Source organism: Anser brachyrhynchus (genome assembly GCF_964034855.1).
Source record: "Anser brachyrhynchus genome assembly, chromosome: 16".
In the NCBI taxonomy this organism is placed as follows: domain Eukaryota; kingdom Metazoa; phylum Chordata; class Aves; order Anseriformes; family Anatidae; genus Anser; species Anser brachyrhynchus.
This window is the reverse complement of record NC_137734.1, coordinates 815,149-931,607: the sequence shown is the minus strand read 5'-3', so window position 1 is coordinate 931,607 and position 116,459 is coordinate 815,149. Positions and strand designations below refer to the sequence as shown.

Genomic DNA, 116,459 nt, shown 5'->3' with positions numbered 1-116,459 from the left:
GGGTGTTTCTGTTAAGTGTAACCCTGCCAGGAGACCTGACACATCTCTCCAAGATCTCTGTACTTGGAAGAGACAAACTCAGACTCTTTTCTTGTAAGGCGGTGCAGTAAATTGTTGTTGTCGCTGTGTATCTCAAAGGGGCAGTGAATCTTAGGTATAAAATTGTTCTTGAGTATTTTTATTGCTCATAAGCCACCAGCGTAACATAAATATTAATAACCATGGGTCAGTGGCACTCCAACTTCTCTCCTTGCTTCCTCCTTCCCATAACAAAACGGGAGAGGCATTTTGCTGCTGCCTCCACACCTTGCGGTCACCGGAACCAGGTGAGTGCCCCGAGCAGCTCTGCTGGCTGCAGCCCCCTGGGGCCGTCTGCTCCACGAGCAGTGACTTTGGCATGATCCCACTCCTGCACTCACCGTGCACAGCGCCCGAGCTGCCCCAGGTGGCTAATGCATCTTCACAGCACCCTCTGCGTACCGGATTGCAGAGGGAGGAATCCCTCGGGGGGAATGTTACTGCTCTTGTTGCAGTTAAGCTGCTCTTGTGAATTTTATGTGGTGTAAATGATGAACATCATTTCTTCATCTTCTCTTCATCCTGGACTACTATTGTGCTTGGAAATGCTGTATCTCCACTGTTCTCTTCTGGCTTTCTTTTGTGGCTCTCTCTCCAGCATTTCTATTTTCTCCGCCTTCTGTGGCCAGTGCCCTCTACTCCCTTCTGATTTCTGCTTGCCCTTGGACTTGCAATTTGCTTTCTGCATTCCACTGACCTCCTTTTATGAAGAAGCAGAAACAGGGACTAGACTAAACCGATGCCCCTATCCCTTCTCTCCTAAAAGCAGACATTTGCTGAGAAACACATTGAGGCTCAAACCACAACGTCATTAAGTGAAATCTTTCTCTATTCCAGGCGCTTCTTGGGAACTGGTGCCACCAGATAAAGTTCATTCCTGAGCTCAAGCTTGTTGCCTCCTGCTCAGCAGCTGATAAGAGAGACACGATGCTTACTTAGCTTCCATGAAATAACACGGGCAAGCTCCAGTAAGACAGGTCTCTGTCTCTGTTCTGTAATTCATCCATTGCACAACGGTATCAGGCAACGCTTCTGGCATTCCAGCATTGCCTTCCCTCCAGGTAAAACCTACTAGTACCAAAATGTCAGGTTGTGGGAAATGTGAATTGCTGAGAAAATGTGGAAGAGGCTCACTTTTATGATTTTTTTTTTTTGGTCCTGTCAATAAATGAAGCTTTTGAAAGTGGTTTTAAGTTGTGTGAGGTTTAGCTCCTGCAGTGGGAGAGTGACTCAGTGACTAGGTACAGGATCAGTGCCCCTAGGAAGCATCGCCCACTGGGGGTGTCCCCTTGGCTCGGACGGGGATCACTTGAAGGTAGAGCGGATGGGGCTGAGCTGCTGGAGGCGCTCACGGTGTGTTCCAAGCTGCCAGTGGGGAAGCTGCCAGCGGGGAAGCCAGGCTTTTTTAGGGGGGGGAGGTAAGTTAGCAGCGAGCTGGATCTCTGGCCAGAGAGGAGCCATCCGGAATGGGTATGGCTGGGCTCTGTCTGCCCAGGTGAGTGGAGTGGGAAGGAGCCCAGGCAAGGAGCAGCCAGTCTAACAGCGGTGCTGGAGGTCTCCTTGCTCGCCTGCCTGAGTTGGGTGTCTTCTTCCTGGTCATTCATTTCCCACAATTTTTCAGTTTGTTTTGTTTCTTTTCTTGCAAATATTACTCAAGCCCCTTCCCCACCACTTGACTACCTTTTTTTTTTTTCCCCATCTCCCTTGTTTTGTTTACACTCATTGACTGTCTGTCTTTATATGCCGCTTGCTCATATGCCTATTTCTCACTCCCCCCACCCCGGGCTCTGCGTTCTCCCATCCCCCTTCTCTGCTTTCATACCGCATTAAGCCTGGCAGCAATCCACCATCTCCTGAAAGCTAATGGGGTACAACAGAAAGCCCCACAGTTGCTATTTAGCATGCTGGCAATTGTCCAAACACGTTTCTGTATCTGATCTGCTATAAAGTCGGGAGACATGATAATGTTTTTTATCTACAGCTGTATGACTTACGTGATTTTCCTTGGCCTCGGTAATCGCTCTTTCCTCTCTGTTTTACCTATACAGGTTATGCTCTGCTCTTCTACAAAGCAAGCTCAATAAACGTCTGCTTGGAAACCGAGGGTCTCTGTAACCGTGGTTTCGCCTGTCCAAGCAACTCTGCAATAACAAAAGATGTGAATGTTAAATTACCACTTTCAGGGGTCTAAAATCCCAATTGCTGGCACCTGGACTTTTAAACTTCTCTGGTTTTTGTGCTGGTGGATACGATAACAATGAGTCTTCTGTGACTGTCCCGACGTATCAAAATGTAAGTTTTGGTGTGTTTACTGAAAAAATAAAAATCTTTCTCCTGCATATTCTCTTGCGGTTGGATAGATGAACTTGCAGGATGTGATGCAGTGATTTGCTCCTCATGTTGGCTTGTTGTCTTTCTAGAAAATGTAATTTCTCTGTGCTTTTAACAAACTCACACTCTTTAAACCCAGAGTTTTTGGCGGTCCCTCCAGGTGTACAGGAGTCAGTTCTGATGGTGGTGTAACGGTCTGTCACCGTTTAAAAACAGCTGGTTTTAATACATTAAATGGTTTTAATATTTTTCTCTGCTTTTGGCTGTAGCAGAAGAGGATTACCACCAGGTGGTAGTGTTGGGCTTTCGTTTGTGTTGTAAACAGCCTAGGCTTTTGTGTACGGTTTTCACTGAAGATTTATACGGCAGGATTAACCTGGGTCATCTCTGCGGATTTTTTTTTTGTGTGTGTTTGTTTCGTTATTCACACGTAAGCTTTGTATATGAAGGAATTTTGCCCTGTGAGTGGCTTGCAAATTCTTGACTACTTACCAAATATTCAGAATTTGGCATACTGTTAATTTAATTTGTTTCTTTTGAGGCTTGCTGCTCCTGTTAATCCATATACCTGCTTCTCTTCAAACTACTTTATTTATTTATTTATTTATTAAAGCAACTGACCAAGCCTGGGTCATGCTGCAGGGCCAGAACTGCTCCTCAGATCCCTCCCTCACATGCGTTTCATGGCAAAGGGATGGAGAAGGCCAGTCCAAGAGAGGCTCCTTCTAGAAATGCCGTTCTGCTTGCAGAGCAGCTTTCTGTAGTGCAAGGAGATAACTCCTTTCTAAGAATTCCACCCTGGAATCTTCCTCCTTTGCATAGACTCTTTCGGACAGACATACAGACCTGTCCTACGCAGCCTTTGCTGAGAATCTGCAATGTGTTTCAAATGACCTGCTGTAATTTTCATGCATAGCTGTGTATTTGCTCTGCTCATACACTATCAGTGATTGCTTTAGAGAAAGGCATCCTCTGTTTTAATGGTTCCCCAGAGATGAATGTTATAGGCAAGATAGTAAAATTTTTTTCACCATTCTGTAGCTGAAATTATACATGCTTACAATGTCTATTATTTCTCATACTTGCTGTTTTATTAGTAATATGGAGGTTTGTGTCTTAATCAGCCAGTTGATGCTGGTCTGCATTAACAGCACTACAGATCTAGTAGTAGGCTAGAATTGTGATGTTTGATAGAAATTTCTAGAAAGACTGATATATAAAGCCTATATTATGTCAGCCCTATTGTAACCTTCGAAATAATTAAGTAGCATTCATGCAATTAGAAATGTTCTGCCTTTTGCTCCCCCCCCCCCCCAAGTTTATTGCATGTTAATACAATTTTGCTACGTTGTGCTTGATAGATCACTTTGCAAACCGTTCTTGGTAGGACTCTTCTGTTTGTGATGCCTGTTACAGTGCAGTAAGCGGCTTCTTCGTGTGCATCACCTTCCCAGTAAAAGGAGGGGCATTGGTGGGAGGAGAGGGACACTTCTCAATGTACCTGCAAGGAGATGATAATTTAGAAAGATTGCATGATAAAGTATTTCAGTATATGCTAGGCTTTAATGGCAGCCTCATTACTAATACAGCACTGCAGATTTCCTTAAGGCATTGTTTCCTTTCTCCTTTAAAATTGTCACAGAGCCTCCAATTCCAACAAACCGCATTTAGGGATCTCCTAATCCAGTTATCTTGCCACTACATTTGTCCGACAGCTATCAGATCCTGTTTTCATCAAGAGCTAGTAGCGAGTTTGTTCTTGTTTATACATTTGTGTAATGAATAGTTCTGAAGTTACAGATTATGAAGAATTGGTGCATAACTGATGAGATCTCACAGTGATGGAGTGCTCACTGTCTTCTTGAGGACAGCTTGTGCGAGCCCTAGCCTCACAATCCATCAGGGATGCAAACGCACCCCTTTGTAACAGTGCCTGAAACTGTGCAAGGTGCATGTCTTTTGGTGTTGGAAAGATGAGCTCATCTTGGGAGAAATCATTGCATTTCTAATGGCATAGGCATATCTGAGACCTGGCCATGCAGATAGCTGCTCCCTCTCTCTGTGCATGGTGATATTATGAACTTGCTCTAATGAGTGCTTCGTCTGGTTATTACAGGCATGGAAATTATCCATTGTCTGGGTCATAAATTATGCTTATGCTTACATTAAAAAAAGGAAAAAAGGGGGGGTCAAAAAAGAAATGTTGTTTGTTTCTCATCAGTGCTAGTAATTGTCACATGGATCTGGACTTTGTTATGTTGTACTTCATTACTGCTCTGCAGGCTTGTCTCTCTTGAGGTTTTCCTGAACTGGGACCCTGATGAATATTTGCAGGGTGGGGTATAATGGCTTTGGAGAAGTGCCCACTAGAAACTAGTTGAAGAGTGATGGAGAAGTTATCCAAACAAAAACAATATGCATGTTAACAGTACTCCAGCAGCAGAGGGGGGGAAAAAAAAGTAGAATTAGCTGGACCATGTTTCTAAAAATTGCTGTCTAGCAGACTGGAACATGAACTAAATCTACTGACTTGCACGTCATAGCATAAACAGTTTGATGCGGAACAAATCTTTTGCCACATTAATGGAAGAAATTTAACAGATTAAAATTCTGACTCTGACTCGCTCGCTGCTCTGATTTGCCTGCTGGTATGCAGAATCTCTTCCAGCTTCCAGATGGCACTGCCAGCGCCTGACCAGGGTGGCTGTATGCTTTACAAATGCATCACGTGCTTTACCACAGGTTTCTCAAAGTATTATTATTATTATCATCATCATCATCATCATTATCATTATTATTTTTAGGTGGATGGGGGGAGATTTCATGTACTTGGTATTCCAATGAATATTGTTTGGATGTGGAGCTGATCCTGTGCTAAGCTGATGGCTTTGTCCTGTTCTCAGTGGAGCTGTTACAAGTTGTCTCTAGTGGAAACTGCATTAGCCATCCCGCCAGGCGTGTCTCTAAACGAGCCATTTGACTTTTCCAAGTGCTTCTAGCAGTGGATACTGCTGTGCTCTTGGTGCTTATTATTGGAGCCAACAGATTGTATTCAATGCAGCATGATGTAAGAAAGATAGTAGGAAGCATCAATAGAGGCTTTCATGGTGAAACATGACTTGCTTCCAGTGGTCAGACATTTATGGAGGATCAAGAGGAATTTGTGAGAAGTATGCAAAGGGAACAAAAAGTTTTTGTGCAAGCTATGAGTGAGGTTGATGAGAGGAAAACGTGCTGGGTGGGCTCATACAGCTAATCTGTAATGGGGCCTCAGAGTGCTAAAGAGACTTCTGCTCCCTGCTTTTACTTTTGCAAGGGCTTGGCATCTGCGTCACTTGTCATGAAACAGCCCAAAGGAGAGGAGACTGCTCAAGCAAAAGGACATCAGCAATCATCTGTGCATCGTCTCCTAGCTTTCTTGCTTCTCTCTCTGCCTCCTTTTGGTCAGCAGCATAGCTTTCTCATTCGGGCCATTTTATACCTCAGTAAAGTTGCTGTAGAGTCTGTCTTCACAAGATATTTTCTTATGCTTAATCTTGAAAGAAATAATGCCCCTCAAAAAGTGCTGTCAGAGAGTTCAAACATACAGAATGTACTTCAGACACAAGTGGACTGTAATGGTCTGTGGGATATGATTTGAAGTACAGGAGCTTTGGGCATGTGATGATGCTTCTGACATTTGCAGACAGCCCAACCAGCACAAGAAGGTGAACACTTCAAGATGTCCCATTATCCCAAGAACCAGGGAGCTGCTGCTAAATCTGAAGTTTTAGTAAAAACTAAACGAGCAAAACTGGCAGGAAGATCTCGGGGATGAAGCAGCAGCTGTACAAAAGGTTGGAAGTGTTGGACCTGCTCTGCAGCCTCCCAACCGTTCAGAGGAGGGAGAGCAGACAGCATGCAGGTTGCTCTCTGCCTGTCCTCTCTACTAGATGATTTTGCTAAAGAAACACGAGCAAAACCTTGCCACAATTTTCCTAATCACCAGTTCTGAGGATGGCTGCATTTGTGTTTCATCAGTGGGTAAGGAAGGAGGGATGCTCTGCGAACTCTGAGCAGCGTGCTGTAGAGGTGAGCGTAGCGGCCCAGGCCACGTCTGTAGGTGCCGGTGTTGGGATCCTGTTGGCTGGGTGACGCTCTCGTCTCACCCACTCATTAGTGTGACTGAGCATCTCTCCAGAAAGATCTAAGCTAAAATAAACCAAAATTGCCACCTGTGCTGAGGGCAGAAATGTGGCCCAGCAGGGTCCTGACCTTGCACCAGGCGATCCAAACAAGGCTGTGCTCAGCTGACGCACGCCGTGTCCGAGAGCTGTAGATGTTGGTCTAACAGTTGTTGTGAACTATTGAACCTTACAAGTTGTTTACTGTTATTGCTGTCCATATCCCCTAAGGTATGAAAGTCCTTTTTTTTTTTTTAGATCACTTTCTTGCAGTTCCTTAAAGTCACAGTGACAGTACCTACAGAAATAATTTAGATAGTGGAGAAGATGTAAAGGTTAAACTGACAAGAACCTCCATAAATTGTTGAGCTCATCCTCAGTGAGAATCTCGGTGAATTAATTTTATTTTATCTGTTCAGCAGATTGTGAATGGTTGGATTTCATCCCTGGTCCCTTCAGAGCTTCTGAGCAATCGGAGGGTCATTTGAAGAGCATTTCTCACATTCTGTATATAACAAGTCTCAGGCCTATGATTACTTCAGCAGGAACTGCAGAGTAGGACGGCAGGGTCTGTCAGGGAGATGCACAGGTACAGCCACGTGGGACGGTCACCACTAACATCAGCTGGATGCTTGTGCAGTGGGACCTCGGTTCTGTGGCAGAACGATCTCATCGGGACAGGTACGCACCTGGTGTTTTGTTAGCTGCTGCAACTGGTTTTATAGTTAACTGGTGATTTTGTTATACTCCGTATGCTCCTGTTTGAAAGCGTGAGAGGATGCCTGGCCTGTACCAAAGAGATTCATTCTTGGAAGCGCTTTTAACCTGCAGTCAGCTGTGGACAGCCTCCAGGTGCAGCCCCAGCAATCCCCAGGGAGCTTGCACAGTGCCAGCAGCAGCAGCAGGGCTGAAATGGGGCAAATGCAGGATCAACCCCTAGCTTGGGCAGCTCCCCGACAGCCCTAACAATAGGTTCCTACTCATGTGTAGATCTTCAAAATAAATAAACACACATACAAACTTTCTTTTTTTTTAAATCCCATTGTCCCTCAAAGTGCTTCTTATTTTGACCTCTGGCTTTTGCTCTCCTAAGATGTAGGCCTGTTGCTCTCTGATCTGGTACAAATGGATCTGGGTCCAGCCACATTTTAGGGTCAGACACTTACAAACTTTAGAGTTATCACAGGCGCAAATTAATTTCAGCCTGGCCAAAATACAATTAAAAGTGTATAAAGGTAATTAAAAGGGCTCACGTGCAGGTGGAGCAGGGGCCGTGGGGATGCCGTTACCAGTGCCCGAGCGGGTGTGCACGCTGCAGCATCAGTAGAGCCACTGCAGCCTTCCCCTGCCTTGCCTGGGTTTTCGGATGCCCGGTGTGGGTGTGATGGCCTCCCAGAATCCTGTGAAAGCAGAGGGGCTCCTTGAAATAGACTATTTAAAAATGGAAACAATGGAAACAAAGCTCATAGCAACCTGCTGAGGCAGTTCTCAAAGCTGACAAACAGTGTAGGCGTGTTGCAGCCTCCTTTTTCCATGAATGAAATCTGTTGGCAGGTACAGGACTGCTGGAAAGAGCAGGGATGTGACAGCAAGAAAAAGACTCAAATGCTTTATTTTAATCAATGGCTGAAATATCTCCTTTGCAGTCCTCTCTCTGGCCCTGGTCCTCCTTTTTAGTCCTGATGGCACTGCAGGCACTGCGGGCAGTGGTCTGCCGCAGCTCCATCTTCTGCCCCTGGCTGGGGAGCAGAATGGGGCCACAAGCTCCGAGAGGTGAGAGCCACAGGGGAGGCTCGGTGCAATGGGAGGGCCCTGGCCACACCAGCTTATGCAGGGGAGCAGCTGGTGAAGCACAAATACATCACTTCTACAGGCTCAGAGTCCTTCCTCTGAACACTTGGGCTTTGGCTGGAGGGAAGTGGAGCATGTTGTTCTGCTAAAATGTGGACGATGAGATGTTGCAATAAGGGTGGTTGGACAGACCCCCGGCAGGAGGGACAGCTGAGAGGCTGATATCCCTTCCATGGCGGCACCCTGGTTGCCAGGGATGCATTCACGTTCACGCACATTATTTGGTAATTATGCTTAGTAGACCATAGGGGACAGTTAGAAAAGCTTAAACATGTGGCAGCTTCCACGACATCATCACCGTAAGCACCAGGAAGGCTGGGATTGCAGCCCTGGGAAGAGTTAGCGCAGAGCAGTCGCAAGCAGCCTCCCCAGGGCAGAGCGCCGAGAGCTAGCAAAGAAGAGGGTCCCATCCTGCGGCAGGGGAAGCTTTGTGCTGAGAGTGATCCTGCAGGCCTGCCTTTTCTCCCAGGTTTTCAGAGGACTGGAGCGCTGGCAGCCGGTGCCGGCAGGTGGGTGGCACTGGCAGGGTCCCCGCAGAGCGGGCAGCTCCTGCTGTGCCTCAGCGCACCTCGCGGGGAGGCCTGTGGGCGTGCTGCGAGGCCCACGGCCGGGCAGGGAGCAGCAGCCGGCCTGCGCTCGGGCATCCCGAGCTCCTGCTGCAGGAAGGCTTTGTCCCCTGCTCCAGCTGCCGTGGGCAGCGACCGTGTCCCCGTTCCTTCAAAATGGCGCCTGCGTTGTGCTGACACAGTGACTGGCACAGCCTGGGAGGTTTTGTGACCTCTGCCTAGGGCCCGTCGTCAGCCCGGTCGCTAATCGGGCACCCGGGGCAGAACGGTCACTAACTGAGGGGGGATCCTGTGACTGGTGCGGGCTGGAGCTAGCAGGGAGCAGGAGGAAGGGCCGTGGGACGTGGTGCTACGCCAGCTGTATGGGATGAGTGTGAAGAGTTCATGCTGCTGACTCGAGGGTGCTTATTTCCATGTTTAGTTTGGGAAGGGAAGGGGGAAGGTAGGCAGCGTGGGGCTGCTGGCTTGGGCTTTGGTTTGCTGGTGCAGCCAGAGGGGTCTGAGGGGAGCTCGGCGAGGGCGCGTGTGGCTAGAGGGGCTCTGAGACGTCAGTGATGAGGCTGCCTCTGAGCATCCCAGTGTGGAGAACCGAGCACATTTTGCTGATCGTTACAGGTGAGTGTAAAGCAATGGGGCAAGGTCCTTATTTTTTAATGTTAGCTGTGTTTATTATGAATATTGCGTACCAAATGATCTTTACTTCATTGTTTGGGGAATTGAGAGTCGTAACAGCACATGACGAAACATTGCACAGACGAGCTTTGCGGATTGCGTTTTCCAAGGCACACCAGAGCGCTTTGTTGGATGGCTGCCCCGTGAATTGCTGTCGCCAGGGCTGTGTCTCGTGGTGGATGGCTGGGGGAAGGACCTCTGGCTGCTACCCTGCGTAAGGGAGTGTTCCCTGCGCAGAGCTGTGTGTGCAAAATAGAGATTCACATCACTTACAAGTATGCTTCAAATAGCAACTCAGAATTGCCTTGGAAACCATTTCAGAGCCTGAAATTGCTGATGTGGGGTGGATTATTCTAGAGAAAAAGTGAAAAGAGAAGTTACGATATCTTAGATATTTGTGGAGTTTTCTCCTCACTTCTCTGGGTAGCTGGGTATGCTTGTCCTTCTGTCTGAACTATTAGTGATTTGTGACCTGCAAGCTTTGCATTTATAAAAAGTGGCAAAGGGAAAATTCTCTCTGTACTGATGTGAGTGTTGCTGGCAGGGTAAGACTGAAGATGCTGAAGGTTTTAGGCTTTCTTCTATGTGGTCTGCTGATGTCACCACAAAATTCAAATGCAGAAAGCAATGTCATCTCTCAAGGAACATATGAGAGGGTGAGTAAAACCTCTCCAGTTTCATCCCAGCCATTCTGCACACTCTATAAGCATTTCTGTGTCTGTTTCCTCACTGCTGTCTGTATGTCCTATTAAAGTCCTCAGTCATTCAAAATGCCTTCTGTTTCGGAAAACTAAGCCAGTCTTGTCTGTAGACCCCCTCCTCCTGAGCCCTGCTGACTGTTGAAGGCCTCAGTTTTTCCATCTATCCCCCAGTATCAGCTATTTTTGAGCTGCAGTCCACTTGAATTAAACCCAGAAATGTCTCCCTCCACCCCTAATAAACCAAGAAAGCTCTTTGCTCCCTTGAGTGCATCTGCACGCTTCTGGGCATCTAACTTCTACTGCAAGCAGCTTCTGCTGAACGTGCAGCGCCTGCACGGAGCTTCCTTTGAATGCTGCCTCCTGTGAGGGGCGAGGTGAGAAAATGACAGCTCAGATGCTCTTCCTACAGTTACAGGTCAGCATCCAGGGTGCTAGACCTAATAATGGCAGCGCTTTTCTTTACAGCTTGGGAAGGTTCAAGGAATAGCCTTTGAGTCTGAAATGAGCAAATTCTCATTTGCGGACTTAAAGGTGGACTCAATAGCTATCAAAGGATGTGATAAACAGAATGAAGGCTTCTGCACGATTCTTTGTCCTGAGACAAGGTCCAGAGGCCCAACTGTAGACTAAGGTGTCCCTGCACTAAGCAGTGTACGGATTACAGCAACAACGGTGGCTGCAGGAGGAACATGAGTGGTAACTAAAGGTGTGTTAAGTACACCCATTACAGCCTGCCTACAGGACCAACAGGGTAACTGAGGGGGAGAGAGGCTTTTGCAAATTACTATAAGCTGAGGCTCAATCTACAAGGGATTATCTGAAGAGAAATGACAAAGCAGAATGACACCAAAAGCATTCATCGAATAAGTGTGTCTATTGTTTGACAAGAAAAGATGCAGGCTTGGACCTTGCAAAAGCCAGCCTCACTTCTCTCTATCCTCTCTCTGCATTTCACTTCCTGCCAGGGCTACTTAGGGACAGTTCCTCCTCCTATGCTGCACGTTTAACTGTTTTTTTTTTTTTGTATTATTGTTCATGTTTGTAAAAGCGTATAAAGAGACCTGCAGGAGATGCTTTGCTAGATGCGCTGAGACTAAATTCATCTTTTCATTTTTTCTTGTCTCATTTCACGGGTTGTATATCATGAATCTTACAATTCTTCCAGTAAAGTGCATCCCTGGAGCTGGGGTCAAGGTGTTTTTTTTCTGCTCTTCTCAGTATCTTTGGTACTTGGTGAGCGTTGGCTGTGAAGGCTCTTGTGGAGTGTGAATTTCTTTGAGCATCATATGAAAAGTATAATGGAGACTTCTGCATGGGCAAAAGGAGGGAGGGAGAAGAAATTAAAATTTTTATAAAGAAACTTTGAAGAAATAAAACATTATTCCTGGGTTCCTTGTTGAAACCTGTGCAGAGTCCCCAAAAATGGTAGATGGTGAAGGGCCAAGAAGGCTTCCCAAGGATGCTGTTATCACCGTGCGGCTTTGTGCCGGACTCTGAGAGGCTCCCGGCCTCCTGGTGTGTGCAAAGCGGCAGTGCATGGTAGGTGCTCAGTGTGGCTTTGTCTGTGCAGTGGCATTGTCCCTGTCCCCGATGTGGCCACCGCCACCGTGAGGGGCAGCTGCAGCGCGCGGTGCTGCCGGCAGACTGCTCGCCAGAGAGCAGAGCTGTTGGCAGCGGGGGCTGCACGTGTTACACCAGCCTGGTAGGTGTCAGAACAAGCCTGAGGCGAGCACTGATGATCTTTCACATGCAGAAAAGCCTCTGTGGGCCAGAGCCTGGTGCTAAGGCCTGTCGGCACTGTTCAGTCCATACAGCTCTTATTTGCTGTCTACCACCTTTGTTTTGGATTTATTTCCAGCAGAGAATCTATTTGTTCAGGTGCTTGGTTCAGGTTTCCCCCATGTCTCTGCATATCATGGTGTCACCCACTGAGACTATTTTGATTTTAAATTCTTGGCAGGTTCACCTCTGCCTCTGTGCTAAGGCAGTGGCTTGCACAGATGCCAGCTCACCAAGATGCTGCCCTACAGCCTTTCATTAGGTGTGAGCTGTTTTATATTCTGGAATAATTTACAACCATATATTTTGCTAAGAGGCTTCAGCTATGCCCTTGTAGAAGGGGAAAGTGCCCTTATTTAGGTTAATGCAGAGCTCCCACCACATTGCACGGACAGTGTGATGCTGCAGATGTGAGAGCTGGGATCTAGCAGCCGCAGTCTGTGCTGCTGCGTGGAGACCTGGGGTTAATGCTCGTGCTGTCGGTGCGAAGCGCAGGCTGCCTGATGTGGCTTCTCAGCTGTAGGCTGCCTGGTCCAGACCCTGCCATGGCGGGTGCTCAGGAATGAGCCTTTTGAACCAGTCTTCTGGTTGCGGGCTTGGCTGGCCCGGAGACAGCTGTGAAATGAAGCCTGCTGAGGTTTGCGTTGCTTCCTCTTCACCCGAGAGGAACGCAGTGCATTTGCTTGCTAAGACTGCCCTCTCCCGAGGCAGCAGCCTGGAGGCAGCGCTTAAAAACATTAAACTGGGTTCAAATCATCTCCTGATGATCAGCGCTCTCATTTTTGTCACTGCTTTTGTCTGATAATGGTTTGTTTTGTTTCATAATAGTTTCATTTTGTCCGCAGCAATATTGACGTAAGCATGGAAGCCACAATAAGAAACAACATCCTGTCTGAGTTAAAAAACAACAACAACAACAAGAAAAAACTCAAGGCACAGCTCATTTCTGATTATGTTCCCTAGAACCACATGAGAGAGAGAAAATGAGAGCTTTTCTCACTCGGCTCCTCCAGGTGTAGGCAGGGAGCGTGCATTTTGTGAGGCTCTTTTACAAAGCCGCTCTGCTGAAGCAGAGCAGAACCACGTTTTTCTCTTCCTGGCCACGAGTGGAGATGTCGGCTCTCCAGGGCTGCAGCAAATGGCTCCCTGCAGGAGCAGGGAGTGAACAGTAGCTTCATTACCCCTTCAAGCCTTCTGAGCAGCGTGCACTATCCTTCCGCGACCCATCTCCGCAGGAGGAGATCAGCTGCTCGGGTCTGCAGTGCTAACGAATAATGGCATCTCTGAAACGATGTGTGACAGCACGGGGGGATTCTGCCACCTCTGAAGGGAAAAGCAATCCAGACCTGTTTTTTCCCTGACTTATGCTTAGATCGCTGCGCCTGGAATGGAATAACTTTCTCTTGTGTTTCAGACAGCTAAAATACTTTCAAGTTGCTTTTCCATTGGATATCGGAGATTGCTGCACCATATAAGTTGTAAGTAATGCTCCTGAGATACAGAGATGGTCTGTATCTCAAGACGTGTGCAGTTTGTAAAGTATTTTATTTTTGGAGAAGCTATGTTGATTGGGAGTTGAGCCTGCTCTTTTAAATTGGACTGAGCCGTTCTTAAAAAAATATCTCATATATACCAAGCAGACTTGTTCTGACACCTCATTAAGTTAATTTAGGTGGTTTAATACAGTTCGGCAGCAGCTTAAAATCATGGTCTTCCATCTGATCTGATACATTGATTATCCTGGTGTTTTGTTTGTAAACCTCTTTCTGTTTCTGTGCAGCTGTAATTGCATTTGAGAAAGGGAAAATTATATATGTGCCCAAACCACCCAAAGTGCATAATTGCTCCATTGAAATACCTCTAGAGGTAAGTGCAAGCTGCATATCATTTCTGAGACTGAAGTTTCTCAACTCTTTTCCTGGTGGTTTCTGGGCTGTTTTAGAGCTTCTTCCTCCTGCAACACAAATCAGAAACAACTGTCAGAAACATTGCTGTGTGGTTCAGCTGCCAGGATCCATGCAGATTCATGGAGAATGGCTCTGCTGCTCTTACTGGCCTCATTTCCTCATTGAGATCTATGTAATTATGGGCTTTCTCCAATAGTAAATGTGTGGTACCATCTTTGTTTTCAGACAATATGAGGCCAGCAATGGGAAGAGGATTCCCCTTCCATCTCTGCCAGCCAGCCCTGAGGTGATGCTGGCAACGAATGGCACAACCGAAACCACTGGGGAGAAAACATTTACCAGTATTCTCTTTCGAGTGGTCTCTGGGAGACCCAAGACCATCCCTTTCACTCATGATACAGTGAGTGCTGCGACTGCATGGACTGCTTGGCTTTTCGTTGTGTGGCTCTTGCCACAGGATTTTGGACCAGTGCAGAAAGCTGCTCCTGAGTACCTGCTTCTGCTGCTTTTATTGGACCAGCAGCATTCCAATGCTCATTGCTTCTTCATTAAATTTGTGTTTTCAGGCACTAAATTATTTGCATAAAATCTCTGATTTTCTGGCGTTGCGGCTTTGAACACCTGTGCAGCTGCTGCAGAGTTCAGGGAGTGTATTGCAAAGCTATCTGTTCTAATTTAGGTTTCTATATATTCCTCAATTGCCTTGAAAGGGCCTGGAAGCAGCTGCTGAAAAGCCATAGAAAACCTGATTGAGGAAGAAAAACAGACTTGGTTGTGTAATAAACACACAGACTCCTTCCAGGCCACTGATAAGAACAAAAAGCACTGCAAGGGGAGGTTGGTTGGGTACTGGTGGGATGTTGTGGCGGTCCTGTTACCAGCATCGGTGAGGAAAGCTCCACGTGGCTGTAGGAAGCGGTGTCTCCCCACCCAGCCCCTCAGAGAGGAGGCGGACTGTGTGCAAATCTTTAATCTTGGTCTCTGAGACAACTTGGCGTTGACAGCTGACGTTTGGTTTTATGTCAAACAGCTCACAGAGGCTCACACTGCAGAGATGGCCCTCAACGATGCCGCTGTGTCTGAGGTGAGCCCGGCTTAAATCCATGGGGGCCATTTCCCTGCTGCATCCCAAACCTCATTGTTTAACCTACTGCCAAGCAGACCTCGCTTCCCCCAGCACCAGTTTCTCTGGGGCTGGCACAGGGGACAAACCAGTGGCAATGCCACGTGATGCCCAGACAGCTTCCACACCAGTTCCTGCTAGCATGGCAGTGGTGTGCAAAACCTTCCAGCAGAGATCCGCTTCCTATTCGATGACAAGGCGGAGGATTTCAGCAATATATTCTTTTGATTTTCTTGTAAAGTCATTTCTGTTTTTTCAGATCAAACTTCAAGAACCCTTGAGAGCTTTTGTTCTGGAAGTTATAATAAATGAAATCAATTCTAAGTCCACAGGGATGTTTTCTTCCGTGATGTCTTGTTAGTCAAATCCAAAGTATATGAGCCAAGAGTAGTGTGTGTGTGTTTTTTCCCCCCCTCCTTTCTGTTTGATTTGTTTATTTTTTTGTTTGTTTGTTTGTTTTTCCCTCTGGAGCAATTTAAGAGTCTGTTCTTTCCTGAATCAATTGCATATTCTACATGTGTTAATTCATAAAAGGCAAGCTGGGTCTTAGGAATCTTGTATATAAACAACCATGAGCTTGGGTCTTAGACTACGCTGTTTATATGCTAAAGCAATGTATATATATATTGTACAAAGCTGCAGGTGTCTGGGGGACTGAACAGTAAAATCCAAAAGTCCTAATGCGTGTTTCTGCATACACCTGACTTAGGTTTGTTTATCTCCAGATGCACGCACCAAATCCATCTGTTCCTTCACATCGTAATAAAATAATTATACTAAAAATCAAGCAAAGGCTGCATGTTGTCACTGGAGAAGTTTTCCCATATTGTAAATGAACTTAATCTTTCGCAAATACAAAATAAATTTGTTAAATATCTGTGCTGAACCTTTCAGGTGCTTCTTTTTGCTCCTCATCCTGGTTCTGGGCAAAACTCCATGAGGAGACTGGGAAGGCCAAGGGCGCTGCGATCTCTGTGTGTGTTTATTCAGCTTGCCCAAAGCTGGAAAAATCACAGTACTGAGGATGCCAGGGCTGGCACCCCGCGCAGGTGAGCCCCCTGGGATACAGGGCAAGTCTCTCCCACTGGCCCCTTCCCCTTCCCTACCGCCTGTGAGCGTGCAGAGGCTTTTCTGAACACCTTGCCTTTTAGGATACCTTTCCAGGGGAAATTGCACAGAACCAAGTACCTCTGAGGAGGGTCTCCTGTCCCTCAGCTGCTGCTGGCCCATTGCATTTGCTGCCAGCAGGATTTGTGGGCAGGTGCCGCTGTCCTTGTTGCAGCCAGGCTGTGCCTCGGGGGAGCCTCTCCTGGCTGATTTTGCCTCTGCACAGTGCGTGTGCTCTGGCGTGAGCTCTGCCACTTGTGCTAGGACCTAGAATTAAATGGGACCTCACCCCTGCAAGGCTGGAAACAGTGTTTTAGAAATGCTCATTCCTCAGGGCTTTAAATCAAATTCTGGGTAGACATAGCTGCGGCGATTTAAGGCTTTCTGCCTTCTCTGGCAGCATTTGGGGTGCATCAGGACACGACGGATCCGGCTGGTCGTGCTCCGGCGCAGCCACCTGCCCAGGCTAGACCAGCACCAGCCAGACTCAGAAGTGTTTACTTGCATTTACGTGGGTCTTGAAAGGTTTCTTAAATTCCGTGAAGTTAATACAATGGAAAATGGATTTTTTCTGCCCACCTAAGCAAGCCTGTAGTGATTAATGCTGTAAAGTAAAAACAACAGCAACAAATTCAGTTTTACAACGTGCTGTGGATTCCAGGTCTATGAGGAATGCTTGCTTTGTAAAAGAATTTTTTCCTCCTCCCAGTGCTCTTTCAAAAATATTTTATTTCCATAAAATCCCCTTGTCTCCGTAAGCTGCGTGTTGATACTAATAGGATGCATAGCTTCATAATTCTTTGTCTCTTCTTGCATTGGTATAAGGCTAAGCCCTATCACAGAGCAGATGTTTTACTAGCAAAGACACTTAGCAGAAGAGAGGGTTCACCCTTTGTTTGCAAAATTAGTTGAGAATTTTTCATCTCTTCGTCTCCTAGTCCTGCATTGTGCGCCATAACTACCGCACAAAAAAGAAAATGTGATGTACAGAATGAGTTGCTTGCTGTTGTGTCTCTGATGCTGAACAGAAGAGAGGCCATCATGAATATATTTTAATTCGTGTGATTATTTATTCTAAATCTTTGATTACTTTATGTAATCCTGCATCTGCATATGAGTTACAGATAACAAAATATGGAGGATCTAAACAGTCTCTGTGTTAAAAAAAAACAAAAAAACAAAAAAAAAAAAACATAATACTTAGTGCTGCTTTTCCAAATTGGTATCTTCTTTGGTTATGTGCTTTGGGAAAGTCTGGAACGTTAATTATTGCTCTTGCTTTCTGTTGGTTGGTGGGAACAGATGCCTACGCTTTGCCAGCACTTTCCTTGTGGTCTTTTTTCCCAGTAGCAGGTTCATAGCTGCAACACCTCCCCGTCCATCTTGCTGGGTGGGAAGGAAGAATCTCAGCCTGGCCCACTCTGCGCCGACCCCGTGGCTCTCTGGCTCGTGGTCTGTGCTCGGCATGGATCCTGGCTGGGATGCTTGACCCAGCGCGATGGGAGTCAGCTTTCAGGATCTCATCCCGTGTCCCTGGGGCTAAATGCACGACTAAAGGTTTTCTTTGAATGAGAGATTTCAGAGGCTCTGCTCCCAGCCACAGCAAAGCACACTGCTACTTGGAAATAAAGGTACATTGTGAGTCAGGATATTCTTCCTGCTCGTGAAGCTATCCAGAAACTGCAGATACGGATTATATGACTTGAATGCTATGCTATTTATGATGCGTGTTCAGTCACCTAAATCACATTGGCACTGTTTGAGCTTTGCCTGGATAATTGATTCAAATGTAAATTGAATGAATAAATCCTTTACTGCTAAAATGTGTTCCCTTTTTATCTTGATTCTTTTTCTTCTTTCTGTTGAATGGCATAGAAAATAGGTAGTTATAATCTCATAAATAGATTTTTGACTACTTTTCTAGGAGGGCAGGTAAAATGAGGTCTGTATGATCTATTTTGAAATGCTTTACTCTTTTGTTTATTGAATTGCTAACCTGCTTATAACTTGGCATCTGTACTTGTGGTCAATAATCTGCTTGTGCAATGTTTGCGCCGCTCTTCAATGGCAAGGCCAGGTGGTTATTTATTTCTCTCAGTGCATATTAGTCAAGGGCAAAGTATCAGAGAAATCTCTTTATTTTAGCCATGGAGTGGAATATTGTTGTGAAATGTGTGCCCTGTTGGCATCAAAGGTTTATTTGGTTTGGGAATCTACACAGAGGGACTTGAACTGGCATCACGACAAGCCTTTGTGAGTGTTTTATGAAAGTTTTAAGCTATTTTTTCTGTAAGGCTTCACTGATGTTGCGTTAAAGACAGGGCTAACGTTAACTACAAGCCAACAAAAGAATGTCGTTTAAGCTTCTCTCCCAGCCTGGTTATATTTAATCAGCAGTTCCACAGATGGTAATTTTTGGAGCCAGTGTCTTTTCAATGAAGTCCAGTGCGCCCCTCACTCTCTTATCCCCAGCATTTCAATGATGGCATTTCTACTCCCAGATCAAACATTTAGCTAGAGAGCAGAACCAGGCGCTTGGCATTCCTTGGGCTATAAATATTTGGGCATTTTTTTCATGTCTCAGGGCAGGAATCCCAGTGCTGCGCAGCATCCCCATGCCCAGCTGGGCACTTGCTGCCTTGTCGGGGTTTCGCTCTGCACTTGTCAGCTCTTCGCTTTGCTCTGGTCCCCATGGCAGGTATTAAAAGGATTAAAATGCCCAGGACGGATCATCTCTGCCCGTACAAGACTCGCTTCCTACTGACAGCTATCACTTGCAGGCCCTTCAGAGGAAGGTACCAGCGCTCTGCAGCTCAGGTGGAAAAGCCCCCCGCCTGCCCTCGCCTTTCTGGGCTTGGGAAGCCTCTGGGAGCAGGAGCCTGGTGCGGAGGTGGAGCCCATCGCACTACCCTTGAAACGTGTTGCCAGTCACTGTGTGCTTCTGTCCTCTGTGTCTGTGTAACTGTCCAGGCCGCTTTTGAATCTAATTAGCTTCTTGGCTTTGGAGATGTCCTTTGGCAGAGTATCCCATATTTGAATCACCCATGTGGAAACGCATTTCCTCCTGCCAATTCTCCAAAAGCCAAAAATCCCTGCTTTAGCTGTTTATGCCGCAATCCTGTTTGCTGGAGGTGTTCTGTTTGTGATTTCTTTTTCTGAATTTTACTTCCGTCTCTGCCTCTCTTTCTCCTTTCCCACTCCCCGTGGTGCCAGACGCTGTTTGCTCTGGGGGAACTGGTACAGCAGCCCAGCGTACTGGGGGTGGGATGGCCCCATCCCGTGTGACCGTGCTGGTGGGAGAGCTGCAGCTACCGCTTCCAAAAGCAGAGCAAGGTTCATTGGCGCCCTCCACCCCGTCCTTGCCTTCCATGCACCGGTGTACTGGAGGCCTTGGAACCCCCACTATTCCCTTGGCTTCTTGCTGGACTGAAAAGGACTGATTTGCTTCCGCGTTTGTATAACAGAGGCTTGTTTGTGTGTCTTGTATCATCACAGCCAGATGTTGAGTATCAATATTTATAGGCTTTGCTATACAGCTTCTTGTGTGTATGTTTATGGGGGAAAAAAAATGCAGATAAAATGGTTCATGCCCAAACTTGCCACTGTCCAGAAACTGAATTTCTCTCTTCCTATCTCTGCACTGAGCCATTTATGAATAGGAGATTTTGTGACTGGCTTCAGAGCCTGGCTCTGGCTATTTAGAAAACATCCATTCAATAAATCATATGGGGAGCAGCTGCCGCTCTCTGCTGAGCCAAGACATATCAGATAAAATATTGCTCATTTATTTGGTTTGGTAGAAATAAAGTTGCTGTAGTGGAACATCATTACAGGCTGTTCTTAATTCACCTCAGGGCTATTTCTAATAGCAGCACACAATTCTCCTGTGATAGTGTGAGTGAATGAGATGGGTGTTTTGATGTCAAGCTGAATGTAAGGAAGGTTTTAGGAATCAAAGCTTTGAAAAAGAAATAACTACTGTTTGTGCTCTGATACTGGAAGAGGTCCCTGTTTTATTATTAACACTATAGCTATTGAAAGTCCTGACACTTGCTCCTCGGAGATTTGAAGCAATTCAATCCATGACATACCGTTTCGGCTCAGCCTTTTACAAGTCACTCTGTGTTGGTAAAGCCGAAGGTGGCCCTGATAGCTAATGGAGACACCCAGGGCTGGCATTAAGTTAATAATGCCTGATTTTCAGCTGTGTGGCAACCAGAAAGCCTGCTTCTGCCCAGCCCTTGGGTTACAGCTGCCAGCTGCTTTCACCCAAGCAAAATGGTTTATGAAAGGCTGTCCAAAACATTTGAATTTAGGCTCACTGCTTTGCATAAATGTCATCAGCATAATATTCAGCAACGGGGCCATGGTGTCTGCAGACGTGTTGCCCACTGATCTGACAAGATGCTAGAGGCTGTTACTTAAAAAACCTAAAAGTGAAGGGGTAGGAAGATAACGGAGAGTGTTGCAGTGTAGGATTGGGTGCACATTTTCTTTGACAAGGAACAGGCATCTAATCAGGATCCTGCTTTTCTCCTTGGAAAATTGGTCTTCAAAATGTCTTGTCTTGTCTCCCCTTTGCGTCATTGCTTGGCTAAAACAAGTGAGGATTGTGTGGATCTGAAGACATTACCATATCGCAGGCAAGACAGACAACTGCTGTGATTTTGTTTGTGTTAGATCTTTAAATGTCCAATCACCTGTGTGAGACAGTGGCATTTTATGCTCATTTTGGGTGTGCTGTGCTGCGGCAGAGAGCCATGTATTCTGCTTTTCCACAGAGGCGTTTCTTTGCCCTTGCTTGTCTTAATTATTCTCTATAAAATAGAGGTAACTGGCAGAAAACGTATGGTTGCTCCAGCTTACGGAAAAGCAGCTCGCGTTGCTGAGAGCGATAAAGCTCACAATGCAACAGAAGCGCCTGGATTCCTCAGTGCTGAATTGCATTTTCGTTGACAAAACAGATGCTCTTTGTTGGAGCTGAGGTACAGGCACTGCCCTCGCTGCTGGCATGATTTAGTGGAGGCAGTGCTGTGACCCTGAAGTCCTGCGTATTTAATCACGAGCCTCTTAAGCGTTGGCTCTGAAGGGCGCAGTGGTGCAGGCACGCAGAGAACTCAGGGCGAGTGACAAGATGCTTGTGGTTCCTGGGCAGAAATGAGCAGCAGGCGAAAATGATTTATAATTTGCTGGTCTTATCAGAGTCTGAGCATGAACAGCATTGCTATGTTTTCCATGCAGCAATACTGCTGATGGCTGTGGTCATATTAAACATGCTCCCTCTCCTGACAGCCCAGATAGCCTCTACTTAACAATAACTTCTGCTGAAAAAGAAAAAAGTGTATCCTGAAATAGCAAAGATCAGGGAGCAGAGCTCTCCTGCTAACTGCTACAGATGACCTTGATTCTATGTGTGAGGGCTGCGAAGTATCATAATTCAATGAGAGTATTTATTCTGAGCGATGCTGCACAAGCTGAAAGAATCTCAGGACCTCATTTTTGTTTGAATAATTTTATATGGCAAATAGGGGAGTCAGATTTTTTTTTTATTCAGACACTCCACTCCAAGTGAACCTCCAGAGTGCTCATCTCCTGTACATAAAAGTTTCCCAAAATACTGGTGATGAGGCTGTTTAGTTCAGCTCTATTTCCATGCTATCGGTGACTTTGTTAAGCAGAAGTTCCCTGCAGACGGCTGTTGCTTTGATGCTAGTTGGTGCACGGCACATTAAAAAATCCTTAACTTGGTTTCTAAAGTCTCACTAAAAACCCTACTGGGACTTTGATGTTGAGAAGATTCCACTCAAAGTACCCAAACTCTCTGAAGCTCACCCGGCCTTATCTCGGAGGCAGACCAGCAAGTGGTTGCCTCAGGCAATAAAATACCAGTGGCAGCAAAAACGTACAGTGATTATTTATGGTCTGAGCATCTGCAGTCAGGAGAGGCTGCTGGAAATTACCAGAGCCTGGCGATGCCTTGAAGAATCCAGTTCTTTGTTTTGGAGACAATATTAACTGCTGTGTGTTGTGGTTCAGCCATTTCATTATCTAGTCCAGCTGAAATGTCTCAGCGGAGCACTGTGCAATTTCACGCACAAATTCCAGTCGTAAGCTTTGGTGCCCCCGAAGTTTAAAAAGGGTCTCTTTTGCTAAATGACAGCATGCTAAAAGCAACTGAGGAACCCTATTTAGGTTTTAATTAGACAGCAGCAAGCTTTTAACCACGGCACCTTTTTTGCTGCCGTGCGGCTGAGTAACACGGAGCCGCCACTCGGTGCCGCGGGGCCGCTCGCGTGCAGCTGGCAGGATGCGGCCGCACGTCCCTGCAGGTAGGTGTGCAGCGCCCCGGCTGCGGGGCTCGTTAGTGGCTGGTGTTACTGCACCAGTCTGTGCTGCTCCAGCATTACCCACGTCTTGCTGTTACTATGAGAGTGAGTGAAATTGGCCTGGAACCATTTTTTATTTTTTTTTAAACTTCACTCAACAGTGTGAAATATGAAGGCCTGGTGTGTGCCTCGCTCCCATGTGCTGTATTTATTTTCTAGGGCGATACTTAGTTCTTTGCAATGTCAGATACTGCATCAAATTATTTTTCAGAGTTAAGGGCAAATTAAATGTTCTCTTTTTATTTTTTTTGCCTATATTGCATTTTTGTGCACAGGAATCAATTTGACCCTACTGTGAGTTGTTTTAAGAGCTCTATCTTGTGCGTGCCTTTGAAATAATTTTCTGCATACCACTGCCAACCGCCTCCCACCCAGTTCCAGCTCTCACAGGGTGAACGCAAGGGCCTTGGGCTCCCCGCCGCGGCTCCACGCTGAGCCCCCACACTTTCTGCTCCCGAAGGGCTGGTGGGGAGGTTGCTCACAAGTGGCCCATGGGGGTCCCTGCCCCGGGTCCCCCCCCTGGCAGCCGCTCCCTGCCGCCAGCCCCGCTGAGGGTTCGAGCCTGGCCTCGAGCTGCTCCCCCCTGCCCTGTGCCGGTGTTTTAAGCAGCCCCCAGGGGAGACTGCGGGGCCAGGACCGCTTGCCACCGTGCCTCTGCGACATGTGGCAGCATTGGCCCCCGTCCTGGGTCACCGCCAGGCTCTGACCAGTGCAAGCATCGTGGGGCGAGGAAATTTTCTCATTTCCCTTCGCTTGGTTCCTGTCCTAGGAACTGGGGTCCTCACCCCTTGTTTGCATCAGCATTGCTGCGTGGTTTGCAGCGGACACCATGGTAAGACGTGGCTGAGATCTGTAACATCTCCCCAGAGCATGGGAGCTGGGCAGGGTGCTCTGAGCTACACTTGTAGGTGTGAGCTGGGTGCTCTGGGCTACCCGTACCGCTCGTGGCTTTGGGCTGGGATGCTGAGCCGCAGCGGGCAGAGGCGGGAAGGCGCCTGGCCCCGTCCTGCACCTCCCCAGCGTGTTCCGGACTCTCACAGAATGGTTTGGGTTGGAAGGGACCTTAAAGACCATCTAATTCCAACCCCCTGCCATGGGCAGGCACCCCTCCCAGCAGACCAGGTTGCTCAAAGCCCCATCCGGCCTGGCCTTGGGCACTGCCAGGGCTGGGGCACCCCCAGCTCCTCTGGGCAGCCTGCACCATGGCCTCAGCACCCCCTGAGTGAAGAATTCCCTCCTCTGCGCCTCCGTGTTGCCTCCTTTCAGCCCTCAGCAGGTGTTGTGAGGCTTCTGCCCTGGGACAGGACCCACGAACCAAGTGACACTGCCCTGACTGTGGAAGGAAATAGCATGCAAGTTCGACCTGAGCCTTCCTCAGGTAATTAACTCATTAGCAAGGCTCAGCACCAGGATTGTTTAACATGAACTGTCTTTCCTGTTTCAGCAGCTTCTTTACAGCAGTTGCTATCTCCCTAGAAATAGGCATTTATTTACATAACACCGACTCCAAACACTTGATTAATGGTAGGGGCTGTAATTTATCCCCAGAGGAATGTCTGGACAAAGTGTGGTGCTAATTCTGCCAACTGTGCTGAAGATGTGTCCAAAACCACCATGTCAAGTCTCTATTAAAAGCTGAGAATAAGACAGAAAGCCTGAAATCTTTACTTACAGAAGATATGTGTGTGTAATATAAGGCTGCTGCTAATTCTTCCCTGGGATTAATAGAGACCATCAAGGACAAATTCACTCAATATTGCTTTTCTTTTTGTAAACTGAAGCTTCCCCAAACCTGAGGCGAGATAGAAACATGACTTTGTGTCTGTGGTGCTCTCTTTCAGTCAAATGGAAATAGCTGTCTTTATTTAAAAAGTCTCTTGGCACCACAGTGCTGACACTTTCTGAGAGAATGGAATGGACAGAAATCCATTTTCCAGGCTGGAAGGAAAGCAAAAAATAAATTAGAAGAATGAAGAGTGAGGAGGAATTGAGGTGTCCTCAGTGCTCGCAGCGTGAGTGATTGGAAGTGATGGTGGGAAGGCAGGTAAGCGTTCGTTTGTTTAAAATATAGGACTAGATTTGACTTTAAGGCGCGCTGCGTCACTGAGAAAGCCATGCTGCAGTGCTGCTGCTGCGGCCCGTGGGCGCAGGCAGCTCCCGTGTGTGCCCTCTGCTGGGCAGCCCTGCCCGTGGCCATGCTCGTCCTGCGTGGGGCTGGCTGGAAAAGGGTGCGCGGGAGAAGCCTACGGATGCCAGCCCTGAGGACATCGAGATGCGAGATGTCCACCCGGAAAGGTGCTGAGAGCAGCGCGTAGGCTTTAACGTGGTCTCCTCTGGTGACGGACACTGCCAAAATCTTGCAAGACTTGGTGAAACGAGGCCAGCCGTGGCTGGTGTCAGTAGCTGGGGAGGGCTCAGCTGGGGAGGGCACTGCCCAGCACAGCAGCCAGGATCTGCAGTGTGGCTGCGCTCAGGGCCTCTTCACGGACTTTTCTCCCTGCTGAGGCTCGATTTGCCCCACCGGTCCTTCGGGAGGTGCTGCTGTCAGCAAGGCACCGTGGGGCTCTGATGCCTCGTTAGGACCTGAATGTGTGGCTGCAAAGCTGCCCAAAACGCTCTGCCCCCGTCAGTGTGCTGCAGCTCGTCGCGTAGCACCTGGCTAGTGAAGGTTGTCCCTTTTTGGTGGCTGATAATGTTCAGCCTATTTTCCTTTGGTTCATATTTTGGAAGAAGAAAGTTTTCTGTCTATAAAATTCCCGGAGACATTGTTTTGATGTTATCTCATCTCGGTGTTTTTGCCGTGTGCCCTGCTGCTCGTGCTCAGCCTCGTGGGTGCACCCAGACATCGGTGCTGCTGCTCTCGCTCCTGGCACACAGCTCCCAGAGCTGCTTCCTATCAGGCTCCCTCTTGTTTCTCCTGCCGTGCTCTCTGCATGGTCCTTCCCCGGGATTGTTTCTGTTTCTCGAGTTCCATATGTAGGAAACTGCATGGGTGAGTGATCAGACACGAGTGGGTCTGGAAAGGATGCTTCTGACGTCTGCCCACGCACGATGTGCCGCAAGCCCCCCGTGCGGGCACTGAGCAGGGGATCGCTGCCTGTCCTGGGTCAGCGCGAGCCCGGGATTGATCTGGCAAGGCTCAGTGCCGTTGTGAAGAGTGATTGGTATTAATTAGGCTGCTCCGCTCCTGTGGAGTGCCGACAATGGGAGCTGCTAAACCAAGTGTGAATCTGGCTGCGGGGCTCTGGCCGTCCTGGGCTGGAGTCCCGTCCCCTGACTGGAGGCGCCCGATTCCCTCTGCTCTTACCAGGTCTCTCCAGCTCCTTTCCAGGAGTTTTCAGTTCCTGTTCTGCCAGATCTCATTGCTAGAAATTAGCTTTTGAGCCTGGCTTTAGGAGGATCAGTTCATCTCAAACCGAGCAAGAAAACAGATGAGTTTAAAAAGACAGAAGAAGTCCTGTCATCCAGAATGTTTCGCTAACACAGCTGTCCATCCCATGCATTACACTGCATTGGGGAGCTCACAGAAAGGTCGTCTCCTGCTGTTCCTCTGAGCAATTTCATAAATAGGATTGGGGAAAAAAAAAATCCACTGTGCAAGGCTGCTTGCAGTGAGGCAGAGTGAATAAAGCATCAAATAACATTTCTGCATGAGTTCATTTCCTGGTTTCTGGACTGAACTGCCACTGACTGTTGCACTGGCCAAGGTGGCAGGCCTGCTGCAGTGCAAATCCTGCAGGATTGCCATCACTGTCGTATTCCCCTGTAAAAGTGAAAGGTGGGGAGAACGATTCATATAGGTGAACTTCAGTGATTCTGAAACCAGGCTGGAAATTCACAGCCTGGGTGCAGTCAGTGTTTAAAACTTTTTTTTTTTTTTTTTCCCATTCCTTTCCCAGACTTTGTTCTAGCAGCCTAATTCAGTTTGTTTGCTGTGTCATTTTCCTACCTTAGTGCTTTCTTCCTTTCTGCAGCGCTGTTCTCTTTATCTGGCTGCTTTATTTTGTTGACATCAGAGAAGTTATTTTCCATTGACATTTGAACTGAGCGGTTTCATTAATGCTCAGAGCATCCATTTGGAAGCAACCACTCACCGGGAAGTGTCCCTGCAAGAGAACAGGTTGAACATTTGTTCAAGGCAGCTCTATCATGGGGTGTAACTCTTGTAACCAGATTTAGTTTTTTCACCTCAAGAGACAGGACTCATTTTATGTGTATTCTTAATAAGGGCTTTCTATTTGCCTGTTAAAGGAGTTTTATGGGCTGAGGTCACTCTTTCTTTTTATTCACCACATAACAATAAAGAAAGTTTGTGTTCCTGTAGCCTGTAAACCTCTAGAATGTATCAAAAACACCACTTTGTCATAAAAATGTGGTGATGTTTTTCAAACAGTGGTGGAAAAAATCTTTTTTTTTTTTTTTATGTTGCTCAACATTTTTATTTTAAGATGTGTTTGCAGTTCTCTCCATTTCTCCTTAAGCATTTGTGGTTCTTAATGCTAGAGAAAACAATATCAGCAAATTTAATCACATTTAATAAAAAATATTGGTTTAATATTACTCTGATGAAATACCTGCTGCTGTTTAAGCTGCTGCCTCTGAGCTGCACACTTGGGGCAGTCCTGAATGCCGGAGGCTGCCCATCTTTCCATTTTGGATGTTAGATTTTCCATAAGTTACCCAATATTTGTGTTGTGATAATCTCTTTTAGCATTTCTTGCAATGCTTCATTTTAATATATATTCCCTTGTCACTGCAGAACTGAACTCAGCCTTCCTGTAAGTGATGTCTAAATCACTGCTGCAAGGAAAGAATGAAATATAGGTGAGTGAGAGAGAAGCACAGGATGTGACTGAACAAGAAAAACTTGCACAGCAAGAAGGAATATCAGCGGCTGCTATAAAACGTACTGCTTCACTTACTGCTTATGCTCGCTGCTGGTGCTACAGTGTGTGTGTGTCAGACAGGAGGGCAGATGTCTGCCTCTTGCCGTAGCAATAACTGCAGATTACCTGGTTTGTGCACGCGGTCACGTTACACATGTGCAGCGGTTCGGGTGCCACGGCACACGCAGCCTTGTGTCGGAGCCGTTTGGACACCCGCAGCGGGCCCTGCTCAGCACCTGCCTGCCAGCACCGCCGTGGCCTCGTGCACGATTCACTCCGGGTGTTTGCGGTGACCACCCCGCCTTGGAAGCCTGAATGAGGCTCTTCGAAAAGGAACAAAACCCACAAAAGCACCGATAGTTGTCCCAGGCAGTAGAAGCACGTTAGAGCAAGCAGCGAAGTTGGCCGTAACGTCAGCACGCGTCTGTTCCTGCGCCAGCCTTGTGTGCGAGCCCAAGCCGCTCGCCTCCCGTGTGTGCCAGGTGATGCTATCTGCCGCCTTTGTTCCGCCGTCCCCGGGCCGTCCCGCAGCCCCTCGCTGCCTGGGCCGTGTCTGGTTGTGCCCGCCGTGCACAGCCGAGCAGAGCCGAGCCGAACAAAGCGCCCCGATAAGATCTTCCCGGGCCTGCACAATGGAAACTCCCGCGGTGCCCAGCCCAGGCCCATCTCCTGCAGGCCGAAGCTTTGCTTTGAAATGCACGTTTCTGCTGCTCTCAGCTCCTTCAGCAAGCATAAGCGTTACTTATTCAAAATGATATTTATTGTTGGCTTTATACATTTCAATACAACTTTATTTTTTACAGCCAATTCATGTCACTCTTTACAGAAGCAATTGAAATCAATTTGAAGCTTGGTCTTAACAAAGCCGATATTTATCAGGTTTCTCCGAGTTACTTTTTGTGAAGAAAATCTTTGTTTAACGTTGCATTTGAAATGGGAAGCGTTATAAATCCCGCAGCTCCTCGGGGACTGGGAGGAGCAGATCCTGTCCCACCGTCAGCCTCCCCAAAGCCACGCAGCAGCAGCTCCCAGCCCTGCCTGCCTGGGCCAACAGCCCCGAGCAGCCTTCTGCCAAACCCAGTGCTTCAGTGATTCTCACAACTGCCTAAAAAGTTCCCTCAAAACATGGAGTTCCCACTGGGGCCACCATTACCGGGCACCCTTTTTAAGACAGACTGGGGGGGGAAAAAAGCGGCTCCCAAACAAGCGACCTGGGCCAGGAATGGAAGCAGCCGCTGGCGAAGTCAGGAGTGACGTGGTTGGGTATAAATCAACGGAGGTGGCAGCTGGGTGTTGCTTGCAAAGAGCAAGAGCTAGAGGGGTGCCTGCTCACGAGATGCGAAGGCCATGAGGGGAAGGTGTGTCTGGGAGGCTGCAAATTTTATATAAGGGTGGCTGCATCCACTGCAGTTGCAGGAAAAAAGAGGAAGACCGAAGGAGCCTCGGCTGCAAGGAGAGCCGGGGCTGACCAAGCGCCACTCCCGGTGGTGGGTGCAGGTAGCGGGGGCCGTGGGGCGTGGGGGGGGGGGGCGCAAGCTTGTGGGGCCGTCCCTGTCACCCAGCTCTGCTGAGGACTTCGCTGAGCACCAGGCTGCTAATCGTCTGCATCTCTCTGTCCTGTCATAATTAAATCTATGTTAATAATTATTAAATTGTAATTTTATAGTTTTATAGTTAGCTTATTTTTATCACTTTAGCTTTGGTTTGTTGCTTTTGAAAGTTAGAAGGAATGAGACTAATCCTCGGGTGCTTCCCTTGGCAAAGATCCTACCAAAGAGCGTGCAACTTCATCTAACGGGTGCAGAAATAATTACTGCTTGCGCAGCGGAGCAGGGAGCTACCAGGTAGAACAGTTTGGCTCCTTGTGTGAGTGCGCGGAATATTTTGGGCAAGTCACAGAGGCAGGTGAAGGGCTTTTGTTGTTCCTGCTGGAGGCCTGCCCGCGTGTGAGCTCGGGCAGGTTCCTGTCGAGGAGGGAGCTCCCGCTCGGTCCCTACCCTCGTAAGGACCCTGGATCGCTTCTTGGGGGCTTCTTCCTCACCGTTCGCTCTGCTGCCTCCCTTGCCAGTAGGACACTCTCCGGAGATGAAGTTGTTGAAGCTTTTTGGAATTGTCTTTTTCTGTGGCCTGCTCTCGCCGTCCCGGGGAGTCTTGTCCGGTTTGTCCTGCGCCGTCAGCCCAGGGGCAATGCAGAAAGGTAATCAGAACAACGTGGGTCGTGCTTGTTTTGAGAGCTGTGTGGGGCCGTAACGTGTCTTAAAACCTCTCGACTGTCTTCATCATTATTTTATGGTGGCAGGCTTTGCTAGAGCCCCTGACAGCCATCACTGGGTTCGTGGGGCAGGGAAATCTTCCCTCTCCAGAACTGGGACATGTTTCTGCACCGAACGGCCATGCTGAATTTTAGGATTCTCTCTTTGTTTTAGTTTCTCATTTCTCATCAGAGCATATTTGCCAAATAACTGCTGTGAAGCTTATCAACCTTCTTAATAATTGCAGTGCTCCAGCAAAAAAAGGCAGATTGTTTCATGTTGCTTCTGTTACAAAGACAAACCAAACCAGCACCCTTTAGAAGTGGGCAACAAGTTGTGGTTGGAGCATGGCTCCTGCTGTGTGTGGCAGCAAGCACTTCTGGCGCACAGCCGTCCTGTGGTCTTCAAGTCAGGGGTGCTCTGCATTGCTACCTCTCCTCGTTAATCCACTAAAGGCAGTTCTGCGTTATTCTTTCTTATAAAATGTCATCCCCCATGTGATTTGACTGCACTGACACTGGGAATGACTTAATGAGGGGTTTTGGGGAGAGGTGGGGTGTTATGTGATGTCTTTGCCAAGAAGGAGCTGGCTGAGCGGTGAGAGGTTGCTGCCCTAAGTGCCAGCCCTCATGCAGAGATGTTTTCCAGTGCTCTCGGATGCCGTAATTCAGAATGGGCTTCTCCAGAAGCACCTGCAGGGCCTCGTGCTCCCAAACATCATGGGTGAAGGGGGTCTGCTGAACTCTCCCACCAGCATCACGGGGTAAGTGGAGAGACAGGGCTTCTCCTCGAGCACTCCTTGACCAGCCGCAATGAAGCAGCAAAAGCTGAGAGCCGTGACTGGCCCAAGCTGTTATCCTCAGTTTATTTTGATGCTGAAATTCTGGCCCAACAAGAGTTTTCCGTGTCACGTGAAAGTGGGTGGTGAAGTGCGGTGCAGGCTGCGCAACCAGATGCAGGATGATGGTTCAGAGGTGTCTGAGGTGCTTGATAGTACTGAGGGAGGGAGGAGGGCACCCCGGAGAGGAAATCTTGATCTCTCTCTAAAGCTGTCTTCCATCCCAGTCTGAGTCTAGGTTGCCCTCTTAAGCCTCAGCTGCACGCTGTGTCTCACGTGGGAGAAGCAAGAGAAGCCAGCTGAGACTGGTGCCTCCGGCTGGAGGTGCCCGTGGTGATGTGGGCACTGGGGTTGCTCACTGTGCAGCTGCTGAGCTGTTAGAGGATGCTTTTTAACTTTGTGACCGCTTTTGCTGTTGTTTGCAGTCTGCACCTTGTCCGGGTTCAGCTCCCCAAGCTGTCAGTGGCGCTGCTGCCTGGGATCGGGGTCCAGCTGGCCATCGCTGCAAGGCTTGATCTCAGCGGCAACTGGTGAGAGCGGTGCTTCGGGGTGGTGAGGGGAAAACCCTACCCACAGGCTGCCCGGTGCTCGGCATTTCGCATCCTTTATGGATTCCTAGGAGTTTCTTACCTATAATAAAGGCACAGAGCGAAACAGGCACCAAGGGATAGCTTGTGGCCTTTGTAATGAATCACAGTAGATGGAGGTGCAGCTTGTTGCTGCTGGCTTTGCTGAGTTTCTCTTGTTAGCTGAACAGATTTCATCTCTCAGCCTCTCATTTGCTTTTTTCAGCTTGGTTGGCCTTCTCTCAGAACTAATTGATATCTCAGTGGATGTGACCATTACTGCAAACATTAAATGCACAAATTTCGAATTGGGCACGGTCCAGGTCATCATTGATGACTGCTTCTGCATTCTTGGTGCTGTAAAGATCAAGCTCCTTTCTGGGTAAGTGCCTGTGGATTTATGTTTTCCACTGCCTGTACGGCCCTGCTCTTTATCCAGTGATCTGGACGGTCTGCCAGGACACAGCCAGCGCTGAGCTGACAGAGCCAGTCCTCAGGGAAGGAATTTCTTTCCCATTGCCAAAGCCAGTCGCTTCAATGGAACGTGCAAAGAAAATTGGTTGTTGGAAGATGAGGGTTGATATGCCCTGTTTGCCCTTGGAAATGTTAAGATCTGAAGTATGAGGTGTAGCATCTCTTCCAATGCACTTTCTTTAGACCTAACTAGTGAACTGACATTGAAGAGAGAGGAAAAACTGGGCAGGGAGAGTGCTCCAGGAGAGCAGCACCATTTGCTTGCCCTGCTTTTATACTCTGCCTTTGGCTGCCATCACAGAAAGATGTTGGCCGTATGGGCCTTCGGGCTGACCTCTGCGGGTATGTGTAAGTGCAGGCAAATGCCCCGTCTCCTGCTCAGTCTCATTAAATTCTTGGCAGAAGGAATTTGCTTACTTGCTGTACTGATGAATGCAACATTTAAATTGATCGTTGGAAAATATTTTCTTTAGTTGGTTTTGTGATGACTCACTTTTGAGGTTCAGTGAATTTCTACTAATTAATTTTTGCATCATTATTTTTGCATTATGCATTATATTTCAATCAGTGCAGCAGCTGGTTGTGCAGCAGTTGTGTAAGGGGAGCACAGACCACCCACTCTGGGGTTCATTTTTTAGGTTTTAGCAGGATTAAAGCGATGGTGTGCTGGAAGTGAACTCCTGTGGAGTAAGGGTGAGCATGTACATGTGCAGTTGACTTCATGGCAGTTCCTCAGGTGCGTCTGTGGGCAGAACTCAGGCACAGCAGTGCGATGCATTATGAATCCTGCTGTCTGCAGCTTGCAGAGTGTGTGGCTGTGTTCTAACTCAGTAGTCCAGAAATATATTGATTATCAAACTAAATGTCTGCACTGCCTGCAGGCAGCATGTAACCCAGAGTGATCTATTTAGCAGCAGTGTTGAAATGTTTCACAGCAGTTTTCTCCTCTTGTTATTCCACGTGTAAATTGTTTGTTTCCCATAACTAACACAGAAATATTTCACAATAACTCCACCTTCCCTTAACTACAACATTGATTTAAATACCAGAGGGAGACAGCCAAGCTCAGGATACAGTGTGAGAAACTTGCTTTCATACAATGTTGTCTGCACACCCCAAATGCTGAAGCCTTCGCTTCTCACAAGTTAGCTCAATTCTCCCCTCTCATTCATTCTCTCTCTCTCTCTTTTTTTTTTTTCCCCTTTCTAGATTACTGTCCCTATCAGTAAACGACATAGTGCTTAACCAGCTGACAGCAACTCTGCCGGGTTTGGTAAGCATGAAGATTGCCATCCTTTCACAGCTGAAATGCAGAAGTATCAAGAACAACATGTTAAAAAGCCATAGCGAGCAGCAGCATCTCTGCGCTGCGTCCCCACGTCACCGCCGTGCGCTGCGGGCAGCCTGCTGCTGCTGGCATGCTTCTGCCCGCAGGGCGATGCCTGCCACGCTCCCCAGGTTGAAGCAATCCACTTGGTGGGGTAACGCAGCTCCAGGGCTTCTCCACCCCAAGTCCTTCTTGACGTCCCAGCTGCCACCCCATGGCCACACAGCACGGCTTCCCTGGGGTCAGCCTAAAGCCCGGGGGTCCGTGCAGGAGGGCTGCCTGCAGGCGGGTGGCTGAGCCCTGAGCTGTCCCATTTCTGCTTTCTGTTGCAGCTGTGTCCGGTAATCGATATTATCGTCAACCTGGTGAACATCCAGTTCTTGGGCACTCTCAACGGTACGTTCCCTTGGGAGGCTCGGCTGTGGCTTCCCTGTGTCCTGTGCGCTCTGGCCGGGGGACACGTGTGTTCCCCCGCTGTCCCCGAGTGCATCGGGGAAGATCAGCGCTGCCCACTGCGGGCGTTCGGATCCAAACGGACCAAGCTGAGGGCCCAAGGTGCTCGTTGTTCCTAGTAAATCTCTGTCCTCCGAGTGTCTGGGACTGTTGTTGAATGTTGAATTTACACGTGAACAGTTGGAGTGAATACTTCACGCTTTAGCCTTCCTTACACCACTTCTAAAGGTCACCCTTGGATTTACCTTACTATCCTTTGTGCTCTTTTTTGGGTATTTTCTAAACTCAGGCCCCACAAAGCTTAATCTGGGGGTGTTTTCCCATTGTAGTAGTAGTGTTTTTACTGCTTGTGGGGTTGAGGTCTGCTTGGGACCTGGGGGTTGGGAGGGGTTCGTGGTGCTGCTTCTCTCCTGGTTTTTAATGATCGTTTTTTCCTTGAAGCGGTGATCCCGGTCGGCACAGTGGGAACGATTCACTACCAGTTGGCCAGCCTCCCGTTCACATCTGGCTTGTTCCTTGGGCTGGATTTAGATGTAAGTTGACGTTAGGTAATGAGACCCTGCAGGCGTGGTTGCAGCGTGAGGTCTTCCAGCACCGCACGCCCAGATCCTGTGGGAGCTGCTGTCTTACTTCTGCGCAGCCAGACGGAAGAGCTGGGCTAGTGACTTGTTCTGGGAGTGCTAGCTAAATATTTCAGTCATAGGCAAACCCATCACTAAGTGACTGCGTGCGCTTTTCTTCAAGCCCTCTTTTCTCTCTTGGCAAACTTCCCCCGTCCTGCCCGTGTGTCTGTGGTTTGCAGCCATTACATGGGGTGAGCAGCTGTCATCCCCTCCTCGCACAGCCTGCAAACTGGGTGCTACTGCTTTTTGCCTTTGCTATTTAGTTGTTACGGTGGATGAATGCTAAGCCAGGCTAATGGATGTATTTTTTACCGCTGTCTCACTGGAAAAAGACGCCCAAACCAAAGAGTACTTTCAAACAGGAGAGCTTAAATAAATGCTAGTGAGGAACACCTGGCACATACGCAGTAAAGAACAGCAAGGGCTGAATAACAAATGCTCCTGTTGGTATGACAGCAGTGCTTCTTTCTTGCTTTAGTGCAGACACATCACTGGGGTTAGTCTTGCTCCCGCAGGGACGGTCAGAGTTGGTCTCCTTAGCAAATAGTGGTGCTGGTGCGAGCTCCTTGCAGTAGGAGCGATGGCTCTCACTTGGCTGAGCGCTGGGGTAACGCAGTGCTGCGACCGTACCGCTGGCAGCGCCTGTGCTGCATGGCTCGTGGTCGGAGAGCTGAAGGATGAAATGGAGCAGTGAGTTGCGACATGGACACTTTGTGCTCATTAGCAGGGGCCTCAGTTATGCACTCTGGGCTTCAACAGCTCCTTTCGTGTATTAAACATTGAGAGAATGGTTCTGTGTGCAATGCTCTCCCGCAGCTGCTGATGGGGTGTCTGCTTCAGCCTGCCCAAAGCTGCAGTCTCCTTCCTGAGGGTCTGGGCAGGCCGTGGGGCTCTGGAGGACCGGGTTAGCATTTAACGTTGGTGCCACCTCTGCAGGGTGCGGTGCAGCAGGTGGGAGGCAGCATCATCCCCCACGACTCGTCCGCCTCCGCCTTGCCCCCGCTGCTGGACAGGCTGCTGGTCATGGGACTGCGCCAGAGCTTTCTCAACGCCATCCTGTCCCTCCTGATCCAGGTCCAGCCGCAGACGTTCACCTGCTCGCCAGAAGCCGTGAGTGCCGCAGCGCTGTGTTTGCGCCAGGGGAAGGGGCCAGTGATGCGCGCCAATCTGCCCTTGGCTCTGCTTGGGGAGAAGCTGCGTGTGCCCGAGCAGGGTACGAGGCTCTGCTGGTGCTGGGCACAGCCTCACTGGGGCCCTGCGCCTGCCCTTGCCCCCTTTGCACGCAGAGCCCCAGAGCTATGACTTCGTACAGGCAATGCGCTTCTCTGGGCGCAGGTGTTTTCTGTACCTCCCATCTGTGCTTCCATGGGGAAATGTTAGGGGCCTGCACGCAGAAAGATGCTGAAAGCCTCCAGGCTGCATCTCCTCTTGCTGCTGGCAGTGTCACCTGCACGAGGGACTGGCATTGACTGGGAGCTGGGGAGGGCCGGAGGGGGCTGTGGGCAGCGGGTGCTGCTGTAGCATAGGTGTGTGTGCAGCTGGGGGCCAGCGAGGGCCTGGGGGCTCAGGACTGGCCCCAGGAACATGAACAAACCACCTGGGAGCAGGGGCATGGGGCAGAGGGGCGGGCGGTGCTGGAACCCACTGGCTGTGTGCACTTCTCTTCCCACAGTTCTCAGGTGCCAAGCAGCTGCAAGAAGCCATCCTGACCCTCTTTCCCTCTGGGGTGAGTGACTTTGGCTGGCGTGAGTGCTTGTGTAAGCCTTGCTGCGTCTGAGGCCATCTACGCGATGCACCTGGGTGTGCCGGGGCGCTGCCTCAGGTCCTCTGCTCCTCTCCTCCTGGTGACAAAGAGCGTGCATGGAGCCGGGGAAAGGAGCCGGTGCTTTGCAGCCCAGCTTGGTGCTGGGCAGCCACCTCCATGTCCCCGTCCCCACAGTGCTCCAGGTGCTCCATGACCTCTCCTCTGAGCATCAGGATAGAGTTGTTTGGGAAGCCGCTCATCCTCTTGGAAAACAACAAAGCCACTGTCGAGCTTTCGGTGATGATCCAGGTGTTCGTTAAGCGCTTGGATGGATCCATCCTCAACGTGCTCCTCCTGAAGGCAGTAAGTGGCATGTGAAGAGCTCGGGCTGGTGAGGTGCGCGGCCGTCTCCGTGGGCTGATCCTCTCGCTGTCTGCTTGCAGGACCTCAGCCTGAACGTCCACGTGTCGATCTCTGGGAGCAGCCTGGTGCTGGCCTTGTCCCTGGGCAGGTAGCCCGTCCCCACCGCAGCCGTGCGGGAGGCTGGTGGCAGCGCTGGCTGCGGCGCCCAGCCTGGGGCTTTCGGCCCTGCTGCCAAGCTCCGGCTCTCCTTGGGGGTGGGAAGGAGGGTGCCAGATGGTGGGAGGGTTTTGGGGCCCGGGGATGCAGCCAGTGGAGCCGGTGTGTCCCGCTGGGGCGCACCGAATGAAGGCAGACGTGATGGGAGTATGGTACAACTGCGTCTGATAAAGCTGGGCAGTGCAGCCCTGTGAAAGTCTCTCCATGGCAAAGTTAGCTTAGGAGACGCTGACTCGAGGAGTTTTCCAATGTCTGTGGGCCCTGGATTTCCCAAATCTGAGAATTTGATAGCTGGCTGATGGCAAGAGATGCACAGTTACTGCTGGCTCTCAGGAAACTTTGCAGCAGTGGGAGAGTTTGAGGAGACTGGAAGAAAAGTCCGTGTCTGTTTTATCACAAGAAGTGAGGCAGCCTGAAAAACTGTGAGACCGTCAGTTTGACTTTGGTCCTGGGCAGCACTTCCAAGTGCCTGGTGTTGGACATGAGTGATAAAGGAGTGAAGGAAAGTGCTATCATTAATGCCAGTCAAGGTATGATTAAAGATTGGAAAGCATTTCTTATAGCATGAGGTTTGAGGAATTCAAGCCATTTACCTTGTCAAAGAGTTAGATTTAGAAGCAACATTGGCATAGCTTGTATGCAGTGATACAGAGAATAGAAATGCATCACAGGGCTTTTAATTCAATAGACAAAGATATAACAAGATTCAATGGAAGCAGAATAGAGAAATTCAAAGTGGAAATAAAGCACAGGTTTTAGCTATGGAGATAGCTGTGTGATTGAAATGATAGATTAGGAACTCTAGCAAATTCTCCAGAGCTCATGATCTTTAAATTTGGACTGGATGCTTTTTCTAGAAGCTCTGCTCTCAGCTAAACAGGAGCTGACTCCTCCTCTAAGGTGAATAACTGCCCGAGCACAGGAGAGAGAAGGGGAAGCCAGGAGCTAGTGTGTGCCCTCTTGCAGTGCTGTTTCATTCAAGGAAAAGAAAATTAGGTTAAGATTTTAATGTTGATTTATTGCTTTTATTTTGTTATTTTCTTTTGCTCTCTTACAAGTGTGTCAGTGCCTGTTTTTGTTTTTTTTTTTTTTTTTTTTAAGTTAGAACACTGTGATCTCTTTAGGAGTGCCCTGATGATCCTCGTAGGGGTCTCTTGCTGGGTAATGCTGTACCAGAGATTGCGGGGGTCTGGGCAGGGGTCTGGGGTCTGCGAGCTCTGGCCGGTGACCTGCTGTCTGATGTGCTGTTTGCTTTCCTCTTCCGCAGCACTTCCCTCTCCTTGGAGTCGTCTGACGTTGGCATCAGTGACGTAAGTCTCTCCTACCAGCCTGGTGCTTCCCACGTGGATGCAGCTCTGGGGAGGGAGGGAGGGAGGCGCGATGCCACTGGGCGCTGCTGCCGGGTGGGTCACGTCTGCAGAGGGCCTGAGCTGTTAGCTGTGGTTCTGGAGGTTGTAGCAAGTCTTCTCTTGGTCCTTTTATTTTATTTTTTTGTCTTCTGTCTTTTTTACTAATGCACATGTAAAGTCTGAAATCTCCATGTATTTACCCCTGCCTGGGCAAAGCTTACACTGAGCTCCAGCAGGAGTTTTACCTGTAGAAGGTTTCCTAAGTGAGGCACCAACTACAAATTGAGGAAGAAAAGTAAATTGTTTTAATGAAAAGAGGGCCTGTACGTTCTCTTGCTGGGTTAGTGGGAAGTGATTTCTCATCCTGAGGACTGGCTGCCTGCATGAGCTGAGCTGTGCGTGCTGCGGCTGCACGTGCTGCTCACGGTGCCGCCCCTCTCTGCTTCAGATTTCGAGCCTGAAGCCCCACTGCAGTCAGCTGCTGGCGGAAACGTTATTGCCTCTTATCAATGGTAAGGTGGCTGGACTAGCTGTAAAACCGGGAGTGCTTTGACTAAGTTCTGGGGAAGGTGGGGAGAGGTGGTGTGCGTGTGGGAAAGCTGCAGGGGAGAGCTGGCGTGACTGCAGGCCTGCAGTCCCCAGGCTGGGGCTGTGGTTAAACCTCCCAGCCTGCTTCTCCCAGCACCCAGCCCAGCTCCAGTCCTAAGGGCCCCGGCAGGCACTGCTGGTGGAGATGGAGCAGTGCTATGCACCCAGCCCGGCGCCTGGTAAGGTTCTGTCCATCTCCACAGGCTGTCTGGGCGTCGGGATCCCTCTGCCGAACGTGTTGGGCATCCCGCTGGTAAAAGTGGATATTCAGATACTGGTGGTGAGTGCCTGCGATGGCTCTTTACTCCGGCGGGCAGTGGTGCAGGTCACTGGGGCTGTTTCTGGCATGTGGCTCCTGCAATGGGACCCTGCCAGCAGCGTGCAAGGGCACACTGGGGGGGCAGAAAGTTGTGCTTGGTCTGACCTTCAGGGCAGCAAACGCTGCTGAGTGCTTCGTGCTCACAGGTGCTACCAAGCTGGGAACAACGTGAGCTGTGTCCAGCCTCTCTGGGGTAGATCCTGGTTCCCCCGTGCGGGCTGTCCATCCCTCCTGGAGAGCTCAGCGTGAGCAGCTCCGACGTGGGGCGCTGGGTCTGGCAACCCCTTTGGAACAGCACCATTCAAAGTGCCTTGGGTTGCACCAACTTCCAGCTTGGTGCATCCTGGTGGCGTCCCAGAGGAACTCGGGTGTTCTCTGGCGCTTTCCAAAGGATGCCGTGTCCTCCTCATTACAAGTGTAACTCGAGGAGTTTTGCAGGAGGGTTTTCAATTCGCTGTGCTGCTGACAAGCTGCTGTGAGCCAGCATCCCTCAAGGTCAGGAAATAATCTAAATGTGTCGCTTCTTGCACTTCTCCAGGGCCTGCTGGTGATCCTCGTGTGAGCTGGGGAGGACAGGGTGTGAAGAGCTCTTTCTGACTGTAGCCTTGGGCAGAAAGAGGGAGAAGGACCAGCGAGGATGAAGCTTTGAGACTGGCATTATCTTCTTTCCTTTTCTAAACGTGCTTCAAGATTCTTGGTAACATTTAAGGCACTTTACATTTAACTGGCTTGTGTGAGTATTAAGATACTTACATAAGCCAAAACCAGATAGGCAGCTCTGTGTAAAAATATTTATTTAGAGAAATTAGCGTGAGTTAGAGGTCGCAGTTGTACCAATTGCACGTGAAGCTGCAGTTGAATTGTTAAATTCCTTGAAAATTTGTTCTATGGGAAAGTTTTTCTCAGTGTAATGAAAAAGTGAACTTGTTGCATGTGGCTCTCTACTTAAATGTCACTATCCATGTGCAGAAGTGGATGAAGTGCTGAACAGGAGCTCAGGATACATTTGTCATTGATTCTTTTAGTAATAAACATTCTTACTTCTAGTGCTTGGAAGGAGGTTCTTGTTTCTGATGCTTCTCGTGGTGAGCACCTCTCCTGCCTTCTGCTGGGGGAGTTAGCTCCTCTCTGATGACTGGTATTTTGGGTTTTGGCTTGAAAATTTCTTCCACCCAAAATTCCCGAGGAAAACACTCTTGGATTTTCAGTGACTACTCCCGGCTGGGTTACCTATTGATCAGCTGCTACTCCCCGGGCCCCAGCACGACGAGGTCTGTGGCTGAGCCTGCTGCTGCAGGTGGGACGTGCGTGGCCGTGGGCCGGGAGCGGGGCTGCAGCTCCCCTGGCCCCAGCCATCTGCGGCCAGAGCAGAGCAGTGCATTAAATCCCCCGGCCAGAACCGCTGCTGCCAAACAAGTAAATCCTTTTACTGCTGTAGCATATTCCTCTTGGGAAACTGGGTTAAGATATATTAGTCAAAGACTAATGGTTGCAGCTCCACCAGCAAACTTTTATTAGGAACTGTTCCTGCTATTGCCAACTTCGGGCGTTAAAATCATTAGTCAGGTCCCCAGGACGGGCATATAAACCTTCAGTATTTTTTTTTTTTTTTTTTACTCCTTTCAATAAATCAGCCTGGCTTGTTTTGTTTCCTTTCCTATTTCTAACTCTCTGAAATATGAGGTTTTCAAGCGCTTTTCGGCAGCTCCAAAGGCTAGAAATGATGCGGACGGTAGTTGCATGTGAAAGCAGATGTATGTGTAATTAATACAGCTTCATGGGCTGGGTGTTAAGTGCAGCATCGCCCTCTGAGCGTGCTGCAAGAGCAGCAGCAGAAGGCAGTAAGCTGCCCGCAGTGCCTGCAGCACCCATGGCTGGGCCCCAGCCCACCCCCAGCCCACTTTCAGCTTGCTGCGGGAGCTCGGCCCCCACACGCAGCTGGTTTGGGTGCCGAGGCTGTGCCAGATTTTCCCCCCCTTGAGCACACTTGGGCCCCGTGGGCAGCAGGCAGAAGCCAGCACTGCTGTGGCGCTGGACCCCGACAGGCGTGCTGCTGTGTGGCCACGCTTCCTCTGCCCGCTCTGCGACAGGCTTTGTCAGAAGCATGTTTTCAAAAATGTGACTGGCTTCAAGTCTAATATTAGAAGCCTTTGTGTAGACGTGATTTTTTTTTCTTCTTTCTGGCCGAGTGAAAACTTACCAGCTGTTTTGTTCCCATAGTAACGCTAGAAATGGAGGAAAAGCCATGAAATGTCTCTTGGGGGTAGGGGCGATGCCATTCTGCAGCTGAGAGGCACGGGGCTGCCTCACGTCCTTATAAATTAGTGAGATTTTGATGCTCCCTTAGTTAAGTGTAAGGTCTGGACATCTGTACTGGTACTCAGCAAGATGAAATTCATCTATCTTTCAGTACAAGTCATTGAGGATAAAAAAAAAAAGTCAATAGTCACAGAGGAAGATGCAATATTAAAGAGAAATGTTTAATTAAAGCATGGAACATTGTTATAATCCATCCTCCTTGTGCAACAAAAAAATAGACTGGAAGAGAAAGCCACTAGCACAATGCCATTATTATCCTAAATGTGAGAAAGTGTTGTTTCAGTAAAGAAAAAAGATTTTTCATGTTCCATGCAGTGAGAAAACACGACACATCCTTTCAGAGTCAGTGGGATGGCTTTGTCCCCGTTTTCCTCCAGGCAAAGCAAATGGCACACCGGGTTCAGGCCACGGCCCCCTGCTCGCTGTGTCTCGCCTGCAGCTTGAGGTTGCACAGGAGCAAGACGTAATCCTAGACACAGGTGAGAAGCCTGAGTGCTGCACCCGGCGCTCCCTGCAGCCTCCCCCCCACCCTTCTAATGACCATTTTTTGCTTGTGTTAGCATGGCTAGAGAGGGACGCCTATGTAAAGCGATGAAGCCTGGTTCTGTGGGTTAGCAGGACAGGAGAAGCAGGCTCAGATTTATTTTAGTGCCAGGAGTTAAGCGTCACTCCCAGGTACCCTTTAAATCAAATGTAGCAGGGAGCAACTTAAATGTCTTGTTTCAGGGAGGAACTTGCATGTCTTGATTTCTTACCTTGTGAATCATGACGCTGACATCAGTGTAGGTGAAGCTGGATGCGTGTGGCAGGTGTACGCCTTCACTCAGCACCGCTAGGAAGGGAAACAGGGAAAGGAGAAAGAGGGAAGGTTCCCAGCTGAGACACTTTGTGCCTGGTGGTGCCTGAGGGGGGGCATCCCCACTTCTCACCGTTCATCCAGACCGGCACCTCCTCACGAACGGTGCCCAGGAACAGCTCTTCCAGCAACGCAGCCTGCGAAGGGGAAAGCTTCAGGGTCGGCTTCTTTATGGCCTGGCTCTAAAGGGGTGGAGAGAAGCCGGGACCGCAGCAGTGGGGTCCTGGTGTGCTGCCCCTCTCCCAGCCCCTGTGGGGTGCAGCGAGCACCGTGAGCATGGTGAGCACCACAAGCGTGTGCTGCCCTGCTGATGGCCCAGCCTGGCATTTGTGGCATGAGCTTGGGGTGGTGCAAGCTGTTTGGGGATGGCCAGGCTTTAGGGGACAGCATTAAAGCAAGGGCTGCTGTGTTCAGCATGGTACAGGCAGGAGCCCAGCTGTGCTCCATCATTTCAGGGTGCTGGGAGTACCTACCGGCACCGGGCCCACATTGGAGGCAGCCAGGCTGAGCTCAGCATCTCTGCAAAACAAAGAGCAGCACAAGAGTTTCTCAGCAGCCCTTTGGCTGGGTCACTGAGCAGGGTTTTCCTCGCAGGACCACACTTGGTGATAAGCTGGAGCTTGCACATTGCTCCAAAGACCAGGGCTGTGCCCAGGGCTCCAACAGCTCCCTAAGCTGGGTGCCTGGCAGGGGGCAGCAGGCACTGTCTCTGCCCGTGCACAGCAGCAGGGAGCTGGGGGTGTCCTGGCCCCGGCACCCGTGGCAAGGGCTTGCTCCAGGCAGGGACGCAGGGTGCTTGGGGTGATGGGCAGCATTTTTCTCTCTGGTCCTGCTACTGAAGCCTTGCCATTTCCCTTGGGCTACAGCTACCTCCACAATGGCCAAGCCATCAGAGGTAAGAAGTTTCCCAGGCTATTTGCCTTTCCCATCCCGTGCAATGACTGGGCCGTGTCCCCTGCAAGGCTGCAGAGCACAGCTGGACTCGTTACTCTATCACTGCTGCGGAGATCATCATCCGTGTGTCGGTGACGCTGAGGAGCAGTCCTGCAGTCACGTCCTGCGAGGAAAACAGGGTGGGCAGGATCAGAATGAGCAAACTGTCCCCTTTCAGCTCTGAACATTGAGATGTGATGAAGCCATCTGTGCACTGCACCCTGCAACACACTCCTTGCACCCTGCTCGTTGCAACAGAGACCGATGCCACTGGGGACCGTGCCCGCTGCGGCAGTCGAGGGGAGCAGTAGCAGTGGCCCCGTCCTGCAGCGCTCACTCACCGCACTCACGCTCAGGAAGCTCTGGAAGTCTGGTGAGCCTGCCCCGATGTGGACGGTGAGGAAGAGCTTCAGGGCTGCTCGGCCTTCCTCCAGCTCCACCCGAGGAGAGCTTCTGAGCTCGGCCCTCAGCATCACAGGCAGGTCCTCGGGGTACAGGGAGCCGACCTGCCGTGGGCAGGCGGTTGCAGCCCAGCGGCCCCCACAGCAGGGGCTGTGCCTCCCAGGTGCTGGAAGTGGCCACGTACCTGGGTGATCTTCTGTGCCATGGTGGCGGTGGTCAGCGGGCTCTGGAAGACAGAGCACAGAGCATCGGCTGGCTGGCGGCCCCAGGCAGCTGCAGTCTGGGGTCTGGCACAGCCGCTGCTGAGTGCTGCACGGCTGCCAAATGCAGGCGGCCTTCCCTGCACACCGGCACGTGCCAGAAGCCGTGTTTTGGCTAGTTCTGATGGCAACTTTCCCGTGCACCATTTGACCAGCAGAATTTTGCCTGCGAGGTTGAGGTAAGAGGCCGGGGGTGATGCAGCACGGCTCCCTGGGCTCTCAGAAATGCTCTCATTTCTTTCAGGGAGCACAGCTCCCGTATGGCTTCATGGGGCAGGGGCTCGGCCATCGCTGTCTGTTTTGTTATTCCCTCCTCACTTGCTTGCACTACTCACCAGGATGGTCATGTTGAAGGCTCCAGCCCTCTCCAGGGCGAAGAAGAGGCTGGTGTAGAAGTGCTCAGACAAAGCCAAGGTGAGGTGGGAAGGGCTGGAGCTCACCATCTCGGGCATGCTGAACGGCACGGGGCTGACTGGCAGGGGCACTGCTATCCCTGCCACCTGGAACGTTGTCTGCAGGGGACAGAAAAGGGGTCGGGGTGCTCGGGGTGTCCGCCTCGTCCTGCAGGCGCTCAGCAGCTGCTCATCCAGGACAGGGAAGTGGCAGGCAGACGAGTGCATGGGCAGGAGCTGGGCAGCACGGGCAGGATGCAGTGCTTACTTGCAAGGACATGGTGATTCCCTCCTCGGAGATCACGGGGGCAGCCAGTGGCAGGTACTGGACCTGGCAGCTGGGGGTGACGGGGAACTGAGCTGCAAAGCGAGCAGAGGGGCACTCAGAACAGAGGGGAGCAGCAACAGGAGATTGCACCTTTGAACAGGCTGGGTTTCCCCCAGGAACAGGAGACAGTTGAGGAGGGGAAGAGCAGAAGGATTCATTTCTCGTGTTTTATCGCTCTCCCCTCCCCAAAGTTTCTGGCACACCTGACAGAGGAGGGGAGAGGCGGGGGGCCTGCCTCATCGCACCATGCAGCAGCCCCCAGCCAGCTGCCATCGCCTGCTCCCTGCAGCGGGGCACAGGGAGCGCATTTTCCAGCGGACAAAACCCACGGCCACGGAGCAGCCACCGCTGCAGGGCCCAGCCTGCACAGCCCACGACCTGCTCCGGCAGGAGCCCCTGAACCCTAACGAGCCTGAGAGCCGAGCTGCTCACCTGTCAGAGACATTAGCTGTTCGTTAGGCAAAAGGAGCAATTTGGAGACTTCCAAGCAAATCTGTGGGATAAGAGCAAACCTTGAGAGGAGGGAGATGAATGTGGGGGCTGCTGGCATCTGCTGCAGCCTGCACGTCCCCATCGGCTGGCCGTGAGCTGGCAGATGGGGGAATTGCAGATGGAGGATGCAATCCTCGTCCTGTGTGGACGGCTGTGGGGGATGCCTGGCACAACCAGGGGGTTTTTGTAAGCACCAGGTTCACCCGAGTGCTCTAATTCTTACAGAACCGTGCCAATTTGTCTTCTGCTTTCTCACGTCTGTGTGGATGTTATCTTACCTTATCGGCATTAATCTCCTTATCCAGGTCGGAACTAGAGGACTTGCTGGATGAAAACAACAGAACAGAGGAAGTTAGGCAGCACCAGCTCAGCCACGGGTATGTTAATGTCTTTTGATTTGACCCAGAAATTGTCTGGAGACATTATCATCATTTTCTATCATCTATTAAGCTGTGACTGTGGTTCAGAATCCTAAAATGCTGAAGACCTGCCACTGGACTTGCATTAAAATGTTAATGTTACTCTATTTAGAAACATCTGCTCCTTTGAGAGAAAAACTCTCCTAATGTTGTGGGGAAAAACAAAAAAAGTGACAACAACAAAAAAAAATAACCAGGGCTTCAAGCAGACAAAGTTTCTGTCACGAAGCTGAAGGATTTGCACTGACATTTGTAAGCTTCTATGTCAGTGATCAGATCTTGGTCCCATCACCTTTATGCACAGGAATACTTGTCGCTCGGTTTTGTTTCCCCCGTTCACCCAGATGCCGTGCCAAAGGAAACCCACGGGCCGACCTTTCCACCTCCTCGGCACTCTGCACCTCCTCCACGGTGGGCCTGCAGGCGGAGGTTGTCAGCTGCAGGTCGCCGTCGGGGCTCAGGTCTACACGAAGGTCGGCCAGGATGGACAGCCTCGCCAGCCTGGGCGCCGCGCTGCACCAGAGAACGGCACGGGCTGGAGGGCCGCTGCCCCGTGCCGCTGCCCTGGCCCCGCAGGCAGACACAACTCACGCCGGGGGGACGATGCCCAGGTCCGCCTCGATGCCCAGCCGCAGCCCGGCCTCTGGGACAAGCGACAGCGACAGGTCAGCCACTTGGACGGAGCTGATTTGGTCCCTGCTCGAGAGGAAACGCGGGTGTTAGGAGCCCAGCGCGGGCTGAGGTGTGAGCCCCGGCTGCTCCTGCAAAGAAACACCGAGTGCCCGTGGGGTCTGTGCCCTGCGGAGACAAATCAGTGCCCTGAGGGTGGCACCGGGGCTGCTGCCGTCAGACCCCAAAGGAGGAGCCGGAAGCTTGCTTCTAAATGGATATTTAAAACATCCAGGTCGATTCCCAGGAGGATTTTTGCTTTTTGTGTTGGTGCTCAAAGTGCTCCAGGAGCTCCAACAGGACCCAGAGGTGCGGTCGCAAAGCCCGGGTGAGGCAGAGCCGTGGACTCACCTGCTGGCTTTTGGGGAGCCAAGGGGCAGGTCGGGGGCCCTCGTGTCCATCAGGTCCTGCCTGAGGACCATCTCTGCATATGGTCTTGAAACTTCAGCAACTGTGAGATAGGGCAGAGTTATTAGAGGCCCCTGAGCTTGTGATCTCTTGCACAGAGGCAGACAGACTGAAATCTGTCCTGGTGCCGCACATCCACCTCTTCCTAGATCCCACAGTTACTAGCTGTAGGAAGGGGATGATGAAAACGAGGCGATTCACGGTGTAAGTTTACGGCGTTTGGCATTTCGTTACCTGACGAGAGGATGCCTCTGCCTGGACAGGGAGGCACGGGCTGCGTACTTACGGTAGCTCAGTCCTGACGGGGTGAGGATGCCCCCGCAGTCGGGAGACCTGGCGGCCTGCGCGGGGACCAGGAGGCTCAGGAGGGTGCCCAGGGCGCAGAGCGGGGCCACGGCGCTGCCTGCAGGAGGAGGGCACCCGCAATGCCCGGTCAGCACGGCGGGGCCCTGCCCGGGTGTGGGGCCACACTTGGGAGCCACGACTTCGGCTCCTGCATTGTGTTTATGCTCCTGGGCTTTGCAGCTTTTGTAAAATAACGATGCATTAGATGCACCTGGGCATCTAATAGCACTGAAAAAAGGCTCAGCCTTGAAAACCTCCTGCAAGTGTGTAAGCTAGAGTGGTGCTTGCAGCAGTATTATGCCTGCTGAATATCCTGTAATGGCCTACAGCTGATACAACAGTGGAAATAAACAGGAGTTAAAATTAGCTCAGGAATGAATTGAAGGTATGCAGGAGGCTAAAATCAGATACAAAGGTAATAGAGTCACCTACCTCTGAAAAACATTTTAGAATTGTTTATCATGTTTGTGATACTCTTACAGCATTAAGAAAATAAGTTATTCAGTAAGTTTAACCTGTTAAACCTAAGTTTAACAGCATGCATATCTGTATCGGTCCTTGCAGAGGGAGGACTTCTGATCAGGGCTGATGCTCACAGAGACGCACCAAAGTACAAGCAAAGCCCACATCAATCTGTTCATTTTGCGAGTGCATCTTTACCTTTTCTGCCTGGTCTCCCCATTCTTCTCGTTCTGTCTGTGTCTGGCTGTGGCCACGCCAGGATGTGTGCTTGCTTTATATATCTGTGTAACCAGGGCTGATGGAGGCAGAAATTGGCAGAGGGCTGAAAACCAGAAGGGTGCGCTGGGAGGGGATGCTTTGTTTTGTATACCATTTTTATTGTTTCCCCATAGACCTGATTACATTGGCCACTGACCCAGCAGGGTGAAATATTGAGCAGCAGGTGCTAGGGCAGCTCGCCTTCATTGTGAAGTTACTGAGGAGCACAAAGTCTCTGGAAGGAGGGTGCCAAGAAATCAAACGTTGTTAGACAGCGAGCATCGGTTCCACGCCACGGGGAAGCTGCTGTGGTGTGTGCGCCTCGGATCCGAAGGGATGAGACCTGCACGCTGCATGGAAAGAGGCCTTGTGAACACCGAGAGGATGCTCCTGAAGGACAGACGAGCCCCCTGGGCTTTCCTTCAGGCTGGTGGTAAGTCTGCTGAAGGCAGTATTTCTGCTGGGTTCAGTGAGTTTTAGACCAGACAGAAGAGCAGACTTTTTCAAGGCATCATCTCTAACCTCCAGAGTGGCCAACATGCAATAATTGCTGCCTCTCCACTTCAGTCCCAATCAAAATCCACTGGCAATATTATTGCAAAGGGTATTAAAAAAAAAAAAAAAGGTGGGTGATGCATTCAGTGGCATCTCTATGGGCATCAAAGGTCCTCACGAGGGGACTCAGGGTCACCTCCTTCCTGGGCTTTGGGTCCATCCTGGTCCCTTTGGCCCAGAGCACAGAGCTCAGGCTGCCTGCAAGTACCATGAGAGCACATCCTCTGCGCCCCACGCAGCTCTCCTCCCTGCTGGGTGTGCTTCCCCCTCTATATTGTGACCCAAACTTTGAGGCATGACCACTCTTCCAGAGAGGGTTGAACTGCCCAGTGTGGTCCGAGCCCTTTGGCAGCAGGGTTAGCTGTTCAGCACTTGTTGATACACCTGTGCCTTAGGAGGCAGCTATTGTCCTCCGTGCACTGGCTGCGTGAGTTATTGGGCGCTGGTTCCAGGTGCATCTCGACATGTCTGGAAAGGTCCTTGGCTCTCGGCAGCACTCCGGTGCTTTCTCAGTCTGACAGAGAAATGCCAGGAACAGAGGCAGTTTCAGCCACGTTGTGTATTGCCACTGAAGGCATCCAAATAGCAGTGTAAAGAGAAAATATGAAGATGTATGTCTGAAAGGGGAGAGCAGAATTTACACTTTTATATCGGTGCATCCATTTAAAGATGAGAAATGTGTTCAGAAGAGTAAATCCTGGGAGAAATTTGCGACTTTCAGTGAGCTCCGGGGGGCTGTGGGGGTGATTCCAGACTTCGGGAGGGAGGTGGGCAGAAGGAAAAGGCTGCAGGAAAGAAGACTTCTGTGTTATAGAGCAGTGGCTGGAGCTGGCCTCCAGGTAAGCCTTGTTCCATCACAGGTAATTCCAGCAGCTCTTTCGAAGCAGTACTTGAGATTTATCTGTGGCATGTTGTCAGCATTTACAGCAGTACAAGAATGGAGACGAGCTGTTGGGACAAGAGGGCACCGTGGCACTCGGATGTGGACTTTCTCCTCCTGAAGAGCTGCTCTGGACCTCATGGTCCCCAGGGAGGCTTAATTAGATGTCAACTTACAGCACAGTGACTGATCAAGTTACCAGCACAAAGGCATCTTTCTGGCATGATGGGTTCTTAAACAGGAGCTATCTATAAATCTTATACTCCTGTTAGATAAGATGTAAATCTCCCTGTCTGTGCTTAGCAGAGCCACCAAGTATATCACAGGGGGAGGTAATGACAGATTAAGCCCTATGACACATTTTATACAGAAATGAAGAGAAGGAATACATTTCTTGGTGCTGCAGGATCCCACCAGGGTGGGCTCTGGGTGAGCCGTCCCTGCGGGGCTGGTGCTGGCAGGGAGAGGTGAGCGTACAGGGATGGCTCTGGCTCTGGCTCTGGCCAGGATATGCGTGGATGTCCCGCAGAAGAGCTGATGCAGTTGGTGCACGGCCTGGAGGATGTGCAGCCTCCTCACGGCTTGCCGGGGACAGCTCAGGTTGCTGTTCCTCGCCTCGCTCAGACCTGCTGAGATCAGCACCAATGTTACTGGGATTGCCACCACCTCCCCTGGATGCTCCCCCAGCTAATCCCAGGTCCTCCCTTGGCACTTGCACAGGCTCCACGAACCTCTGGGGAGCATGGGCTATTCGTCCTGACAGTCACACTGCGCACGTGTCTCCAAGAGCAGAATTTACCATTCCATGGCTCAACTTTCCCCCTGCCCCCACTTCTGTCTGTACCATGTTATTAAACAGATCAGTTTTACTCGTTCAGACGTGATCTGCAAAGCTCCCGTAGGCTCTTCCTGGGTGTTGAGCAAGAGAGCTGGCCTCAGGCACGCCGGGAACATCCACCTGATACCTGCAGCTCAAGGACTTACCTGGACTTCTACATTTATTAGTGAGATTATTTGTGTTGGAAGATGTCAGAAACACTGAGGGATTAATTTTACATCACAGTAATTATCCAGCTCTTTAATCTGTTTGATTTTTTTCCTCTTTCTCAGCCAGGACTCTGTATATATAGGCCATTTCCTGCCTCTCTCCAGAGGATCAGCGCAGAGCGTGGACAACCTACAGGAGCACTCCGCTGGAGGAGGTCCTGGTGAGGCAACCACCGCACTCTTCCTCACAGAGGTCTCTGTCCCAGGGACATGCTGCAGCGCCCGTCCCCTCGGGCTGGAGCGAGCCCTGCTCAATCCCTTCCACGGGAGTGCAGCATTTAGCCCTTGCCACACTGTTGGGAACCATCTCCAGCTAATTGTCTCTTTCTGTCCATAAGCCAGTGCATCATTTAGCCACCTCTGGAGCTTTGTGGGCAGCGGTACCAGGCCTGACGATGCCAAGGATCTGGTGCATTTTGCTCCTTGGCGGCTGGCTGGCAGTGTCACAAAGCGCCAGTGGTCCGGGGGCCGTCCTCAGGATGGATATTGGGACAATCGACCGTGGTAAGCACTCAGCCACGTGGGCATGTCTGTCTGTCCGTCCGTGCAGCCAGGGCAGCCGCCAGCCTGTGCCGTGGGCATGAGGACAGCAGTGCCACCGGCTGCCCCAGAGCTCTCCGCAGGGCTTGGAGCCCCCTGCTCCTGGCCGTGCCCCTCGGGCCTAGCACGGGAAGGGCGCAGCTGGGTCCTGGAGCCACTGCGCCATGCCTGAGCCAAGTGTTTGTGCCCAGATTTTGTCCTGCTGCCTCCCTTCGTCTGCAACAGGAGCTGCTTCCTTGCGGTCGTCGCTTTGCGTGTGGGAAGCTGCATCGCCCGGCCTGAGATGGCCTGGTGTGGGCACCTGGGTGTCTGGGTGTCACGTCTAAAAGTGAAGTGCTGGCACAGTGTGTGACCGTGAGCCTGAACAGAGGCTGCAGAGACTGCCAGCACTCTGGATTTCCAGCACGCCGAGCACCCCGGTTGTGGCCTTGCTTATTGCAGCAGGGACGTGTCACCAGCGATGTTTTACAGGGCGGGACGGGGGCCGACTTCCCTCTCCTCTGGCACTGTCTCCTCCCTGGAGGTTCTGTGCTGAGCCCCTTGTCTTGTGCAAATATTCCAGCGGTCTCCACTGCGCTGAATGAGAGCAATGTTCTTCAGAAACTGGTGGAGGAAGCAACAAAAAAAAAGCCGAACACGAAACCCATCAAAGGCATCTCCAGGTGAGTGATAATCAGCAGCGTTTCACCAGGAGTCTGAATCTGGAAATCACAAAGTAAAAGCAGAAGGTTTGGAAGTTTCAGCCTGCAGGCAGAAACAAATCACTCCTCACTAACAAGTGTGGTATTAAGGCTGGTGATTTTCTGCATGGTTGTGTCTGCAAAGACACAGAGAAACTATAACTTAAAGGCAATAAAGCGTGTCCTGCTTCCGAGCTGGCTGGGCTTGGCTGCTGTGGCCTTCTGGCACTGGGGGGTTACCCTCAGACCTGTGGGTGCTGGCTTTAGGGAATAATGTCCTGAGGAAACCCAGAATCACTGGGGGATCAGATCTGGCCCTGTCTGGCAGTTGGCTCTGGGTGAAAACATCGTTTTGAATGCCCAAACATTTTGCTCGACTTTTTCAAAATTAAACTGCAATATTTTTGTTATGAAGAAACATCTTCCTGAACTTAAAAGTGGATTTAAATGTTAATAAAAAAGTTTGAGCAAGAAGCAGAGGACTAAAGGTGGTGACAACAACACCAATATGAAGTGGTTTGACTTACAGGTCCGGCCGTCTGCTCTGGCAGATCTTTCCCAGCGCTTTTCAACTCTGTTTTCCCCCAGGCTGAAAGTGATAGACCTCCGTCCCCCGGTGATATCGCTGACACTCTCGCCAGGCGTGGGGCTGTTCATGGCCGTGCTGGTCCAGATGACCATCACTGGGAGAAGGTGGGTGAGGAAGGACGCCCGTGGGGCAGCCGCTGCGGGACTTTGCCAGGCAGCCCTGTGCTGCCGGCCATTTCAGGTGGTTTTATCCTGTGCTAAGCGTGATTCGTTCTGTGCAGCTTTATAGGAGGAAACATGGAAATCAAGGTGGCAGCAAACCTGACCGCCAGCGCGCGGCTGGCGCAGGACACCCAGGGCTGCCCGTGGTTCAGCACCGAGAGCTGCCACATCGCCCTGCTCAGCGCCAAAACCAACCTGCCCAGCAGGTGAGCACCGGGTGCGCCGGGGCCCTGCCGGGGCAGCAGTGGCCACGGGCAGATGCTGTCAGTACCCCAGGGGCAGGCGGCAGTGCTGCTCGGTGGGGATTTTCAGTCTCTTGGCATGGGCTTGTACAGAACGCAAGCACTTCTCAATACAAGTGTTCATTCATCGAAGGTCCTATTTTTTCCCACTTTGAAAACCAAAATGTTTTATGGACAAATTCAGGCTGGCTCTATCTGTGTTATTCTACACAGTGCTCATTTCTGGCCTAAGTCCCCATTGAAGTGCTGTATTCCTCAGATAACTGAGCTTCTGCTAGGCATGGAAGCTTTCAGCTTTGTTTAAAGCCGGAAGATGGAATGCATGAGAAAAGATTCGTAAAAAGGGAAAATACCTTTTATTGGACACGAGCCATATTTTGGCCTAATCCATGCCAGACATGTTTCTTTAGCACTTGACTTTTTACGTTTTGGTCTGTAGTAAGTAGTTACTGCTCTGTGCCTCGCGGCGGTGTTGTCTGACGTGTTCTGTCTGCCCAGCATGCTGCCCCAAGTCATGAGCAAGTTTCTGGACAGCACCCTTCAGAAAGTGCTGCCCGGCATGGTAAGTGCTGCCTCGTCTGCCCTGTGCTTCCTGAGCATCTCCCCCTTGTCCTCCTGCTCCTCCTCTCCACCGCTCAGTGACGGTTTTCCCAGTCGTGCTGTACGAAGGAGCTGCAGGTAAAAGTGAGCGCTTTGAGCTGTGGCTGCTGGCAGCCCGGCGCCCCCCTGCCCAGCACCAAGGTGGGCAATGCAGTTAAAAGTCAGATTTACTCTGAAATAACCTAATTAAATTAGGGACAGAGAAAACAGAGGCAAGTCCTCGTCGGGGTGCTTACAAGTGGAGGGTCCCAGTGGGTCAGGGTGGGAACTGCGCTGGCCTGGCTGCCACAAAGCTGGGCTCCCATGGGAGCGGCTGTTCAAGGTGTTCTCACAGCTTTCTTCTTGCCCTCCAGCTGTGTCCGGCCGTGGACGCGGTGCTCAACCTCATGAATGCAAAATTCACCACCATGACTTGTAAGTTGTGCTCTCTCCAGCTACCCACGCCTCCATCCCGCACCCCCCCGCACACCTAGCCCTCATCCTTCCCGTCCCCTCGCCGGGGGAAGGCAGAACTGTGACCGGGGGCCGACAGCCCGCTGCACCCGGCTGCCTCCCGGCGGGGGCCCCACCAGTGCCCACCCCTAGACGGGCCCGGCGGTGCCTGGCACCGCAGGCACTTGTGGGGAGAGAAGGGCCCAGCGCTGCCGCAGGTGGCACTGGTGATGTGGCCGCTGTTCCTGGGCCGTGGCGCAGGGTGGGCGCCTCTACCTGAGCCTCCCCTTTCTTCCCTGCAGCTGTGATCCCTCTCGGCACTGCTGGCACCCTCCGATACGCGTTGCTGAACCCACCTGTGACGAGTGAACCTTTCATACAGCTGGATTTGAGGGTGAGTGCCGCTGCCAGAGCCGGGGCTTGGAGGGGCAACGTTCCTGACACCCATTTGCTTGGAGGTGTTGTCCTTCGTAATGTCTTTAAACTAAAAGAGGGGAGATTTAAATTAGAGATTTGGAGGAAATTCTTCACTCTGAGGGTGGTGAGGCATTGGAACAGCCCAGAGAAGCTGTGGATGCCCCATCCCTGGAGGTGTTCAAGGCCAGGTTGGACGAGGCCCTGGGCAACCTGATCTGGTGGGTGGCACATCCCTGCCCATGGCAGGAGTTTGGAACTGGGTGAGCTTTAAGGTCTCTTCCAACCCAAGCCGTTCTATGATTTTATGATACTCAGCCTTTGGCAGCAGAGGCTTTGGAAGGGGTGCAGGCACGTGCTGTTTGCATCATATCACCCAGCCACCTCCTTGGCCCATCATTTTCTGTGGGTTTTCTGTGGCTCTTTGCTTGCTGAGGCTACAGGGAGATGCATCCAGTACCCTGGATGTGGTCCAAATACAGATCCTGGAAATGGACTTGTACTCTCTGACATGGCTCCTTCTACGGGTCCTTTCAGACCATCCTCCATGAAAAAGAGGGAGAGGAGGTCGACCTTCCAGCAGACCAGCCGTCTCTTACTTCTCTGCCACCAAAGAGGGAGGCTGCTACCCAGCTCATCCTGTCTGCAGGCTTCTTGAGAGCTGAGCTCTCTGTTATGCAGGCGTCCTTCAGCCTGAACATCAGCAATAACATGGTGGGTAATTTGGGACAGAGATTTTCTTCAAGAGACCCCTAAAGAAACCTGTGCCTCTGTTCAAGGCAGATCCATGCTCTTTTCATCACTCTCTGGCACCGGTTGGTGGCTGCAGACAAACATATTTGGGGATCATGAAAGGAATTATCAGTAGCCTGTTCTGTCTGTGTTTTATGGAGTCCCTGGTTCATAGGGATTTATGGACCTCCTTCATGCACGGCCTCAAGGTGCTCCTGCAGGTCCAGCAACAACATCCGAGATCCTGCTAGGCTCAGGCAATAAGATCATGATACCAAATGTTAACACCCTTACAGGGCAGCACATTGACATTGCAAAATCTTCTGACTGTTCCCAAGTCTCCTGGGAGAACTTGCTCAAGTTCAGGAGATCTGAACAGGACCCAGCTTAGGAAAGAGAAAGTTTACCTTCTGGTCTCTTTCCTAGTCTCACTTATTTTGCCCCAAAGTAATTTTCCAGATTTTCATGTTAGTTTGCAGACTGTAGTTTCAGACCCTGCCATAGTTAATACAAGGTATGCAGCAGACTTGCAGTGCATTTTTTTGAGGACAGTCGCGTGTAACACCCAAAGCCTGTCATCCGGTGGCCTGCCCCATGTGTGGCTGCTGCAGCTGAGCGCCTGCCCGCAGGACCACTGGCCATGGAGCCGCTGGCTGCAGTGGCAGCGCCCCGTCCCCCGCCTGGCGCCTGCAGCGTGGCGGAGGGGACGGTGCTGCAGGGGGGCGGAGGAGTGCAGGGCCTCCGGTAGCCCCGAGGGCTCAGCGGGTCCTGGCCACCAGCCAGGGTGAGCCCGAAACGCCGCAGGGCTGTGGCAGCCTCCAGCCGCCGAGCTCTGCAGCCTCTCTCTGCCCCTCTTCGCTTCCCGGTGTTGAATTCCCCCCAGCTGAGTGTTTTCAGTCCCTGCCTCTGGCGCTTCCTCAACAGATTCTTGGGCTTCCCCCGCTGGTGACCACGACGCTTGGAGCCCTCATCCCAGAGGTGGGTGGACTTTGCTTGACGCTAATGGTTTTCGGGTCATCTCAGGCTATTAACAGCAGTGGATAACGCCGTTCTCCATCCACCCACTGTGGCCATTCACAAGGACTCACTGGGAACCTATTCCTCAAGACCAAACTGGTCCTTTTTTCATTTTATTAGCAAAACTTTTATTAATAAGACTAATAAGACCTGCTTGCCTGGCTACCATTGACTTTGGTGACTGCTACTTATGCTCAGCAGCCATCAGGATGATCCCCAGAGCGGTGAACTGGAAAGGAAAGGGGATGTCACCCTTTGGTTTGTCTCTCCCCAGCTTTCCATGGTGCTGCCTCCATCACAGCCGCTGGTGATTGAAATGAGAGAAGCAAATCCACCGCTAGTGACAATAACCCCGGACAAAAGCATCGTGCACCTCTTCAGCACTGCCGAGTTTCGGGTTTCCAGCCCGGACTCTGATCTTGGATCCCTCTTTGTCCTGGATGTGGTGAGCTGAAGCCTTTTGCAGTCAGTGCTGGCTGGACGTGGTCACCCCTGCCCTGAGCCAGCAGACGGCAGCGGGAGGCGTGGGACAGCGGGCAGGGGCTGCGGGGCAGTGCCTGGCCCTGGGTCAGGGCCTGGAGCAGCCGCTGGGGACCTGCTCGGTTGCACACGTGTCCCGCTGGGGACCCGCGCCCCTCTTCTCCCTGCAGCACTCCGACCTGAGAGCGCAGTTTGCTGTTGTGGAAGAGAGGCTGCAGCTCTCCCTTGCTCTGGACAGGTAACAGCTTCTGGGCTCTCTTCCCAGTGCCACCACGAGCGGAGGGACAGCCCCGGGCTGCTGGAGAGCCCGCACGTACCACACCTTGCCAGTGCATTTCCATCTCTCTGCATGAGTTTTTTGTGGTTTATACTAACAGCTATTTAAAAAGAAAGAAAAAGGTTCAGCATGACATAATGCAGCTGAACTGAAACCTATCTGGGGTCTTTACTCTGAAGAGTTGAAGTTCAGGCTGGAGGCTCCAGCCGAACAGCTCGGGGGGCTGGCGAGCTGGGTGCTGGGCAGGATTGCTGTGGGTGGCGGCGGGGGCTGCAGGCTGTGACCCCCGGCAATTCCTCTCCCTGCAGCTTGTCCCAGGTGGCCTTGGCGTCCTCCTCCATCGGCACGTTTGACGTGAGTTCTGCGGCGGGTGTGGGGCAAGGGCAGCGCTGAGATCTCCTCCGTGGGGCTCAGTGCTGGTGGGCTTGTGTAGGAATTCACTCCTTGGAGCCTGGTCCCGTTCCTTTCGTTATCACTAACAGACTCATTAAAACACTAAAGAAAGCCAAACTGAATGCCAAGGATCAAAATTTAAAGGAAGATGTCATAAATGACAAATTAACTGCCCAAACTGCTTGCCCACAAACACGAATGCTCTGGCGGGGGTCCCTGTTCGTAACGCACCGTGTGAATTCCTGGGAGGGTTTGGGCCATAAATATCTGCCCACTGCTGGTACCGGTGGGGCTGGACGCATGGTCCTGCCCTCATGCCACGTGTGCTCAATGTTCAAGTCTCCAAATCACGCTCCGGTCCCGACACAGCAGCAGAGCCATGCGGGCGGGTGAGAGCCTGAGGACCTGTGGGCAAGGTTTGTCCATCTGTCCATCTGTCCGTCTGTCTGTCCGCAGGCCTGGGCAGCCTTTAGGCGGTGAGGAGGCGCCTGCAGCAGCTGTGGCACTGCCCCGCCTGGGTGCCCGTGCTGCTGCTGGCGCAGGGGAAGGCTCTCATTTCTGGCATCTTTCACTGAAATTCAGAATTTTTCAAATGTTCCCATTTGTCTTGGGGTAGCGGAGGGACCTGTGCAATTTTCCTGTGATTTGGGGCCACGCTGGATGAATTAATGGAAGTGAGCCTGACAGGCATGGCTGCTGGCATGCAGAAAGATGGGCTATGTACATCACCCCTCTGTGTTTCAGGAGCTGCCGCTGAAAGGAGTTCTCGCAGACATTATTCATGTGGCCTACGTGCCATCCATCAACAGTAAGCACGGCTATGGCTTCATCTGAGGATTCGCTTTCTGCACAGGGAAAATAGCTCTCATTTCTTTTCCTATAGCCTGTTGTTATCCTTTTTTTTTTTTTTTTTTTTTGGAAATGGCATTGACTGGCTGACCTTGCGTACTTCTCCTGCCCTCGATGGCAGTGAGTAACGGTGCCCAGGAAAATTGCTGGCCTGCCTTTGTGCAGCCACAGGGCATGCAGCCGGAGCTGGGAAGGGCAGCGCCTCCGGGCCGGGGGCTCGGCACGGCCCCTCCTGTGCAGACGGGAGAGCTGGGAAACACAGGCAGCTCTGGCCGGGGCTGCAGGTTTCCTCTCTGACACCTCCCTGAGTGTTGCTGCTGTTCTGAAAATCAAAGCCACTTGTCAGGCAAAACTGGGGACAGTTCTCATAACTGTTCTGAAGTCTCCAAAAACTGACTCGTCCCTCTTTGTCATGCAAAGGCATCATTAAAATGCCCACCCTAGAACACCAGTTTATCTGCTTATGGAAAGCATGCCGAAGGACGAGATTTTATTCACACTAATGTACACAAGCCGGGGTGCCAGCCCTGCCTGCTTTCCTTCTGAGTGCTCCCCAAACCTCCTGCAGAGCCCACGGCGGGTGCAGGGGTGGTGGGGCTGGGACCCCCTGACGCCTCCCCGCTGGTTGCAGGGGCGCTGCGAGGAGGGGTCCCGCTGCCCCCACTGCTGGGCACCCCATACCGGCAGGTGGAGGTCGGCCGGCTGCAGGTAAGCACGGGTGCCAGGGATCCCTGCTCACCCTCAGCCAGCAGGGTGGCTCTGAATCCTGCCCACATGATTTTTCCTTTTAAATCTGCAGAATGGGCTCGTGCTGGATGTGCCCGTCGCGGAGATCTGACGCACGGGGAGGGACGGCTGCACCCGGCTGCTGCTGCACGACTGAGCCGGAGCGGGTGGCAGAGGGAACGGCAAGGGTGGTGGCTTTCCTGGGGCGCTTCTTCCTCTTTGCTTGACTTCTCAACATTTTCCCTCCTGAGCTAAAATTAAAAGACCGGATCACGCAGTGACGGGACTCTGGCCTGCTGTGCATTTAGTGGAGCCAGCCGGGCATGTCTTTGCTGAGGTCGCATTTCTGAAAAGGGCTGGCCCCTGAATTGATCGCGTCTGCAACAAAAACGGCACAGGCGTCGGGGTGGTGGGGGGCTGCGGCACCCACATCTCCCCTGGGAGGGGGGCAAGAAGGGTTCCCAGGGGTGTATACCCCTGTTGTGAGAGGAGGGGTTCGTGTCTGCAGCCGTGTGCATGGCGTTGCGCACTTTGGAACTAGTTAGGGAAGCACGTTTAGATATCTCCCAGTGTTTTTTAATATTTCAGAAGTGCCTCGTATCATGGTTTATTGGCTGCATTGCAGATATTGATCCCAAGCATATAGTTCACTGATTGCTGGATAATTACGTGTCATTAGTACGTCAATAAACAGCTTTGATCCTCATTTCATTGAGCCAACATGAATCGAACATTTTTTTCCTGGTGACAGGTAGCTGGTGTAGAATTAAGGTTATCTTTGAAAAGATCATTGTGTTTTTAAGAAATTGTCCTCAAGAAAATCTCACTGTGAGACAGGCTATGAAAACCCCATTTGTTTTCTTGTGTGTGCTGCCAGACACAGCAGGCGTTTGTTCTGTACTGCTTGTAAGGAATTGTCTTTGTGAGAGGCTCTAAGCAATGAGGAGAGCAGTCATAAAGCCAGCTCCCTGTGAGGACTGGTGTTTATGATGCCTTCCCTCCTCATTGCCGTGCAAACACTGCCAATGCCAAGCATTTTTAAAAAAGATTTTCCTCATTGTTCTTGCTTTAGCTAATAAAAAATTGAACAGTTTGGGTTGGAGCTCCTCTAAGAAGAAGGAATAAGAATCACAATATCTGTATGCAGCCCTCCTAGGAGAAACAAAAGCTGGAAATCTCAGGTGGCGCCTATTAAATTTTTCATGAAACACTTAACCACGCTGCCAAGCCATGCTATCGCATAGCTGGCATTTAATGCCCCGGGACAGCTGCTCGAGGTGCAGCCTTTGGACGTGTGCGGACGCCAGCACCAAGTGCCGGGGCTGCAGGGACCCTGGCCCCGGTCCCCTGACAAGGCCTTGTCTGGGCGCTGCTGTCAGGATGGGGAAGCAGAACAAAGTGGTCTCCTTCCTGAAGCAGAGCTATCCGTTTTGTGTTGCTGCCGTGGCCAGAGAGGCGAAGGTGAGATGGGGGGCCCCCACCTCTTGCCCCGGCAGCAAGGGGTGCCCCACGTGCGAGGCCCTGCACCCCCAGCTCCAATTGTCACCCCCAGAGCAGATGCAGTCCCAATAGCCAATTCACTAATAATCAACCATTATTTTGCATGTGTTCAAGCAATGTTGTTAATGCCTCTTGTTAATGCCAAGATCTCCAATGCTTCTTGCTGCTGTGTCCCTGCTACTGCCTGCCCTTACGTCTCAATTCCTCGGTGATACAACTGTCAAAGACGTAGTTGTTCACATTGCTCCCATTCTTCTCCTTTTGAACAAGTCTGTTCTGATGCAGTCTGCGTGTCTTCACAGGTTGATTTGGCTTCGGGTTTGGCTTTCAAAGTTGCTTTAGTGAGAGCTGGACCTTGAGATGTGATTCTCTTTATGGGAATCTGCTTTGGTTTATCTGAAATATTTGGTTGTCAGAGACCTCTGCATTCAGTGACAGCGGGTGAGAAGCCAAGTTACAGTCATGCCTAAAAGGTCACTGCTCAGGAGCTATTCTCTGCAGCGCCAAAATGCCCCGTTACTGTGTGCTGACCAGCATCAGGTCTTTCTTTATGGTCAGTCAGGTTTCGTATAGTGATTGATTGCCCAAAGTATGAAGTGGTTCAGGAGGGATGATAACATAATACCATCTTGTTAACACCCTCTTCCATCTTATCAAATGCCACGATCTAGCAGTGACAGCAAGGCTTTGTGCTCCAGGGGTGCCTGACTGATCAGGTTGCGGGAGAGTGACAACTCCGTAAGTACTTTGGCACCTTTGTCATCCCTTCCTTGGCCTTTAGCTAAGATATTTTTTAAAGCTGGAATTAATGTGTGACAAAAGCTGGCTAATCTCCTGGAAATACTTATTTCCAAGTTTGCAGAAAGTATTAGCTCTGAGCAAGCATTTTTCTGGACTATTATTCCTCCGAGCTGGGGAGCAGCCCATCTACCCCTGCCATGAATCATGATGACAGCAGAGTGAATAGTTCAGAGCTGCCCCCTTGGCTGGCCACTGTCTCCTCTCCTCCACCAGGGACAGGTTGCGTGGTGCATGCCCGCATGGGGGGCTGCGCTGGGGCCGCAGCCCCAGAGGACGGTTTTCCTTTTCCTGCCCCAAAGGCAGCCGCCCTGGTGCAGGCCGAGGCAGCAGCTCCACGCACCCGTGCGGTGCTGGGACCAGGACCGAGGGCAGAAGGAGAGAGAGCCAGAGACTGTGCATGCACATGATGCATTGGCTCACCAGAATTTGTTCTCCTTTCCTCCTGCCTCCAGCAGTAAATTAATTGGCAGTAAATGAGGCGTGATGAGGTGGGATGCGATTTTTCAGCATGATTTCAAAAACCTGGCCAGAAATCTGAGGGCATGGAGGCCTAGATGGAGGGTGAAGACCCCGGGCAGTGGCATGGCTGTTTCTCTCCTGCAGTACATTTGTTGCCTGGGATGGTGTAGCCACGGAGACCACCTCTTTTGCTATGCCCACCCTGGATCAACAGTTCCTCCAGGACTCAAAACAATCCCAAGCCCACCAGCTCCAGCTTGGGAGCTCTCTGGCTTTGCGGTCAATGGCATCACCCTCTGAGCAGTTTCTTCCACGGCAGCACATCCCACCTCCTATCCTCCTCAGTAACGCAGCACCGAGAACTGCACAGGTACTTGGTGGTGGGGGTGGCCGGTATTTTGACACATTTTTCAGTCAAGGCTTTAATTTAATTTAGGAAAAAAAAATAGTATTTTATGAGGGCACGACTTTTCAGCCATGTCTACATCTTGATGCAGGGCTCATGGGACAGAGACCAAACCCCAAACCATAACGTATGAACCGAGGCAGCAGTGTGTGCACATCCATGAGGACTGGCACCCGGGGCTGGGCTGACGTCTGCCACTACACATATTAGTCATTGCTCAATAATTTACCCAACTCCTAATATCTATAAGGAAATATTTGCAGTAGAAGTCACCAGAACCCATATATTGTTTGTTTTGCTCCCCACTAATTATTCTGGACGTCCTCCATGACATCGTTTGCCTCATTCCTGGTGAAAAGATCTGTATATAAGGATGCGTGCTGTGGGGCATCTTCAGAAGGCAGGGACATTGGACAGAAAGATCCTTACACTGAAGAGATCGGTCAGGTAAGAGCAAAATTATTCCTCAAAAAGCATGTTCTTAGCTTCTGCTTCTGCAAATCTGAGTGCCTCCCAAAGGCGAAGCCTTGATGTCAGCTTGTGACTATTGGTTTTTTTAACAAAAACCGTTATTCTTGCCTGCTGTCTGACTGAATTATGCTCTAACAAGCAAAATGTGAGGCAGCCTTCACTGCGAGTTTCTGAGGAACAGCCGTCCATGTTCATTGTATTGGCAGTCCTTGAAGAAGAAAGGGTGTTTTGTGATTTTTGTAAACAATTACCAGATTAATTACTTATGGTATAATCCTAGTCTCCGAGATAGCTTTTTTACCTAAGGTGAATTACACCTTTCACATTTGTTTTAATCCTTTTTGATGTGCTACTTACATTTAAATAGATTTGGGGCAATGAAGTTCATTACAGCTCTGTAAAAATGCTACTTCAAGTTGTAGATCCCCCCAAATATTTCAATGACACCGATACTTTTAAAATGATTTTCTTCTTTGTGTGATTCTTGGAAAAGGCGCTTTTATGTGGAGGCAAGCCTCAGATACATGATGTTTGCGATAGATCCTGACACTCAGACAAGAAGATGCTTTCCTCACCAGACGTGCTGGTGCATTTGTCCTGTGTGCTGCTGCTGCTTTTCTTTCCATGACCTTCCCAGTCAGTAACACCGCGCTGACCAGTGCTGGGGGGCTTCAAGCAGGACCACCTGAGCAGCCTCCTTCTCTTCACTTGGCTGCCGTGATGGTCTTTGGAGCAGCTGCTGCTGGAGCTGTGGTTGCTCCTGCAGGAAAGTGCTGTCAGGACCGTTCTGTACCAATGGTGTGGTGGAGAGGAGGGAGAGGTGCCCGCAGCTTCCTCTCTGATTTTGTCTTCCCTGCGAGACTCTCCTTCTTTCCTCCTTCCTCCTCCTTCCTCCAGCCACTGCCTTGTGCTCACTGTTCCAGCATTCCTCTGATGGCAATTGCTTTCCGCAGTTATCAGAATCGAAGATGTTCAAGTTCTGTGTGGTTTTCCTCCTCTGCGGCCTGCTGACCCCTTCGCAAGGACTTGCTGGAAGTGCCTCGGTGTCTGCCAGGGTGGATAAAGATGTGCTAGAAAGCGGTAAGTGTTTGGAAGAGACAGGATTTTTCTTTGTTTTGAGACCACTTCTGCTCTTTCTGTCTCTTGACCATATTCAGAAAACCAAAAGCTGGTCCAGCAGTAGTGATGATGCTCATAATTTGCATTTATAAAGCATCTTGCAGATGGCACGTCAGATACTTCCCAGTGACTGGAGCATCACCCCGGTGTACAAAGAGGGGAAAAGAGGCACAGGGATGGGAAGGAACAGCCAGGCTGACATAGCATGTTTGTGTGCTGGGTCAGCATGGCTCACAGTGACCTCTCAACCATTTCTTCAGCCATTACAGGGTCACTAGCCAACAGCAACCTTCTCGAGGGGCTCCTGGGTGGTCTCCTTGGTGGCGGTGGTCTTGTTGGCGGTCTGCTTGGAGGCGATGGACTTCTCGGTGGTCTGCTTGGTGAAGACGGACTTGTTGGCGGTCTCCTTGATGATGATGGACTTGCTGGAGGTCTCCTTGGTGAAGACGGAGTTGTTGGCGGTCTCCTTGGTGGTGATGGTGGTCTTGCAGGTGGTCTCCTTGGTGGCAAAGGACACGTTGGTGGTCTTCTTGGTGGTGATGGACTTGTTGGTGGTCTCCTTGGTAGCAAAGGTGGTCTTGCAGGTGGTCTCCTTGGTGGCAAGGGGCCCCTTGGTGGTCTCCTTGGTGATGATCCTCTTGCCGGTGGTCTCCCTGGTGGCAAAGGTGGTCTTGCAGGTGGTCTCCTTGGTGGCAAAGGGCCCCTTGGTGGTCTCCTTGGCGATGATCCTCTTGCCGGTAGTCTCCTTGGTGGTGATGGAGCAGTTGGCGGTCTCGTTGGCGACAACGGTATTGCAGGTGGTCTCCTTGGTGGCAGTGGTCTCCTCGGTGGACGTGGTCAGCGTGGCCAAGGCACGCTTCCTGAAGGAGGGCTCCTTGGCAAGAATGGTCTGCTGGGCACCATCAAAGGGCTCACAGGGTGAGTGAGAGTGGGAGACGCGTGTCCCCCAAGCAGCCCTCCATGCGTGGTCTGGGCAATGCTGGGGAGAGAAGCTTGTGGTGTGGGCACACCGTCCGCTCCTTCCCGTCCTTGGGGCAGGTTTCGTAAGTGAGGGTTCAGCCGTTGGGAGTTTGTGTGTGCCCCTACCACAAGGGTGCCTCGTGCCCGCTGCAGGCTGGCCCTGGCTGGAGGGGAGCCCTGCTGGCCCAGGGTGCAGGGGACCCCAAAACCATGGCTCAGCGACTGGCCACAGCACTGGGGACCAAGGGGATCCCAGCAAAGTGCTGCTTACTGACTTTCCTTGTTTTGACTCTCCAGGCTGAAAATTGTGAACATCACTCTCCCCAAAATAACTCTGCGCTTCCTGCCAGGCATCGGGCTCCAGCTGAATATCTACACCCAGCTGCTGGTAGACGGCAATGGGTAAGCGGCATCTGTCGGGGGCACAGCTTAGGGCAGGGGTTCACCATCTCTTCGGAAAGCAGATGGACAGAAAACCCTCTGAGACGTGTGTCCTCCTTGGGCTGTGCAGCGCAGTGGGTGGACTGCTCCAACTCCAGGTGGAAGCGAACATCACAGCAAGAGTCCGGCTGGTCCAGGACAAGTCGGGGGCTCTCAAGCTGGTCATTGAAGACTGCAAGACTCTTCTTGGAGATGTCAACATCCGTGCTGGGTAGGTCCGCACGTGAGCAAAGTGCTCGTCACTGCTGCAGCTGTGAGAAACCCTTGCACTATTGACCATCAAAGAGTGTATGACACACCAGAGGCTGAAATACCTGGTTCTCTGCCTCTGAGAGGAATTGATGAAGTCTTTTTTCCAAAGTTTTAGCTTGAGAAAACATATTGCAAGGTTGCGCCACAGTTCTGGCGGCGGGCCTGGTTCAGGGGGGCTTGCTTTTGGTGACATTCTGGCACTGACGTACAGCCCTGGACAGAGCGAGGCCTCATGTTTCTCCTGTGTGAAGTACATTTATTTTCCAGCTGCTCATCTACCTCACATTTTGTTTCCCCTTTGCCTGTTACCCAGACCCAAAGTGCCACTTGTGGAGAAAACTGTAAAGAGCGTCCTCGGCAGCGTCCTGCCCAGGCTGGTAAGTGTGCAAGCGGCAGCAGCACGCGGTGGGTGGCCGGGTGCCGTGATGGGGCTGTTTGCACAGCTGCAGCCTCACCGCGGGCACCTGCCCGGCCCCGCCACCAAGGCCAAGGCTCTGTGGGCAAGTGCATTTCTGAGAAATGTGCTCATGTAACGGGCACCCCGCCTGCACGAGTGGAGGGTCTCGCCCTGGCCGTGAAGCCCAACCCGGTGCAGCAGGCGTGCGGCGGTGCTGAGCCCTGCACTGAGGCCCCTCGGCAGTGGCCCAGGGCAGGCAGGGAGGGAGCTAACGAGCTTTTAGCCCTGGTGACGCTGTGCACAGCGGCTCTGCTGGGTTCCCCGGGGCCCTGACCTTTCTCTGCCTCCCCAGCTGTGCCCTGTCGTCGACACCGTGCTGGGCGTCGCGAACTCGCTGCTTGGCTCCGTGACTTGTAAGTGCTGTGGTCCCTTCCTCCTGTCCGTGTACCCCCCCTCGGGTCTGCCCTGCTCTTAGGGTTTGTTTTCTTTACGTTGGGTACATACAAATACTTTAACAACTTTTTGAAAACACAACTCTCCATTCAAGCACAACATTCAATTTCCCTTGCCCCAGAGCAGCAGCAGGCAATGTTTCCTGCAGAAAGCCGCTTCAGTACCCATAGCTTTTGGAAACAACAGTTTTGCTGCAGAACAGTGCTTGCCAGCCCCTTGTCCAGTTGGGAATGCTGTGAGCAGGGGCCACCCGCAGTTCAGATATCTTTTGGGACCATGGTATTTGGGAGCAGTTCCTCTCCTTGCAGTTTAGAATCTCTCCTCCCCGTGTCTTGCAGCTGTGCTCCCACTCGGGGCCCTGGGAGATCTCCAGTATACTCTGTCCTCCCTTCCCATCATCGGCGACAAGTCCATCCAGCTGGATCTAAACGTGAGTGCTGCCAAATGCCTTCGAATCGGTAGGTTTGGGTGGTTCACCTAAATGGGGTGGCTGCTTGCACAAGAGTGCCTGTTTTCAGCTGTCTCAGCGCATTCACTGAGCAGTGCTGCTGCGTGGGGCTCAGCCAGGTCTGTGCCTGTGCCGCTGCCGGGTCTCTGCCTTATTCTCTACTTGCTAACCCTGGAGGACAGCATGAGTCAGACTGGCTTGACACTGGCTAATTAAGCATAATTACAACACTCACATAGTTGTTAATCAGAAAAGCCCAACATTAGCATTTCATACAAGAGCAGTAGGTCACCATTTACAAAAAAGGTTTCATATAAAAGTTTGGTGTATAATTAATGGGGATTATAATCACGCCAAAAATATTGGCAACGTGTCTTACTCATCAGGGGATGTCACAGTGCTTTAAGTGGAGAGCTCCAGCAAAGGCTTCCGTTGCCTATGCCAGAGCAGTTGACAGCAGCTCTATAGTTAATAAAACATCGATTGATTGCGCAGGCGGGCAGGGAGCCTGGCAGCCCCAGTGATGCCAACCTCCTGCCCCTGCTCTGTCCCCTGCAGCTCCTCCTCAGGGATGCGGCGGGCAACGTGGTGGAGCCTGTGCGCGGGCAGCTGTCCCCTGTCACCCTGCTGCCAGCCGCCGGCCGCGGGGTGCAGGTGGGGCTCTCGCAGGACGTGCTGGGCGCCGTGCTGGGGCTGGCCCAGAAGCAGGGAGCCTTCAACCTGGACATCACCAGCTCGGCGGTGGGTCGCGGCTCACGGGGTGCGGCTGAGCCCAGCAGTGGCTTCCGCAGAACCCTGCCAGCTGCTGACCCCGCGGGCGCTGTTCCCACAGGTGCCCGATAGCATCTCGCTGTCCACCTCGGCCCTCCTCTCAGCCTTCCCTCAGGTCAGCCACCTCGCGCTGTGTAATGCAGGCGATAAAATAGGTGCCTTGCGTGCATTTGGTTCTAACCCCCCCAGGCACACCAAGGCTGCTGGCTCTGATGGCTCCTCTCCCTGCACAGCTCTCTGCCGTGGTCCCCGGGTCGCTGCCGCTGGCGCTGCGTGTGCGGCTGGCCGACGTGCCAGAGGTGGCCCTGCGGGACGGGAGAGCCACTGCCACCCTCCGAGCCACCATAGACGTCGTGACACGCCGCCCAGGCTTCCCCGTGCAGACCCTCTTCAGCCTGGACTCGGTGAGCGCAAGGCAGGGGACAGCAAGGGTGGGGGGGGGGGGGTGCTCCCTGCGGCAGCACCTGTGCTTTTGGATGCCCCACGTCCTAAAAAATGGCTTTTTAATGTGCTCGTAACCACAGGCACGTGAAACATTTGATGAACGATTCAAGAAGTAATTAAATAAATTAAAAAATAATATAAATTCAAAAAGATGGGAATTCCAAATCCCAAGGGGAGAGATCCATGACACCATCAGTCAAAGAAAAATGCTATTTCTAGACACAGACAGGTGTTTTTTCACTGTCTGGGTTATTTACAAATATTCCATATTTTATTTCCAGTCTCGGGGAGCTATGCTGGGAAATAACTTCATTTCTTCTGTTGTTGCAATTCCAGAACGTCGGTCTGAACATCACCCCCTCCGTCTCCAGCGGCAGGCTGCGCGCCTCCCTGGCCATCGACAGGTAGAGCCCAGCTCAGCGGGAGATGTGCCACGGGCCGGGGCGGGCTGGCTCTGGCAGTGGCTAACGGGAAGCACGAGGGAGGTGTGGGAGAAACGTGAAGCTTCTGGGGCTTCAGGGCCTCCCCCGGCACCAACCTCAGGTGAAGAGCATACCTGAAGTAACGGGAGAGTTTTTGTATCTTTTTGTGGGCAGGACAAATTCTGGAGCAAAAAGGGTCTTGGCACTGCTCAGAAAGAGCGATGAGGGCTGCTCTTGATGCACTCTTCCTTGTTTTTGTCTTTTGTAGAGTCAAACTGAGACTGGCATCCTCACAAATTGGCCCTGTCAATGTAAGTGCATGGTGCTTGTGATTGTCATGCTGCAGCAAGTGATTTGATGACCAGGAATTATTTGTAGGGCAGGGACACCAACGTTTGTAGGGAAGGGATACCAGTTCTTCAGGCGTCACATTCCTTCTCCTGGCAGAGGACCCCGTGTGTTCTGTAGCAATGGCTCCTGGCCGTGTGTGCTCGTTCCCTGTGCTGGCAGCGCACTGGGCGCGCTGGAGAAGGGGGAAGGAAAAGGCGAGAAGCTGCTCAAAGGGCACAGCACCCTGCGGCTGGAGGGGCCTCGCCGCAGGAAGCCTCCTGGCATCCGCGTGTCACAGCCCCAGACCTCCTGCACTCACAGCGCTTAGCTCATAAGGCTGCCGGCGCTCAGCCTTCACCCCCAAGCCGTCATTTACCTCGGGTACTGACTCGTGCCTCCTCCCACTGCAGGTCTCCCGGCTTGAAGGATGGGTGACGGATGTCCTCGCGGCTGCATACGTGCCTGCCATTAACAGTACGGCGGGGGCCGAGCCCTCCCCTTCCACACCCAGCCTGAACCCCAGCCCCCTCCCCTGCTGGCTGCTTCTGGGGCTTTGCCCGCAGCGAGCTGCTCTCTCTTGGTCTTGCAGGTGCTGTGAGCGCGGGGATCCCTCTGCCCAACATCCTCAACACCAGCTTCGAGAACAGCCAGGTGGACATCGCTGATGTAAGGCTCTTTTCCCGGCATTGCTTTCCTGGGGGGTGCAGGATGAGTGGCCCCTTCCCGAGGAGCTGCTGCTCCCTCTCAGGGGCTCACCCAGCAGGATATGGGGAAGAGCTGGAGAAAACCCAGCTGACAAAACTGAATCGTTTTTGTGCTTTTTCCTGGCAGAACACCTTTGTGATCAGCCAGAAGTCTAGAGTGCTCTAAAACCAGCTTATCTCAGCAACACCTTGCCCCCGCTCTTGGGATGAGGCAGACAATTCCCCGTGAGCCTGGAGAGCCCTGGTCGTCCCTAATTGTTTCGTCTTTATTTTGTCTTGAGTATTGTCATGTGTTATTGCCGTGGCCCGAGAGGGAGGGATGTTTCTGGTCCATCCGTCCTGCTATAGCCCACATGGGGGTATGGAGAAGGTGCTCGGCTGATGGATGTTAGGGGGCATTTTCTGTGGCCAATTCTAACACCCTAAGTCTGGAACCAGAGCTCCTGTTTAGGCATAAATGTTGCTCTCAAATTCCTCTTTCAATAAAATCCTTCACTGCCTCAATATTTCTCTCTCTGAATGTCCTTTGGATGTGGATTTCCAGCTGCCAGGATCCATTTGTCTCTGCAGTGCCCCTACACCATATGGCCCATGGAAAGGCCACGCAATTCAAAGAGGAGGCCGTACCCATAGCCAATAATCCGATAAGCTGGTACCTAACAGAAAGCACTTGTGAAGCTCCGGCCATGGCACCAGCTGTGAAGTCATGTACTTCACCCAGAGCTGGAAAACCGTGCGTGGCTGCACAGAGCTGCCCACCGGGTCCTCCCGACTGCCACCACCAGGAGCCGGCTGCGTCCCCAGGGCTTTTGGCCCCGGCCCCAGCCCCAGCCCCAGCCGCAGCCCCAGCCCCAGCCGCAGCCCCAGCCGCACACACATCTCCCTCCCCGCACCCCAGCACCCTGGGGCTGCACTGCAGAGGCAGCTCCAAGCCAGCGCAGCCTCCCCGGAGCACAGCGTGGGGACCGTCAGCAAGGCATGGGAATGGGGCTGAGCCTTCTGCTCGATAACTGAGCCACGGGGGGGGAGCAGAAGGGCCAGGAGAGGGCATCCGCTGCTGGACTTGCGAGGTAGAGCGCTGATGTGCCCCACGGTGCCTCTTGTATTAGGGTCTGCACAGAGCCAGGCACAGACACACTGAGCTTAGGCCTTCCTACTGCCTTGTTTAGGGATGTATTTTCCCCTTGTTGTGTAAGATGCACTGGATAGTTTTATCTGGGATCTTAGCAATATATTTTATCTCACAAAGGTATTAACTGTTCAAGACACCGGGACAAAAGCACCCTTATGATCCGTGGGCTGACACCCGATCTGCATTTCTCACCCTAAAGGGGCTTTCCTGCGGCTGCAGGAACACAGTCTGCTGGGAGGGGGCTGGCAGCTGCGGAGGCTTATAGGATAATCCTTGGGAGCTGCTTCTCAGGTTGAACACTAAAGGAGCTAAAATGTCTCCCAGGGCTTTTCTGGAGTGCTCAATGGAAAGCCGGGCAGGACCTGAAAAATCACCTGCAGGTGTGTTTGTGGATACCAGTACGGCAGTTTGTGTTAATGCCTGGATGCAGGTGGTGGCTGGGATTTGCGTGGACACCTGGAGAATAAGCTGATTTTCCAGCATGTCTCCTTTGGTGTCAGCAGTAGCTTTGTGTGCTCCAGCCCACTGAGGCTTGGGGATTTTCTCCTTTCCTCTGAGCTCTTGGGTAACAGCACTGCTGATAAGGGGGTATCCAGTGTCCTATTGCTCAATACTCCGTCCTGTTTTACAAAGCATTATTTATACTGGTATATATTGAAACCACAAATGCTGCTTTATGGACCCAATCCACTAGCCCAGCTTTTACAAATTAGGCATCCTTCCCCTTTTCCTGCATCAGTTTTGCTATATAAGGACCCCCTGTTCCTACAAAGCAGAGAAGAGGTGAGAGCTGGGTGACCATGGACAGCTGCGAGGTCTCCACTTGATCAGGAGCTGAGCGGTGGAAGACCAGAGCCGAGCTTTGCAATTTGGGATAAGGCCAGGTAAAGGTGGGCAAAACAGTGGCATGCGGTTTTCTAAGACTTGGGTACAGAGCCACCATTTTACCTGCAAGCCTTACAATACGCTCTGGTGAGTGAGAGAAGCGTTGGGAAGATACTGAAAATGGTAGAAATGTAGCTAAGTGATCCTGGTTTATATTTAGCGGCTAGCCTGAAAACTCCGAAAAACAGATTGATAAAGCAATATGGGAACACTTCTCCGAAGAAAAGTGTCTTCATCTGACACAAAAAGTTAGGGATATTTTTGTATTTCAGGATCTTTCTAAAGTGATTGGTATTATTTTTGTTGTTCCAAGGTTAAAACATGCCATTTAGGAAAAGTTGAAGGAATTTATTCCAGATATGAGTTGTTCGTGGCATGGCAGGATGAATTTGCACACCCGCTTAGGGGATGGTTTTAGCGAGGGAAGCGCAGTGCAGCCTCTGGGCTATGAGTTACGATTTCACGCTGCAAGTTCAAAATCATGTCACAGCGACCGGAGATGGAAAGGAGCACGTTGCCCGGGTTGCACGTGAATGGCAGCAAGCAAATAGGTGCTGTGGTTGTGCAGACACTGGCTTGAAAAATCACCTACAGATGTGCGTATGGATGCCTTCCCTCTTTCTGTGTGTACGTGTGTGGGTGTCCAAATCTGTTTGCTGAATGCGGCTCAAACACACAAACAGTTTTGCTCCTTCTAAAGCTCAGGTTTGCTGTTCACTTCAAACTGTGCACCCAGCTTGAGATACCTCAGGCTTTCCTCTGCCTCCAGGGGTTGTCCACCCTGTTTCCCCTCACCCCCATTCTCCTTCCCCAGGTTGCTGTTGGCTGCCTCAGTGCCGGCGGTGTGAGCGGTGCGAGCCGTCCCCCGTGTCCCCGTCCTGCCACCACCCCCAGCTTGTCCCAGCTGGGGCAGAGGACACCATGCGAACGGCTCTGAGCATCGCTGTCTTGTACGCCCTGCTGACCCCGACACTGGGCCAGGCACCAACAGACGCTGTCCTGAGGCTCAGTAAGGGTGTTCTGAGCGACGGTGAGTTGACCTGCCCTAACCAACCTCTGAGTCTTTCTTTTCTATTGTAATTAAAATTTCAAGTAGCCAGGCTGCCAGAAGGCCTCCCGGTGTGATAGGGACTAAACAGAGGTGCTGCCTGAGCCCTAACCTCGCCTCATGGTGAGGATCTGTCACCGTGCGGCCCCTGTAACCAAGCCAGGCCACGTGCTGTCTCACCTGGCTGGGCTGCGAATTCCCCTGAGCTGCTTCGCGCAGGTCTGAACACTCTGCCTCCTGCCCTGGCCTTTGGAAGACGCCAAAGCCCTTTTTCTGTCGTACCCACAGATGGGTGAAAGGAAGAGCAGGCAGGCAGGGGCTGGAACGGGCGGTGACTGGGACGGGGAGCTCGTGCTGGGGCTCAGCCTGCGGGCGCTGCAGGAGGGGCTCTGCCCCGGAGCTGATGGTGCTCGGGGTCTCCAGCTCTTGCAGGCTCCCTGCGGCAAGGCAGCGCCCTCCGCGGCGCCCTCGGCGAGGTGCCCCTCGGCAGCGGAGCGCCCGGCGTGGATGGCAGCGGCGGCCTGCTGGGCGGTGGCCTTGGAGGGGGTCTCCTCGGCGGCGATGGCCTGCTGGGTGGTCTTACCGGTGGTTTGCTGGGCGGCGGTGGCGGAGGGCTGCTGGGGGGGCTGACTGGTGGCCTGCTGGGCGCGGGCGGTGATGCTGGCGGCAGCTTGCTGGGCGGAGGTGGGGAGGCTGGAAGCGGTCTGCTCGGTGGCAACGCCGGTGGGGGTCTTCTTGGTGGAGGAGGTGGTGGAGACGCCTATGGGGCGGCCCCCAGAAATGGCCTCCCTCCCAGGGGCTGGCCTGCAGCTGCTGGCGATGTCCCCAGGGGTGGCATCCCCCCAGGGGTCGCTGGAGGAGCGCTGGGCGATGGAGGTCTCCAAGGCACGGCGGGGATCCTCGGTGGCCCCGGTGGCCTTCTCGGCAGAGGAGGGCTCCTGGGCAGCGGAGGGCTGCTGGGAGGCGGCGGGCTGCTCGGCGTCCTGGGGGAAGGAGGCTTGCTCAGCACGGTCCAGGGGCTCACCGGGTAAGGAGGGCTCCGTTCAGGCTCCTTGCAGAGGGAGCAACCTCTGAATGATGCTGGGGGGGGGCTGCGGTGATCCTTCAGTAGATGCTCAGGTTTGGCTGGGAGCTGATGCTTTGGCAGAAATGCTGCCTGCAAGTCCCCCAGGTTTGCATTGCTGGCTGCAGAAGAACCTCTTAGCTACACAAGGGGAGGTTAAAGGAGGTGGGAGCTGAGAAGCGCTTGCCCGTAGAGGGAGCACTGAACTGTACATCAGCCCTGGGCAGCCGATGCTGTTGTTTCCAAGCCAATGCTCAGTTATTTGCAATTTTCCTGTTTTAATTCTTATTGTCTAGCACTGAGCAGAAGCACAAGAACTAGCAATAATAAGGCAACTAGAACAAAGCTTCTGATAAAACTGGAAAATAAATGTTAAAACTTGGTGTCTTTTGCCATTCCTTGCCTAAATTCACCCGTCCCTCAAGCAGTCACCTGTGTGAGTGGCAGAGCCCCGGGTGGTGGGTTGCTGTGCCCAGAGCCACCACTCGTGACTGTCCGTGCCCCCTCGCTGTCCCCGCAGGCTGAGGATCGTGGACCTGACGCTCCCCAGGGTGTCCCTACGGCTCCTGCCTGGCATCGGCGTCCACCTGAACCTCTACACCCGGGTGGCCCTCAATGGCAAAAGGTAGGTCTGGCTGGTGCCCGGCGCCTGCGGAAACCTGGCCACGAGGGGTCTGGTGGGACAGAGCCTGCTCCTGTCCCCAGGAAGGGGCTGCTCCTCTGGAGCTCAGTCCTGTCCCCTGCACAGCCTCCTGGGTCTGCTCGACGTCGCGGTGGAAGTGAACATCACATCGAGGGTCAGGCTAACCATGGACGGCACCGGCTATCCCAAACTGGTGATAGAGAAATGCGATACGCTCCTCGGTGGCATTAAAGTCAGACTGCTGAGAGGGTGAGTGACGGCGACGTCCTGCCAGCACGTGCTGACTGCTGATCGCGCCTCGCTGACCCCCAGCCCGTGCCAGCGGACACCAGGGTGGGCACGGGGGTGCTTCCCGGTGGGCGGCTCAGCCCCACGGATGACTGCGGCAGCAGCAGCGCTGGTGACAGTCACTCAGTGGCCGTGTCAGGGGGCAGGAGCAGAGGGCTCCTGGTGGTGGCAGTCCCCCTGTGCCATGGTGCAGCTGCAGCAAACTGCAGGGTTCTCCTGCGGGGCTGTGCAGCCAAGCAGGTCACCCTGCAGCGGTGCAGGGTCTCAGAGGAACATCTCTGCCCCCTGTGCTGCGTTCAGTCTTTTTACCTGACATTGCACAGGGTCTGCTAAGATGTAAGCACTTGGCATGTAAAGCACAAAAACTACTTGGGCTGAGCTTGTTTCTGCTCATTTACAGAGCCTAGTAGAAAAAATGCAGCAATAAATTTCCCACTGGCTATTTTGGGATGCAAATTAGGCTTATCTCATGCAAAATCCAAGCATACACAACACACTTTGCTGCTGCAATTGCCTTGCTCCAGGAGGTCTGCTCCACACACATTTCACAGGGAATTGTTTAAAACTCATTTACTTTGCAGCAGGTTATTTTTCCTGGTGCTCCTTTGTTTTTCCACAGCCTGCTCCCAGTTGTGGATAATTTATTGGCCAGTGTCCTGAACAGGCTTCTTCCTAATCTGGTAAGTTGGAAGAAAAACCCCTTGTGGTGCGGCTTTGTGTAAGCCGAGCCAGGGCACACCTCAGTCAGTGCAGTTGTTGCCCAAGTGACTCCAGGTGAGCAGGAAGCATAAATCCCACCCTGGAAAGGAGCAATGAGTCCATCTGAAAGCTGTGGTGCTGCTCCTGCTCGTCCCAGAGCGGGATCAATGCCACTGCCCCAGGGGCTGCCATGGTTTGGGCTCAGGGGGGACACATGTCACCTCTCCATCTGTGTGGGAGAAACGGTGCCTGCCCCTGAAAGGCCAGGGCAGAGCCCAGCACAGACCTGCCCAAGTGCCTGGGATCTCCTAACGATGCCCGTGTGGTGGGCTGGGGTCTCTGCTCCCTCCCAGGAGTCCCAGGGTCTCTCCATCCATCTCACATGGGCTCCTGGCACCCTGTGCTAGCCCTGCTTCCTCAGCATGCTGGAGGAAAGGCGGGGTGCCCCGGACCAGACCCAGGGCTGGCCCAGCCTTGGCAGCACTGGGGGGTTACCGGGGGGGCTCCCAGCCCCAGCACCCAGTGCTGCAGCACCCGGGGCACAGAGGCAGGGACATGCTGGGATGTGCTTGGCTCTGAGCGCGGTCGCTCCCTGTCCCCCTGCAGCTCTGCCCAGTCCTCGACATCGCCCTGGGTGTCGTCAACGACCAGCTGGGGTTCGTCAACTGTAAGTACCTGCCCCCCCCCCCCCTTCCCTTTGGGTCATCTCTGCCATCTGCAATGGCCATGTGGGGGCTGTGATGCTGCTGCCCCCAGACCCCACCTGTGCCACACCAGTGCCAGGACCCCAGGTCCCTGCTGAGACCCCCTTACTCCAAGGAGCAGCCAGGGAGCAGCACCCAGCAAGCCTAAGCCACCAGCAGAGAGACCCCCGGGTGGGGGCAGTGGGGTGGACCCTCTGTTTCCAGCAGTGGCGCACACTGCTCCTTAGGGATGTGGCTCTGCTTGGAGCCTGGAGCTCTCAGAGACAGGGCAGAGCCCACACGCACACCAGGGCTTTGCTGGAGGAAACGCAGCGGGCAAGGGGAGCTGCACCCCTGCCCCATGGGAGCTGCTGAGCCGCTTCCTCTGCCCCCAGCACTGGTGCCGCTGGGTTTGCTGGGCAGCATCCAGTACACCGTGTCCAGCCTCCCCCTGGTGACCGGCCAGTTCCTCCAAGTAGACCTGAACGTAAGTCCTGCACCTTCTCTTTCCATTCACTACAAGCACTGTGATATCTCACACGGGTTGGGGAACAACTCCTCAGCTGTCCCCGGGGCTGCGCACACCGAGCCGAGGGTGCCCAGGGTGCTGCGAGGGGGCCACAGAGGTGCTGGGCTGGCTCTGCTCCCTGCTCCCGTGATGCTTGCCGTCACGGCAGAGCGCAGCGCGGTTCGCATTTCATGAGCTTTTGGAGAAGGAAATGCAATGGGATCTGCCTTGGCTTGGCTGTGCATGCAGGGATTTCACAATGACTGAACATGAAGTTAACCATAAAGGCAAATATTGCGAGCTTCTGCAACATTTTTGGCTTGTGCTTCCTTCCCTGTAACTGCAGACTGTTGTTGGGCGAGTAGCAGGAGGCCTGGTTGACTACCCGCTGGGAAGAGCAGAAAGTGTCCCCGCACCTCCAAGGGTCCCCATGCCACCTCTGCCACCGATGCCGGACACCAGCTCCTCCCAGCTGGGTCTTTCCGTGAACTTCCTCAGGTCGGTGCTGTCTGCCCTGCAGAAGGAAGGCACCCTGGACCTGGACATCGCCGACGGCATGGTGAGCATGGGAGCTCTGCCTGGCCCTGGAGGCCCGGGGCTGTGAGCAGTGCAGCGTGCACTGGTCTCACCTGGCAGTCCTCTAGCACCTCTCTGCCATTTACTGGGATCTGTGCTACCTTAGGCAAAAAATGCGAGTGAGAGACCACGAGGTCTCAGGTGTGTTATGAGGCAAAGTATGAGCTATCTGCTGAAGACCATCGCGCTCACATGCAACTTTTCCTCCTTATCTGTGACAGTTCCCTGAGCTTCCACCGCTGACGACATCGACGCTGGGAGCCCTGGTTCCTGCGGTGAGTCCTGGTTCCTGCCCACGCTGCAGCTGGCCCAGCCAGAGATGCACCTGGGGGCAGGGGAGATCCCCCTGCCTCTTCCGCTCAGAGACATCATTTCAGACACCCCATGGGCTTGAAAGAGCTTTGGCTTGGGTCCGAAATCAGAAACCACAGCAGGCCCAAGCCTAGTTTGCCAGCACCTCTCCTGGGTCACAAAAGCCCCTCGCAGCAGTCCCGCAGACAGGACCAGATGCTCCCGGGGGGCTCAGGGCATGCACAGTGGCTGAACTCACACCCAGCTTGAGTTCACTCCCATTACCTGCCATACAGTCTTGAACTGGAACAACCCAGGAGCAAATCCATCACTGAGCACAGCAATGCCCCAGCAGGCAGCCCATTCCCTCCTTCCCCCCGATCCTCCTCGCACGCTGCTCTGCCTGGGCACATGCTGGCAGCGACAGTTCCCCGGCCACCACAAGCCTCCTGCCTTTGGACGTTGCAGGTTTTCAAGGCGTACCCTGAGCCACACAAATTGCTGCTGAAAATTGCAGTCCCCGAAGCACCTGTGGTGACCTTAAAGAAAAATAAAGCCACGATCCAGCTCAAGGCTACAGCAGAGGTGGTGGTCGTCCACCCAGATGACGTCCAGAAGTTTCTCTGCCTTCTGAATATCGTACGTATAAAGCAGCAGCTGCTCAGAAATGCCGCCTTGTTGGAAGACTTGGCTGCTCCAGCTCTGTCTGAGAGCCTGTGCTTGTCCTCTGTTTGACCGCAGGACGCCTCCCTGCTGGCCCAGTTCTCTGTTGAGGGCAACAAACTGAAGATCAGCGCCAGCCTTGAGAAGTAGGACACGGTCTTCTGCCACCGCTCATGCTGGTGTTGGACGGGCCGGGGGTGGCGAGGGGTGCCCAGGCAGCGGGACGCGCGGTGGGACGCAGGGAACTGCCTGAACCTCACTCGCTTCTGCTTCCTCCTGCAGGACTGATCTCTTCTTGGCGTCTTCATCTGTCGGTGACTTTGACGTAAGAACACGAGCAGCCTCAGCCATATGCGAAACCTGCTCCAGAGAGCAAAGTGTTGAGAGATTGGCTCAGGAGAATTAAGGGCCAATTGCAGAGTATCGTTTATGGCATTTTTAACAGTGCCTTTCTCTCACCTCTGCAGATGGATTTGTTTTATGGGTGATCCATGAACAGTCTTCAGAAAAAATCCTGTAGATCTGTGTGAAAGATAGTGATGGGAAGCAGGAACTATCCCAATAGCTGACCCCAGTTTACACTGGGGCAAATGCGAACAAAGCAGGGCTTCCCCCCGTTTGGCAGGGTGTGCGCACCCGCTGTGATCACCGCAGAGCCCGTGCAGCCGCAGCAGCCTTGGGTTTGGTACCCGAGCTTGGTGCGGGCCCAGCACAGCCCGGGGTGGCTGCATCGCTCTGTCCACTTCCATCCCCGGGCTGTGCTTGTGCTGACAGGGCAGCAGGAATTCAATTTCAGGCCACTCTTAATGCCGGCTGGAACAGGCCGGTGGAGTGCCATTACTTTGGGACTAAAATTTGACAACTGAATTCTTAAAGGAAGTTCCAATTTCTGTGAAGTTGGGGATTTGCATGAAATGGGTGTGGAGCTGGAGCAGCAGGGGTTCAGGTCGGGTTCAGGCGGGACGGCAGGAGCACCCCCACGGCCCCAAGGACAGGGTGAGGCCGCAATGACCATGGGAACACAGCTCCAAGAGACCCTCTCCTTGTTGCAGATCTCGCTGCTGGAGATGCTCGTTGACAAGATTTTTGATGTCGCTTTCCTGCCTGCACTGAACAGTAAGGGAGCTTTGATGCCTCACTTGTGCTAGAGCGCCCACCGCACGAGTCTCCGCACATTTCATTTACCTCGGCTGGGTACGGTGGTGGCGGTGGGATGGCTCGGCGGGGCCAGACTCACTCCGGGTGGCAGTGCTTTGCCGGGAGGCGAGCGCACATCACGAAGCGCCCCCGCCAAGCCCATGCTGCCCCCCACCAGTGGGTGCTGCAAACCCCAGCACATGGCGCTGGGCCCAAGGGGCACGAAGCCTCGTGCTGGCCGGGGGTGCGGGGAGGGGCTGGCAGGGACACACCGTGCTGACCGGGCTGCCCCGGCCCACAGGCGTGCTGGGCAGGGGGGTCCCGCTCCCACGGCTGCTGAACATCGACTTCACCAACGCCGACATCGATGTCATCGAGGTGAGTGCAGCCCCCGCTCCCCGAGGCGTGGTGCGAAATGTTTCCGAGTGACACGGAGCCCTCTGCCGCACCAGGACCTCCTCGTGCTGTCGGCGTGAGCCCGCGGCTGCAGCGGGACCTGCGGTTTTCCACGTCCACCACCCGAGAGGTGGGAAGCCCAGCCTGCTCGAAGCTGCCCCACGACATTTCGCGCTGTGCCTGAAAGAGCAAAACAGCAGCTTGGTCTTTTCCACAGAAATGTTGCATCCTCCCTATGCTGCTTTGAACACAAAAGAAAGCAAGGGTGTTTTTTGCCTCTGAATGTTGCGTTTTGGACTTTTCTTTTTGCGGATGCTCAGGTACCTGTCTGCTGGCAAGCGCCGCCTTAGATCGAGATGCTGCACCTTCCCTCAGGGACCTGAAGCCCATGGGGTCTCCTGCTTATCCTCCTGGGGTGGGATATCTCCTGGATCTCTCCTTAGATCAGAGTGTGTCTCAGTTTCTGTGAGTGCCTGGTTTGGGGCTAGGCAAGGGCCCGGTAACAGCTCCCGTGTCCCGTGTTTGTACACAACCGGCGGGTACACGAGCCCATCAGTCTTTCCATGCAAAACCCGCTCACCTGAACACAAGCCCTTCCCCTGGTTTTGGGGAACCCTCTGGGCACGACGAGGCGAGCTGGCTGCCTGCCCGCCACGCTGGAGCTGCGGTGCCGGAGGAGCCCTCGCCCTGTCCCCTCCCAGCACCTTTGGGGTGCAGGGGGCAGGGGCCGCGGGGCAGCTCGCTGCCCGCACCTCTGGGCGATGCCCAAACTGCACAGGCTCTTTCCTGCGGTTCAGCTGCTGTCGGAGCAATGAGGCTCCTGCTAACTTCAGGCTGTCAAGCCACCGAGCACTCCTGGGGTGAGGGGAGATCTCTGGGACTGCTTCAGTAACGCTGCCTTCGAGCCTGCGTCCTTTGTCCAACCCTGTTACACTCTGAAAACTATCTGGAGCTGAGGCTTAGGCTTTTCCTCTCATCTTTACTGTTCTTTTTCCCTTCCTATCAGCATTTATTTCCCCCTTTGCTTGTATTTGTTCTCTCTCAAGCCTGCTTTAAATTGCTCAGATCTTCCTTTGAGACACAAGCCATCTCCTGCTTACCTCTGGGTAATGCGTGGTTTCCACAGAGCAGCTGGCACTCCATAAATCCACACACCCTTTAGTTTTCGACAACTTTTTAAAATCAGCCTTATGCTGTTGCAGTGCATAATTCGCTTGCTGGGAGGCAGCTGTCCTCTCACTACACGCAGACAAAACCCTGCTAACCCTGACGGAGCATCCCCTGTGGCAGAGGTGCCCCGAGCCCCCCCTGCAGCCAGCCAGGGACCAGGGGCATCCCCAGACCCCACACCACAACCCTGGCTGCTGTGCGGTCATCTCACAGGGGCCACGACGCTCAGCACAGGGGCTGGGGTCTGCCCATCCCAGGCAAATTTGGAGATGCAGCCAGGAGAGGCGGAAGAGAGAGGGATGACTGCCCTGGGACCAGGGGATGCCCTGCGTTGGCTGCTGCTGGTGGTGCCAGCTGATGCCTGGTTCTGCCTGCAAAGCACAGACCTGTCCCCATCCCTGTCCCCATCCCCGTCCCCATCCCCATCCCTGCACTGACACAGCTGTGCACCCCGGCTGCTTGCAGTTTTGGTAACAGCACTGGGGCTGCAGGGCAGGAGGGGGCTGCCCCCTGGCTTGGCCAGCACTCCTGCACCTCGGTCCGTTGCTAGTCAGGCTGGCACAGGGCTCGCACTTCCGAGCCCACACGGGGAAATTATTCCTATTTCATCCTTCCCTGTACTTTCCTTGTTCCTGCACTCTGCTGGGTATATAAGAGCTGCTCCCTATCAGCAGCAGATAAGAGGCTGTAGGCAGCTGCACAGCAACTTCAAAGGGCTCCAGGTAAGAGGCATAAAGGTACCGTAGCCACAGAACTCCTGTTCCCATTAGGCGACCTACAGCAAAGTGTAACTCGGCTTGAAAAAGCAAGAATTTTAATGATGTTTTCCTTTGATTTCTGTAGCAGCATTTAATCATTTATGAAAATTAATTTTTAAAGCCAGCAGAGCTCTTGCTTGTCAAATTCCACATTTATTTTTGTTGTTGTTAAGTCTATTATAATGACTGAGCTAGAAGAAATGACTAGGACTCCTTTAATTGTTCTTGTTGACCAGAATTCAGAACAATTTTCAGCTTATCAGATCTAATCTCAGCTGGTATGAAATAAGCACTTATCTGCAAAGCCATGCATACATTTTGCATGTACAAGATGCTCAGCTCATTTAAATGTGAGTGACCAAGGAAGTGTACTGACTAGTTGGATATAGTTAATACCTGCATAGATATTTGTCTGCTTTGTCACATATTCTCTCTAAGAGCTCTTTTAAAAGACCTGAAACCCATTTTGGCATCCTCTTACAATGCTATGCACGTCTTGCAGAGACCCTCCAACAAATCCCACTGATTTTATTTGACACAATTCTCAATCGAAGCTGCTCAAGCCTCTATCTTTCTCTTCTGTTCAATAATCACAGCTACAGGAGCTGTGCATCATTACGTGCTGATCAAAGGGAAAATGTAAAAGACAGTCTAGTGAATTAAAGTCTAATTTAATTGTGCCAAGAACTGTCATAGAGGGATTTTTTTTTTTAAAAGTATCTGGAACAGCTAAGTTGTTCAGAATGACCTAAATAACATTATTTCTTAGTGCTGAAGCTCTGCAATATGCAGATTGTACTTTGTCTTTCACAAAGGAGACAATGCCAGGCTGGCTGGGCCCACGCCATGGGCTGTGCAGGCGTATGTATGTTTTGTTGGACTTGAGATCTATAGAAATGGCTCGGCGATTGCCTTTTTCCCTTCTTTGCAAACACGTTTATTGGCATAAACCAGCATGTCACAGTTCTGGTCGCAACCCCAAGAAGACCAAGTGGTGTAGGAACATGAGATCCAAAAGGGTGATCTCTTTTCACTAGAGGCAGCTCAAACACAGAAAAATGGGCTCTCTTCATAGGCTTGACTGAAGCAAAATGAGAAAAACAAACAACCTGACCACGGGGAAGTGAATCTGATTTTGGCTGTGCTTTGAGCTTTCATAATGCAAGGTGTTCTTCACAAGGTGGAGAAGGACGTGGCTTTGACACACCATTTTTTATCTGGCTGTGCCCTTTTATCTGTTCTTATTTCAGGGCCGTTTCTGAGCAGCTTGAAGCAATCCATCTCTCTCTCTACAAGGTCCTCCTGCCTCTTCTCCTTCCTCCCGCTCTCTCCAAAATGCCATTTTCCTCCCCGCAGCCTCCCTGCGATGCCAGGCAGAAGCTCTGCACCAGGGTGTGGGGATGGGAACTGCCCTGGAGCAAGGCAGCTCCCTGCTTCGGACAAAATGTGACAGTGAGGGAGGTGGGATGGGGGTGTGGGGGCCGGGGATGGTTCCCGGTGCTGGGGAGGGGTCCCAGGGTAGGGGGGAAGCCCTTGCCCAGGGTGACTCACGGGGAGGACAGGGAGTGGCGGGGGCCCAGGGCCACCGCGTCCCGCTGCCTGGGCTGATGTGGGTTTCTTGGCAGGTACTGGGACGGAGATGCTGCCCCTCTGGTGTCTCACCGTTCTCGGGAGCCTCCTGCCCCCCTCCCAGGGCCTTCTCAACCTGGGAGGCATCTTGGGGTCTGGCCCAGCACAGCCCACAGACGGTGAGCTCAGAGGTTTCCCCGCTGGGTCCCCTCGGTGCCGGCGCGTTCCCACACTCCAGTTGCCCGCACTCTCCGGCACTGCCAACCTGGCCCCCACCTGGGCACAGACGTCCCCAACAGGGACTCACCCTGGAGGAGGAGGCACCACAGAGGGATTTGGGCTGGTTTTTAAAAGTCTTAGCTAAAAGGGAATGACCTGCCAGCTTGCTCAGTCTGTCAGGATGAAATGCGGGCAGCAGCCAGGCAGTCCCAGCTGGCACGAAGCCTGGCGGGGACGGGGGATGTGGTGTGATGAAGCATTTTTGTTTAGCAGTCAAGATGCGCAGGGTGACCCTTTTGCTGGCAAAAATGATATTCTGAACAAGGAAGATTAATAACTGGGACTCACTTGTTGCAGGAGGTCTGCTCGGTACCAATATTCTCGGCGGTGAAGGTCTGATCAGCAAAAAAGGTGGGCTTCTTGGCACTGGCCTTCTCGGTGAAGGTGGGCTGCTTGGTACGGGCCTTCTCGGCAGGAAAAGTCCGAGTAGTGAAGGAAGTCAAGGTCTCCTTGGCACTGAAAATGAATCCAAGAATGCTGGTGTCCTCGGCACAGGCCTCCTTGGTGGGGAAGGGCTCCTCGGCACCGGCCTCCTCGGCAATAAAGGCCTTCTCGGAGAGAAAGGTCTGCTTGGCACGGGGCTGCTTGGAAAAGGAGGTCTCGTAGGCAATGGAAGTCTACTTGGTCTCGACGGTCTTTTGGGTGAAGGAGGACTGCTGGGCCAAGGAGGAGTTGGAGGACTGCTGGGTGAAGGAGGACTTGGAGGACTGCTGGGTGAAGGAGGACCGCTGGGTGCTGTAGTCCCTGACAAGTCGACACAACACTTTTCCTGGTAAGTCAGAGCAGAAGCACGGCGGTGGTGCTCACTACAGATCTGTGGCCCTTCCACCAGTTTCCCTGACATGGTGACAGCTTGTAAGAGCCTGGTATTTTAAAACTAAGCTTTAGTAGTAAAAAATAGCAATAGTAAAAAAAAAAAAAAAATAGCAGATACTTAATTGGCATTTTTCTAACAAGTAATGCCCAGAGGTGGGGGTTCCCCTAAAGAGGTGCTCCAGGGCAGGACCAGATCCTTCCTGTTACACAGACCACCAGTACCTGGCCTGCAGCCCACATGAGGGGAAATTCCAACCAGACACAGGTCCAGGAAAAGTCTTTCCCATGAGGGTGATGTGACTGCAATGGGCACCCCGAGAGGTGAGGGCATCTCTGTCCTCGGAGGTGGCCAGGACTCAGATGGACGCAGCCCTGAGCAACCTGGTCCTGCTTTGAAGGTCTCTCCTCTTGGAGCAGGGGTTGGCCCTTCCCCACCTACACCTTTTAACCAGGGCTATCCATGTAGGTAGCAAGTCCAATGGGTCGCAGAAGAGACTGTAGGGCTTGCTCCTGCCATCTGCTGTGCAGCAAGCTTGGCTCGAAACAGCCTGGCTTGCTCCCATCTCAGCTCGGGTTGGCTTTGGTTTCAACCCCCAGGTTGAAGGTGCTGAGCCTGGACAAAGCCCGAGCATCATGGAAGGTCCTTCCTGGGGGTGAGCTGGTGCTGAACCTGTACTCGAAGCTGACGTTCAGCTTGCCAGGGTGAGCAGGGCTGGTGGGCGAGCAAAGCACAACGGGTTTATGGGGTCCCAGGGGGCTGGGGGAGCTGGGGCAGTTCAGGGGGCTGGAGAAGCATCCGCAAACGTTTGGTTCTTAGGGGAGCTTGTGCACTGCAAGCGGCTCTGGAGCTGCTGTGAATATGCATTTGCAATGCATTTTAGAAATCCTGTTCTCCTTAAGAGAAGCTCTTGACTTCACCAAGGCCCAGATCTCAACCCCAAGATGCTGGCAGAGGTGGTGATCCTGCTGTGAACAAGGTGTTGGAAGCAAAGTGCCAAGAAGGCTTCATGCTCTTTCATGTAGATGAGTCCTTCCTTCCTCTGAAGTCCGAGCTGCCCTGGAGCCCCCCTGTGCCTGTTAGCACTCAGGGGCTCGATGACCTGCTAACCCGAACAGGAGCCTGATGAAAGTCCTGAGATGAAAACAGTCACAGCCGAGCCCCAGCTTGCGTCTCAGCCACAGAGACTGCTTTTCTGTGCTTTCATCTTCTCCATAGCCCTCCAAGCCACAACAGTTATTTCCTTACTTTTCAGAATATTTCTCTTTCTGAGCGGATCTTCGGTGGAAACGAACATCACGTCCCACATTGCATTGACACAAGACACCCCTGGTGACCTCAAGTTAGTTATTAAGGATTGCAGCAACCTGTACGGTGGCATTAAAGTCAACCTGCGAAAGGGGTGAGTGGGGGAAATATTCACCAGCCCCATGCTAATTTGACATGCTGTGCAGCTTCTCATTCGGAAGTCCTGTGGTGGTTTGCAAGGACAGAGCCACAGCACGCAGGAGCCGAGTCCAACCTGGCCTTACGTGGGGCTTGGCCACGGCCCTCAGCACAGACGTGCATTTTGCCCCTGGGCAGGTTTCTCCCTCCCTCACCTCTCGGGGCTCAGCCCCCGAGCTGCCCAGCTGGGCTCTGATCCCCGGGCTGCAGACCCCCAGCACTGCAGAGGGAAGGTTAGCACCAGGAAAGCCTCAGTGGCAACATGCAGACTAAAAGGAAGCTCCGTTGTCCAGCCATCAGGAAGCTGTGGGATTTTTCTCATATAAAAGCCATTTTTTGAGAACCCTGTAAAGGAATGGGAAGTTGGTATGTACATCTGGAAATGGTTAAAATAATGTGCAGGACTAGCCATGGGTCAGCTCTTTGCATGTTTGCAGTGGGGCAAAATTTCAGTCTCAAATCTGGGCACAGATTTACCGTTAACAATCAGATTTCGCTAAGCAGATACTAAAAGTCCTGAGCACCTATAATTCCTGCTAAAGCCTGGGGGAGCTGTGGGCTTGCAGCATCTTTTAACATCAGAGAGAAGAGAAGAGAATGCGTGTTCATCTTCGGTGCTCACAGCATCGCAACCCAGCGTTGTGCTTCAGATTTGTCTTGATTCTGAGACCTGGGTTTTGTCAGCCTCCTTGGTAATTCCTGCCTTTTTCCCCTTCCAGCCTCTTCACCAATTTGGTGAGCGGTTTGCTGAACTCTTCTCTTCGGTCTCTCCTACCTGCACTGGTGAGTGCAAGAAATTCTGCCATGTAAAAAGGTTTGGCTGAAATCAGTGTTCTTCCCACAACCGTGCAGCAGATTTACATATCCGTATCCATATGTGTGTGCATGTACAGACACACACCCACGCTCTATAACTGAATTCTGCAAACTTCCTTGATCTTTCTTACAGTCAGGATTTATTTGTTAGAAGCAATTCAAATTCCATCATGCAATGTTACGGGATAATTTGTAACCAATTGCTTTGTGAAATGCCTTTTCGTACAGAGAAGGTACGGTAAACAGAAGCGACAGCCTCACTTAGAAAAAAGGTGCTTGTTAGAAAATCTTTTATTCTGTTAAATAGAAGCTGTGCTGTTTTGAGAAGTAGTCTGAACAATTTATATTGCTCTTTTTCCGTGGAGGAAACTATGCTCTAGGAGCTGATTGCTCCATCTTGATTTAAAGTCTGTGAGACTCAAAAGATGTTAGTGAAACGAGTTGCTACAACTACGATATTCTCACCAAGGTTGTTCCACTTATTACCATTGCAGTTTTGCCCATTAGTGAATATTTGGTTCAGCATCATCAATATCAAACTACAATTTCTCAACCGTAAGTTGCGAACTTTTCTATATCATTTTTATAGCAACACATGGCTTTTCTGTGACTGGTGTTTCTGCCGGCAGAGGATGCCCTCAGCAGAGCAGGGGACATGGGGAAGGAGCCGCTCTGCTCGTGGCAGGGGCAGCTCTGGTCCCCCCCCACCCAGCAGTGTGTTGGGGTCCCGGCCGTGGCTCTGCTCCCGCTGCCCGCCGTGGCGAGAGCGCCACGCACGGACCCTGCTGTCCTTACTGTGGGGTTTATAATTAGGACCAGACCCGGACTGCTGCAGCGAGGCAGCCCCGGCGCGTGGCCCCCAGAGCCGTGTCTGTCCCTCCCCAGCTCTGCTCGCCTCGAGCCAGGCACAGGCGCAGTTGCTGCTTCACTCCACGGAAAGTTTTCACGATGTCACCAAAGCATTTCATACACCAGATAACTCCAGAACAACGGCTTTCACCACCTGTGAACCCAGGGGGTTTGAGACCCACAGGAAAGATGAGAATTGGGAACACCTTGGGGGCAGGGACTGCATTTCCCAGGCACTGCCCCAGCCCTGGGGGCTCTGGGCAGGACAGGGCTCTGCAGGCAGCCCTGCGAGCCTGGCGGCCTCTGCCTCTCCTTCTCCTTCCCTCTCTCTCCACAGGCATTGTCTTTTTTGGACTCCTTGGGAAAATCCAGTCTGCTCTCTCCAGTTTCCCGGTGACCCTGGAGCATTCTGCGGAGCTGGACTTGCAGGTGCTGCCAGCGCCGGGTGTAGCCCTGGGACCTGGCTTTAGGGATGGTTCTAGATGGAGGCTCCCGCGCTCCCCAGCCTTCTCCCATGCCCTTGTCTCCTCCCGTGGCCGTGTCCCCACCGATAATAGAGCAATGGGACCTGCCCTGCCCACATGCTCTGCCGGGTCTGGCCCCGACCCATCCCTCGCCTTTCCTCACCTTCCTGCCTTCCCACAGCCGCAGCGCCTGCATTCACACCCGTTAACGTCTCCTTCTTTTTTTGCAGAATTACCCCTTTCCAGCTGTCTTCATCGACTGGCTCCTGCAGAGTAAGTGCAGCCCCAGGGGCAGCCCTGGGCTCCGCAGGGTGCCAGGAGCGGGGTGGCAGTGGGGGCAGCGGGTGGGATGAGGACGTGGTCCTGGCACAGGTACAGCCAGGAGCAGGTCCTGCGGCTACGGGCGGATGGGGTCGCACCGTAAAACGAGGTCTGTGTGCTCCTGCTCATGCTCTGTACGGCCCTGGAAAACTCACTTCACCTCTCATAAAAGGATTTAAAAATATTTACTTAGTAGGAGTGAATAATGGTTCTCAGGATGCTGTGAGGATTAATTAATATTTGCAGAGGTGATTGTAAGAGCTTTAAGCTTCATATGCATGCGAAGTTAATATATAGAAGAGGGAAGAAAGAGTTGGAAGCCATCCCAGCTTCCCCAGAGGTGAATTCCTCAGGGCACTAAATCATCTCTGCCCATAACGCCAGGGCTCCCCGGCACAGGCGGTGCACAGCAGGGCCCCAGGACAGGACTGCGGGGCTCGGCTGGGCCGGGGGCTCTCACGTGGCTCCGTCTCTCCCAGTTGCAGGCATCGATGCCAGGAGCACGCAGTAGGCACAGGGCCAGCAGTGCCTCAGGTAAGGATTTGCTCACTGGGGACGGGGCTCAGAGCTGGGCATGCTGGTGCTGGTGCTGGTGCTGGCGCTGGTGCTAGGCAAGGTGAGCCCGACGGGGTGAGCCTGGTGCCATTGCTGGGAGGCAACAGCGGCTGCTGCACCGAGCTGAGCTGCTCCCGCACTGCCCCTGCGCTGCCTCAGCTCCAGCATCCCCCAGGTGCCCCCCGGCCCATTCCCACCGCTGCACCGGGAGGAGGAGAAGGAGGAGCGAAGGGAGGAGGATGATACGATGCACAGAGAACAGACATGAAAACGGGAGCAATACAACCAAGAAAATACGCTATTTCTTCTACCTTACATTTCAGCCTCACCAGGATTTGGTGGCTCTGCCAGGCTGAGCCGTGCCAACTGCAGTGCTGCCGCAGTGCCAGCGGCAGGAGCTGCAGGTCTTGCCCGTGTGCTCTCCTGGCTGTCGTGGCCGTACGTTCACCGACAGACAGTGGCCTGATCCACAAGTCCTCCCCAGGCAACTGGGGCTGGGTTCAGGGCCGGTGATAGCCATGGCACGGGGACAGGTCTCCAGTGCGTGACCGAGGCAGCCGGCAGCTGGCGGCGAGTCCTTCCACAGGCACTGGCCCCACGTGAATGTTGTGAGCGTGCACCACGTGCACCAAATCCACAGAAAGGAAAGAAAGAAAAGGGACAAACGCTGATGAAATGTAAAGTCTTTGTCTTTGCTCTCCTCCTGCTTTGTGATTAGTTGACCACTTGAAAAGGAAATTTTTCTGTTTCCAGTGATTTCATATTGTTAAAAAGTAGGAAGAAAGGCCTACAATCTAATCTAAATATGTACGTAGCTGATTTGTTCACAGTTACGCTTTGAACTGATCAGAGTACATGCTATCCTGTCTTGTAATCTCCAAGTGGGTTTGGATGTGCTGCATTGTGGGTGAGGCCGATCCACATCCCTTCTGTTACTCCTCGCAATAAAAAGGACTTTTCTTCATCTGCATTCAGCACGTGATTTGGTTTCTTTCCAAACTGCCAAAGGAGTTTTGCATTTGCAAGGGTTTTGCTATTTATCTCCCCTATCAGCTACAGGAGTAACTTGCCTGCAAAGAATATTTAATAGGCAAGTCTGCTGGAAAGGCGGGGAGCCACGACGAGCTGCAGCCCCAGAGCTGGGCCTAACCCCTGCCCAGCGCTGCAGGTCATGCCTCCCTCGCAATTTAAAGTAGCTGCAGAAATGTGGTCAATGAGAGGAATAAATATTCCCCTCATTTGTATTTATGCAGATTTATTCTGCCCTTGTCCCTGAGCTGCTGGTTCTTTTATTCCCTTTTCCTGCTCCCCGCTTGTTCCCAGCGATCCGGCGGCTGTTTTGACACGAACAAACGCGTTCCTCGCTCGCTGACAGGGTCGGGGCTGGGACCCCCGGGACCCCCCAGGCGTGTGGCCGCAGAGTGCGGGGGCTCGGGAGGGGCTCCCTGTGGCCGAGGCGGTTTCCTGGATGCTCGCTGTGCCAAAAGGCTTCGTGGGGCTGCTGCACCGCCAGCGGGCCCCTGCCCCGATGCGCCTGGTGCCAGAGGATGTCACCAGCTTCTCTCCTGGCAGTTGCGTTCGGCCTTTCATCGGCCAGCGTGCCTGCTGCTAGCAGCGTTCTGCAGCTCCGGGCATCGGCACTGTCCCAGGGTGCTGGCGGGACGCATCCTGCACCCAGCGAGCACAGAGGCGCTGGTACGGATGCATGACGAGCAGGTGTCCTTCCCCTGAGAGGGCCTGCCGCAGTAAATGCTGACGTGCTGGGGGCTTGCACTTCGTGCCAGTGATGTGTGCGTCCAGCAGAAGGATGAGCCCGTGCGGCTGGCTGCCCCTTGACAGCCCCGTGAGGAGGCTGCAGAGCTCGGTGGTGCAAGGGAGAGACAGATCTCACTGCCAAATTACCCAATACGCAATGCCTCGCCAGGTACATTTGGCTTCCAGTCCTAAGGAAACAGGAGGAACAGGATGAAAGAAACTGCCAGTTCTCAATTCAAGCTCACCGCCTGTGAATAATTTCAAAGGCAGGTGTAAAGATCTCCTCCATAATCCTAGAAAGAAAATGCCAAAAAGCAAATCCGTCCAGGTGGCCTGGCACAGCCCAGGCTGCTGCTCTCCCTGCTGCTGCAGGGGCAGGGTGAGGGCTGCGGGGGCCCTGCGAGCTGCACGGGGCCGGGGCTGGGGCCGGGGCTGGGCGGGCACCTGGAGCTGCAGCTGCAACCCCGCTGCAGGGGCAGGAGGGTGGCTTTGTGTGGAACTGCCCTGCCGGCCCCGAGCAGCGGCGATGGAGGGACGGGGAGGCTTCATCTCACCACCACAGCTGGTCCGTGCCACAGATGACATGCTGCAGATGATACGCTGCAGGTAACACGCTGCAGATGACACTGCCATTTGCAGCTGCTGCTGGAGCAGTGCTGCTGCCACGTCCCTGCCACTGGCCGGTGCATCCAGAGTCCTCGGGGCTGGCCGTGTCTGGCCGGAGCTCGGCTCAGACCATGCCAGCTCTTCTTGTCCAGCAGCACCTCGGATGTGTGTCTGCGTTTGCAGGCTTTGCTTTGACAGCGTGCCACCCAGCCTCCCTCCGGCTCCTGTTGACACAGCAGAGAGACACGAGGTCTGGGGCTATGGGTGAAGGTTCACTTTGGCGCACAGACCTGCAGAGCCAAAACACTGAAGGCAAACGGTGGCCTCAGCTTCTATTGTGTCTCCGCTTTCCTGGTTCGCAGGCTGGTGTCGTTGCACAAGAGCACCCAGTCCCACCGCAGCCAGCCAGGTCTGGGTGCCGGGGGGGCTCTCCCACCGAGCAAGGCGAGGGGAGGGCCGTGGCAGGGAGACAGGCAAAGCCCTCGCCCACAGCCAGGGCAGAGCAGGGGGCTCCAAAGAGAGGAGCTGGCGTGGGGAGGGGAGCCTGCAGGCCCCCACTGTGTGCACCCAGAGACTGAAAAGGCTCAGGGTGCGGGGGCGCTGGGGGCACCCCAGGTGGCGAGTAACTTGGATCTCATGTTCGGGGACACCAAGCTGTACTCGTTCCATTCAGTGGGTGCCACCTCCATGACTGAGCCCCCCCCGTCCCTCCTGAGGTGCCACCAGCTCCGGGAGCTTCCTGCGTTGTCCAAGCCCTGGACACCCCCCTGCTTCCGTGGGCAGTGCTGTGCCGAGCTGTGCCGTGCTTCCTTCCGAGCTCCGCACGGGGACAGTTTTCCCACAATCGGTACAAGGGCTTTTCAAATGGAGCTCTGATCAAATAGTCATGGGAAAGTGTTTTTAATAATGTCAGAAAAATTCCCTTTTTTAAAAGAGAAACTGTTTCTGGAAATGCCTAATGTTTTGTTCTGGTAGCTTCAAAGAAAATCTTTTGCTATTCTTTTTTAAACATCCTGAAATTAAATAACGGAAGGAAAGAAAAAGAAAGAAAGAAACAGGTTAAAAGATGAGGCTAAATAACCTGAAGAGAATGGAATGCTTTGTTGTAGCCCAAAAAAACCTGCATCAGCTTGACCGAAAGTGAATCTTGTTTTTGTTTCCTTGCTTCAGCCATTACCCTTGGCATCTTCATGGATGCAGAAAGGGGAGGAGGACAATTCTGTCTGGCTTTTCATTTTCACAGCAGTGCGCTGAATATTAATCAGCCTAAAAACAGTGCTGTAGGCGCTGCTGCAAATTACAGATTCTGCACTTGGTACTAGTTTGCTGTGTAATTTTTACATGCAAGTCAACAGCAGGGGTTGGGCAAGCTAATTCTCCTTTGTGACCTGACTTTGCAGATAGCAGACATAACACCGAACTTGAGTGTCCCTGAAGCACCCTGATATCTTTATTAGAAATGCCACTGTGCATCAGTTTGTTTTCATGCCAGGGGTTCCTGTCAAGGAACCAGGCACCCTTCTCCTCCTCATTAACGTGAGGACTGCAAGCAGGGAAGCAGGGCTTTCCCTGCGGCGCCTGGCCCAGCCTGGTGTCCTGCCCCGACCTGCCTTGCACCTTGCCCGTGGGACCTGGGAATGAAACCCAGGTATGGATGTTGCTGTTCTTAAGGAGGCTACAGACCAGGCGCTGTGGTCTGTGGGCTTCGGCAGGTGAGGGGATGCTCAGGGAAAGCTCAGCCGTCGCTTACAGCAATCTAGGCAGACAACAGTAACTTTTCTGTTTCAATTTCCATCAAACTTTAATCAGGCGAAAGGAGGAGAAAAGTCCTTGCAGGTGTCCAGCTGCCTGATGTAAGTACAAAGTTGTCATTAATTCAGGTGCTCGTTAGTGCCACTCTCAGGGCTGGTAGCAGCCACGCATGCAGGCAGCCCCTGCCGTGACCTACACGGATACAGCCTGGGTATGAAAGCTGTGAACGGTCGCCTGGATGCACCAGCAAGCACGAAGGAGATGCTTTCTGACACCCCCAGGGCACTGTGTGCTGTGGCCTCTGTGCAGTGTGTCGGTGCGGGGCTGAGCAGAGACATGCCCCCTCCCCAGCTCTGCTGGGAGCCGCTGTCCAAGGCTGCCCCAACTTCCTTTCCTCTGCGCTCTTTTGGAAACACAAAATCCTCTTGGAACTGCCTTGGCAAAGCACCCACCTGGCTACACACTCCGGGTGCAGCAGCCGCTTTGGCCGAGCCCCATGGGGACAGGGCGGCTGCTGACGGGGCAGCACAAGCGGCTGCAGCGGCCGCGGAGCAGCGCAGCGGGGCAGAGCCGTGCCGGACACAAGCGCCTGTCCCGGAGCTGTGCACTCCAGCAGACGGTGCTCCAGAGTGCCGCAGCTGCTTCATGGGTGTGCTCCCATGTCCTCACACAAGGACAGGATTTATCTTTGGCTCCACCGAAGGCACAATGAGAGCATCCCAGTAGGCCAAGGCGCTGGAAGATGTTGCAGCCCTGGGCAGTCTCTGCAGGAGCAGCTCCTGCCAGCCTGGCTGCAGTGAGGTGGTTTGGGTCCCTGCTCACACACGGCCTTGGAATAATGTGAAAGAATTCCCCTTCACTTCCAGTTTTCCAGAGGAAGTCTTGCTAGCAGGGAAGGGAACCTGTCAGGCACACCGCAGAGCCTCCCTGCAGCCGGCACATAGCTGTAATACAGCACCACGTGCAGTCATTCTTTGCACAGTTCTCAGACCAAGAGCGGCTGCTGCCAGAGGAAGATGGCAATAGCTTTGGCCGTGCTGTGATTTCCCCTCTGCAGGCAAGCAGCTGACCTTGTTTCAGTTAAACGATCATCTGCAATGTTGTACTTTCACTGCACTTTTTTCTTTTCCCCAGTGCAAAGAAGTTCCTAGATTTCCCCATTTCCCAGTGACGTTTGCACTGTGGAGAAGAAGCTGCAGTGTCTCCAGCACAGGAAATGTTTGTCAATGCTCTTTGTGTTTCAAAACGCCCCACTGCTGTGTTGACATTTTAGGCAAAATGCTGTGTTGAATCCCACTTAATTGTTTGCTCTCGCAAGTTTTCCAGGTAAAACATCAAATTGCTGTTAGTCCCTGTGCTGGAATCAAGGGGCACGAGGCAGTATTTTTCCCTCCAGCAGCTACGCGGCTCAGTCTGTGCTCCTGCACTTAGCGGCTGCTCCAGCTTTCCCCAGACCCCCGAGCTGTGAGTCCACGCTCCAGGTCCTGACCCCTCAGCTGCAAAACAAGACCTCAAATCACACATGCACACAACACTTCCTTTCCAAACCAGCTTTCCAAAAGCTTGTGAGTGTTCCAGACCTGCTTGACACAGCCCATGCCAGCAGCGTGTTTACTGCAGGGGAGCCTGGTACTTCTGCAGCCCCATCTGTGAGAGCCGCTGGGCATCTCCCTGGCTCCATGCAGGGCTTGGTTGCAGGGACCAAAGGGGGTAGAGAGAGTCCAATACGGTTGTCCAAATGAATTGCACCATCAGGCCTCACAGGAGGCATTTTAATTACCCTATTGATCGACGTTCTTGAGAGCAACCACCATGGCACAGCTCAGCCCGGGATCAAAGGGATGCAGCGAGAGCAAGAGCGAGGGAGCCCGTGGCCATCCCGCTTCACCTCCAGCCCTCCCCTCCGCACACATCGGGCTGGCGGGCATGGGGCTGCTCCACGCACATCTCTTAGCCATGCCTGACGGCTAAATAATGCAGTGAGTGAAGGAAAAACATCTGAAAATGTATGTGGAAGATACTGAGCCATTAATGAAAAACATCAGAAAACAGATATCAAGTAATGACACCATGGCAAGAGCTTATTAATAGGAAAGTCTAAAGATAAAACTAATTTAAACCTGATGAGACAGGACACCTCATCTTCACGAGAATGAGAAGTCAATAGTGAGCTGTCAGTAAAGGAAATAAATTGCTCACAAGGGAGGAGGAGAAGCCACAGGATGCCCAGGCCCCGGAGGATAGCAGGTACTCTGACAGGCCTGTGAGATACGCCGAATCCACAGACCCCTGAAAAATCAGATATGCCACTCAGCAGCAGCCCCTCCGTCATTGAAATGCGGCCCACAGCTCCAGGAGCGCCAGGAAGGCACCTGCAGCGGGGAGGGACCGGCAGCGGGCAGAAAGCAGGCGGGGGGCTCCCGGTGCGGGTGGGCTGAGCAGCCGGAGGGGCGGACGGACTGACAGCAGCGCTGCGACGCCAGGGACAGACGGCGCTGGGAGGTCCCGGAGCAGCCATCTGTCCCCTGCGCTCGGGACCACACGGGACTCCTGCTGCTGGCACCCATGGCAGGCAGTTTAAGAAACAAGCGAACTACGTTTACAGCCGATTTTAGAGATGGAAGACACTTCAGAAGTATTGTTGGTGTTGCGCTAAATCCCTAGGGTCTACCCAAAAAGCAGGCTCCAGAGGCGGTGATGAAAAGCCAGCAAAGGCAGGCCCACGGGGCCTCCAGCCCCCAGCAGCAGCCCAGTGGAGGAGCAGGTCCAGGGACACGGCTCGGCAGAGCTGCCACGAGGCCATCGCTCGCGCAGCCAGCAGAGGTGGGAGACCCCCGAGAAGGGAAGGAAAAGCCTCACCCTCAGCACGGCCCGGCAGGCTGCTTGGATTGTCACCGGGAGGCAATGCCTCTCGTCACCTGCCACTCTTTTAGCTGCATGGACGCTTCAGCTAGCCTAAAGCAAACTGCCTACAAGCTGCCGCTGGGGAAAGCATCGATTTTTCCCTTCAGCTTCATCGTTATCCAGAGTGAGAGCAGATTGCGGCCTGCCGGCATCCCGGGGCAAGATGCGGCACCACAGACAGCTCTGGCAGTGGGAGAAACCCAAAACCCCATCTTACTTGGCTGAAACCTGAAAGCAAACATCATCCCAGCACTTCAGGTTTGTGCTTGAAAAACTCATCTGCCAAATGCTTCGTGAGGTGTTTGCCAGCTGATGACTGCAGGGCCTCATCAGAACCAAAGAAAGAACTGCAGCTGTACCTGGGGCACAACCGGCCCCTCAGAAGCACAGAAAGGTCCAGAGGGACCCTGGGACAATTGCTGAGGACCCGCGAAAGGATGAGCTGTTGGAAACCCCGACAGGGCAGGCCACTGTTTTGGTTTGGAACTACAGTCGTGTGATCCCAGCAAATCAAATCTTTTTGATCACTGAGATACACTGAAATACCAAAACACTTCCAATTCGAGAAGGCACAAGTCTAAATCAGCATGGGTGACTTAAATTCCTGTGGAGTTCAGGACTCTTGACCCTGTTCAGGCTGGGAAAAGAAACGTACAACAATGAGCATGAGGCAGAATGACATGAGACAGAAGTTCAGCTTTCCCAACAGCCAAACGCAAGGACATCTTCTGACATGCAATACAGAAACTGCATAACACCTCTAGTCCCTGAGAGGAAAACAAAAACAAAAGTCCTGCTTTCAGGCAGTGTCAAATGACTAACAGCCTCCAAGGTCATTGTAAGCGCTTCCTAATGGATGCTTTGGTGCCTTAAAGCCTCAGCCTTCATTCCTGAGGCCTATAAAAACTAAGGAGGCAAGGTAAATGGTAAGCACTATGGCTCCTTGGGGAGTCTGTGCAGTGAGCATTATCACCTTCTCATCAAAATGTAAAACCCAGCTTTCCTCCTCGTTAGTCTCTCACTCTTAAAATAATGATTGTAAAAAGACCACAGCTGGCTTCAAAGCTGGATGGAGTGGGGAGGGCACACTGAGGTCTGCATTTCTCACTAGGCAATAGGTGCTTGTGGGGAACAGCTCAAAACAAGCAGGGAAAGGCACTTGTCAGCCCTTTTCACGGGGTCCTGGCTTGGGCCACGGTTTCAAGACGCACCAGAAAGTGTGAGCTGAAGGAGATGCTACAGGGCTGTTAAAACTGGGCCACTTAGTGAAACAAACACAGGTTGGCTTCGGTACCCGTCACTGCTGAGGGATGATGTTTATACATCCTGCCCCTTCCTTTGGTATTTGGAACCCAATAGCTTCTTGCTGCCTCTTCCTTAAGAGCCTGCTGGTCAAAGGCTTACACTCACCGCACAGCAGAGGTCTAAGACTTGATTTGTGAATTTGGGCCTAAGACACTTTCCCATGTGGAGGCAGGATAGCACAATGACACATTTGTCACCACCTCAAAACCCACACTGACCAGTGCTGACCATGCAGATTCACTTCCATGAGAATCAACTCTGAGATAATCAGCAAAACATTTTGTTTCTTAAACTAAGGTCTAATGAACATTCAGTGAACCATGCTGGTTTCAAAGAGATTATATCCCAGACAGAGCTGAACAGGAGAGAAGACTATCTAGCAAAATGCCTACGTGCTTATTTAAAAATTCTGCAAATTCATGCAGTGACTGCTCTACTGAGTTGATCAGCTGCTCCTTCAAAATCTCTCTGGACACTCTTTTACAATAATTTCTTTTAGTTGCATGATAATCAATATTAAAAGTTGTGATTCTGTCTCACGTCTCAGAAGAGAGTTTGCTTACAAGTGTAGGTTGCACACACTTGCTTTAATTTAGCAGTCCAAGCTGGAATACGACACAATGCAGCCACAGTTAACTGCAGGCTCTGATAAACATAAGGACCTGTAAGATGCACTTATGAAGTTATTGGCCTTTTAAATTGGCACAACAATTTCTTCCTTCTCGTGAACCAAAAGGGAAGGACATACCACAGGACAGGAGCACAATGATGTAGCTAAAGATTTCAAAGGCTAGAGAGATAATGCTAATGTGGAAGCTATGTCCTTCCAGTGCATTCCCTTAGACCTGGAGGCAGGGAAAACCTAGAATCAAATAACACCAGAGCAAGGGCAAGGCTGCATTCCTTCAGCCTCAGATAAAACAGATTAACCACCACTCATGCTCATTAAACAACATTTTATATTCCACAGTTTGGTGTTACATTCCATCACAAAGGCACAGTGCAAGTTCTTACTTCCCCCTTCCAAACATTTTGCAGTTGAGGAATTTATTATTTGGAAAGAATTCATCACAATCTTCTCAACAATCTTGTTCTTCAAGTTGTTCATCCCTTTGGCAGTTCTCCTGCGATTCTCCAGCAGTTACTAGAGTTGTGTTTTCTAGGTTCTCCCAGTTTTTGCAGCTCCTAAATTCAGCGGAGCTATGAGGAATGATCTGCCCTGCAGACATAAATTTCTCAGGCTGGGCTGCGTTAGAGGACAGGCCTGCAGCACTCCAAGGGTGGGCCAAGCCTGACAGCAGGTGAAAACACTAGATCACGCAGCACTTGGGTTTGGCGCATCCATGCACAGCTTCCATCCCTTTTGTCTACAAACTTGCACAGATCTATAGGGGGCAGGTTGTACCCAAAATGTAGATATGCCTAATATGTATAGATAAAATACAACACATCGCTCTTTCTGCCCCATCTCCACCTGTCCAAACTTTGTTGTTTCTTCCTGGGGAAAACGTGCTACTTTTGAGTTATCCCTGCTGCCACTGGACAGTGTCACGCTGTAGAGCAGGCAAGGGTGGTACGACAAAGCGGAACTCCCTTCAAGGTCTGAGAACTGGCAGAGGTCACCTGAAAGAAACAGCACAACATTCCTCAGGAACAAATAGGCCGAGGAGGATCCATTCTAATTTTAGGCTCTCTGGGCAGCAGCTCTTGTAGGAAACAGCACTGCGCAGAAAAAAGAGCCTAAGGAAACAAGAATTACAGGCAGGTCACCTTCACCAAAACATAGTCCCCTGGCTGGGCTCTGACCAGAGCCTTGCAGCCTGCGGCATCCTTTATCTCGGCATCAGGGAAGATCACTTTGATGTTGCCATCGTTCCTCCCACACAGCTCCGAGGCAGAGCGCTTGCTGGGCTGGAGGGAAGACAGGGAACATTACCTGCATGGCAATAGCTCTGATTCACTGCTGGGTTTCATTGTATCAGAAATTAATTGAGCACTATTGTCAGTATTAAAGTCCACGTTCCACACTTAAGCAGGACATGTAACAAAGTGCTATGGCAGTCCGATGCCTGCCTTTGTATTTGGACCAAGGATTTTAGAAGCAAAGTGGCTAAAGCCCTAAACCAAAGGGATTACGAATTTACTTGGCACCACTTTTTGCTCAGCTCAGTGCTCTGGAAAACCAGGCTGACCACTTAAGTGTGTGCACGTGGTCTTGGAGTCTCCGGATTGTGTGGGGAAAGATCAGAAGTGATGACTGTGGTCTATAGCCTAAGAGTCTCTTGTACCACAAGACGGGAGAACGACAACTGTTTCAGGCATGCTCACCCCTTCCACCAGCACCAGCTGAGACTGGCCCACCATCGCCTCATTCGCTCTTGCAGCCTCCTCTCGAAAGGCAGCAATGAGCTCCTCCAGACGCCTCTGCTTTACATCTGCAGGCACATCGTCCTGCAGCCGGTGATAGGCCCGGGTTTTCTGTAAACAGACAAAGCAAGTGCGGCTTTTCAACAACCAGACAATCTGAGACCAGAGCCAGGTCTAACCAGCAGATGTACAAAGACTCTTCTTCGTCAGGTCTTGCACTCACCTGTCTCATGCTGTAAGCGAACAGGAAGCCGACGTTGTAGCGGACTTCCCGCAGCAAGGACACGGTCTGCTGGTGATCTTCTTCTGTCTCCCCACAGAAACCCGCAATGAAATCACTGCTTAAACTCACTCCTGTCACAGAGACACAGACCTACAACTCACTCGAGGAAGAGAGGAACATTTCACTCAAGAAAGGACAGTAAGATACAGCCGTGCTGAGCTCAGATCAGCCCAAAGGGAGTCCCTACCTGGAATGGAGTCACGCACGTGATGTACCAGCTCTAAATATGCTTCCCTTGTGTATCTACAATGAACAACACGTGGATTTGCTGATCAGAAAACCCAGATGTTGGTGAGGAGAAACCAGCACTCTAACTCAGGGATCAGCTCATCGGGCTCCCCGTGGCCATCACTCACCCTCGTCGCATGGCCTCCAGGACTCGTGTGCTTCCACTCTGGGCTGGGAGATGAAGCTGTTTGCAGACGTTGTGTCGCTCCTGGATAAGCTGCAGGACCTGTGATGGGCATTCGGGAGACAACGTCATGGACAGCTCAACTCTACCAGAATGCCAAAGCGAAGAGTCTCCCCCAGGTAAAATTCAGCAAGTTGAAAACCTGCCAGCTTTAGCACACACATCCCCCTTCCCAGGAGCTGCCGTTCCCATTCTGTGACTCTCTGGTTCCCTTTGGGAAGGGAGCACAGCCCGCATCTAGCAGATCACAGATGCCTGCCTGCAAGCAGAGGTCCAGGTATTTATTTCACACTTGCCTCATCAGGAAAATCCTTGGGGTGTGGAGAAGTGAAACGGATCCTCATTTCTGGATCAATTCTGGAAACCTGGTCTAGGAGATGCGCAAAACGCAATCCTCCTGGCTTAGCTTTGTAGACGGTGCTAAAGCCACGACTGAGGACAGGGGCAGCAGCTGTCTGAAACTGCACCTCAGACATATCTCGAAAGCTGTTGACATTCTGACCCAAAAGAGTCACTTCTTTCACCCCCTACAAAGAGAAACAGAGAGGAAAAAACATAACCATACAGGACTGCACTGTTTGTCCATACAGGAGCTGCGCTGGCAGCCATGGTTCTGCTTTTACTTGAGGAAGAGTCCCCAGGGGGAACCCTCCCCTGCCCTGTCTGTCTCAGAGCACTGCAATGGAAATCAAACAGCAACTGGAGGAGCCCTACTGCAACGTTGTCTCCAGAGGCGGAGGCTGTGTCATCAGTCAGAGGTGTCACTGAAAATACGGTCACTGAGAACCGGCACATGATTTGGGACAGGTGGGAAGCGAGCTCTGCCTCACCTGATCTGAGAGCATCTTCACTTCCTGCAGAATGGAAGCGATGGGGCGGCTCCTTTCGCGGCCACGGGTGAAGGGCACAATGCAATAGCTACACATGTTGTCACAGCCCCGCATGATAGATCTGCCGGGAGGTGAAGCACAGGTCACAATACGATCTCGCCGGAAGAGTCATCCACGTGGCATCCTGCCCTGCTTTGGCCTGGCCCAGCACTGCTGCCTTCAGCCAACTTGTCTGCAGCACGCACAGCACCAACTCTGAATGCAGCTTTGCAGCTTTCCCTTACGCACCATTCCCATCAGAGCTGGCTTCTACTTGCCCCCTACCTGACACCTCCTGATTTTCCACGCACATTTCCAAGAAACTCGGAAAGCAACTTATGGGATGCAGACTTGCACTGCAATGTGGCAGTGATGACAGATCCTTCCGCACTCTGCTCCTCCAGAGGGTGACAACTGTCCCTCTGTACGCTATGGCCACACTGAGCAGAATCTGACTTCATTGGTTGGGAATCTGATTATCAAATCCAGACAAATGGAAATAAACCCCACAAAAACTACAACGCACGGAGCATTAGAAGAGTTATATGTAACCTGGGACAGCACATAGCAGAAGGCAGGGGATGAGAGAGGCACAAACTCAGAAAGGCACAAACGTCAGTGGGACAGGAATCACTCGATGCAGCAACAGGCTTAGACAGCCAACAACCAACATCCTCAAAGGCCAGTAAGAGGAGCCTGCAGCCAGCCAGAGCACAGGGCAGTCTCTCCAGGGCCCAGTCGCACAGCAAAGAGACAGCAAACAGAGTCCAGTAAACTGGTGCCTCTGGGCTGCCGGGAGTGAGTGCGGCCAGGCACTGCCTGTTTCGGGTAGCTGCTGTCACTGGCACGTCTGTTCTGGACAGCAGTATTTCCAAACAAAACCCACAGAAACGTGCACAGGAAGTAAGGTACTTACACAAATGCTGTCGTGCCACCTGCGCTAGTCTGGACAGGCAGAATATCTGCGTAAGTCTCATCCAGCGACAGCAGGACGTTAGCAGCTTGCTGCCCAGACTCAGCCACGGCCAGCAGCCGAGGAAGGTCACGATACGCGTCGGGGCCCGCCACGATATCGACTAGCTTCTCCCTGTGCAGAATCTCCTCCTTAAGCCTCTCAGCCATGCATCCTGCCACCAAAGGAGAAGGGTCCTTGTGAGGACGTGCCCACCCTCGGTCAGCCTGCCGCACCCCTTCGCTACCTGCTTTCACCCCGCGGAAAAGGCCTGATGCCACCAGAGGGGAGAGGAAACGCAGCGTGATGGGATATGGCACAACAGCGCGTGCTCCCCACCGCCGCACAGCCCAGCAGGTACCTAGAATCCCGATGCGGAGAGGCGGCCGATCCTGGTGCCGCCGGGCTTTCAGTGCCTTGAGGTGCCGCAGGCGATTCCAGATAGCCTGCTCAGCCTTCTCCCTGGGAAGCAGGAAAGCAGGGGTTAGTCCCATTGCTGCACTTCGACAGTCCTCCAGCTCAAAGCAGCTCAAAGCAGCTCAAGTGCTTTCAGGGGAGAATTGAACTGAAGACAGGGAACCAAGAATCATCCTCCTGATGGTACGTGGAAGCGCCTTCTGTGCTGTGTAGATTATGTCTTGACTTATCTGCTGCCATTTTGCTTGCTTAGGAACCTCAACACTTCAGAAACAACTCCCACACTAAGCTCTTGCAGAGAAAAAGTCTGCCTTAGCCAGCAAATATCAGCTACCTTGCGAGGGACAGTGCACGTTCAACATCTGCATGCAGGAAAAAAACAAGCAAAGTTCCCTATACATTTTATCCCAAATATACCCTAAATCGGTTTCCCAATTTTTTGCAGTACAGGCCTTGTACTAAAGAGAAAGGCACTTCAACCGAACACAAGAGTCAAAAAGTAAAAAAACAAAAATCATCCAAGCACAAACATGTGTGAGTCTCTCACTGCCCATGAGATATAGACACAGCGCACACTACCAAGGAGCTTTTTCTCACTCCACAGTAATTAATTGCACAATTAGCGTTATGTATCATAACATCAACTAGCTCTGGCCTAAGCTAAATGGGCAGTTTCACATCTGCCTGCTGTTTTCATTACACAATGTATTTATCTCCTCAGTTTTCAAATTGCAATTCCTTTAAAACCATCCAAAAAACAGCAGTGACAAAAGTTTCCTTACCTCACAGAACAGGTAACAAGCAGAATCACATCTGCCTAGATTGAGGATGACAGAGAAGGAAGGAGAAATTGTAAAAACCGCACACACAACCTGAACAAGTAGACTATAAAACTCACTTCACTTAGCAAAAAGGATCTGTCTAAAAACACTCTGCGTTTCAACGACCAAAGTTGCAAGAAAACTTAGCAGAAAACAAGCAGAGCCTTCCACAAAACAGCACAAGTAAACTCAGGTGAGGATAAGTCAGGAGCATCCCACTGCGTCCAGTCCCCCCCCAGCTGAGAGGGAACCCAGCAGTTTAAAGGAAAACAGAACAAAACAAACACCCTGCAGCTTTCTAGCAGGCTTGTTCAGTAGTTTCCTTCACCGCACACAACTCATACTGCACAAATCCCACCAGCCTGTGGGACGGCACTCAAGATAAAACCTGGGACTCGGTGGCGGTGTGAAGCTCTCCCAGGCCTGCTTTACAGAAGAGCTGCCGAGGCACCTCACCTCATCCACGTCCTTTGTCCTCGTGTAGCCGTTCTTTTGCAGGATAGCCCAAGCGATCTCTGTGTCGTTGACGTTCATCTGGCAGCCATAGGTCTCCAGGTACACTGCAACAAAGACAGAGATGGGGGTGACGCAGATGTCTGCCCTGAACCAATCTCCCATTTACAAGCTCCTTCTGTGATCTCCTCCACGGGAAGGAAGCTGCAGTCCCGCAACAGGCGAGCCGCAGAAAAGGCGCTTTCCCTTCCAGGCTATACAGAAAAGGCGCTTTCCCTTCCAGCCTATACAGAAAAGGCAAGCCAAAATTAAAGCAGGCTCTGCTAGCGGCACTGGGAAACCCGAGTGCCTCCGAGCACGTCGTTCCAGCACCAGAGGCCTGGACGGTGGCTTGCGGAGAGGCCGAAGCTACTGCGCTGCTCAGCCCCAGCACTGGGCGCAACGAACGCCCCTCTCCTCCGGGCACTGCGGCCTGGGAGCTCTGCCCCAGCTGCTGCTGGCACCCGCGGCGTCCCGGGAGGCACGGCGCAGGCCGCTGCCCTGCGCATCTCCGTGGAGCGGGGACGCAGCAGCGAGCGTGCGGCCGCCGAGCTGGCCTCCTCCTCGCGCCGGGGCCGCTCTCAGGGCCCGCAGCCCCGCAGCTCTTCCGCCGAGAGCCCCACCGGAGCTTCGGGCTGGCCTCGGCCTGGCTGCCAGGGCCGCAAGGGCCCGGGGCCGGCGGTGCTGGCAGGGCAGGGCCGGGCCGGGCAGGGCAGGGCAGGGCAGGGCCGGGCAGGGCCCGGCGGCACCGACCTGTGCCGGGCCCGGCGGCAGCGCCCCGCTCCGGCTCGGGCCGCGGCTCCCCGGCGGGCGGCGGCACGGCGGCGGCTCTCAGGAAGTGCCGCAGGTCCGGCCCCGCGGGCAGCGCGGCCCCGCGCCCCCCCGGCCGCTCGCCGGGCCCGCGGCTCGCTCCGCGGGCGGCCCCGGGGCTGGCGGCGACCGAGCGGAGGCGCCCGGCCGCCCGCAGCACGCGGCCCCAGCCCGGCATGGCCGAGCCCGGCGGGGAGCCGGGGCCGGATCGGGGACCGGGGCCGGGACCGGGACCGGGGACCGGGGACGGGGACGGGAGCGGGACGGGGCGGAGGCGGCGGGGGCCGGGCCGGGCCGAGCCGAGCGGCCCCGGTGCGCGCCGCCAGCAGCGGCCCCGCCGCGTCCCCGCCCCGCGGCCCCGCGTTCCGCGCCGGCACCGTTCCGGCGGGGCTGGCCCGGCCCCTGCGGTTCCCCCCCGGGACAGGAGCGATGAAGGGAGGAGCGGGCTTGTCCGCGCTGTGCTGTCAGGCGAGGGGCACGAGGGTGTCCTGAAAGGCCCTCCCGGCCACCTCTCCGCCCCGCTGGAAGGTGCGCGAAGGGGGCTATAACAACGCGGTGACACGAGGGATTTCCATGTGGTATTTTATAGAAAGGCTCAGAGCGGGGCGCAGCCTCCGCGAGGGCGCTGGAAGCCCCCCGGCTGAGCAAGGCTTTGTACAGCACCGCGGGGAAGCGCTCGGTGAAGGTGAAGCACGTGCAGGAGGGGGAGCCGCCGCCGCCAGGCCTCGGCCCGAGCCTCGGCTCTGTCGGCCCCAGCAGCTGGTGGTCGGTGGCTCCTCGGGGCCGGGGCAGGAGAGGGCCCAGGACCCGCAGCAGCGGCGATCTGGGGTGGGCGGGGACCCCCGCAGCCCGTGGCCCCCTCAGCCCAGCCCGGGCCGCGGGGCTCGGCCCCTCGGGCGCTTCTGGCCCTCGCCTGCGCGTCTGCGGTTTGTCCTCTGGCTGCTCGGGCTGGGGCGGCCGATGAGTCACGTCCTGGCAGAACCGTTCGTTCGCTGTCTCGGCGGCGGGGACGGCGGGGGGGAGCCGGGGTTGGGAGCCAGGGGCGCGGGATGGGAAGCGGGTCCCCTCGGAGGGGCGGCACGGGGCGGGCGAGAGGGGGGCGTTGTCGGTGCTGAAGGTCGCCTTGGTCATCTATCTGCCTTGCCTGGGCTGGTAGTGAACGTTTGCTCCAAACAGCAGGAAATTCTAGGAGAAGGAGAGAGGAAGTCTGCGATGCGTCCTTGCAGCTGCTTTGCTGCTGGAGCCGGCCCTGCTCATCACCCGCCCGCTTTGGGGAGGGAGCGTGGGCATTGTGCTTCTGCCATCCTTGCTGGCTAATTTTAGCTCCGGAGGGGCTCCGAAGACGTTTCACAGCCACACCCCGCCATAAACATCCAGCATCCAGTCAGTGGCACTCCTCCGGGGCCTCCCCAGGCCTCCCAACGCGCAGGATTCCTCCCTCCTGCCTGGGTCCCACGGCACGCAGCCGCGTCCTGGGCTGCAGCTACTCAGCCGCCACACGCAGAGCCCCGTCAGGCTCGCGGCTGAGCTGCCCCGGAGCTCTGCTGACTATAAAAAGCGTCGTGGGAAAGTCAGGCCCCGGTCTTAAAATCTGCAGAACGCAGCCCTGCCTGAGCCACCGCTGTGCATGAAATTTGCTTCATCCCCCTTCTCGGGGCACCTCGCCTGACCCCCGCCTCTCGGGGGCGAGTGGCAGGACAGGCTCCGGACCCTCCACTCACCTCATGAAACTGCACGAGGAGGTCGGAGAGCTGTACTTGGGCTGGCAGTGGCAGAGGGAAGCCCTTACCTAACCTCTCTGGAAAAGAAAACACACACGGCTGTGTTGGAACGAGAAGCAAGAGGGAGCAAGGGGCTGTGCAAAGCTGAGGCCACTTCCTACCCCCGGCCCTTCCTTTGCCCCCCCAGGCCCTGGGAAGGCAGAGGGAGCTCCTCCAGGCTACACTAAGGTCTGGGGGCTTCACGTTGTGCTTTGCCCCTGGGGCCCCTGGCAGCCTCCGGCCCCGCTCTGGGCTGATTTGTTCAGCTGTAATGAGAAGCAGCGGGCGGGGGAGAGGGTCTGGAACGCATTAGGATGTGTGTCAGGCTCATTTTTTCCATTGCGTTCACTTCTGGATGCGTGTCACAGTGCGGAGAGGCTCCCGCACTCGGTTACCCGCAGCCCTCCTCTGCCAACCCCAGACACGCCAGGCGCTGCTGCTGCTGCCTCCTCTCTGCAGGTGTTACCTTCTGAGCAGGCCTGGCAGCAGGGGCTCAGTTAACAAACTGGGCCTGCCCTGACAGAGTGACCTGACTGGTGTCTGTTCTGGCAGCCCCATTCCCCTCAGCAGGTTATTACCATTAAGACGTGGGAGCAGGACACTGGAGGCAACTATGTTCATTATTGACTGCATCATTTTCACCTGGAGATGCAGAGAGAGGGAGAAGGAAAAGAGCTTAGTCTGTGGGAGAGCAGGTGACCAGATCCCAGAGGATAATTAGGAAGAGTAAAATAAAGGAGAAGCTGGGATGGGTGCGCACATCACCAGAGACCTGCGGTTTTGTCTGTGCCATGCTGGTGGAGTAGGAAGCACAGGGGTGAAAAAGGGGATAGTGGCCGGCTCTGCTCCCTCGCCCAGTCTCACAGGCTGGTACGGGAGGTGCCCGTGGGGTCAGCATCCCTTGGTGGTGCGTGCGAGGGGGTGAGTCCCTTCCTCAGCACCTGGCAGGCTCCCACCTCCATGCTGGGGTCTCTGGTCATGGTCAGGGACAGCTTACCTTGAAAGTGCCAGTGCCGACATCTGAATGCTTCAGCGTGAGCTTCATCCTGTGCGGAGAGAAGCGGTGCTTTGCAGTGCCCGTGCCTGTCCCGCTCCCTCCAGCCGCAGCTCATCCCCTCTGCCCCAGGTCCCCATCCCCGGCACCCCCCTCAGCAGCAGCTTCACCGGGACCTGCAGCTCACCTGCCCAGGGCCAGGCTCCCAACCATGCGGCCGGACCTCACGTCGGCGGTGGCAGACACGTTGCCTGTCTGGGGAAAGAGGCAGAGCTCTGGCAGTGCCCACCCAGCTCGCCCCGAAACGGGCGCAGGGGGAACGGCTCAGAGCAGCCCAAAGGCAGCCAGACCGCCCTGCAGTCAGGGCCCCAATCGCACCCAGCATGAAAACCGGCGTTTGTGAGCTCGGGTATTTGTGCTGGGGTGCTCCATGTACCCGACTGGGCTGCTTTCAGGAGGCACCTCTCAGCAGGAGCACGGCACGGATGGCCCAGGATCGCCAAACACGACGGGAGGGTGCTGCACAGTTCGGGAGCTCCCACCTTTGCTCACTGAGGTGCAGGCAGCGCTCACGGGGCACCACGGCAGCCCTGGACCCCAACTCACCAAGCTGACGAGGAAGAGGGGGGCCAGGCTGCCGTTGGGATAGATGGCGTAAGCCTGGATGTCCACAACAGGCTGGAGCGAGACCCCGTCTGGTCCGATGCTCAGGAACGGGGCGGAGGGAGCGGACAGCCTCAGCTTCATCGGCATGTTGGGGTACATCTCGTCCAGCTGCAAAGGAGCAGGGAGAGGGGAGGAACCGCAGCACAAAACCTCCCGTGGCTCTGCAGCCTGCTGCTGCCGGGCTCCTTCCCATGCCAGCAGCCCACGGGGTGCAGGGATGCAGCACCCAGAGCACGGCCCCGCTGCGGCTCCCCCTCGCTGGGAACGTGGGGCTGGGCTCTCTGGGGGGCCGCCTCGCACAGAGCCTGTGCCGGGCAGGGCTGGGACTCACCTGGGGAAGGAAGGCCGCGAAGGTGGAGGTGTTCAAACGGAATTCGATGTCCTTCGGGATCTGCGGGAGGAGGACGATTACTGCCCGGCAACGCAGCGCGGCGCTGGGGCAGGATCAGCCCCTCGTGCACCTCGTGCGTGCAGCAAGGACATCTCAGCCCCTGCTCTGCGCCCAGCGCAGCTCCATGGGGAAGTGTGGAGGAGAACACGGCGCAGAGGAGCCCTGCGAGTCTGCCAGCCGCTGACCCATCCCACCTCGCCTCCTTACCATGGAGTCTGTGATTTCAAAGACCAGTGCCCCAGCCGTGTGGTAGGCGAAGCTGGCAGTGTTGAAGAAGTAGCTGGAGACCCCGAAGTAAACCATGCGGCTGTGATCGGGAGGAAAGGCCAGCGCTGGCGGCGTGAAGGGGATGGCGGTGTGCTGTGCCAGGGAGAAGCATTCGCCCTGGAAGGACGGGAGTGGGTGAAGCAGGGCTGGTGGGGCTCAGCCACGCTGGGGAACGGCATTTGCAGGCGGTGACTGACCCCCGCCTCCCTCCTGCGCCCTGCAATGGCATCAGCCACACCGAGCTCCCCGCGGGCAGCCTCTCACCTTCAGGTCCGCATTGAGGAACTGGGCAGTGGCAACCGGGGGTGCTGTCAAGGAGTAATCGATCCCGACCGTGGTATCTATCTTGGCTGTGACTGCAAGACACGGGGCAGAGGGTGAGCGAGAGCCAGGAGCAGCTTGCCTCCGCTGATGCCTGGGCAGAGCCTTGCCCCGGCTTCCTGGTACAACAGCACAATAGCAGTTTCACATGCGTCTGCTTCTGTTTAGAAATAAAAGTTGCATTTTCCTCTTCACTCTGTTTCTCAGCCATGCAAACTAATTCCTGGACGCCATCCGGGTCCCCTTGCCGAGGCAGCCCGCGCTCCACCAGCCCTGGGGCACGGCTCAGGGAGGCTGCGTGCGGGTGCCCCATCTCGGCACCGTCTCTCCCTGTGGGAGGACTGAGTGCATGGTGACAACTCTGCTGTGTGGTGCTCCCCAGCTCCCGGCACGTGTGCGGAAATACAAAGAAATGGAGTGGGCACAAGGTAAAACACCATCCCCGTGGCCAGGAAACGCTAGGAAGAAATCTCCCCAAGCCCCGTGCAGTGCTCGCGCGGTACCTGGTACGGTCTGGAGGTAAGGCTGTAGGTATCTTCTGACAGAGCTACTCAGGCTTTCGCAGACCTGGGGAAACAAAGGCAAGGGAGCTCAGCAGCCTGGCTCTGCTGGGGCACACAGCCCCGGGTGGAAGCCTCGGGCACGTGCTCTGCTGCCCAGTGCTGTTTGTATTCTTTGCAAAAGCCTGCTTAAATAAAAGAGCACACAGTGACGTTCTTCTCTATTCATCAGGCAGTACTTAATTAAGTATCTGAGATACAGGCAGGGTTTATACCTGCAAACATCTGCTTACAGCAGGTTCCCCACACATTTTAGCTGCATTGAGGCCCTTTGAAGGATTATCAGCTGTGCCCTCAGACTTCCTACAGTCTCCGCTGGAATGCTTTGAGCTGAGCAGCCAAGACTTAGCAGAAGCAGAGCAACTGAAAGAGTTAATCTGCCCCTGAAGGGGCAGGAGCACTCCTACCTGTGCACCCACAAAGCACAGCTGTGGAGTTGGGGCAGCGTTGTGCTGCCAGGGGAGGAAGAGGAGGGACGGAGCCTTGGGCATGACTTTACCAGCAGAGGCCTGCTGGTAAGCTGCTTGTCCCCCTGCCTAGTAGAACAGAATCGTAGAAGCATAGAATAGAGCAGGACGGAACAGTTCACTTGGAAGGGACCTACAGAGATCATCAAGTCCGTATTTGTCTGCGGGTGCTGGACCCCCAGGTCCCTCCTGGCCCCTGGGGCAGGGCGCTGCCCAGCCCCGCAGCAAGAGCTGCAGGTGCCCACAGGTGGCTGGAGCAAGATCGGGGCAGGGACAGGGCTGAGCAGGGTCCTGCAGCACTCCCAGCCCTGGCCTCTCCTCTGCTCCATCTCGAGCAGGGAGAAAGCCCCTGGAGAAACGCGTGTCTGGCGAAGGGGCTCGGCCGGGCTGCCGGGGCAGATTCCCCAGCTGCCTCCTTCCAGGAGATACCGCAGCATGAAAGCCTTTCTGCCCGGCCCCAGCCTCGCTCCTGCTGCCAGCCCATCTGCTGCCAGGGCTCCAGGTGGCCCCAGGCAGCACGAGATGGCGTCGGCCAGAGCCAAATGCGCCGCGGCCAGGACCCGACCTGCGGCAGGGTGGGATTTGCCTGCTCTCCAACTGCCTCCTTCCCGAGCAAGGTTCACGGCCGGGGAGGTTGCAGCTCATGCCAGCGAGCCTTGTAGTAATTATTGCTAACAGCTTGTTTCCATGTCTTGACGCGAGTCTCCCGCACGTAGGCTTTTGTACAGGGCTGAAGGTACCAGGGCTTCCCTGGTGCACCCCATTACAACAAGACGGCAAGCAGCTGAAATCCAGAGAAGAGGATTTCTAACCTATTGCTCCCAAAAGCACGGATGAGTGCAGGCCATTTAAAGGGCGGCTCTGAGCAGGTTTCCTCTGCTACAATGAGTTTGGCCGAGGCATAAGATCTAATTAACTGACCACATGGAAAGAGAAGTATTTGTTAATTGGGAACCAATTATACTGGGCTTTGGCAAACGCTGCAGGTTTAGAATCCAGCCCGAGCCACATGCTGCTATGGGGCTGCACTTAGCATGTGCCCATTCCTCACAGCTTCCACCAAATCAGCAATGTGCCCGCACGCTCTGGCCCTGCTTAAATCCGTCGGTGTGACCTGAGCCCTGGAAACGGCTGCTACAAGTGAGGGCTACAGATCACCAGAAAGCCTGGAGCTCTACCGAGCTTCTTTCACGTACCTTGTCCTCCAAGTTTTTCTTCAGTTTGGACTCAATGGTTTTATGGAAGAGGTTGTAAAGCCAACTGCAGAGAAAAACAGAGAGGGAGTCAATTTTGCTCTATCTCAGAGGATGCTGCAGAAGTATTTGTGCAGGGAAGGGAGACGCCGGAGCTGTGGGACACTGGGGAATGCCATTCCCATGCCAGCCTGGAGTCAAGCTTTGACTCAGGGTTTACATTTGCAAACAAACCTGCTCGTAAACAACATGCATACAAGTCTCGTGACTGCCCCAGAACTTCTCCCTTAAATGTGCAACCACAGCAGGACAAACTCAGAGCAGATTCAAGCACCTACTGTGCCTGGCAGCCACCTTCCCATCTCAGCTGGGCTAACACACAGGATTTCTAGGCCTTCACGGTGATGTTACCTCAATTTGCCTGAAAAGCGTACGCGGACATTGGAGATACTGGTGCTGCAGGCAGAGACATCAATCGTTGGCTTCCCAGAGGCATCTCTGCCCAGCTTCAGGGTGGTCTTGATGTATATGTGCTCCACGTTCAGGTTGAATGACCCATGGTGCCGGCTGCAGGGAGAGGGAGGACAAGAAAGGGGACAGTTGTCACCGGTGGGTCCTGGTGCAGGGACCCAGAGCTTGCAGAGGGGTCTGTCTGCCTCAGGCTCTGCTTGCAGTGAGCATCCGGAGGAGACCGAGAAGGCCTTTAAACTCAAGGAGACTGAATTTCATTGGAATATAAACTAGGCAAGTGTCCTGGTTTCAGTTAGGACAGAGTTAATTTTTCCTCATAGTAGCTGGTAGGGTGCTCTGTTTTGGATTAGGATGAGAAGAGCGCTGATAACATGCTGATGTTTTAATTGTTGCAGAGCAGTGTTTACACCAGGCCAAGGACTTTTCGGCTTCTCGCTCTGTCCTGCCAGCGAGCAGGCTGGGGGTGCAGCAGGAGCTGGGAGGGGACAGACCCAGGACAGCTGACCCAAACTGGCCAAAGGGGTATTCCATACCATCTGGCGTCATGCTAAACAATATATAGGGGTGGCTGGCCGGGGTGGGGGGGCCGGCTGCTCGGGGATAGGCTGGGCATCGGTCAGCGGGTGGTGAGCAATTGCATTGTGCATCACTTGTTTCGTACACATTATTATTAGTAATACTATTATCATTATTGTATTTATTTTTTTCCTGTCTTAATAAACTGTCTTTATCTCAACTCACAGGCTTCACTTTCCCGTTTCTCTCCCCCATCCCAGAGAGGGAGGGGGGAGGGCGAGCGAACGGCTGTGTGGTGTTTAGCTGCCGGCCGGGTTAAACCACAACAGCAAGGTAGCCTTTAAACAGAAAGATCTGAAAGTAAGCAGGGGAGATGGCAGAGAGCGGGAGAGTTCACACACAGCTCTCAGCATCCGCCTAGCTCTTCCTTCCCAGCCCGTTTCACCCATTTCCGCAGCTTTCTGCGCAGCAGCACCCTCTGCACAGGCTGTTCCCGTGGGTGCTCAGGGGGCTGCTTCCCAGCCCCAGCCCAGCTCAAACAAGCAGGAGGGACCAACCCCATGTGCCCAGGTGCCACGAGAGGGGAGATGGCGCTCACGTTATCTCCCCAACCATTTGCAAGAGGCATGACCGCTGCCTGGCCAGCTGCGGGTGCCCTGGCATGGGGAGAGGGACCTTGCGGTGCTCCCCCGGGGTGGGACTAAAGCAGCTGCAGCCCAGCTGGGGGGGTCAGGACATCTGCAGGTAACAAAGCAAGAGCTGCCCAAACCACGAGGGAGGCAGAGGAGGGAAAAAAGCCTGCCCAGATCCGGGGAGGGAAATGCAGAGTGAGGGGCCTGAGCCAGGGAAGGGGCTGTGCGCAGGGACAGCCGAGTACCCACAGGAAGCGCAGCTTCACACGCCAGTTCCCGTCCAGCTCAGCAAAGGCGTTGGAGATGGAGACTTGCAGGCCCTCGTTGGGGACCAGGGAAATCTGCGAGTGCGGCAACTGGAAATTGCGAAGGTTCAACCTAACATATAAAAAATAAAATAAAATAAAATAAAATAAAATAAAATACAATACAATAAAATACAATAAAATACAATAAAATACAATAAAATACAATACAATACAATAAAATAAAATAAAGCATGTGAGAGGGGGTGCCTCACACTGGGTGCCCAGCTGGGGAGGGCAGGAGTGAAGGCACCGTGCCGGCAGCATCCCCAGCTCCCATCCTGCCAAGGAACAGCACTGCGTGGGCAGAGCGGTGCCTTTGGGAGCACGGTCCCTGTGGCACCGTGAGAGCAGCTCCTCAGTGCTGGAAACCCAGGGCAGCAGCGGGAGGAGAGCTGCAAGGGGGTGGCAAGGAGCTGGGACCCCGGGACCCCGCAGCCTGGGCTCATGCTAGGTGGGTTCCTGAGGTGAGGCATCCCTTCACCGAGGACAGGGCCAACATTTTGGGAGCTGCAGGGCAGAGGACAGCCCTCACTGCTCCGGGGCCCCCTGCTCCCCCGAGGCCCTCCAGGCTCCCCGCAGGGGCCGGGAGGGCAGCAAGTCGCGCCAAGCCACTGGCAGAGCTCACCTGGAGATCTCGTAGCGCACCTTCCCCAAGACCGGGATTCGGGAATCACCTGAGATGTCTTGCAGCTTCAGCTGGGCCAGCTCCTTCTCCAACACAGCAACCCCGTGCTGCTTGGCTGCGGGGGCAAAGGGACAGCATCATGGTCACGGGCCTCCCAAGGGAGCCAGGAGCGTGCAACAGGCGCATGGCAAAAGGGTTAAAGGAAACACCGGTGGCCTGGCTGCTCTCCACTGTGCAAGCTGTTGCTGAAGCTAATCTTGGTGCAGCACAAAGCCCTGCAAGTGTGCGGGCATTGTCTGGTGTCTGCTCGCTTGCAAGCCCTGGGGAAGGTGGCAGCCAGGCAGCGCGGTGTGGCCAGGCAGCAGGAGAAAGGAGGAGCTGGTGCCGGCTCTCCCTGCCCGCCAGGCTGGCTCCGTGCAGGAGGTGCCCAGGCTCTGTGCTGCTCCGTGCCCGGTGCCAGCGGGCAAAGCCAGGTGGGGCCCCCGTCCTGGGGCGTGGGCGAGTGCTGCAGCCCTGCATCCATCTGGGAAGGGGAGTCACGTCCTCCTCTCCCGACAGCTAGCAAAGCCGCTGGGTAAATGAGCTGTTTCTCACACAGTGTATTTCAATCCATAACAGCGCTCCGCTGGAGCCGGGGCCCTGCCTGCCTCAATAAACCCAACACAGAGCCCATCCATCTCCGTCACCTCCCTCCTGGCACCTCCCCACCGCCTCCCTCCACCGCAGCTCGCTCCCCCGGGGCTCAGGCTCGGCTGCCTGGATGCGTGCCATGAGCACGGGACCGTCCTGCCCCACCAGCCCTGTGCCTCCTCGAGCCGGGGTCTCCCCCATCGGCACCTGAGCGCAGCCCCCAGCCCCCCGCAGGGTCTGGCTGCTCTGCACGGACTCGATGGAGACAGCGGCAGGGGCAGATGGGGACATCAGGCCGATGCTGCCTTTGGCACGCATGGCCGAGGCTGTCCCTGTCCTGCCCTGGAACTGCACGAGCACCCGGCTCTGCACCTCCACCGCCAGCACCTGCAAGAGAAGAGGGAGATCAGGAGCCGAACCCACCGTAGTCCAAGCCTGCCTGGGTGATCCTGACCACAAAGCCAGGGTTGGTGGCCCCAGTGAGCGCCAGGCCCAAAGCCAGCACCGTGCTGGCCACCAAAAGGCTCCGCATTCCCATCCTGGCTGCCCGACGCTGCCGTGCTGCTGCCTGGCTCTCTCTGCCCACACCGCCTTTATATCCACACCAAAAGGGGAACTGCGGACGAAGCAGGATGCAGATCTGCTTTTGCAGCCCACACGGGGCATCCCCTCAGCCTGGTGCTTCCTGCTTGGCCGCTGCCCCGCTCCCAAAGCAGCAGGGAAGGCCAGCAAGGACCAGGAGGTAACGGCCCCAGCCCCGTGCCAGGGGCACGCAGCCCCTCCCCACAGCAGCAGCCACCCGGGGCACAGACGAGCCGCTGGCTTTGGCTCCCTGCTGCTGGCCTCAGCTCCCTGCTGCTGGCTGAGTTTATGGGGCAGTTGTTTGCTTTTTGCCCTGCCCGGTTGCTTTGCCCTCTACCCAGCAAAGGCTGCCCCTGTCCTGCCCCGCGGGGCCCCTACTCTGCCCCAATAACTGCCACCAGCACGACCCAGACCCATCCAAGGCACTGGTTGTAGCATTACCAGTGGAACAGCCTTGGGGCACAACAAGGGCTAAAGTTACGTCTTTTTGCCTCCTGCAAGAAAATCCCAAGTCACCTCACACCCAGGGGCTGGCCAAGAGGCCCTCACCTCAGCTTGGGTGGCCACAACGGGGCCGAGGGGGGACGGAATCGAGGACTGAGGGGTGCCCGCGCACCTCCCGACCCCAGCCCCAGAGCTCTGCCCAGCAGCAGCCATGCCCAGGAGATGTCTCTTGTACCACGGATGAGCGCCAGATGCAAAATTTCTGGGGTCCCAGGTGCCACAGCTCTTGGGCTCACGACGGGTGCACGAGGGGGTGCAGCGAGGCGGGGAGGCAGCAGTCTGTGGGGCAGGGCTGGGCAGGGCAGAGCCCCCCTGCTGCCTTGGGCTTTCTGCAGAGCCCAGCAGCCCTGCTGCTCCCTGGCCACCACTACGAGAGCTGGTGGAAGAAAAAGTGATTTAGAAGTGATTAGCTTTTATTTTCCTTTCTGGAAGCAGCAAGGGAAGTCCTCAGCAGCTGATGTGGGCAGATCCCTCCCTGTAACCAGGGAAGTCCTAGTTGCCAGAGGCAACATCCCTGCATTTAGCATTTGTGAAATCCAGCTATTGCTCAAGCACAGCGGCCTGGCATGCCTGTGCCACGGAGCCTGGAGAGCAGCACCCCAGGCAGGGCCGCAGAGCCTGGGATGGCTTTGCTGGAGGCTCCGGCACAGGGAGGCTCGGTGCTGGCGAGACCGGGGACCTCAGATCCTTCTGTCTTTCTTCCCCGTAGTTGCAGGCTGCCTCGCCCGCGCGCGACAAGCGCACACCAAACTTGCAGACGAGGCTTTGGGGAGCAGGACCGCAGTCTCCATGTCCCCGAGCCGCCGGTTTGCTGAGCGTGATGGGTCGGCCCTGCCCCTTTGGGTCCGGCTGCTGGGGCTGTGCTGAGGCAGCAGCAGGAGCCCACGCGGGACCCAGCGGCCCGGCAGGCCGGGTGGTGACAGCGCCTGCCAGCACAGGGCACACAGCCCGGGGGAGAGCCGCGTCCCGCGGGATGCTCCGTGGGCTGCCTGGAGCCATCAGCACCGGCCCCAACACATCCCTGGTGCCCAGGAGCCCCAGGGCAGAGCTCGTTGTACACAGAAAGAGGAAGCCCAGAGCAGAGGAGAAGGTTCAAGAGCCAAAGCCCCGTTTCAGCTTTCTGCTGAGTCTTGCTCGCAGTGAAGGAGGAACTCCCCGGAGGCGCACGTTTGTGGCACGGCATCTCTACGGGGCAGTTTCAAAATGATATTTAAGACACTCAGGGTGAGCATTAAGGAACCAGAACCTCTTCCGTGAGGAGAAATGAAATTTCATGGGGGGCAGCATGCTGAGGAAGCACAAACACAACGTTTTCCTTCTGGCTTTGAGCAAATTTTAAAGTTGAACTGAAAAAACACAGCATGAACCCTGACCAAACAATCCCATGTTTGTCAAGGAACAGTTGGAACCACTTCTAACACCCAACACCGAGGGCTAGTCCCGGCAGCGCTTCCTGCTGGGGGTGACAGCAGTGAATTAACTGCAAAGCCCGGCCGAGGAACCTCTGCCCAGGGCCAGGGGCCACCACGGACGTCCCTGGAGCTGCAGGGATGTCACCCACACCTCTGCGAAAGGCCGCCAGCATCGGGGCGCCGGGGGCTGTTGCTCCAGCCCCTGTGCCGAATCACCGCCACTGCCCACCCTCACCTGCTGCTGTGAGCCCCCCGCAGCCTTCAATCCAGCAGCACCTCAAAATACAGTCAGGCAGCGTGGGGGCTCCCCCGACGCTGTTTTCCCAGCTGCAGGATCGGCGTGACCCAGCGCCGGCTGCTCCTGGGAGGCAGGGAAGGCTCTCGGCCAGCGCAGGGTCACCAGCTGACGCCAGCCCTGACGGCTGTATCAAAGACAAGTGACCGGACACGCTCGGGGACGCAAGAGCTAAAACCAGGGGGGCGCAGCGAGAAGCGTCAATTTGCAGATGAGGACCCCGGGTGCAGGGGTTTGGCCGCAAGCAATGGGGCTCCCAGCGGGAGCTTGGCCCCCGGGACCTTCCCCAACACCGGGCTCACCACCCGCGCTCTGCCTCTGCCCCAGCGTCCTGGTGCTGTCCCAGGGCCCCCCAGAGCAGCTCCACAGCCAGGGCGTCCCCCACCCGCGGGGGGCTGCCAGCACCCCAACACGCTGCTCCCCCCCAGGGCACGCCGCCTCCCGGCACGAGTCTGGGAGCCTCGGGGAGACAAAAGGGGACGCGGAGAGCAGAGGGGGTGATTTTGCAGAAAAGTAAAAATAAAAATGCAGGAATGATGACCTCAGGCAGGGCCGGGGCTGGGGAGGGGGGGCTCTGAATGGTGGCTCTGTGCCGCCGGAGGGGCAGGGCGAGAGGCCACATGCAGCCTGCCCCAGCAGCTGCTCGGGCAAAACAGGAGGTGGAGAAAGGGAGCCAAAGAGGAGGGTGAGCTCATGGGGCCAGGGGTCCCGGGAGGCCCCCAGAAGCTCTGCCCTTTGCTGGGCAGGCCTGGCCCCTGCCCCCCTGCCCCCCCACCTGGCTGTCCCAGGGCAGCAGGAGGGTGCAGGGAGCCGCTCTGGGGGGTGCGGGGCCGGACCCTGCCATGCTGGGGGCAGTCACAGGGCGAGCAC

At 53.4% G+C, this 116,459-nt stretch overlaps 8 protein-coding genes across 16 annotated transcripts; 5 read left to right on the top strand and 3 right to left on the bottom strand.

Annotated features, from left to right (window-relative positions):
* Positions 1–11,681: 11,681 nt before the first annotated feature.
* On the top strand, positions 11,682–40,508 carry LOC308179072 (BPI fold-containing family B member 4-like). Its single transcript, XM_080558674.1, has 19 exons — positions 11,682–13,619; positions 13,922–14,007; positions 14,274–16,220; positions 17,581–17,909; positions 27,424–29,747; positions 30,451–30,565; positions 31,066–31,170; positions 31,433–31,588; positions 32,890–32,953; positions 33,340–33,403; positions 33,902–33,993; positions 35,020–35,193; positions 35,756–35,809; positions 36,023–36,190; positions 36,271–36,338; positions 37,674–37,716; positions 38,204–38,267; positions 38,547–38,623; positions 39,201–40,508. Exons 5-19 carry the CDS (start codon positions 29,636–29,638, stop codon positions 39,222–39,224), a joined length of 1,380 nt encoding a protein of 459 aa, XP_080414800.1. The 5' UTR covers positions 11,682–13,619; positions 13,922–14,007; positions 14,274–16,220; positions 17,581–17,909; positions 27,424–29,635; the 3' UTR covers positions 39,225–40,508.
* Positions 40,509–40,869: 361 nt separating this feature from the next.
* Positions 40,870–47,139, bottom strand: BPIFB2 (BPI fold containing family B member 2; the record flags this gene model as incomplete). The annotated part of the gene is made up of 16 exons (XM_080557815.1): positions 40,870–41,450; positions 41,737–41,813; positions 41,911–41,974; positions 42,311–42,356; positions 42,827–42,894; positions 43,112–43,276; positions 43,357–43,398; positions 43,768–43,944; positions 44,093–44,184; positions 44,585–44,645; positions 44,923–44,968; positions 45,439–45,576; positions 45,655–45,759; positions 46,084–46,183; positions 46,427–46,589; positions 47,092–47,139. 16 exons carry the CDS (start codon positions 47,137–47,139, stop codon positions 41,382–41,384), a joined length of 1,461 nt encoding a protein of 486 aa, XP_080413941.1. The 3' UTR covers positions 40,870–41,381.
* Positions 46,658–58,071, top strand: BPIFB6 (BPI fold containing family B member 6). Of its 4 annotated transcripts, XM_080558660.1 has the most exons (15): positions 46,658–50,191; positions 50,790–50,889; positions 51,496–51,600; positions 51,717–51,863; positions 52,398–52,461; positions 52,853–52,913; positions 53,234–53,325; positions 53,883–54,059; positions 55,002–55,055; positions 55,369–55,539; positions 55,745–55,812; positions 56,160–56,205; positions 56,989–57,052; positions 57,725–57,801; positions 57,893–58,071. In XM_080558660.1, exons 1-15 carry the CDS (start codon positions 50,083–50,085, stop codon positions 57,929–57,931), a joined length of 1,374 nt encoding a protein of 457 aa, XP_080414786.1. In that variant the 5' UTR covers positions 46,658–50,082; the 3' UTR covers positions 57,932–58,071. The 4 variants fall into 4 exon arrangements, 2 of the variants coding, with proteins under 2 accessions (XP_080414786.1, XP_080414787.1); XR_013940166.1 differs by lacking the exons at positions 55,745–55,812; positions 57,725–57,801 and having other exon boundaries at positions 57,893–57,947; XR_013940167.1 differs by lacking the exons at positions 55,745–55,812; positions 57,893–58,071.
* Positions 58,072–60,754: 2,683 nt separating this feature from the next.
* Positions 60,755–68,701, top strand: LOC308179059 (BPI fold-containing family B member 3-like). 2 transcript variants are annotated; one of them, XM_080558652.1, is made up of 17 exons: positions 60,755–60,949; positions 61,345–61,432; positions 62,410–62,536; positions 62,836–63,493; positions 63,833–63,937; positions 64,047–64,187; positions 64,542–64,605; positions 64,978–65,038; positions 65,417–65,508; positions 66,085–66,267; positions 66,359–66,412; positions 66,531–66,701; positions 67,078–67,145; positions 67,432–67,474; positions 67,904–67,967; positions 68,083–68,159; positions 68,325–68,701. In XM_080558652.1, the coding sequence occupies exons 3-17, from the start codon at positions 62,425–62,427 to the stop codon at positions 68,361–68,363; spliced, it is 1,932 nt and encodes a 643-aa protein (XP_080414778.1). In that variant the 5' UTR covers positions 60,755–60,949; positions 61,345–61,432; positions 62,410–62,424; the 3' UTR covers positions 68,364–68,701. The 2 variants fall into 2 exon arrangements, with proteins under 2 accessions (XP_080414778.1, XP_080414777.1); XM_080558651.1 differs by lacking the exon at positions 60,755–60,949 and having other exon boundaries at positions 61,298–61,432.
* Positions 68,702–68,813: 112 nt separating this feature from the next.
* On the top strand, positions 68,814–79,862 carry LOC308179060 (BPI fold-containing family B member 4-like). Of its 3 annotated transcripts, XM_080558655.1 has the most exons (16): positions 68,814–70,213; positions 71,029–71,244; positions 71,686–72,289; positions 72,846–72,950; positions 73,074–73,217; positions 73,876–73,936; positions 74,562–74,622; positions 75,034–75,125; positions 75,493–75,705; positions 75,944–75,997; positions 76,482–76,652; positions 76,755–76,822; positions 76,959–77,001; positions 77,729–77,792; positions 78,115–78,191; positions 78,266–79,862. In XM_080558655.1, the coding sequence occupies exons 2-16, from the start codon at positions 71,136–71,138 to the stop codon at positions 78,287–78,289; spliced, it is 1,890 nt and encodes a 629-aa protein (XP_080414781.1). In that variant the 5' UTR covers positions 68,814–70,213; positions 71,029–71,135; the 3' UTR covers positions 78,290–79,862. The 3 variants fall into 3 exon arrangements, with proteins under 3 accessions (XP_080414781.1, XP_080414779.1, XP_080414780.1); XM_080558653.1 differs by having other exon boundaries at positions 78,115–79,862; XM_080558654.1 differs by having other exon boundaries at positions 68,814–70,219; positions 78,115–79,862.
* A 141-nt stretch (positions 79,863–80,003) lies between these two features.
* On the top strand, positions 80,004–88,220 carry LOC308179066 (uncharacterized protein). 3 transcript variants are annotated; one of them, XM_080558664.1, is made up of 12 exons: positions 80,004–80,101; positions 81,763–81,885; positions 82,283–82,336; positions 82,481–82,757; positions 83,399–83,503; positions 84,055–84,201; positions 84,965–85,028; positions 85,556–85,616; positions 86,248–86,339; positions 86,605–86,647; positions 87,175–87,229; positions 87,426–88,220. In XM_080558664.1, exons 2-11 carry the CDS (start codon positions 81,777–81,779, stop codon positions 87,204–87,206), a joined length of 984 nt encoding a protein of 327 aa, XP_080414790.1. In that variant the 5' UTR covers positions 80,004–80,101; positions 81,763–81,776; the 3' UTR covers positions 87,207–87,229; positions 87,426–88,220. The 3 variants fall into 3 exon arrangements, with proteins under 3 accessions (XP_080414790.1, XP_080414788.1, XP_080414789.1); XM_080558663.1 differs by adding an exon at positions 81,388–81,433 and having other exon boundaries at positions 80,059–80,101; positions 82,283–82,757; XM_080558662.1 differs by having other exon boundaries at positions 80,007–80,101; positions 82,283–82,757.
* An 8,293-nt stretch (positions 88,221–96,513) lies between these two features.
* On the bottom strand, positions 96,514–103,188 carry CDK5RAP1 (CDK5RAP1 mitochondrial tRNA methylthiotransferase). Its single transcript, XM_080558657.1, has 13 exons — positions 102,939–103,188; positions 102,150–102,253; positions 101,655–101,689; positions 100,817–100,917; positions 100,420–100,630; positions 99,465–99,585; positions 98,931–99,161; positions 98,579–98,676; positions 98,410–98,465; positions 98,163–98,293; positions 97,901–98,050; positions 97,343–97,483; positions 96,514–97,195 (listed from the first exon to the last, which is right to left on the bottom strand). The coding sequence occupies exons 1-13, from the start codon at positions 103,171–103,173 to the stop codon at positions 97,121–97,123; spliced, it is 1,689 nt and encodes a 562-aa protein (XP_080414783.1). The 5' UTR covers positions 103,174–103,188; the 3' UTR covers positions 96,514–97,120.
* Positions 103,189–103,561: 373 nt separating this feature from the next.
* Positions 103,562–113,771, bottom strand: LOC308179064 (bactericidal permeability-increasing protein-like). The gene is made up of 15 exons (XM_080558659.1): positions 113,220–113,771; positions 112,167–112,281; positions 111,483–111,611; positions 110,026–110,181; positions 109,618–109,681; positions 107,898–107,961; positions 107,338–107,429; positions 107,014–107,190; positions 106,747–106,806; positions 106,356–106,523; positions 105,937–106,004; positions 105,753–105,801; positions 105,334–105,397; positions 104,717–104,793; positions 103,562–104,180 (listed from the first exon to the last, which is right to left on the bottom strand). The coding sequence occupies exons 1-15, from the start codon at positions 113,332–113,334 to the stop codon at positions 104,127–104,129; spliced, it is 1,452 nt and encodes a 483-aa protein (XP_080414785.1). The 5' UTR covers positions 113,335–113,771; the 3' UTR covers positions 103,562–104,126.
* Between the last annotated feature and the right edge of the window lie 2,688 nt (positions 113,772–116,459).

Coding starts and splice junctions, on each gene's coding strand:
- LOC308179066 (XM_080558662.1), top strand. CDS start 81,777: ATGCTGCCCCTCTGGTGTCTCACCGTTCTCGGGAGCCTCCTGCCCCCC. Junction 81,886..82,282: donor CCCAGCACAGCCCACAGACG/GTGAGCTCAGAG, acceptor CACTTGTTGCAG/GAGGTCTGCTCGGTACCAAT. Junction 84,202..84,964: donor AAAGTCAACCTGCGAAAGGG/GTGAGTGGGGGA, acceptor TTCCCCTTCCAG/CCTCTTCACCAATTTGGTGA.
- LOC308179059 (XM_080558651.1), top strand. CDS start 61,313: ATGACATCGTTTGCCTCATTCCTGGTGAAAAGATCTGTATATAAGGAT. Junction 67,475..67,903: donor CACAAATTGGCCCTGTCAAT/GTAAGTGCATGG, acceptor CTCCCACTGCAG/GTCTCCCGGCTTGAAGGATG. Junction 68,160..68,324: donor GCCAGGTGGACATCGCTGAT/GTAAGGCTCTTT, acceptor TTTTCCTGGCAG/AACACCTTTGTGATCAGCCA.
- LOC308179072 (XM_080558674.1), top strand. CDS start 29,636: ATGAAGTTGTTGAAGCTTTTTGGAATTGTCTTTTTCTGTGGCCTGCTC. Junction 29,748..30,450: donor CCCAGGGGCAATGCAGAAAG/GTAATCAGAACA, acceptor GATGTTTTCCAG/TGCTCTCGGATGCCGTAATT. Junction 31,171..31,432: donor CTTGATCTCAGCGGCAACTG/GTGAGAGCGGTG, acceptor TGCTTTTTTCAG/CTTGGTTGGCCTTCTCTCAG.
- LOC308179060 (XM_080558653.1), top strand. CDS start 71,136: ATGCGAACGGCTCTGAGCATCGCTGTCTTGTACGCCCTGCTGACCCCG. Junction 72,951..73,073: donor GTGGCCCTCAATGGCAAAAG/GTAGGTCTGGCT, acceptor TCCCCTGCACAG/CCTCCTGGGTCTGCTCGACG. Junction 75,126..75,492: donor TCCTCCAAGTAGACCTGAAC/GTAAGTCCTGCA, acceptor CTGTAACTGCAG/ACTGTTGTTGGGCGAGTAGC.
- CDK5RAP1 (XM_080558657.1), bottom strand. CDS start 103,173: ATGCCGGGCTGGGGCCGCGTGCTGCGGGCGGCCGGGCGCCTCCGCTCG. Junction 99,162..99,464: donor TGAAGATGCTCTCAGATCAG/GTGAGGCAGAGC, acceptor TTCTCTTTGTAG/GGGGTGAAAGAAGTGACTCT. Junction 98,051..98,162: donor TCGCTTACAGCATGAGACAG/GTGAGTGCAAGA, acceptor GTCTGTTTACAG/AAAACCCGGGCCTATCACCG.
- BPIFB6 (XM_080558660.1), top strand. CDS start 50,083: ATGCCAAGGATCTGGTGCATTTTGCTCCTTGGCGGCTGGCTGGCAGTG. Junction 56,206..56,988: donor CCTCCATCGGCACGTTTGAC/GTGAGTTCTGCG, acceptor TCTGTGTTTCAG/GAGCTGCCGCTGAAAGGAGT. Junction 57,053..57,724: donor CTACGTGCCATCCATCAACA/GTAAGCACGGCT, acceptor CGCTGGTTGCAG/GGGCGCTGCGAGGAGGGGTC.
- LOC308179064 (XM_080558659.1), bottom strand. CDS start 113,334: ATGGGAATGCGGAGCCTTTTGGTGGCCAGCACGGTGCTGGCTTTGGGC. Junction 106,524..106,746: donor TCGCGGCCTTCCTTCCCCAG/GTGAGTCCCAGC, acceptor GCTCCTTTGCAG/CTGGACGAGATGTACCCCAA. Junction 104,181..104,716: donor TCCTCGTGCAGTTTCATGAG/GTGAGTGGAGGG, acceptor TCCTTCTCCTAG/AATTTCCTGCTGTTTGGAGC.